We start from the raw sequence: 133513 nt of genomic DNA, 5'->3' as shown, positions 1-133513 counted from the left end.
CTTTGTGCCTGAACCAGTTCACAGAAGATGTGGCTTCTATGTAACAGAATTGCTGCCTGACCATAATCATTCATTCATTCATTCATTCATTCATTCATTCATTCATTCATTCATTCATTCATTCATTCATTCATTCATTCATTCATTCATTCATTTTTACTTATATTTATATCCTGCCTTCCACTGCAAAGTAGTGTTCAAGGTAATTCACATTCTTCCAAAGCAATAAAAGAGGGACTGGTTGAGTGGGTAGAGAGAGTGGTGAATGCCTCCTTGCAACAAGAAAGATCCCATTATGCTTAAAGGAGGATGTTTTTTTTCCAAAAAGCCCTCCATGGATCCCACAATACTGAATAATTACCAACCAGTATCTAATATACCATTCTTGAGGAAGGTGCTAGAGCGGGTTGTGGCCTCTCAGCTCAAGAAGTTTCTGTATGAGACAGATTATCTAGATCCATTTCAACTCGGCTTCAGGTCTGGTTTTGAGACAGAGACTCTTTAATCACCTTGATGGATGACCTACACTGAGAACTGGATAAGGGGTGTGTGTCCCTATTGATTCTGCTGGTCCTCTCAGCAGCTTTTGATACTATCAACCAGAGAATTCTCCTGACCCGTCTCTCTGGGATGGGACTTGAGGGCAGTGTTTTATGGTGGCTCCAGTCCTTCCTTGAGGAGAGAACTCAGAAGGTGGTGTTGGAGAATTCTTGTTCAGCGCCTTGGCCACTGGTTCCTCAAGGTTCTGTTTTGTCTCCTGTGTTATGAAATTGCTGGAAGAGATTGTTTGGAGTTTTGGGGCTCAGTGTCACCAGTATGCTGATGACCACTCAGCTCTACCTCTCCTTGCCACCTAAATCTGAGGAAGCTGTTTCAGCACTAGATCAGCACTTGGCCTCAGTAATGGGCTGGATGAGGGTGAATACAGTGGTGCCCTGCATAGCGACGTTAATCTGTTCCAGGAAAAACGTCGCTATCCGGAAACGTCACTATGCGGGGGGGGAACCCCATAGGAACGCATTAAACTGTTTAATGCATTCCTATGGGGACAAAACTCACCACTATGCGGGAATCCTCAATCCGACCGCCATTTTCGCTGCCTCGGTAAGCGAGGAATCAGCACGAAAATGCTGCGGGTGGCCATTTTCTTCTTCAGGTGGCAATTTTGGAACCGCCGATCAGCTGTTCCAAAACATTGCGATGCGAAGATCTGTAAGCGAAACGCTTACCGATCATCGCAATGCAATGTTTACCCTATTCAGAACATCGCAATGCGATAGGTTTTTTTGATCGCAAAAAACACGTCGCTATGCAGATTCATCATTAAACGGTGCACTCGTTAAGTGAGGCACCACTGTAAATTGAAACTTAATCCAAACAAAACAGAGGTGTTCCTGGTCAACCAAAAGGCAGATAAAGGAACAGGGATTCAGCCTGTACTGGATGAGGTTATATTCCCTCTGAAAACATAGGTGGGCAGCTTGGGGTTGTTCCTGGATTCATTTCTAAGTCTAGATGCTCAGGTTTCAACAGTGGCCAGGAATGCATTTGCACAATTAAAACTGCTGCTCCAGCTGCAAACATTTCTCGAGAGGTCTGATCTGGCCACAGTGACTTATGCCTTAATTACATCCCAGCTGGATTACTGTAATGTGCTCTATGTGTGGCTACCTGTGGAAAGTGTCAGGAAAATTCAATGGGTCCAAAATGCAGCAGTCAGACTGTTGACTGAGGCTGGTTACAAGGATTACATAGCCCCTCTGTTACAACAGCCCCACTGACTGCTGATCCATTTCTGGGCACAATTCAAAGTGCTGGTTATAATCTGTAAAGCCCTAAAATGGCTTGGGCACAAGCTACCTCAGCGATCGTGTCTCCCATTATGAACCAGTTTAGGTATTAGGATAATCAGGGGAAGCCTGATTAGCCCCCACCATCTTCCCAGGTATATTTGATGGGGACACAAAAGAGAGGGCCTTCTTTATTGCTGCTCCCAGAATTTGAAACTCCCTCCCACTGGAGGCCAGACTGGCCCCATCATTGCTGTCCTTCTGCAAGCAGGTGAAGTTCTTTCTCTTCAGGCAAGCTTTCCCTCAGGCAGTGACAAGCTGCCTGAGAATGATCTTTTTAGATGGCTTGCTGTGCATCATGACTTTGACTGTGTCTTTAGTATTACTTGTGTTTCCCATTTTAAAGAGGGGCATTTTGTTTGTTTCTTTTTAATATTTCTATACTTAGTGTTTTTAGCTTTAAACATTGCCTTTTAATTATGTATGCCACATTGTATACTCATTGTTCTATTCTTAAATATTGTCTTTTGATGTTGTTAGCTGCCTTGGGTCCTTTTCTAAGGAGAAAGGTGTGTGTGGGGGAAATATTGTAAATAAGTAAAATAATAAATAAATAAAACCAGATTTAATCATAGAATAATTAAAATCAAATAAAATTAATGTTATGATAAAAACCATTAAAATCAACTAAGTGCATAGTTAAAATCTTATTTTCTTCCCCCATACCACACAGAGAGATTTCTGTTCTCTAGATCTTGTGTTTTGTTTTGTGAGCTAACTCCTCTTCAACAGTAAGATCACCTGCTGTGACCTGGTGTTGGTTTTGTGACTGACTGCAATCCAAACTTTCCTGTATGTGAATTCATGTTTTGCACAGAACTGTCACAAATGTTGCTTTTTGCATTTAACAACTTCCGATTTCTACCCCACAATATTTACAATTTTCCTCTAAATCTGTCAACATGTGTGACTTAATCAATCAATGAGCCAACTGAATGACTGATATTCGATGCACAGAATATTAGTTAGGTGGTGTGCGCGCATTTGTCCCTGCACACTTGCCTGTTTGCCTACTTGCCAAAGTGAACATACACACTAGCAAGAAGGAGCTGTGAAATTCTGGGAAGTAGTCAAATTATAGGTACAGAAGTATAGAGAACAATTCCCTGCTAAGAAGGAAAGTCATCAGCTGAGTCTGAAAGTTTGGTACAATCTTTTAAATTAAACTGATTGGTATTTCATTGGTTTTGTCAATTATTTAAATACAGGTATTTCTATATAAACCTGGAGGTTATATACTACAGAGTAAATATAGGATAATACAGTGTAAATACAGAATAAAGAGGAAAAACATCTCATCTTGTTCTGTCATAGGAGAGAAACATTTCTAAGTAGCTATGGAGGCGGTATATTTTTAATTTTGGAAAAATTGCCACAGCTAATTAACTCATCAGCATTATGTGGCCATGCAAACAGGATTTCAGTCAATGCCTTATTATTGTGACTTATTCTGTTTTAAAGCTGGATCTATTCTTTAAGTTTATTTTGTAACCCATCTTTGTTCCTGCAAGGAAAAAAGGCAGGATGTAAATTAAATAAATAGATACAAACTTAAAAAAAAAACCTTCCCTTTCCATCCCATATAAAATCCACAAGATAGCTAAAATAATGGTAGAAATCAAACAATTTCTAAAGCAAAAACAGAAACCAAACAATGCCAGAGAAGACATATCACTCCAAGAGAGACTCCAACCAAATACATTGCTGACAGTTTTGACCTGTCACTGCACAGCAATACTAGAAGGTTCAGACAAGGGCAGAAACAGATGAGAAGGACAGCTTTGAAATTAGAAGGCAATAAAATGTTATTGGAGCCTTGTGATGCAGTAGTTCAACTGCAGTACGGCAGCCAAAATTCTGCCCAAAAACTGAGTTTAATCCCAGGTAGCTGGTTGAAGGTTGACTCAACCTTCCATTCTTCCAAGGTTGGCAAACTGAGTACCAAGTTTGCTTGGGGGCGGGGGGCGGGCAATGTGTTATCTACATAACTAAGTTTAACAGCTCAGAAACTGCTTTAAGCACTATGGGACAGTATAAAAGCAGTTCACTTTGTTTTGCTTTTTTTGTTTAATCTCTCCAGAGTGTAGTCCTAACCAGAATTGGTGATTCATGTGACATATGATGCTGTTGCTTACCCATTCACCCTGAGACATGGGAATGAGCCTCAAGAAAAAAAAAGTCTAGCAAGATGTGGTACCCAACCAAAAAAAAAAAAAAAAAAACGAGAAATATTTCTGCTTTAAAGAAAAGAAGAGAAGAGAAAGTAAATAAGGCAGAGCAGCATTGACATTTATTTTCCTCCTACTCATCAGTACATTCATCTCTAGCTTTTGGTGCCCTCTAAAGCCTGATCAATGGAAGGACAGATCCTGAAGCTGAAGCTCCAGTACTTTGGCCATCTCATGAGAAGAGAAAAGACCCTGATGTTGGGGGAATGGGAAGGCAAGAGGAGAAGGGGACGACAGAGGATGAGATGGCTGGACAGTGTTATTGAAGCTACCAACATGAATTTGACCAAACTCCAGGAGGCAGTGGAAGACAGGAGGTCCTGGCGTGCTCTGGTTCATGGGGTCATGAAGAGTTGGACATGACTTAATGACTAAACAACAACAAAAAGCCTGATGCTTGGATCAAAACCTGGTTGCCCCACCCTTGTTAAGACCCTGCTCCAAAGATGCATTCTTCATATTTGCCAAATGGAGGCTGTTTCTTCCTCCTAATGAATAATTGCCAAAGTTTATTCAGTTTCATTACAGAAGTCAATCTGGTTGATTAAAGGCTTCATTCATACTGTTCGAAATTCATTGGCCCGGAGAGATCTGTATATTAAGAATTAATTTGAGGCAATTGTGGCATGCTTGCTTCTGCCAAATTCTTCTGCAGCCTTATCTGATCTGTAGAACAGGATACCCTTTCAAATCGACAAATGCCAGTTCAAGCAGTTTGCTCCGTTTCGGTTTCCATTATGTCTAACAAAACAGAAAACAGAGACCTGTGCATGGATATCGTATTTACAGTTCTCTCTTTTTTCAAACAGTCCTGGCTTATCAGTTTTACAAACCTATGCCAGTAAAGAAGATCAAAACTATTGTTTTAAATGTGTTTTAGAATTGATTTTAATTACCATTTTTAATATAATACTTCTTTAATTCCTTCTTAAACATTTAAATATTTGTATATTTACTGTTTTAGCTTTTAACTATTGTCTTTTTAATTATCTATGCCACCTTGGGTCCTTTTTAAAGAGAAAGGCGGGATAGAAATATTTTAAATAAATAAATAAATAATAACTGCTGAAGTAGTTTGGTAGAAAAGTTTCAAATGCCTTATACCTCTTGTCGCCTCCTCTTAACACTGTCACAATCAAATATGAATTAAAATTTGTGGGCTCATGGAATTTGGCTCAACTTACGAACTTAATCCGTTCCGGAAGATGGTCGTAACTCAAAATGGTCATAGGTCGAAGCACCATTTGCCATAGAAATGCATTGAAATGCAATTAATCCATTCTGGCTGAAGGAAAGAAATCACAATAAAATAAAATAAAAATGAAACACTGCAAGACTCATCAGAAACGTGATTAATCCTCTGGCCACTGCTGCGTTTTCCAAACTTGCTGGCCTATTGAGTGTAGCACATTAACAGCATCATCTTTTAAGATTTTAAATAGTTTGACTGGAATGGGATCACCATGGCCTTGTTGTTAACCATGCTTTCTAAGGCCCACTTGACTTGACTGTCCAGGATTTATGGCTCAAGGTCAGCAACCACACTATCTGGGTTGTCCGGGACATCCAGATCTTTCTGGTATAATTCCTCTGTGTATTCTTGCCACCTAATCTTGATGTCTTCTGCTTCTGTTAGGTCCCTACCATTTTTGTCCTTTATCATGTCCATCTTTGCACAAAATGTTCCTTTAATATCTCCAATTTTTTTGAACAGATCTCTGGTTTTTCCTTTTCTATTATTTTCCTCTATATCTTCGCATTGTTCATTTAAGAAGGCCCTCTTGTCTTTCCTTGCTATTATTTGGAAGTCTGCATTCAATTTTCTGTAACTTTCCCTATCTCCCTTGCATTTTGCTTCCCTTCTATTCTCTGCTATTTGTAAGGCCTCATTGGACAGTCACTTTGCTTTCTTTCATTTCCTTTTTTTTGGGATGGTTTTTGTTGCTGCCTCCTGTACAATGTTATGAGCCTCCATCCATAGTTCTTCAGGCACCCTGTCTAGTTCCTTAAATCTGTTCTTCACTTCCACTGTGTATTCATAAGGGATTTGGTTTAGATTATACCTGACAACCCCAGTGGTGTTTCCTACTTTCTTCAGTTTAAGCTTGAGTTTTGCTATGAGAAGCTGATGATCAGAGCCACAATCAGCTTCACGTCTTGTTCACATGATCAGAGCCACAATCAGCTTGTACACAATCTGTACAAGCTTCTCCATCTTTGGCTGCAGAGAACAAAATCAATCTGATTTTGGTATTGCCCATCTGTTGATGTCCATGTGTCGAGTTGCCTCTTGTGTTGTTGGAAAAGAGTGTTAGTGATGACCAGCTTGTTCTCTTGACATAATTCTATTAGCCTTTACCCTGTTTCGTTTTGAACTCCAAGGCCAAACTTGCCTGTTGTTCCTTTTATTTCTTGACTCCCTACTTTAGCATTCCAATCCCCTATAATGAGAAGAACATCTTTCTTTAGTGTCAGTTCTAGAAGGTGTTGTAAGTCTTCATAGAATTGGTCAATTTCAGCCTCTTCTGCATCAGTGGTTGGTGCATAAACTTGGATTACTGTGATGTTGAAAGGTCTGCCTTGGCTTCGTATTGAAATCATTCTACCATTTTTGAGATTGTATCCCAGTACAGCTTTTCCCACTCTGTTGTTCACTATGAGGGCTACTCCATTTCTTCCAAGGGATTCTTGCCCACAATAGTAGATATGATAATTGTCCGAATTGAATTTGCCCATTTCCATCCATTTTAGTTCGCCCAGGATGTCAATGTTTATTCTTGCCATCTCCTGTTTGACCACATCCAGCTTACCAAGGTTCATAGATCTTACATTCCAGGTTCCTATGCAGGATTTTTCTTTGCAGCATTGGGCTTTCCTTTCACCTTCAGGCGCATCCACAGCTGAGCGTCCTTTCAGCTTTGACCCAACCACTTCATTAGCTCTGGAGCTACTTATACTTGTCCTCCACTCTTCCTCAGTAGCATGTTGGACGCCTTCCGACCTGAGGGGCTCATCTTCCAGCGCCATATCTTTTAGCCTTTTGTTTCTGTTAGCAGAGTTTTCATGGCAAAGATACTGGAGTGGTTTGCCAGTTCCTACTCCAGGTGGATCGCGTTTAGTCAGAACTCTCCACTATGTCCTGTCCGTCTTGGGTGTCCCTGCATGGCATAGCCCGTAGCTTCTCTGAATTACTCAAGCCCATTTGCCACGGCAAGGCAGAAATCCATGAAGGGGTGATAAAGGTTATAGGATTTTAAAGCTGATTGACAGCCAATGTGTAACAAAACACTGTTTTTAGTTCTATGTGATTTTTTATCCCCCCCCCCATGCATAGTAAATAGTTATACAAAATCTTTGACTTCAAGGATTTCCTCACAGATTCTTGCATTTTGCCCTTGCTTCCCATCATCATGAAAAAAATATTACTTGTATTATGATCATTGTCCGTGTTCTTCCTTGCTTTTGCAGGAACTAAAATCCTAAGCCAGAACAATACTTTTCCTCCAGAGGGAGGAGCACTCTGAGATAGGAAAAGCTGTGATACTACAGTCTGCTCATACTTCACAATTTTAGCCAAAGGCGGCAGCTGTTCTCAGACGCATGCTTTCTCCCATTCTACAGTATAATGCATGCCAAGGTAAGAGGTACGTTATGTAATGTAATATCAGGCCAGATGCCTACCCATTCAGTTCTGTGATTAAGGAGCAGAGAGAAAGATCTGAGCAGAAAGCTGGCTGTGCTTTAATGAAATGACTGTGTGAATAAATATGAGGCTTCAGCTGATGTTTGCTTGGAGAACAGATATGTCTAACTTGCATTTCATGCCTTTTGTTAGCATTCTACATGTGTGTAGTGCACCAGTAGCTGAAATGCAGTTTTTAGGCTTTTATTTGAAAATACCCTAAGTTGTCAATGTTATGTATAAGAAAAGAATTTCCACTGAACTTTCTGCACAGACTTATACATGTCTAATTGGAAGTGAATTCCCACTGAATTTTACTAAGTGGGTATAGGATTATAGCTTATAAAGCTATAAATATCAAAGCTATACAGAAAAGACAACCATTCTTCATACTAGCAAATTTATACATTATGGGTATGGGCTGGTAGAAGTGAGTAAAGATTTCAATTCAGGTTTTAAAAGAAATATTTGTCAGAGTCACAAAATAACTTCTTCATATTAACAGTATGAATTATTTGAGAGTTTTTTAAAAAATTAGGGACTATTATTATTGTTGTATTTTTGTTGTTGTTATTAATTACTATTATTGTTAAACACAAAAGAGTCAATCAAAATTATAAAAATATTGAGTAGTATTATATAACAGATACAAGTTTTAACCAACAACCTAGGTATCTGTTAAATATCAGCGCAGTATGTATGCTGTTCCTAATATTGCTGGTTTTTGTAGCTCTGACGGTGTTATTTCTGTAATCTGCAACTGCGTGAGATTTCTTGGTATTGTTCCCAAAGCCCCGATGACAACGGGGACCACTGAAGGGTGTTTTATCCACAAGCAAGATGTTTCAATTACTGGCTCTCTGTACTTTGTTAGTTTTTCCAATTCTTTATTTTTAATTCTGGCATCCTAACTATTATTATTATTATTATTATTATTATTATTATTATTATTATTATTATTATTATTATTATTATTATTATTATTATTATTATCCTTTCATCATGATTATCCTATTATTATCATCATCATCATCATCATCATCATCATTATTGACTCTTATGCTTTCTGGACCATTTGAGCTCCCACAGAAATGCATCACTAGAAAATTAACTTGTCGTCAGTCCTTTACTAGGTCTTAAAAGATGTTGTGTCCAGGTATCTGCACTGATACCCCTACTTATGGAAATCTTGAGAAGGAAGGATTACACAGTCAGAAGGGGCCCTACCACTAGGGAGAAAACAGCCATGTGGTCCTTGTACATAATCTAGAAACAAGAGTGAGTGAGATCTTCATTAGACCTTAAAATCCCACAAAGAGACATGGTCTATTTTTTGAGTCCAACAGGATTTTCCATCATGCTGGACATGGGAGGAAGGGACAAAAAGAGACAATTTCCAAAGGTTTCAAAATAATCTTGGTCAAATGTTAAATGTTATAGCCATGTGCTGTAACTTGAAGTGATAATCAAAATGGGCGGTGCTACCTTTGGGATCCTCTTGAAGTATATGGGTTCACTTCAGGCTATGTCAATTTTCTTGCCTTTTTCCAGTTCCATTTTTACAAAAAGGCAAACTAATCTCCCAGCTCCTGTCCATTGCCTTATGTTGAAGATAATGCCCCCCATTTGACTTGAAACAGAAGTTTCCAATTTTTTTGTCTGATGCATTGACTAAAGTTGAGTTCCAAGTCTTATACGGGGATTGACATGTTTCTATTCCAGTTGAAGTGATACCTGATCTTATTGTTATGTTTTGATTTGGACATCGTACAAATTGGTTTGACTTAGGCTCAGTTTAGAATTTGTGATTTGTCCATGTCTTGTGTACAGCCCTATTTTGAATGTGTATCTCTCCTTGTGCACGATTAGAAGCATCATTTAGACACATGTACCATGCAGATAAATGAATCTTCTTTGCTTTTAGGTTTACCAGGGCTATGGAATAAATATTCTGTTTTCCTTGTTTGGTGACATGAAAATACTATATTTGGGGATTAATCTTGGTCACATATTAGTCATCTCCCATGCAGTCACTATGATGAGTGTGCATGTGTGAAATGCCTGCGTATGTACTTGACGTTGTTGTGGCAGTGGTGGTTTTAAACTGTCCAGACTATAGGATTGTAAATCTTTTGCATACCTTTTAAATGGGTACTACTGTACTTCCTTTTGTTTCCTTTTTTTCTCAGTTAATCTCTGTGATCAGTTCTAGATCTCCTAAGGGCACTTTTTTTCTCATTTGGGCACTTACAAGTTTCCATTAACCTTAAAATCAGACACTACCCCCTTCTCATTTTGCTTTTCTTTTGACAAATATTTTCTTCTCCCATTGTTCCTTGTTATTCTTATCCCAGATGTTTCCTTCTGGGGTCCTGGATGTCTCTGGAAGCTTGGCCTTCCTGTCTTTCTCCTCCCGTAACATGGTTTTTCCTTATCAATTGATTCATTTCCCTTTCATAATAAGTCTCTTCCTTATGCATTCTTAAGCATTAAATCATTGTCAAGAAGTACAGCAATGGGAGTGAGCTACAGATCATACAGTGTTCATTTCAAGTCTTCCCCTTTACCATGAATTTACCAGGCAGCCTTAGGCAAGGCATTTTCTTTCATCAACAAAACTGATTTACACTACAGAGCAATCTTAAAGATTATAACTCTATAACGTATTTGAAGTAGGCTGCTTGTATAAGAATCTGATATCTGGGTTGGGAGATTGATTCCTCATTCTGCATCCCAGAAGAAGAACCAGCTTGTGCAGTTTGTGTGAGCAACATAGTCCCTGGGCATCCCCAGAAAGAGGGAGGGGTAAACTGTAGCTATATGCTGCTCTTTTGAAGGGTGCATTTCCTAAATGTGGCCAGGGAAGCTACGTTTTTCATATTAAAGTCTCAAAAAGATTTCTGAAGAAGAAGAAGAAGAAGATTAGTTGGAAAACTCAAATGGTCACCCTATCTGTAAAATCTTAGTGATCCAATACAGGTATTACTCAGGCCATGGATCACTGGGCAGCTGCTGCTGCTGCTGCTGCTGCTGCTGCTGCTGCTGCTGCTGCTTCTTCTTCTTCTTCTTCTTCTTCTTCTTCTTCTTCTTCTTCTTCTTCTTCTTCTTCTTCTTCTTCTTCTTCTTTACTCTACTGTTAATCAGATAATTGACCCTACTGATATTTTCTGCATTAAATCCCTCTCTGACCACACTGTCTACGACATAGAGTAGTAGAATAACGAAGTTGGAAGGGGTCTATAAGGACATTGAGTCCAACCCTCTGCTCAGTGCCAGGTGGTTGTCTCTCTTGAATCCCTCTCGTGCTGGAGCACTCACCACCTCTCAGGGTAATTGGTTCCATTGCCGTACTGCTCTAACAGTCAGGAATTTTTTTTTTCCTGATGATCAACTGAAATCTGACTTTCTGTAAATTGAGCCCATTGTTGTGTGTCCTGCACTCTGGGATAATTGAGACGAGATCCTGCCCCTCCTCTGTATGACAGCCCTTCAAGTATTTGAAAAATGCTATCATATCTCCCCTCAGCCTTCTCTTCTTAAGGCTAAACATGCCCAATTCTTTCAATTCTAACCACTTTGTGTACTGCATACATACCTGAAATTCTTAGTAACACTTCATGCATCTGATGAAATTTGTAATGCTATAGTACATTTATTCATCTTTAGTTGCTTATCAGATGCATGAGAAGTAAAATGACCCTCAGGTCAATAATTAATCATACCCCTTTAACCCTTTGTTTACCCCTTGCACATTTCCCCCCTTGCCTTGGTAAATTCTATGATACCTATTTTCTTCATTATGTACCTGGAAGATATCTGAATAAAAAGTATAAGGTCTTTTAAAAAGCAAATTGATCTACAGTACTGTGATATCACAATGCACCTCTCATTTCTTGTTTACAGGTGAATGATGGCAAATATTCTTTGTGGACTTTCCAGAGGTTGAGTCTGTGTATCATATTAGTAGAGCTCTGTAGGACACATGGTAAGTAGAATACGACTGTTGTTTTTTGATCCAGTGTGGTGTAGTGGATAGAGTGACAGACTAGGACTCAGGACACATGAGCTCGAATCCCCACTCAGCCATGGAAAGTCACTGGAGTTTGGAACTGATAAAACCACTCTAAGTATCTCACTTACCTTGAAATCTCTCTTAGAGTTGCTATAGGTTGATTCCAATTTGGTAGATTGTATATAACAGACAATTGCATAACAGGACTAAAGAAAGCATCAGTGATTAGAAGTATTATTACAGACACAAATGTGACTCCTCATGTGTAGTATCATCTGCTTTTTTATTACTTGAAACCAAACATAACAGGCATGAATGTACCTCATGCACACAAACATGCTCAGTCTCTCATTGAGCATTTTCCAGATGAGAGCCTCTCTTCATTCCCATTCTTCTGTTGATATAGAGTTTGTGGAGAAAATCAAATCATAACCTTTCTGAGATAAACTAGTAGGATGTGCCTGGATACAGGAGGAACACTTATTCTTCTGCATAGGAATTTAGCCCAAGACATTTTGCTGTGTGATGAGCAAAATGGTGCTTCCTTTCCTTCCATGTAAAGCTGACTGAACTGGCAGCCAAATCTTTCTTCAAAATTGATGATAGGACAGTATCCTCCACCTTACCTGAAAACAGGGCAACCTGTGGTGAGCTACCTGAAAGGTTTCACCTGCCTTGAGCATATTTTTTGTTTGCTTTCATGTTTTTTTGCAAAGAGGTAGGGGAATTCTATAAATACTTACATACATACATGTGTTGAAGAGGCATCAAAGTGACACCTGTTATTAGGCACATGGTAGCATTACAAAGCATGCACAACTTATATGATACTTTGTCTGAGCCAGACAGAGAATGCTGATGGTAAGAGGTAATAATTGGAGAAATTAATGAGTGAGGACACAAGGAACAAGTGGGAGGCCAAATTGATGAAAAGATTGTGGCTGACATGAGCCGGTTATCTAAGATCAAATGACACAGGCAATGTTGCACTCCCTTTCTTTGTACTGAGATTGCAGATACTGCAGACGCAGCGGCAGGGAGCCTTTCTGGTGCTCTTGCCCCCTCCCACAATGTAAGATATAAGTAAAAGGTGAAGTTTGATGTATGGTGTTCCCTAGGATTTTTTTAAAATTATTAATGGAGATGAAAAGCTGTATCTATAGCTCTGCATGAAGTACAAGCAAAGAATTTGTGTGATACAAGATATAGCCCTTAAATTTGGCCCTATTGATAGATCCAGGCCTTTAAAAACTTTAAAATGTCTTATGTGGACTTTCTGTGAACTAGGGTTATTATTCACTGTATATACAGTATATCACAGAAGTGAGTACACCCCCCTCACATTTCATAAATATTTTAGTATATCTTTTCATGTGACAACACTGAAGAAATGACATTTGGGTACAATGTAAAGCAGTGAGTATACAGCTTGTTTAACAGTGTAAATGTGCTGTCCCCTCAAAATAACTCAACACACAACCATTAATGTTTAAACCACTGGCAACAATGACACTTGGCTACAATGTAAAGCAGTGAGTATACAACTTGTTTAACAGTGTAAATGTGCTGTCACCTCAATATAACTCAACACAGAACCATTAATGTTTAAACCACTGGCAACAAAACTGAGTACACCCCTAAGTGACAATGTCCAAATTAGGCAAGAAATGTCAATATTTTGTGTGGCTACCATTATTTTCCAGCACTGCCTTAACCCTCTTGGATATAGAGTCCACCAGCGCTTCACAGGTTGCCAATGGAGTCCTCTTCCACTCCTCCATGACAACATCACAGAGCTGGTGGATTTTAGAGACCGTGTGCATCTCCACCTTTCCTTTCAGGTTCCTTAATTTCTCCTCATTTTCTGCCATCAGAGTGGTATCATCTGCATATCTGAGATTGTTGATATTTCTTCCGGCAATCTTAATTCCATTTTGGAATTCATCCAGTCCTGCATTTCATGTGATGTATTCTGCATTTAAGGTAAATAAGTAGGAAGACAAGATACAAGAAAATGGCTACTTGGACCTGTCACATACAGCACTGATGGTACCTGTCTGTCATGGGTTTGGAGGGAAAGTTCCATCCTATGGGGAGTGGAAGGCGGGACATCAGGGGGGAGGAGCTGTACTGTATATATATTTGGAGCTGGTGTGGAGAGTTAGGAGTTGGAGTCTGTGTGTCAGACTGGGTACAACTGTTTGTCAGTTAGTACATACCTGATAGGTTCAGGTTTCTATCTAGGTAGCCAGAACTGATAGGTTCAGGGTCTGTGCGTTACCTTAAAAGTGTTCCGGGGGAACCAATCTGTTGTATGGGTATGATTGAGACTAAGCCACGTTACAGTATCCTATTTACCTGATCCTTTTATTTACCCTGTTTGTTATTTCAATAAACCTTGTTCTTTTGTTTATTCAAATCCATTCCTGGTCTGTGTGACTCCTTATAGGGAATGGTTGGTGGCAGCATAACTAAAGGGTGGTATACTCCAGTAGGTCTGGGGTTGTCACAGGACCCAATTTGGACATTGTCACTCAGGGGTGTACTCAGTTTTGTTGCCAGTGGTTTAGACATTAATAGCTGTGTGTTGTGTTATCTTGAGGGGACAGCACATTTAAAATGTTATACAAGCTTTACACTCACTGCTTTACATTGTAGCCAAGTGTCATTTCTTCAGTGTTGTCACATGAAAAGATATACTAAAATATTTATGAAATGTGAGGAGGTTTACTCACTTCTGTAAATCTAAACTTAGACAAGGAGGGTGAAATTATGGTTTGGAGTTGGACTGTTTCCATAAAACAAAACTAAGTTTAATCATAATTTCCAAAGTACCGATGGCATGGAAAATAATGATTAATCAAAAATGAAATTGATCTTTTTGAACTTGGTTCCATATAGCAGGCAAAGGGGGGCAGGAATCCATGAGGAAAAGAGTGCCAAGATCTCTCTCTCCTCCCCCCCCCCAAACTTCATCCTAACTGACTCCATGGGAATTTTTGTATCTGTTTCTGCTGGTCTTCCATTTTACTCTGGCTTCGGGGCTAAATATTTATATGCATTAGAACTGAATTGTAGCAATTAATTGTGACTCATTCTTGTGCTGCTACAGAAGACATTTCGACACAGGACAAAGATGTGGAACTGGGTGGCAATGTTACCTTGAGCTGTACTCCAACAAAGCATTATGACACTGTTCAAGTTACGTGGCAAGAAAAAACTGATCAAGGCATTGAAAATATGGCAGTGTACAATAAAACAGGTGGAAATGTTCTTCCCCCGTACAAACATCGAATCCGTTTTGTAGCTCCAGGACTCAATGATACCGCCATCACTTTTTGGAATGTCAGCATCCAAGATAATGGATGCTATTACTGCATATTTAATACGTATCCTTTAGGTCCCATCTCGGGAAATCCTTGTCTTTCTGTTTATGGTGAGTCTTTCCTTATCATAATAATCTTGATGAGGCTAACAATATTTAACGGAATCCTTTTCAGTGTATCAGCATCTTTTAAAACCAGAAGTGAGGGAAAGGGTATGGGGAGAGAGAGTCAATGGATGCATGTATTTGGGCCCTTTGTGCCATTTCAAGTAATACAAAGAACTTCATGCTGAGCCGATAAGCCTTAAAGCCAAATGGGAATGGGTGGAGGTGGATGTCTGGACCTCACATCTAAAATTCAAATTATCTCCTCCTTGACTTCTGCTCTGCCTGAAAGTTATCTCCTCTCCAAGACTCAGCAGAACACAGAAATTCTCCAAGACTTCACCCAGTGCCTGGAAACATGGCAACAACATTTGCCTTGTGGAGATGGGGTTCATGTACCCACTCACACCTCCAACCTGAACATGTTCTTGGGTCACAGAAGTAAAGCACACCAGTTTAACTATTTGTAGAGCTGTGAAACAGTTGCATGCAAGAACAAATTTAACCTCTTAAAGGAGCTCCCCTTCTAATCGTGTGCTAAATCTGTTGTCTCAGATCCTAACGATAAACATTGTCATTTGTGTCATAGACCACCTCCAAACATTCCTACACTATCAAATCTTTGATGGACATTTGAATGCCTCCTGCATCGCAACTGGCTTCCCACGTCCTAATATCTCATGGGTTGCATCAGGAGCGGAAAAGAATGAAAAGGAGGTCACAAATCCCAATGGCACAGTCTCTGTTATAAGCAGCATCCTTGTCAATGTTTCAAGTTTGAAGCAACAGCCAATCTGCAGAGTGACACACAGGAGAGAAGAGACAGATCTCAAGATACCAGAAGCAGAAAGAGGTAAGCACAAGCGCATAAAGACCTGGTGCTTGCTTCGGCTCCTTCTACTACTACTTCTTCATTACTCCACTGACATCCTACAGTGGATGAAGCAATTCCCCAATAGATGGAGAAGTCACTTCAAGTGAGATTGCTCCCTGTAAAGTGGTCCTTTCTAGTGTAGTTGGATACGCACCTTTCCTGCTGTGTGATCACTCCCTTATTCAATAGAAAACATGCTTTTTTGAGTCTGAGAAAGTGTGAAATTGTTTTATAAGGGGAAAAGAAGAAGAAAAATTAATTAAGATACACCAGACAAATCAGAACTCTTGGACAAATGAGGGCCAGATTATTTTTAGAGATTAGTCTCGGTAACATTTGCTTTCTAGTATTTATTTGCAAATGAAAACTATGGTATACTATGTTATCACAAATCATGTCTTTGACAATTGTTTTCAATTTAAAATAATAATCAGGGTTGTCTACTGTTTATTAATAGCTTTATTTCATTTTATAATGGCCAATTACTACTTTTCTTCTTGAGAAGAAAATTAGGTGCATAAAGTTATCCAAAGACCAGATTTTTTTGTTTTTAACGCTGCCAAACAAATGAGCAAATTTGAAAGTATCTTTGTAAAACACGTAAAACACAGGGAACTCTTGGAATCCATCTGGCTACCTAAAATTAATCTGCATTCAGTTCAGTACTTTACATTATACTCTGATAAAGTAATAACTTGTACAAATTAAACTATCTGCATTAATATATGTGCAGTATGTTATAGAGCTTGCCTATATCTTGGCATGGAATGGGAGCTTCACTTACGCATTTTTTTAAAAAGGAGGAATACAGAGATTCCTGTTCATACTGTTGCTTTTGTTATCATTTGCTTTCCTTCATATAGGCTACCTAGATCCTGTGGTTCTAACTGTATTGGTCCTTATAATTGTTGTCATCCTGGTAATTATTGCAGTATGTTGCTGGAGACGCCACAGAAAAAAACGCAGTGGTAAGTTTTTAAAATCAAATGATACTTCTCCTCTCTTCTTCCTCTATACAGAATGCTTAAAAGTGGCTAATGCACAGGAAGTGTGGGATGCCTATACAATTATTTCTTACAAGTCCAAAGAACTCACTCATCCAGAAAATAATTAGCCATTTGAGCTATAATTAGACATAGTGTCTAATGTCTAATTCTGTTCCATTCTTCTGTAAATGTGTGATATTTTTGTGTGTGTTTTTTTTTTTTAAAAATCCAGTGTATTTTAATACATCTTTGTATTTTCTATCAAAACATACACTTCAGTGGTTCAAAATACGAAAGAACTGCAACGCAGCATTCAAAGAAGTGAGAAATCCAGGGCCTGGTTGAGTTCTGATCTGTAGTTTGGTTTGCAATAAGGTTGGACTTAAGCCTATTCATTCATGCACGCATGCATGCATACATGCACGCACGCACGCATGCATGCATGCACGCACGCATGCATTTTTAAAATCCCACCTTGAAGGACTCGAGGTGGTTTACAAATGATTTTAAAGAACAAATGATAGTACAGTGACAATAGTTATTGTGTGCCATCAATTCTGAGTTATGGCAACCCTTTCCAGAGTTTTATAGGTAGTGAGTACTGAGAAGTGGTTTACCATTCACTTCTTCTGGGAATGTTCTGGGACTGAGCAAATTCCCAAGGCCACATAGGCTGGTTATACTCATAGGAGACAGGAGGGGAATTGAACTCTCAATCGCTGGCTCTGCAATGATATACCTAATTCAAATCACATTATTTAAAAACCAATTAGATAAATTCATTATTTAAAGGCACAAAACCCCCTGTTGAAATAGTTGTGTGTTTTTTAAAAGAAGATAAATCAGTAATTCTTCCCTTACAATCCCTTCTTCAGTATATATTGCAAGATAGTTTGAAAAGGAAGGTCTTTGCCTGTTGGTAGAAGGGACCATTCTGGTCTCCCATGAAAGTTCCATAGTTTGGGAGCACCCACTGAAATCCCCCTTTCCCATATATGCATCAAGAATGCATGTGAAGGCAATGGGACAAAGACAGAGGTCTCTTCTGAAGATCTTAAAGCCCGGGGAGGCTGGTATGGAGGGATACAGCTCTTCAAATAGCCTGGGCCCAAGTTATCTAGAGTTTTGTAGGTTAAAAAGAAAGAAAGGACATGAAACCGGGCCTTCTCGGCGGTGGCTCCTCGCCTCTGGAACAATCTCCCTCCTGAGATCCGCACGGCCCCCACTTTGGACACTTTTAAAAGTCAATTAAAAACATGGCTATACATTCAGGCCTTCCCTCCAGTTAATATCTGACTTTTCTTTATTCTCTCCTTATGTATTTTCTATTCTATTGTTGTATTCTGTTTATTACGATATGATTTATGTAATTGTGTGTGTGTTTCATATTATTTCACTGTTTTTACTATATTGGAAGCTGCCTAGAGTGGTCTTTTAGACCAGATGGGTGGGGTATGTATGTATGTATAAATAAATGAATGAATGAATGAATGAATGAATGAATGAATGAATGAATGAATGAATGAATGAATGAATGAATGAATGAATGAATGAATGAATGAATAAATAAATAAATAAATAAATAAATAAATAAATAAATAAATAAATAAATAAATAAATAAATAAATAAATAAATAAATAAATAAATAAATAAATAAATAAATAAATAAATAAAATGAGCACTTTGAAATGTTCCTGGAATGTTTCTGCTCCTCCTATAACCAGCTCCAGTAGGGAAGTTTCTGCTCCTCCTGTAACCAGCTCCAGTAGGGAAGCTAGGTTCAGTATGCTGGACCCACTGAAATTTCTGAACACTTTCCAAAGGCAGTCAGGCCCACATAGAGTGCATTACAGTTACCAAACAGGATGTAACGAAGACAGCAGCCAAATCCCGCTGGGAAAGAATTACATAGCATTTAGGTAGTGTTTGCCTTGTTGCCCAGAAGATCTGCCTTTCCAGCAGGTTGTCCAAAGCTTTATTCTGCAAGGAAGCAAGACATGCTTTGTCTAAGAGGTAGGGATCCGGTTATTACTGACAACAAATTACTTGCCATCCCTACGTATGTGCACCAATTTGGAGATGTATAACTCCTCTCTCTCTGTAATGTTATGGGAACAGTGCCAGGAGCTTAGCAGGTAGATGTGTTGGGCTGACATGTCTTCTGGAAACATGATTGTTCTCCTTCTTATGTGTTCACTCAGTGAGAGGCAAGCTTTATCTGTGTACAACAACTACATCAGAAGGTTGGCTTCTCTGGGCCAGTTTTCTCTACTTTGACTGAGAGCTCTTTCCAAGGTTTCTTCCAGGCCTGTTGAGATTATTTTACAAGGATATAAGAAATATAACCTTAGTGACTGCTGGATAGGGATTTGGCTGCGGAGCCAGAAATGAGTTCAGTGGGCCTCCTTGAGAGGGGCTGGACTCGATGATACTTCCAGCTCTCTAGTTCTCAGATTCTCAGATTATTATCAACCTTCCCCATGCAAAACATTAACTACTGGAACATTAGCTCCTTCTTGTTCACTGTATCAGTTTATCAAGAAGAATACTAATAAAATTTCAGACGATTTAAATATATCTGGCAGGAAACTGAAAAAAAACTACACCACACCCTGGCTTTCTTCATATCAGTGAAGAATATGTGTGTTTTTTTCATAAGTTAATATGTCACCTTGAATCAGATGGCTACAATGTTTTTTTCATAGCAGAAAAATCTTCTTTTAAAATATTGGTGAAGAATAAAATATTCAGCTGACCTATTCCTAAATTTGGACAAGGCTTCCACAAATGTCTCCCAGCCCTTTGATTCTTTTCAGTCAGTAAAACACTATTTTCCCATCCCCATATTTTTCTAGAAGTATATCTTGCTTAAAATTGCAGAAGTCTACATTAATTTGAGACAAACTAGTGCATTTATGGAGAGAGTTGGGAGTGTCTTCCTGAACACTCATATCTTGAAGATAAATACCAAAAGGAAAGATAAGAGCACAAGCTTCCTTTCTCAAACAAAGGACATGGGTATTTTACACATTCTGATCCTCTAGATATGTTTTCAGGAGTAGTGTATCTGGAAAAAAAAAATCTAATAAAAGAAAAAAAAGATAGATTAGCTGCTCCAGGCTTTTTGAGTGCAATCACCCTTAGATTTAAAGTATATAATGCAATCAGCACATCACTAAAGGCAGAATAGGTCATGTTCTCTGCAAGGACTTGACTGCTTCAAAGCAGTATGTCCAAACAATCAACTTGCAAATGAAGTCTGTGCTTACCTCCCAAGCACTAATTACAAAACAGGCTATTTTGCAGAAGATAGAATTAAAAAAAAAAAAAAACCTAAGAAAAGCACATGCTAGAATAAATAGATATCTTTTGGTTTTATTCTACTTCCTAATGACATGCTAACTGTATCATAGAGTTTGGCTCTTTCAGTTAGTGTTAACCTTCAAGTACTGTATATATGTTCAAGTTCATGGTTCAGGATTTCACTCCTAAGCATAGATGTAGCACATCACTGATGAGACAGATGTTCTAAGTATTTTTTCAGGTGATAATTAGAATTACAAAGTAAATCAGAATATATGGTTTACTTTGACATGGTAATGAGAAATTTTGTTGCACATTAACAATTCACGTAATGGTTTTTATCAGCCTAGCTCTGTTGTTTCCACATGTCAAGAAGGTTATTTTCTTTCTCTTTCCTATCACATGACAAGTGGCTCATTTTTAATGTCTTAACACAGTGTCATGAGCTGAATGTCATCCCAGAATCCATGGTCACCACAGTCAAAACTGTCTGAGTAATTATTGAGAGTTGTCACCCAAAAAGTAGCATTTTGAGCTCTGTTTAAAGATAAAGCTAAGCTTCTCAACGCTGCCCTTTCAAAGTTCAAAGCCTATTTCTGACCAACCATGGAAACTGGATTTTTTCCAAACAGTAGCAGTGTTTCCCAACCAGGATGTGTTGCTACCAGGAGGAGCTTGACCCTGACCTTTACTTCTGTATTGCTGGTGTTTTTCTTGCAGCTACTGCAGGAAAGGGCTTTGGTTCTGGAAAAATTTGACTACTATCAAAGCACAGGCCACACTCTTCCCTGCCATGCCTTGTTGTTATGGGGCAAAAGAGGAGCACTTCGGGAAAGAAAACATTTTTTTTTTCAGGCGAGATGAGCATTCAGCAATATTCTGTTCAGAATTCTGAGTGACTTCTTGGTTGAACAATGCAGTATTCCCCCGAATTTCTGTCCTCCCTTCAGTGACATCAGCCCTATGAAAAGAGATTTTACAATGCTTGTATAGTAATGTTTCCAACCCATCTATAACCTGTTGCCCAAAATCCTTTGTGCAATTATGCAAATAGCATAACTTTCAGCAGCGAATTCCTGTAAGTTAAAAAAAAAATCTCCATAGGCATTATCTGTTGCATACAAATATGTGCAACTTGCTGTGCAACATTAATGCCTATAGAGATTTCTTAACTCACAGCAACATGATACTAAAAGTTACACCTTTTGCATAATTGCACAACAGGATTTTGGCTGTTAACGTTACATGTTGACATTCTAAAGCAAAGATGCATAATATTTCAAACAAAGCATTTTTTTAAAAGAACGTTCTCCCCTTCCTCTGCATTTACTTTATACAAATGTATACAGAGCACATCCACCACACATATAAATGGTAGGTTGCTCAATTATATATCACCAAAAAAGGGATACAAGAGAGGGTATTGATTTTCCTAAAATTTATTGATTTATATTTATTTAAATTATTTTTACCCTACCACTCTCCTTAAAAAAAGACCCAAGGCAACTTACATCATTAAAATACAATATTTAAAAAGCTAAAAACCAGTAAGTACACAAATATTAAAAAGAGAATCAAACAAATACCACACTTAAAGTGGTAAACAGAATCAACACCAAAAACACATTCAAAGCAACAAGGTACAACACGCCATGTAAACATTTCTCCCAGACAGCCAATCTCTAAGAGAAAGGTCTTTGCCTGCTTGCAAAGGGACAGCAAAGATGGGGCCAGCCTGGCCTCCTGTGGGAAGGAGTTCCAGAGGTTGGGTAAAGCAACAGAGAAGGCCCTCTCCAAATGTGTGAGGGTGGTGCGACTGAGAGAAAGGCCTCTCCTGATGCTCTTAACACCTGGGCAGGCTCATAAACGGCTTGGGCCCTGGATACCTGAAGGACCGCCTCCTTCCATATGAGCCTACCAGGCTGTTAAGATCTTGCCAGGGGGCCCTTTTGAAAGAGCCATCCCTCAAGGAGGTAAGAGGGACGGCTTGCAGACAAAGGGCCTTTTCGGCAGCTGGCCCCAGACTATGGAATGCCCTCCCGACTGAGATTCATCTGGCGCCGACACTGATGACATTTCGGCGCCAGGTCAAAACCTTCCTGTTCCAGAAGGCTTTTAACTGAAATAATATTAACTGTGGGTCTGATGGCAATTTTATATATATTTTAATTGTATTTTAATTGTACATATCTTTATTGTATTTTAAATGCTGTAAGCCGCCCAGAGACCTTTGGGTAGTGTGGGCGGCATATAAATTAAATAAATAAATAAATAAATAAATAAATAAATAAATAAATAAATAAATAAATAAATAAATAAATAAATAAATAAATAAATAAATAAAGAGAGAAACAGTCCCTGAGATCGCTTGGACCAAAGCTGTTTAGGGCTTTATAAATCAGTGCAGCTGCTATAACGGGGGGGGGGGGTTATATGTAACAGGGGGGTTATATGTAAAAGGTATCAGAAAAGATACTTATAACTTAAAGAACAGTTACAAAGCATCTGTTGTGAAGCAGGTGACCTGTGTGCTGACTCAATGTGACTCTTCCTTCTCCAGCTAGCTGTTAAAGAAATGGTTTGCTCGTGAGCCTCCAACGGTTTTTCCCCCTGTCAGTCTAAGGAAGGACATGAAACAGATCGTAAATTTAATCATTCACATATGTCCCTTAATTGGTAAAGTTCTGTGATGATCTGGTTGTTCCTGCAAATAATCAGAATGTGATGGCTGAAACTCTCTCTAGGGGATGGTGTGAAAAATGGCCACACATCCCTCAGTCCCTCCCTCACCCTCGTTTTTATAAATAAAAAGCTGAGGCCCAAAAAGAATGAGAGAGCTGATAAGCGAAAAACATACTTATACTCAAGTGAAGTGACTGAGGCAGCCCTCCAAGGTTCGTGAACTCAGAATTCCAAGAAATTCTGTGCTTAGGTCCTACAGGCCCAAACCCAAACAAAGTTTGCATAAACTTTAAGGCAGGAGACAATCAGATGGTCTCTTGAAGGATTTCATGTTGCTCATCGCAAACTCTGTCTACAATTGGTTTCTGGTCTGAATGCAAAGAGAACAGCTTTCCAGACCCCACTGGTACAAGCAGATCTATTCCATGTGCCTTCCCCACAGAGTCAGTTTTGCACCAGGTTGCTCTTGCCAGGATTGCGAGCAGGCGGGCAGAAGAGACATGGCATAAGTATAGAGGCACATGCTGCCTTGCTGTGGGATATATGCCCTCTACACCATTTTCAGCTGGATATCCACCAATCCCTAGCCCCTTTTTACCCACTGTGGGCTTATATGGCTCCTTCATGGTCAAGTAGGAATTTTTTTTTACTCTTTCTGCTTTCCCAAGAAGAGTATTCTATATTGAACTGGAAATGGAAGATTAATATCAGTGATAGGGGCTGGCAGTTTAAGCTAAGTTGGTCACATCTGATCAGTCATCTGCAGAGTTGTTGGTAAGTATTATTGGTGCCCAGCAGGGCAACAATACATTGTGCATCAGCAATATTCAACATGTCGTAAGGCAAAATAAAAAAAAGTAATGCCCTAAACACAAAAATATAACTATGAAACTGGACCTTGGATCAGCACCATATTTGGCACGGATATAGCAGAAAGTCTGCTTATGCTCTGTGCTAAATTTGGGGACATTTGGCAAAGGTTTTTTGAGTTGTGATTTAAAAAACAAAACAAAACACTTTTTTATGCCCATACAGAAACATAACTTCTGAGAATTCTGATGGAACTATTTGCATAGTGTAGCATTCTGGCTGATTAGAATGTGTCTCCAGTCAGCCCACAGAGCAGGTGTCTGTCACCTTTAACCCTGCCATGGCCGTCAATGTGACAGCTTAAAGAACTCCCTGGGTGGTTTACAATTTAATTATGCAGACTACACATTGCCCCCCAGCAAGCTGGGTATTCATTTTACCAACCTTGGGAGGATGGAGTGAATCTCAAGCCAGCTACCGAGAATGAACCCAGGTCATGAGTAGAGTTTTGGCTGCAGTAAAGCAGTTTATCCACGGTGCCACAAGGACATCCATGCTTCACTCACTATTGTGGGGAAAATTTATGCAGATCCCAACACACTATGGGATCCCAAATTTTGCAATATTACGCTGCACTGTGTTTTGATTTTTTTTGTATGTTATATGCTATTGCCTTCTTGATTCTGTGTAACCTGTTATGAAAAGGTCATGTCATTTTTCTACATAGCACACTGGTAATCTATTTAAAGGTGGGTAGTGGACAGAGATAAGATCCTGCCAATTCTGCCTCTCCTGGATTGGCCTGTAGGACCTAAGTACTGTACAGGGAAGAAACCCAGTGCTGTCCAGGTGCTTTGACTACCACAAACATAAGCCCAGTTGCCATGGCAAATAGTCAGATTGCCTACTGTTGCCCTAGACACTGGGGAGCATTATAGGTGTTAGATGTGTTGTTAGAGGAACATGTCTAGAGTGGTAACCCATGCTTATATACAATCAATGTTATCATAACTTGGGACTTGACTATGTGAAGGGATCATAGCAATGGTGCTGTAAAAGTTCATCTAAGATTCATTACAGCATATTTAAAATAACTGAATAAAATGAGTTGTGGAATGGAAAATGATGAATGACAGTAGAAAGACAGAACAAGACTAATTTTATAACTGAAAATTTGTCTGAAACAATAGGAACATACTCTGAAAAACAAGATTAAATAGGCTTACAAAGAAAGGTGGATGGGGTAAAAAAAACCCACACACCACAACCCAGTGCCTGTAATATGGCTCCGTAAAATACTTCTCTTCTCTTCTAGGGTTCTAAGTTATTCTTCAATCAACCATTGGATTTCAAAAACCAGACAAGTAAAGGCTTCAGTACCACTAACATCAGACTGACGTTACAACTGGTTTTAAGACAAAACAATAATCCATCAGTAAAGTCTGGAAAAAGGTGGGAGGACAAGAGAGAAAACTTAGAATGGAAAGAATTTGTCGCTGACATTATCTCAACTCTCTTTAGGAACAGAATGTCTGAAGCATGTAAATTTTAGATCACAGCTTGAAAAAAAAATGCCTTTTTTTGGACTACAACTCCAGACAGTGGATGGTAGAATTCCTAGAACTGTAGCCCCCCCCCCAAAAGTAACCCTTTCAAGCTTTTTTTGAGGTGTACAATGCAGTTTCACAGATGGCACCTGAAAGCTATATTAGTCAATCTCTGCTTTTACACAGGCATTAGTTTCATCCTACACTGTGCTACATGGCTTTATATTGTGTTTCAGTGGTGTAACTAATTTATTTCAAACTCTGGAATTAATGCCTGATTCCCTTAGACCCCATGCACTTAGATGATAATACATATTCCTTCGCTTACCTTCAGATATGGGAAGTCATGATGCTGGAGCTCTCCTGCTTACTCTGCAGAGGGGCCTTGGAATTCTTGTCTTGTCTGGTGAGCAGAAGTGGCTACGTCTGCTTGTTTTGTTTTAAAATTCTTGTACTAAGTATGGAGACATTTGCTGCCTTTTTATTTAAAATAAACCAAGTAAAATAATCTTAAAAAATATCAGCATGCATTATTTTATAGATCCCTTTGGTTTTTTTTTTTAAAAAATCATAAAACATGATGGGGGCTTTTGAACTAAAATTTTGGTGGGAAATATTTCTTTTTCTTGTGTATTTCTAGCTAGCTACAGTTGTGTACTTTTCTTCTAATTTGAGATGTTACAGATAATAGTGCATTAAGCTTAAATTTATGTTTGTGTTCCAAATGTGTGTTTCAGGCAAAGCTTCCTTTCTGAGAAATAAGATTTTAAAACATAGCCATGCTTAGAAAGATCAGATCAATCAGAAAACAAAGCCTGGTGTTTGGCAAGATACAGGTGGTGAGAAAAGTTCCTTTTGTGACAGTCAGAGTCAGATATTTTCTGCAGTTGAGGCAGGGCTGGCTGCTGAAAATCTTAAAATCAAAATTAAATGGTGGAAATACAATCAAAGCCATAAACACATGGGCAGTTCCAAGAATTAGAAACCCAGCTGGAATAATAGATTGGCCTTATAACAAATTAGAAGAATTGGATCAAAAAACATGGAAAGTAATGAACATGCATCACACACTACATTCAAAACGTGATGTAGACAGATTATATTTACCAAAAAAAAAAAAAAAAAAACCTAGAGGCTGTGGATTACTGCAAATACAGCAGGTAGTAGACAGAGAAAAAAGAAGCCTAATATATCAGTACATACAGAGAAAAATTACTTAAGGCAGTGAAAATGGAGAATATTTTGAAAACAACAGAAACAACGCTTTGAAAATAAATTAAACAGCTGGGAAAAAAAAAACCACGACATGGACAACACCTGAGAAATATTGATGGAAAGCATGATCATAATTCAACATGGGCATGGCTAAAACAGGGGATGATTAAGAAAGAAATCGAAGGCTTGATTTTTTACTGCACAAGAAAAAGCACTCTAAACCAATATGATGAAGAATTGGAAAAACTGACAAAGTACAGAGACCTGGCAATCGAAACATCTCGTCTCTGGAAGAAACACACTTCAGTGGTCCCCATAGTCATTGGGGCTTTGGGAACAATATCAAGAAACTTCACACAGTACTATAAGCAGTTGCAGATCTCAGAAATCACACAATCAGAGCTACAAAAACCAGCAATATTAGGAACAGCATACATACTGCACTAATATTTAACAGATACTTAGGTTTTTGGTTAAGACTTGTATCTGTTATATAATAACAGTCAATGTTTTTATAATTTTGATTGTCTGTGCTTGGTGTTTTTGAATCATCAGCATCAGCATCCTTTACTCAGTGGTAGCTATACCAGGATAGGAAACTAAGGCATCCACTGAGCATTGGGGGAAAATGGATGAGCTAGGTCACAGTCACTTGCTTCGGATCTCATATTGCTTTCTCAGCTTGTTTATTATGCCTGCAATTAATAAAATGTAATTCAAGTTCTAAGCTAAATGTTGGAATCTAGCTTCTTTTCTCAGTGGCAAAATGAATTCTTCTTAACAAGGGTGGGAAGCTAGCCCAATGGTAGATAAACGTCTTGGATAGACATTAATATTGAAACTCAGCTGTGATCCACTGTCACAGGACACAACTGAGAATGTTTCCATGCAACATAGTGTGGCAACTATGTGCCCATCAGGACTGGTGAGAGTGGATAACCAATTAATGTAGAGCCAACATTACTTCAGGGGAGTTCCTTGTTCTGTCCTCTTCTTCTCCCTCATATTTGTTTAGCTGAATTCCACACTGCCACTTCTCCTTCTACCCTTTCTAAGAACCACCATGCAGGGAGACAGCATACCACCAACCCACATATGCATGCTTACATTGCGTGCATATATAGTTCCCACAGAATGGGACAAACAGACTTGACAAGATTACCAGAAGATTTAGCACCCTGCCAAGGTCACATATTGGTGAAGTCAATTCTGAAAGTTCCTTGTTGGTCGAAACTTTGAAAAACACTGTGTGACAGGCTGCTAGCAAATGCATGACTGCATGGGAGAAAGATTTGCAAAACGCTTATCTCCAGATTGAGGAAAGGAAATGGGGGGAAAAAATCAGCAATGTTCCCAGCAGCCTGCCATTGTCGCATCAATTCATTTATTATTACAGCTGAAGTAATTCAAGGGAAACAATTTGGCAACTTATTGCATTTCCAGATTGCCTATTGCCAATGGGATAGATCGCTCAGTGGTTCCCAACCTTGGGTAATCCAGGCACTCTTGGACTGTAGTTCCCAGAAGCCTTCACTACCAGCTGTGCTGGCTGGGGCTTCTGGGAGTTGCAGCTCAAGTATCCCTAGGTTACCCAATGTTGGAAACCACTGGGACAGATGGTCCAGTGCTTAGAAAAATCACAGGACTCAGAATCCCCCACAGAATGCCTCATACAGTTCCTGAAGTCCCACAGCCAGCATTTCACTAGCTGTGCTATTTGTGAGACACTGAAATTGTAGCCCAAAATAATATTTTTTCCAAGCACAACTATTGACCATGTGTCATCTCCACAGAACATGTGGAGTTGATGCCTTGGTTCACAAGAACCTTAGGCAATATTGTTTTAAAAATGCATGGCATTTATGTTACAGCACATTACTGTGCACTGGCACATGCTTTGAGAACTCTACTGCTTTATAGAGTTGTTTCTTAACATGATTATTTTGAAATAGCTGTTAACAGCTTTCCTGTCCTAAGAGAAATAACTTGTATGTCCTTTCTTGTCTGCCCATGAGCACATTTTTAGAAAACCAAATAGAGACAATGAGAATTAAGGAACACATTTCACATTGACATACCTCAGATTATTCCCCCCCTGCCCGCCAACTGGGAATGCAGAAGACTTTGCCAACATTTTACACTGTTGCCAGCTGTGAAAGTTCATGGGAGATTTCTTTTTTAGAAACCCCAGTGAGTCCCAAAATCTTGGCATGTTTCTTCAGAAAGAAGACCCACTGAAGACTTACTTCAAGCAGGTAACAATATGTAAGACATGGTCCTAAGTCAGAAATGAAATAAGTCCTACTGACTCAGGATTTTAAAAATTACAATTTTCAGTCTTTAACAGAGAGTTAGTTTGCAAAGACCAAAGATGTGGGATTTTTTTTTAACTTTCTGAGTTTCCCTCTTGAGCATTGCCACTTCCTTTTTTAGAAGGTTAGCAAGTCATGGGAAAAATCCTCCCACTTGCCTGAAATGTCAGATTTCAGAAGGATGTTATACAGTTCATTCACTGCAGTTTAATATCTCAGTCACAGTTTAATAGCTGATTTTTTAAAAAAACACACATCTTTTACTTACTTTACACATACATAATCTCGTATGTGTCTACTCAGAAGTGAGACACTTCATTCGTAGTGGCACTGACTCCCTAGTCAATAATCTAAGATCACAGACTAACAACATTATCTATCACACATATGACTGCTCTGTATTAGTCCACCCCTAAGGTCAATAGGATTTCCAAATAAGTTTGTGCAGGACTGCTAGAGCCTCAGACAATTATTTGCCTTTATTTTTATGTAATAGGGATATTTCTTCAATATACAGTCTGCTTTTGACTATGTTTACACAGAAGTTACTATCTTCTATCCACAAGTAGAAAAACTGAGAAAGAGAAAGACGGGACACACCATCTATCTTCCTCAGAATCATTTCCTTCACTTCCACCTGCCTCACTTGCACCTTTCCAGATGTGGCTAGGTTGAAACTCCCATCAACTTGAGCCAGGATAACCAATGGACATGCTGGGAATTACAACCAAGAATATCTATATAGAGGGTTACAAGTTGCCCACTGTCTTTTTTGTTACTAATTTATCCATACTGTGCTCCCACTAATTTGCTAAATGTATTAGTTTCTAAAACAGCTATACCAAGTTGGCATCAGCCTATAATCTAGCAGGAAGGTGTTGCAGACAAAGATACTCCCCTAGCCTCTGGTTATTTCCCCAATCATCTGTTGATTCTGAGATGTTTATAGAAAAAAGAAGTTCAGATTCAGTAACAATTACTGCAGAGCTGGCAGGGACCCTATAGATCATCAACTCCAACCCCTATCAAGTGGGGAATTTGAACTCATTTGAACTCTCTGTAGCCAAATTCAGAAACCGCTGAGCTAATGGTGGTAACTCATTTATTTATGCAGAGGCATTCTGATACTGGTATTTTTGAACTTTTCTTAACATTCTACTATAGGTTTGCATTTTTCACAGCTTGTGAACCTCTGGAACATCTTCTTCTACTGCAACTCCAAAATCTGCTTTTTGTTCAGTCATTGGCCATTCAGATGTCATCAGTATATATGTGACTATAGAGTTTAGCCCTAATAGGCATTACTTACTTTTCTTTACACTGAATTGTACTGCCTTTTCATGCATTTTTGAGGGAATCTTTTAGCACTCTTCAGAGACTGCTTCAGAGCCTACATAGATCCAAATTTCTTTTGTGTACAGCTATATCTGAGTGGAGGAAGTGGAACTTTGCCCCAGAGCACTGAAACATAAAAGACACTGAAATTTAGAGTCGAACCTATTGGTGAACAGAAAATGAACAGCAACTTTAATCACTTCTCCACCCTCTCTCTCTCTCTCTCTCTCTCTCTCTCTCTCTCTCTTAAAACCATAGAGTAGAAAGTGTTTATTTATCAACTATAAGTCATTAAAATACGTTAAAATAAAATAATAAGCAGCAGGTGAGATAGTTAATTAAAAAAGAAAATACAATAAGGCGTAAGCAGGAATCAAAAAGACAAATGTACAGGGAACAAGCGAGCTCGAATGTTGATTGCAGCCAAGGCAAAGTTTGCCACGTTTAAGGTGGTATTGGCGTTAATGTCAGCCAGGAGCCAACAGACCTGGGCGAGATTAGGTCTTAAAACCATAAACTGTCTTTCTTTTGTGGAATACCACATTCTCGCCCCCCCCTTTCCATTCTAATAAATCACTATGAAACTGGGCATTAAAACGTTGATCCTCATTAAGTCATAAACTCTGGGGATTTTAGCTACTTCTTGGCACTACCATTTTTTCTCTGTTTGGTCAAACTGTTTCTGGGTAGCAGTCATGGAAATATTGAGAATTCATTGAATTGTTTTGGCACAGAATGTGGAAAATGTGGATAAGACAACACCATTCCTCCCCAGCAGTTGCCTCAAATAGGAACATGAGAATTACTCTGTTGAGAATCAAACCACATGCCCACCAAGTCTAGAATTTGGTTCACAATGACCAGCCAGATGGATGCCTGTGGGAAACCCAGAGGGAAGATAGCAGTGAATTACTATTTATTTACCCATGCATGTTCCCCCAACTCCTAGCACGAGAAACAATCTTTTCTCTTGTTTTCCACCAAAAGATCCTTATCTGGTGCTGCAGGTTAAACTGCAGAAGCCTCTGTGCTGCTAGGTCAGAAGACCTCCAGTCATAAGATTGAAACCACGAATTGGAGTGAGCCCCTGTCGCTTGTCCCAGCTCCCGCCAACCTAGCGGTTCAAAAGCATGCAAAATGTGAGTAGATAAATAGGTACCACCTTGGTGGGAAGGTAACGGCATTCTGTGTCTATTTGCACTGAACACGTGACCACAGAATATTGTCTTCGGACAAACGCTAGCTCTACTTGTTGGAAACGGAGATGAGCACCACCCCCTAGAGTTGGACATGATTGGACAAATTGTCAAGGGAAACCTTTACCTTTACCTATAGCGTAGCTAGTTCCTAACTCAATATGAGGAATGAGGGTTGCCAAAGTGTTGTAACTGAGTCTTGTAACTGAGACTCAGGTTTGGAGGTTCATTCTCCAGGCCTCAGCCTTTGGACCTTGAAATTAGACTGCATGGGATGTTGCTGGTCTGACAATCATGATCTGGTTTTGGAGTTTATCTGAGCTTATAGTAAATCAACCAGAGAATAAGATTTATTTATGTCCTTCCTTTTGGTTTAGAAAACCGTGTTCTCTTTTTTTAGTACGCACTTGCTTGCCACTATGTACTGTAGCCTGCAAAGCTCCCTCGGCGGATGTTGGGAGGCAAACTGTTGGTAGCACTACTTAATTGGCCTTTGATCAATGTATCTCCACATTGTCTGTCTACCATACAAATGTCATTTTGTGACAGTTGTTGAAGGATCTGCCTTCTATGCCATTATGAGAGCACACCTCTTATGACATTATAAGGGCAAGTTCCTGGTCTCACGTTTTGACTCTAAAATATCAGGCAATAGAATGACCTGGTAACTCAATGAGACCTTGTCCAAAATGTGTTCCTAAGTATGCATTATTATTTACAAGCACAAACATGAATGCCTATTGTCTCCAAATAGTTGTGGTAAAACATGCCATTCTTCATGATCTCTGTACATATAGCACCCATGATTGGGAAGTTCATCAATGAAAACCAATAATCTTCTCAATTTCCTTCTGTCGGGAACCACATTTGGTTGCTCAGAATTCTTACCACATTGGCAAACAACACAGATACACCATGAAGCAGCTATAAAAATGTGAACATAGGTATGTGCACCATCATCTAGCTGCTGCCTTCCCTGCCAGTCTACCTGCCTTTCATCCATTCAGTCTATCAATCCATTAATCTATAAGCCTTCCATCGAAAAATACACACACACATACACACACTCTATTAACGCTGAGTATGGGAAGTAAGAGAGTCCTTGTTTTTATGCATGTGGGGCCTGAATAGGTATTTTGCTCATTTTAGAAGGGAATTTTCTGTGCAAATACACTGAGAATTCAAATAAAATACCTATTATTATACTGTAACTGTGCTTGTTGTGTTCCTATGTTTTTAATAATTTGATACCGCAATAAAGTCATTCACTCATACCTATGTCTTATGTGCATTTGAAAGCCAGCTCAAAACAATCACAGATGGAGTTGTGAGTAAAACATGACCTTCCTATCTTCAATATAAAAATCACTTACTAATACCATGAGCAGCCATTGTTTCAAAGGGAGTACTGGAAGGAAAAAGTACCATCTACCAAGTAAAAAGGCAATTTCGTCATTATCTATGGATTTCTTTGAAAGTTGCTTATCAAGTGTGAAATGGAGGATTTCCTTTCAGAGCACACTCTAACTTCAGAATATTTTTTGCCAGTACAATAGCTGATCCCTTCAGTTATCCTCTTCCCTTCCTGCATATGATGTAGTTGCATTCCCCCCATACATCAGAATCAATGATGCACTTCACTTCACAGTTGTTTAGACATGAGCAACTGCAAAATTCATCAACAGGTGGGAAATACTGTACAATCAACAACTTGTGCCCTGGTAATAAACTGCTTCATTATTTTGGGCCATGTATAAATGTATAAATATTTGCCATGTCGTCTCATTCTTATGTCTGAGGAAGTGGACTTGATCCACAAAAGCTCAAATTAAAATAAAGTAGTTAGTCTTTAGACAGGAGGTGTAGCATTCACCCTTTGTTATGCAAAATATGTCGTGTATTATTCATGTATTATGCTAATGTGTTTCAGAGGCAGAGCTGAAAGAGAGGTTAAAAGGCGGAGCCTGACTCAGAGAGGGAGAGAATCAGAGTCAGAGTGAGAGAGTTAGTCAGAAGAGATAGTGATAGAGTTAGAGACTGGTTAAGATTAATAAATAGAGAAGGTGGAAATTATATGGCAAGAGAATAGTATGTACATTTGAAGAACTTATGTGATTAATAAATTGGCTTCACTTTAATAAATACGTTTTGTATTCACAATACAAGTGTCTGATCAAACATCATTTATTTTGTGGATTGAGGGAATGCACTGGTGACAGTGAAAGGAAAACATTACTGGAGCACAAAACGTAGGTGCTTCAAGGAAGTGAACCTCACAGGAGGGCCTGGCGTGCTCTGGTCCATGGGGTCACGAAGAGTCGGACACAACAACTAAACTACAAAAGTTAGCCTTTAAGATGCCACAATAGTTTTGTCTTCTTTTCTTTTCTTTTTCTTTTTTTGACCCGATATGCAAATATTACGGGTAATTAACCAGGACTGGCCCTACAATTAGGCAGGATGAGGCAGCTGCTTTGGAAACAGATATTGGGTGTTATCAGATCACAGTAAGTTTGTTGCAGTCAAATCACTTTTGAAGAATGACAGCCTTATGAACTAGTGACCTCCCAAATTATTAACAATCTTGTTGAGGTTTTGCAAACTCAAAGCTCAAGCAAATCTTCAGTCAATCCATCTAATTTTCAGTTCCCCCTTTGCCTCCTGCCTATTTTTTTTTTTTTTTTGGTAAATGGAAATTGTCCTGTCTTTTCACAGCCTGTCTTAAGAGTAGCTCCATGTTCCAACTGAAGGTAATGTAGTAATGCACCCAGTAAGTATAGTGGAAAAAGTGATGCCCTAGGACTCAGAAGACCTGGGTTTGGATCTATATATGTCAGCAGCTAGATGTACTTTTGAATTTAATCTATTTGTTTCATTAGTGATAACACTAGTTATCCTTTGCTCCTCCCCAAAAGCCCATTAATTGACCTCTGACCTGAGAATCTTGTCTTCCAGCCTTATCTCTTGTTTCCTTTTGAATTGTCTCATTACATAATTTTTGATGTATGAATGCTCTACCTAGCAGGAATGTTTGCAAGTCTGTTCCAAGTACCTAGTCTGAGTCTTGGCTGCCACATCCTGAGGCCTAAGCCCAAGTCCCTATTAAAAACAAGTTTTTCCCCCCAGAAAAAAGGGAGGGGTGGGTGAGTTCCAAGTTCTGATTCGCGTCTGAGTCATTGAAAAGAAACACTGAGTCAAGTCCCAGTTGAGTCCCTGGTGTGACAAGTCTGACTTGATAGCGCGTCCTGTGACACGAGTCCCTATCCCTGCTGGTATGAAAAAATGAAGCATAAAGCATACTTGGTCTGCACAATACAGTATATGTTCCATGATGAAAGCCCTACGATCAACAATATGAAGGTTAGCATGTCACTCTTAGCGATGGAAGACCTGGATTTACATTCCAGACTTAGAATGGGGGGGGGGGGGGGAATGTTCCATTTTTGCCTCAGGAAGCAAATATTTGCAGATGGCCTTGGAGCTTCAGAAATGTTCTCAAAGGTTGGATAGATCAACACTTTTAATAGTAGATACACTTGCAAATTGCCACCTTCTTCAACTTCTTAACTTTAATAATAAAAAGATATGGAAAACATTTAAGAATGCAATGCTTTTCAAACTTACCTGTGAGTAAGTCCCTTTGAACTGAGCAGGAGCTATGACCAAAGATACGAGCACAGGATTCTGTGTAAGGCTGCAGTTTTATTTATACATCTGAGAACACATACAACTGAACCAGTGGAATGTCCTTAGTAAACATCTATGTTATAAATCACAAGACTAATCTCTGAAAGTTGCCATAATTCTATAAACGGTTATTGATGTATTGAGGTTTACAGTTTTTCGTATATATATATCAAGTCACTGTTTCATCTCTCTCTCTCTCTCTCTCTCTCTCTCTCTCTCTCTCTCTCTCACACACACACACACACACACACACCCAACTGAAAACAGCTAAAACATAACAGTTCTAAACCACAACTCTCAACAAGCTAAACCACAGTCTCTGAAAGACAGCCAAATAAAATGTTCTTTGGTTGGCTCTGACAAACATATCAAAGGTGCTTGTTTTCATCAGTGTAATACAAGTACCACACTGCAGATATTAGAATAAAGTATTAGGGTTCTGATATCAGATTGTGGTATCTGAACAACATCTCTTTAGCTGGGAGATGGATCTAGAAAGGTGTTAATTATGAGGCAATGGTTTCTACGACCCCTGCCAGTAAACTTTTCTCACATCAAGTGTTTCCTGTCAGGGTAAGATTTGAAAGGCATCATTTTACTGCAGTTGTAGGCTATAGATGTCAGCATCAGGACAAAACAGGCTTGTAGCTTCAGAGAAATGGATACTGAAGGACAGCTTGATGTCATCTCTTCACCTATCTCAGTGCTATGCATTTTCTTCCTATACCTATGCACTTTCTACTTCATTAATCAAGGCACACTTTGTGGGAACACACTTAAAATATTTTGCCTATCCATCCTCTATCACATATTTCAATGATGCAAGGTTTCTGAAGACAAGAATATTTCTTTCTTCATGAGGATGAGACCTCTTAAAATATTTTCCTGTACAATTGCTACTCCACTTTCCTTACTGTATCTTTGATAGCAGCAGTGGCCAGAAGGCAGAGTGTATGAATTTTTGAAAAACCACTGTGTGGTCTCTTAGTCAAACCTGTGTAAAGAACTAAGTGAGGGTTTCCCATCCACATCATATGCTGGATGGGAAACCCCCACTTGGTTAAAGGTGAGGAAACATCAGTTTTCTCTGTAATAGAACATGGTCAAAGTTGGGTCTGCTATTTTAAAGTATAGTATTAAAAATAGAAGCAGGTGTAGTTTGTTTTTAATGTGGAGTGTTAGCTTTGACACATGGGGACAGTTTCCTGTCATGTGAAAATACCTTTTACTTATTTTTTTTTTACATTTGCTTTACCCTTTCAACAATTTTCAGATACTGATGATCTTGAAAATCAGTTCATGTAGCTTTCAGCTAAAGACGTATCAGTTAGGCTACATCATATGCAATGAAGTAGTTTTTTTCTTAAGTGACAAAACTAAGGAGCAAGATACCCATAATAAAAAAAACACACCCCAAAACAAAACCGCAAATCATTCCAACCACTCTGTGCGATGAAGACCGATGCCTTCATTCTACTTTCCTTCAGTCATTTTAAACTCACACATAATTAGAGCTCCACTGAGAGAAAGAGAAAGTGGGTGGTATGCTACCTCTGTCCTCTCCACACCTGTCCATGTCATCATCCCTATCACATTTCACAAGGCAAAAGTCAATGTCTTCACTGAGTAGCTTTTCTTACTTACATAGTTTTTCCACTGCAAAGTGACATTTGATACAGGGCATAGAGTCAATTCCTAAGAAGGTCTTCAAAGCATGAGATATTCAAAAGGCTTATGGGGGACAGGTGTGGTTTCAAACTGTTCCTCAGTCAGTAATTTGGAATTTATCACTCAACTCTTAAAAGACCACCAAGCACTCTGCATTCCCCTTTGCACTCTCCTTTGCCTTCATTTAAAAATTTTTATTTGATGAGAGGAAACAAGGAAAACAAACCTCCATCAGAGTTGGGATTAAAATTTAGTTCAACCATCAGGAACAGCCAATTTTAGCCAAACAAAGCCAAATCAATAGTTTTATCCGGTGGATGCTTTCTTCAGCATGTAGTGCTGCTTGGCTGGTGTCAAGCGTCCATGATGTTCAAGAACCCACATTGTTCTTCAGTTGGTGCTCTGACCAGCCATTCAAGAGAATCTTACAAAGTTCAGAAAAACAAAATCAGAAAAGGACTGTGTCACTTTCCAAATGCAGGAGCAGGTGATACCTTTATTAGACCACTAAACAGACAGTGAGCTTTCAATGATAATTCATCTTCTACAGGCAGTGCTCCAAGTAATTAACATTAGTAACTAACAATTCAACAACCTTAGATGTGCAGATGATACCACTCTGATGGCAGAAAGTGAGGAGGAATTAAGGAACCTTGTAATGAGGGTGAAAGAGGAGAGTGCAAAAAATGGTCTGAAGCTGAACATCAAAAAAACTAAGATCATGGCCACTGGTCCCATCACCTCCTGCAAAATAGAAGGGGAAGATATGGAGGCAGTGACAGATTTTACTTTCTTGGGCTCCATGATCACTGCAGATGGTGACAGCAGCCACGAAATTAAAAGATGCCTGCTTCTTGGGAGGAAAGCGATGACAAACCTCAACAGCATCTTAAAAAACAGAGACATCATCTTGCCGACAAAGGTCCGCATACTCAAAGCTATGTTTTTTTCTATAGTGATGTATGGAAGTAAGAGCTGGACCATAAAGAAGGCTGACCACCAAATAATTGATGCTTTTGAACTGTGGTACTGGAGGAAACTCTTGAGAGCCCTTGGAGTACAAGGAGAACAAACCTATCCATTTTGATGGAAATCAACCCTGAGTGCTCATTGAAAGGACGGATCCTGAAGCTGTGGCTCCAATACTTTGGCCATCTCATGAGAAGAGAAGACTTCCTGGAAAAGACCCTGATGTTAGGAAAGTGTGAAGGCAAGAGGAGAAAGGGACGACAGAGGACAAGATGGTTCGGCAGTGTCATCAAAGCTACCATCATGGCTTTGACCAGACTCCAGGGGGCCGTGGAAGACAGGAGGGCCTGGCGTGCTCTGGTTCATGGGGTCATGAAGAGTCAGACATGACTTAACGACTGAACAACAACAACAACAACAACAACAACCACTAACAATTTATTCACACGTTGTTTGCTGTGTTGTGGGAATCAAAGTGACCTTTGAAACAACTCTACCGAATATAAACAGAAGTCTTGTTAGATACCATCATTGCCCTGGTGTAGGGACCAACAAGCATTATCTTCAATATTGTCCTGTAGAGGAATGAACAATAATGCTGAAGGTATCCATGATGTCACTGTTGTCACTTATCTGACTGGGTTATCTCAAACTCATTAACATCATTGATGTTGAGACATAACAGTGGTTCCTTTGAAACTGCCAGTAACAAGATCTGGTAACGAGGCCATTAAAAATGGTTACTTGATTGTCCTACTTCAGATTGAAAGTAGAGACTTCATATTGAGCATTTGTCAAAAACTAAAACTACAAGAATGCAAGGATTTGAAGTCGGTGCTTGAGTCACAATCCCTCTGAATTTCTTTAAGAAAGTTAAAAATGATGATGAATATATAAATAATCCTCACAACCCTCTGTATCTAACATTTGGCAGCAACATTTATGATCCAATGGTGGTTAATGGGTGACAGAAAAATTTGAAACTAAATTATGAAATTCGTCCACTTGTCCTTTTTAAAATAAACAATGCTTTACCTATCATGCTGGAAAAATATAAACTCTGAGGGCAGAAGCAGATAATACAGATAACCTGTCATTAGAAGAGGTAATTCATTAACTGTGGGAAGTGCATTAGTGTCCAGCAGGACCTTCTCACAATATGCAAATTAGCTTGCTTTGTTTTGTGATTGGTCTTCCAGACACAAACATAGGATTCCTTTGAATCTCAAACATCAACATCTTCCTAAGTCCCATCTCTCCAATGCTTATTCAACTCCAACTGTGAGCTATCTGTGTAGCACCTGTTTCTGCCCTGAGTCAGGGCACCACAGACCTTCTACTGTAGACTGGAAAGTCATAAGAGAGATTGTTATTTTATTTATTTATTTATTTATTTGATTTATACCCCGCCTATCTGGACCGATGGACCACTGTTATTCTTTTAGATGATGACTCACCAGTGTTTTGTCTCCTGCCTGTCAACCCAAGCTCACAAATCTTTCACTTAGGGCCAAAAGAGTTAAGAGGGACAGTTTCTCAATTAGGATGTGACATCATTTCATCCCTCCAGAGATTTATCTTCAAAGTTGCCATGTTTGCAAAATCAATATGCAAACTGGTCCTCTTGTTTTTGCCTGATGACCAATCACCAAGCAAAACCAAACTAATTTGTAACTTGTGAAGCTGTAAAAGACATCTGAAGATAATCACACCTCTTTACTGCTTAAATCAGTTTTGTTTCTAAGTCCAAAGTTCTTTGTTTCATCTCTTTTGGACTTCACTATGGCCTAGAAGTTGCAGTGACTTCAACTTTAATGGCTAGCAGTCAACAATTAATTTGTGGGCATAAAGAACCCTTTAGAGGTAAATCATTATGGGTGGCCTAGAAATATATATTTTCCAGACAAAAACAGCCTTGCCCTACATTACACTTTCCTTTGTAATTATTTCCACCAAGAACTATGTCTGAACTCAGCTACATGAAATTTCACATCCTTTTGTTAACTGTGCAACCCATTCTTATCTATGCATAACACTCTTTCCTCTGCAGTAAGCTTGTTTTGTGGTACAATTCTGAAGCACTTCCTGTTTTTCTTACGTTTTTCATATCAAAGATGGAATGATGGATTCATTAAACCAACATTCTAGTTCTTTAAGTGTTTCTACCAAGAACCATGTGCCCTTTTGACTAAAAGTGTCATGAAATGCATACAAACTTTTCCATTTCATCTAAGTACCAAAATGTTTTAGCAATTGGTCAAACTAGTATCCTGTGTGTTAATGCCATTGCCACCAGGAATTATCAGAACTTTGAAAAGATTTTTGGAATATAGGTCCTCTAATTCACCAGCTAGTATGGCCGTAAATCATGGATTCTGCATGTTGTACTTAAAATGAAATGCCTTAATGGTTTTTCCTAACTGGGATTAAGCAGAAGGTGACAGGAGAGAGCTTATCCTGCAAAGGTAGAATTCATGGACCTTTATGGATAGCCTGGACTGCCAGAAAGATTAACAATTGTGTCCTAGAGCAAATCAGGCCTGAACTATATCTGGAGTAAAAAAAAATAATGAAACTGAAGCTCTCCTATCCTACTTTGACACACCATGAGAAGGCACGATTCACTGGAAGAGACAGTAATGATGGGAAAAGCAAAGGTAGAAGAAGGAAAAGAAGAAGACCAAATATGAGATGGATCGACTCTCAGTCTAAAGGAAGGCATAGGCTTCAGTCTACAAGAGCTGATCAGGGCTGTTGAGGGTAGGGCCTTTTGGGAGATCTTTAATTCATAGGATTGCCATACATTGGAGGCGACAACAAACTCTTTTTTTGCTATATCGCAGACGTGTCTGGTCCGCTATCCTGTTGCTCACTAAGACCAACAGGATATCTCTTGGGAACCCTAAAAGCAGAAGATGAGGACAATATTTTGTCCTTGGCAGGTAGTATTCAGTGACCTCTGACTTTGAAAAAATCAAATAGTTACCACAGGTAAGGATGCCTAAGAAATATGTTTGCTTATTTATTTATTGCATATTATTTTAGTATTATAATGTGAATGTCACTAATTTTGCACTTCTGAATCAATATCCTTTGACATCCATATTTGCTGAATGTTGCAGTGGATTTTTCCAATTGAAAAAATACATAGTAAGCAAACATAACAATGAACATATAGTCAAAATAATTATTAAATGCATCAAAATAGGGAAAATACTTGCAAAAGTGCATTTAAGAAACAAAGCTATGCATAAATACATGCACATTTCATTTAGGCACACTTTGGCAGTCCAACATTATTTGGAGGGACATAGTTGCCCACTTTGCTTTCTTGTATTCTTAGATATATTGTTCTCACAGCCAACTATAGTCTAGAACATTCCATATTATGGGGGATTCCTTGTGTGATTCTTAGTCCGTTATCCTCTTCACTTCTAACTCTGAATCACAGACTGTTATGCACACCCACCATGTTCCACGGGACAAATGGCATTTACAAATACAGATCTGGAAAGTTTGAGCTTTTCAAAGCTGTTTCAAAAGGATCCAGTAAACATGAGCTTGTGAGGGAGAGATTTCTCCATACAACAAAATGAGGAGAGATGCACTAAATGAAATACATACTATTTCATATACCTATACACATTTTATAGATGTGCCACTGAGAACTTTGTGCAATGCTTTCAATTCCATTCTAGATACCATAACATTCATGCAATTAGCAACTGTTTGCATTTTTAAAAAGCAAATCACAAGCTGAAAGGAGCTGATCAAGATCAGGGCTTTGTGAAGGATATAAAGACTCCAGTTCCTATCCCCATATTGCACTTCTAATCCAGGTTAGAGGCTGTGTGGAAAGCTTCCATTGCAAAGGTCACTTAGATCAGTAGACATCTCCATTTTAAACCTGGCATATAAACTATGCTGAGAGTTATCTGTAATTACAATGCATAGCGCACCACCCCTTTATCTGTCAATCCATAATTTATTATATACATATGTGTACTGTGTTTTCAATGCATTCCTAGCATAGGTAGCTAATTATTACACTCATCACAGTAGTCTAGGGATAGGGATCCTATGACCACTGGGATAAGTGGTCCCCAAACTTAGTCTAGAATTCTTCAGCATCATGTACCCTTTTTTTTTTACTTTAAAGAATCATTCTCCTCTCTTCACCTCTCCTCCACCACCATCCAGCCCTGACATTCAGTTCCTAATTTAAAATTGAAACACAAAAAAACATAACTAAAACATTTAAATTTAAATACATCATTTTTCACCACATGAAAAGCTCGTCAAACTGTACATTCCCTCGGTAACAGAGACAAAATACATTAAGTATGCATAATGTCAGGTCACTTCATAGTCTTGTGCCCTTGGAATGTGCTTATGCCCAGACTATGGGTGCAGATGCTCCAGGCTGGGAACCAGTCTACCAGATATTCTTGCACTAGAGTATCCTGCATTTTTGATCACTGCCCAGACTAGATAGGGCTTACGGAAACTGGAGTCTGATGAGATTGGAGGGGCACTTGTTCTTTATTCTTACTCCCACTTTCATTTTTGTTCATAATTTTGCTATTCTCCTACCTCTTGTTTGAATGGCTTAGAATGCAATTCATTCATAACCAGTGAAGCCAAATGAATGAAAGGTCTATCCACTTGTTTTTAAGAATTTAGAAAATTTATACATTCATTCTGTACACTGAGAATCTCCCAAGCCTTTGTAGTGAACTCGAATAACACACAAAAATGACAGAAACTGCAATTTACAATTACAGTTCAGAATTGCAGTTCACCAATTCTTTTTTGTTGTAAGTGTATCTGTTGCAGATGAAGGATTCATCTGTTGTTCAAAGGATTTAAATAAATGGGAATAAGACTGCTTATGGAATCAAAAGTCCTGTAGTTTGATGTGGGAACCAGAGCCTGCCTTGAAATGTATGAGATTCAAGAGATTTATTTTTAACAATCAATAGTTACATCAGAAAAATAAATACTGGCATAAACCAATTGCAAGGTAATTATAGAGTGAACAACGATTGGAGTGATGCTTGTCAGAAATTTGGTTCGTGTACAGTGGAAAACCTAATATGATGCTAATAAAAATGAGTTGTTTGCATTTAGTTTTTCACCACAATGGAGGCATATTCAATAAACTCATTTTCCAGGGAGGGTTCACTGCTCTGAAAAGGATCTCCATGGTTCAGTGTTGCATAAACAAGGGCCTCCTGGTTTGCAGGTGAGAAGTGGTTGGTGATTGATCGACTAGGCATAGTTTTTGCTACTGTTTTCCTGGCCTTTCTGAAGTGACTCTGATTGCCATAGACAACATTGCCTTCTGGATATAGTAGTGAAGGAGGTGTAGGTCCCTGAACAAAAATCTGCGTGGTGGTATCATTGCAGCATTGGGGATCATTCTGGTTATAGACCTGTGTAAAAACACAGACACACAATGGGTGAACTTCAGCTGGTGGCAATGGGGAAGGTGGTTAGGATGCTGGACTGAAGGTTAGGTGATCCCAGTTCAAGACAATACTGACCTATGAAATTCACTGCTGAACCTTAGGCCAGTCACTCACACACAGGTTGACTTGCTTTAAAGCACTAATGCAAGGTCAGTGGGGGGGGGGAAGAGTCATGTACACTGCTCACTAGTTGTTTTTAATTAATAAATAAGTACTAGTAAGGAGCAACTAAGAGAAATAACTCTATATCCGGAGGGGCTGGCACTATGGCTATCAAGTGAGATATTGGCTTTTAACATCTCATAAAAACGCAAGACATTTCTTTTTTATCTGAAAGCCCAGGAGAACATCTAAAAGATCTGGATAAAAAGAAATGCTAGGTATGGAATAAACACAGTGTGTTCATTCCACACAGGGCCAAGATGGACATAAAAGTATTTGTTTGTGGCCCATATATGGCAGATTTGTAAGTAAATAACCAGTGGTACCAGGAGAAATAGTAAAATGAGTGAGGGGGTGTAAACATTTGGCATGATCCTGATTCAGGCCAGTCCCTATTTCCACATACACATGGCCTGCTATTTAAAAAGGAGGAGGAGGAGGAAGAAGAAGATTTCAGTTATGGTGTTGGGGGAGAGCTTTACAGATGCCCTGGACCACGAGAAAGGTGAACAAGTGGGTCCTAGAGCAAATCAAGCCTGAACTCTGGTAGAAAAATGATGAAACTGATGGAGTTTTTTGCACCCTTATATTCTGCCTTTAAGCAGATTTGGCTAGGAAGAACCTTTCTGGGTGGGATGACTATCAATCAGTCGAGCACTAACCGATCATTACTTCCTTGTCTCTTAATTCAAAGAGAGTCCTACATCTCTGGCTCAGTGCTTTTTCCCTCTCTAGGGTTTGAAGTCTATTGCTGAGAGTAGTCACAGTTGTTCATTTGCAATAAGTAATGAAGCCTTTTATATTCTTCCTCCTGCTAATGTCTCAGAGTGGGTTTTTGAGACTATAAGAGCCAGTTGATGAGAAGAAGGGTTGGACTAATCCAGGGAATTACTTTGTGAATCCCTGTACTTCTGCTCTGCAGAAGAATTAAATTTTAGAGAAATTTAATGAAAAATTCAAAATCTCCAACAGATACTGAGGTTGTCCTACTTTGAGGGGCACATTATGAGAAGGTATGATTATCTGGAAAAGACAATAATGCTGGGAAAGGTTGAAGGCAGCAAGAAATAAAAATCTAAAAATCCAATAATGTTATTGTTGGAATGGGATGTTAAAAGAAAACTTTCAAAATACCATTAGTTTTTCTTTGAAGACATCTAAAACCAAATATCTTATCATTTGCAGCCCCGCTACTTCCTATTTATTTCTTCTGAAAGTCAGCAACATGTATAGCTGGATAGTGTGTGTGTGTGTGTGTGGGGGGATATAACAGGAAACTTTAGATTTTAAAATGCTAACCCCTGTGGACTAGGATAGTTTCATGCACCTACTTGTCTGTGGATGGTGGCATTTTGGCTACATAAGCAATGTAAGACTAATTAATAAATGTCAAAACATTGAACTAAAAAATCAATAACTAAAGGGATACATCAATAAATGAACCTACCACATTCATTTCAATCTGTGAGGTTGTTGAAGATTTTTTGTCTTTCTCTGGAAAGGAAAAATATAGCAAATTGATGCAACAACTTTCCATGGAAGCCATACAAACACAAATACAACTCTGGGAATACTCCATCTTATAACATTGGGATCATGTACATTGTATTAGTAGGCTAAACTGTCCTGATTAAACAAAGAGGGGCAGGCATAGTGTATTTGAAACGAATAAATTTTATCTAAGACAGTGAGTTTCATAAGCATTGCATAAATAAAGTTGTGAGCAGTCATGACAGCATTGTTGGAAATATTGGAAGGTACTCTGAACAGCAAGCACGTCAAAGAACTGAGTATTTCTGCCCATGGGAAACTGAAGACAGGAATAAAGAATTCACCTTGATGCCTGCGCGTGGAATAAAGGATGAAGCACCAAAAAATGAGAAGACCCATTGCTCCCAGGGATGACAGGGTATAAATAGTTAGCATCTTGCTCTTTTCAGCTTCTCCGTGTTCTTTAGTAGTATTTTTTTCATCTTCAAATAATGTACAGTTATTGAGATCTATACAGACAGTACATTCAAAAGTCAATACTCATTGCAATAATAGCATGTTTGAAATGAAAAAGAGAAAGGAAAGCACAGGCAAGAATAACATCAGAATGGACTCTAAAATACTTTGCAGCCTCAGTTTCAATGCAAACTTCCAGAGATACAATGGGAGGGGGGAGGAGACTAGATTTTGTTGGAGAAACCCTAAATTATTCTGAGGGGCAACAGTCCTCCCTATGCTGTTTTCCTGACTAGCAGTGCAGTCCTGGAGTCTCTGGTTCACTTTGAAGAGAAGGACAGCACACAGGAGCGATAAAAATCAATTATTATTTTTTTTAAAAAATCGAATTTATTTAAATCACAATTTAAATTTTAAAATTGATTTTTTGATTTAAATAGTCAAAAGTCAGATTTTTTTAAAAAAATTAAATCACGATTTACATTGTTTGATTTATATCAAATTCACCCTGACAGCACATAATTGAAAATTATAACAATAAAAATCTTATCTCAGAGATATGATGGGTGTAAATATTTTACAAGAGGCAGAATCCTTCCCTGTTTGTTGTGCTCAGAGATGTACTGGCAGAGGGGGCTGCTGGCTAAGATTTTCCACCAAAGGAGCCAGAGAAGAGGGAAGGTGGGTAAGTGAGGACCTGAGGCATGCCAGGGCTATACTAGTTCCAGACTAGTGACACACCAACTATGTCAGCACAAGATTAAACCAGGGTGAGCATTGCCTTGGGTTGGGAAGGGTTTGGATTTAGCATAACTTGAGACCACTTAGTTTTAATTTAGATGGCCCAGCCATCTTGGTGAGCAAGGACTATAGTCTAAAATAAAATGGCTTCCCCAAGCTATCATAAGACCCTCAGTGCCTTAAGCCAATTTATACTCTGAAGCTGCTTTTAGAATTTTTAATAGAAAATCACCAATAGGTCTAATTTTCAGCAAACAGAAACTACAGAAGGAACTAGTAGTTTGGCAGGAGATTATTTTTGAAAGGAAAATGTACACTGCACTGTTGTCTCAGTCTATGTAAGAAGGATATGACAATTTTTCCCCTTTAAAATGTATTCTGAGTATAGCATTCAATAAAACATCTAATATCACATCTACTTTGACCTTTAAAGAACCGCAATGAACAAGCCATTTTGAGTTGGGTTTCAGTAACAATTGCACAGTGTTATCTTTGCTTGTTTTGTGTTTCTAGTCTCCAATCATATCATCTGTTGTTATTGCATAGGCCACTTCTCAAACTTTAAGATTAAGTTCTGATAACTTTGACTCTTCCATTCAATTTGCAAATAAAGAAGTTCAAATATCAGTTTGAGTCATTTGAAAATTGTCTCACATGTAATCTGGCACTCATGACAGGTTTCACTTCAGTTCACCGTTATACTGTTAGACAGATAGTTACACCTCACCTTTCAGGTGGTTTAATGTGTTCCTAAATAAAGGAAGCTTAATGTTGAGCTAGTTTCATTTGTTGCAAATAAGGAAGCTATTATATTTTTCAACATATGTTCTGAGCACCAGTGTACAATGTATCCAAAAGGAAGAAAACCTAAATCCATTTACTTGTTTAGGACAGAACAGGCTATAGGAGCAGAGGGCAGAATTGCACTAACAATTGTGGAGCACAGCTGATGTACAGGCAGAGTGCTCTGATCAAACATTCTCTGATTTACAGTTAGAACAACCTGTTCAAAACAATGTTCCTTGTACAACTGATGGGAAAAGGGAACCCATACGCAAGAGGCTGTTCCAAACACAGATACAACAAAAACAGGATTTTGGCCAGAACAACCACATTACATCTAGTTGTGAACAAAATTTGATTTAGAAATGTACATGAATTCCAAAGAGAAATTTGATTGCATTGTTGTGGATGGTGATAATATAGATTTTTTTTTCTGCCTAAACAACAAAAACAAATGACCATGATAGTCATGGGCAGACTGACTGAATCACCAACACTCTTATCTTCTTATTTTTGCACACTATATGTAACTATAGCTGTTTCTGAAATACATTACTAAAATATGTTGCTGACAGGATGAACATCAGCTGAGCTTGGTGAGCTGAAGGTTGGCTATCACTGTGTGTTTTTCGTAACATGCTTACCTTGAACAATGACTTCTGTTGTATAGCCTGGAATTTTGTCTTCCCCCACACTGGCCTCACAACGATAAAGTCCACTGTCATTCTTATTAACCGATGGAAAATTCAAAGTCTTCGAGAATACATTAAAATTGTTTTCATTGGTCCATGAAACTGTGTGCCTTTCTCCATGGGGTAAGGCAAAAAATGTCTTATTCTCTTTGCTGTACCTGTACCAATGCACTAGAGGCTTTTCTTGGCAGTACATCACTGGACACTCTATAGTAACTGAGTCGCCAGAACATGCATAATACTTGGTGCCCCGTGGGACAGAAATACAAATAGTGCAGTTCTCTTTTTTGTCAGCTGAAAGAGAACAGTAGGGCAAAAAGTATGGTTATACTGTACACAATACACATTTCAGCAGTATCGTTGTTTTATGAGATGGTGAAGTGGATAATATCTTAGAGTAGCCTCAGGAGACCTCAATTCAAATGCTCACTTGAATTGAAAATTCACTGTCTCTGTGTGCGTGGCAACAGTAAACCAGGTGATGAACATTTTGTATGTCTTCCAAACTTTATCGGGATCAACATAAGTTTGAAGTGATTTGACAACAGGTAACAACAACCATGGCTTCATAATATTAAGATGTGGTCTCTTCCTCCTCCTCCTCCTCCTCCTCCTCCTCTTCCTCTCACTTCAGCCATTTTAACACTGCATGCAATACTTATGTATAATATGTAACATGCATAATATGTAACATGAAAGAGTTCAACTTTCTGAAAAGTTCATTTAAAGGGTAGGAGTGGAGGGAATGGTAGTAAAATAACGGCTGCTTATAGAGCTTGATGTTAGAGGATTTATGGTGACCTTTTTCAGGGTTTTCTACAAATGGAGCACTCAGAAGTAATTTGCCAGTCCCTTCTACTGGTGGCATCTTAGGGCTGTGCTGTTTGCCCAAGGGTACTCAGGCTGGGGTGCATGGTGGGGATTTGAACTCCATCTGGCTCTGCAGTCAGATACCTAACTCACTGAGCTATCTAACCAGCTGTAAGCAGCCATGCATTTTTCACAAAAGAAGCATACATTTCATGCTTGGATTCGTGAAGGTAAGAGTTATCTCTTCTATCAGGACTTCTCGGGTTCTAAGGAGTTAGAAGTTACACCCTGGAAACAGCTTGCTTGATCCTGATTCTGGGAAAGTTGTTCTCACCTGGCCACTTCCTATTCATTATGCACATTCGGTCAACTCACTCAGCGGTACTAATTTTTCCTCTTCCAGTCTGCGGACAGGCAAATTTAAAATTAAAAGAGGAAATATTTTTAAGGTTCTCAAGAGCCATGCACCAAGGGTCTTTTGAGGTCTCACTCTAGGGTTTGGAAGGCCACATGGACCAAGCCCTCTGCAATGTGGCACCCTTCAAATGTATTGAGAATACAGGTCCCATCACTCTGAAACTGAAGTATTTAAGTTAAAAATTTAAAACTTTTAAAATACAGCAATCTATGGTTTGGGGGCTACTTTATTAATGCTTTGATATAAGACATTTTAAGTTCATTGAAAAATAAAATGTTTCAAACAAATAAATAATATTACAAGAAACATGAGTTCTATTTTCTTTACTGTATATCTTCATGGTGACTGTATTAAAATAAGGAGGTGAGATAGATTAAAATAAGGAGGTGAGAAATATATACCAAGTTATATATTTTCTTGGTATTTTTCAGACACATTTCCCTCCTCTGCATGGCACAATGCCCACTCTAAGCACTTGAACTGTACCAGCAGAACTCTTCTTTTCTGTAATACATAGTTTGGCTTCTTTTTTCTGAATGAAGGGATCAATCTCAAATAACTGATCTGCAAAAATGAGAAAATATGTGTTTAACCGCCTTCATTTTGAAATAAAGTGAATAAGATTCTTTACCAGATGACTGCTTCAAAGAATATTTAAGAATGTTTATATTTAAATTGTTAGAAGCTGCTGTCTTTTCTCTCTAATGCAATGACAGTTCCATTTTTCCTTCCCGCTTGACTCAGGGAAAGCTGTACTGTTGCTGCTGAACCTATCTGGATTCAGTAATAATCACGGTGAAGACCAGTAAACTGAAACATGTGATCTAGTTTGACCTTCTGAGAACTGAAATGAACAAGCAGTTTTGGGATGGGTTATAACAGAGAATGTGAGATGGTTTCCATGTCTGAGGCATGGATGTTCAACCACTTCAGGGTGGGACTTGTTCACTTTGAGGACTAGCGTCACAGTTTGGGCTTGCTGTTTGGTCTAGCTTCATGTCTGGAGACCCAGGTCACTTTGGTTGGAAGAGGAAGTTTTTCACAGCTTTGGCTGATTCACTATTCCTGGACAGAGACAGTAGCCAACATGGTCTAATGGCAACCTAATCTCCTGCTTAGATTACTACAAGATGATACATTTTAGATGTCTTTTAAGATGAGTTGGAAACTTTTATTACTGCAGAGTTTGGTTGCCACAGTTTTAACAAATACAGTCAAGTTTACTCATATCATACTAATTTAAACACACACAAATCAAATGCCTGTTTGCATCTAATTCTGAATTAAAGGTACTGTGGCTTAAATCTGAAGCTTAAAATAGCTTGGGATCCTATGGCATTCTGGCATGGTTTGGGAGTAGCTCTGTAGCGGACAAAAAAGCTCTACAGAGAACCATTAAAATTGCCCAGAATATCATCGGGCTCCAGCTACCAACCCTGGATGACATCTTCACATCCCGCTGTCTAAGGAAATCACATAGCATCCTGAGAGACTCTTCCCATCCTGCTTATAACTTTTTTGAACTGTTGCCGTCTGGCAGAAGATATAGAACAATTCAGACTCGGACCACACGTTTTCTGAATAGTTTTTATCCCAGAGCTATAATTGCACTTAATAATGAGCTTAAAGACCACCAGTAGTGAATAGTTAGTTGGACTGTGTTACTTGGCCTGCGGTGTAGATGTTTGTATTTTTAGTGGGGACTTTTAGTAGGTGGGGAGTGTTTGGGGAATTTTATGTGTGTGCATGTGTCTGGTCTCTGGGTGTCTGTGAATTTCATTGTATGGGTATACTGTGTATACACTTACAATGACAATCAATCAATCAATCAATCAATCAATCAATCAATCAATCAATCAATCAATCAATCAATCAATAAAAATAGCTGAAGGATCCTTTTTTCCTGTATCCAAGGCCCTGTGTCTTAAGATGCTCGACAGTGCCTTCCTTGGATGTAGAATATGAGATATGAACAAAGAAGGCATTTTTTGTGATGGTGTCATAAGCATGGAACAATATCTTCCCTAAAGAAGTATATCTGGCACCAACATTACAGTCTTTTCAATGTCAGGATAAGATTTTCAATTTTCCAAGGGATTTTAAACAATACTCTTGCCTCTGCCACTCTTCACATTTTAAACTATATTCCTGCCTCTTGCTTGCTATAATAATTACTGACATGTGACCATATTACATTTCTATACACATGGCTAATTTTCTTTATTGCACAATAGCCTAGAACCCCTCTACATGTATGGTGGTTTAATTTTGGACAGTCTTGTTGCATAAAATGATGTCACTGGCAATAGTTGAGGAGTTCCTGCTTTGATTCTAGGGCCCACACAACTCATGTACAATCAGTCTCATTGCATGCATGAATTGTCTCTGCCACCACTAGTGAACTATTTTCCCTTATACTGCCATACTTTTCGCAACAGGATTCCGGCCGTTCAGAGTAAATATATACCAACTAGAGATGGGGGTATTTGTATACGAATATCCCTGCATAGCTGGACCTAATGAGGGACCAGCCCCTGAGACCAGACCGTTCACTCACACATCTTGCGGCAGCACTGATCCCACTTGTCCTTCCAATGAGGCCTGGAGGTTTGCTGTCTTCCTACTTCCCTCCCCCCACAACCTCACCCATGAGTGTCTCCTGACAATGACAGGCGAAAAGCGGCATGTTGAAATGCCAGTACTGCAGCAATGGCTCAAATTGCTCTGTGACATAATTTTACCAATGTATCAATGTGCCAGCCATGAGAAATAAGATAACAATATATTCGCAAAGGCTTTCACGACCGGGATCTAATGGTTGTTGTGGGTTTTTCAGGCTCTTTGGCCGTGTTCTGAAGGTTATTCTTCAGAACGTTTCACCAGTCTCTGTGGCCAGCATCTTCAGAGGACAGCACTGCACCGATCCTAGTACACAAATATTTTACCAAGACATTTAGCTCCAACTTTCTTTCATAGAAGTTTAAAATAATTCAGTAGTACTTTATTTGATGTAGATACATAAAGAATGGCACTTTTTGACAACCAGACAACCTTAGAACAAATCCTGAAGAAAGAACAAGAAAACTTGCTCATAAATAGGTTTTCATTAAATACATGTGTTGATAGATAGATAGATAGATAGATAGATAGATAGATAGATAGATAGATAGATAGATAGATAGATAGATAGATAGATAGATAGATAGATAGATAGATAGATAGATAGATAGATAGATAGATAGATAGATAGATAGATAGATAGATAGATAGATAGATAGATAGATATCTTAAGGGAACTAAATCTCTCTAGAAGCCACACTTCTTTCCATAGAAACTTTTGCAACAATTAGCAGATGCTGAAACAGCATTTTCTCTGTACTCCAATGGTCTTTTCCCCCCTTTTTTCAGGACTTTTTTTGTTACATATTTAAAGTCTGGATTCGGTCTTAAACTAAGTCCCATTTCTCCCTGTATTGGTTAATCTAATAAAAGCCCCAGTTTAGAGCCATGTCTTGTCACTGGTGCAATACCTAGAGAACCCTTTAATTCACACTTCATTGTTTTCCTGATAAATAAGGTTATTTCATCAAAGTATCTTACCACTTGCCCATGGCTCGTCCACCATCAGCATCAAAAGGAGAAACTGCAGAGCAAATCTGCCTGTGTTCATGGCCTGGAGATGTTTTCACTTCATGGTTTTCACCAAATGAAAATCAATTCTGTTGGGATGGAATTATTCTCTTGGCATGTTACCTTCCTCCATCGACTTGCAATGGTTCGTGATGAGAAGTTTCTGTCATCTCGAGAGAGTGAAGAAGAGAGGAGATGAGTGGCAGTGGGTGGAAGAGAGCTGTGTCACAGAGGAAATCAGATTTGTTCCTCAGAGGCCTTCCTGCAATAGTGTTGCCCGAAAGTCAAAAGTACACACTTCTCCTCATGCTCAAAACCAAAACGGAAGTAATCTTTTTCATTTTTATATCTCTTGTACTATATAAGACTTGCTGAATTTGCTTAAATGAGAAGAGTAGAAGGTTTGCTGTCTTTTCATTAAAAAGTGTAACATTATTACAAAGAATTGTTGCAACATATTGTTTGGGGCATTTACAGCTTTTTTTCCCCTAATAGCTAACTTCCAGATCACAAGACTGTACTAAACTGTAACCAAAACAAGAAGAGAAACAAGAGGGAATGTTTGTTGGAAGAACCCTCATCAACATACACATACAAAAAAAAATGTTGAAATGTTAAAAGGACATTTCTCCTCCTCCTCCCCCTCCAATAAAAAACTAAACCCAAAACTGTACAGTGAGAGCTGACTATGCTTTTTGGCCACAGACACTAGCCAATTGTCAAGATTGTGGCTGGGTCAGAGAGGTCCACTCTAACCACTAAACTATATCACCCAGACTTTTCCTGTGAGGGTAAATTCCAGGAGGGCCAGTTGTGCTGATGGCTGGAGGAAATCTCCCTGTTAATTTCCTCTTCGGCAACACTTTGAGTTACTCTGGCAATCAGTGCATCAGGGACTTACCAAAAATCCACAAGGTTGAGTGTTTTAGCATGTATGCCAGCCCTGCCAGGTAGGGATACCAAAATATCCACAATTAAGTATCCAGTGAATGATCAAGGCAAAGCCCTTCTCTAGTACCAACAATCTTCTTTTCCCGAAATAACCAAACTGCTGTAATATTTTAGTATTTTATTAAAAAGATTCCAAAAAGAAAACAAAAAGAATAAAGGTGCAGACAATTTCAAAAGGTAGTTTCAAAAGTCCCCAAAACAGTTAAAAAAAGAAAGAAAAAAGAAAAAAAAAGGGTAATGCAAGTATATTCAAAAAGGACTTAAGCCAAGAGCAATTCAGAACAGTCCCCACAAGAAAATAAGAAAGCTTATGATTATAAGAGAATACTCACAATTAGAGATGGGGACAAATATAAAAACGGATCGGCTTTTTCGGCAAAAACAGCCAATTTGTTAAATATCCGTCCCTTCATATTTGTGGGTTCCGGAGACCCCCACAAATACGAAGGGATGAATATTTGACTGTTTTTATTTGTCCTTCATATTACCTAAAACAAAAAACGAAACACACACACACACACACACAAAACCACAACATTCTGCCTACCGGCCACTGGTCAGCAGATTGGCGGCTGATAGGTAGCCAGCCACCCCCACAGCCCACCACCTCACCCCCTTCCTCTCCCTTCCATAGCCCCCACCCCACACCCATCAACACCTCCTTACTTAATCACGGCTGCTGAGTTCTCCATCTAGCCTCCCAGCCACTGCATGTAAAAAGGGAGACTGGCTGCCCTTTGCAAAGATGGTGGCTGCAGCTTCATTTAGGGTAGGGAACCTACAGCTGCCATCTTTGCAAAGAGCAGGCTGGATTCCCTTAATGCAGGCTATACAGAGTATAAATCAGGTAGCAAAGCAGCAGGTTAGTATAGCAATTTCCTAGACAGACTAGGCTAAACTAAGCAAACTCTTTCCATTGTTCCACTTTCTAGACCCTTTGAGCAGAAGCATTAAATCGCCCTGAATTTTTTTTAAAAAAAGGGAGAGTAACTTCTCCAAAGTAACTTCACTCTCTCCCTTCCCTTTCTCTTCAGCTGAAACAAATTTTGTTAATTAGCTCATAGCATGAGTGAATTATGGTCCTGGAAATTCTTTCTCAAAGGAAATAACGCAGAGATGGCAAAGCCTTGCAATTAACTGGCAATTCCCTCTCCCCTTGCCTGGTCATCTCAGGCACAAACTAGCAGGCCTGTATTTCAAAGAGCTACTGAAACCATTATCCCTCTGTTTTCAGTGTGATCCTTCCAAACCAATAAAGTTTTAACTTAGTATATTCCTGTAGTTTCTTTTTAATATTACTTTTTAATTTATTATAATTATGTTCTTTTATTTTTTGAGTATCTTTTACTAAATCTATACGTAAATATTTAACCAATTTACATATCTTAAAATCATATTTATCAACAAACTTTTCTTGTTCTAGTTTATTATGATTAAACAACATTATTTCAGATTTTTGCCAACTTACACATAATCCACTTATTTTTCTAAATTTGTCTAAATGAATTTTAACTCTGTTTATACTTTCTAATTGGTTTTTCACTGTCAATAGGGAATCGTCAGCAAATAAATTAATGGTTGTTCTGGGTTTTTCGGGCTCTTTGGCCGTGTTCTGGAGGTTGTCCTTCCTAACGTTTCGCCAGTCTCTGTGGCCGGCATCTTCAGAGGACTGCAGGTTGCTGTCCTCTGAAGATGCTGGCCACAGAGACTGGCGAAACGTTAGGAAGAACAACCTTCAGAACATGGCCAAAGAGCCCGAAAAACCCAGAACAACCATTAGATCCTGGCCATGAAAGCCTTCGCGAATAAAATAAATTAATCTTTATTTTATTATTTTCACCCATACCTCCAATTAAATCGTCATTCCTTATTGCATTTGCTAACATTTCAATACGAGTAATCAGACAACACAGAACTGGAGAAAGCGGGCAACCTTGTCTGGTGCCTCAGCCTAGAGCTATTTGCTCTGTCATCCCATAATTAACAATTACTGCAGAAGTGTTCTCCAAATATAATTGGTCTATTACTCCCCTAAATTTCTTTCCAAAGAACACATAGAGCATTTAAGCATTTAAAATTCCTGCCAAAATGCCGTTAACAGTAACTTTCAAAAGTAACCAAAAAAACTGGGAGGCGGAGCTTGACTGCAGTGAAGCCAGCAGCTCCCGGCAAACAGCTCCCGGGAAAAGTTGGAACTGCCCGGCTTGTCGTCCCTCTAGAAAGGGAGGGACAGAAGGAGAGGCCAGCAGAGGTCACCCCAAAGCAGATGGTGAGCCCAGAAGGTAGAAGATTTGGCAGCAACCGGGTCTTTCTTCCCTCTGAAAATTCACCCACGCACAGACCGGAGGCGGGAGGCCATTTTATGGCAGAAAGCTGCACAAACCTCCACCCCCAATTTTCCCGAGGAAGGAGAACAGAAACAACAACAAAGTAAGCCTTTGATTTATGAATAACCTCATTAAGATGTAAAAGAAACTAAAGGAAAAATACCTGACCGAAAGGAGAAAGAGGAAGCGGCGAACCGTGCATGCCAGCTTGGTTTTTTTTCCAAAGCGAACTGTCTGATAAACAGCAAGTTTATAATTAGCAAGTTGGCTCAAGGTCATTCAGATACACTGTGAGATGGAACAATTTTGTGTTTCTGGAAAAAAATCCCAGAGGAAATACTACTCAACAGGGACTGAAATATTGTAAATGCTGTGTAATCTGGACTTTTCTCACTAGTTTGAGTGAGACTTTGAGAATAATTTCTTGCCTTTGGAGCAGGAGGTATAAGCTTTTGGGAATAAAAAACAGGCGATTAATCATCAGTGTGGCAACATAGATTGAAGAGTGGCAGAAGCCAGTCGAATGGAACTTTGATAATAGAAGTGTCTTTGCTTTTGGATGGAAGAATAAATCCTGGGAGCAATGGACAGTAAATTATCAGCTCATCAGCGAGAGGAACTTAACAGAATAGACGGAGGACTTAAGGAAATCAGGTCTGGAGTTATTAAAGGACTACGATGGTTTTTCTTTTTAGGAGAGACTGGTTCCCTGTTTGATGCTTACTTTGGACTCTCTTTTGGCTGGACTGTGTGGATTTTGAGAATATTGTTATAATATCTGGGCAAGGAGGGGGAGGACATACCTAGTGGGAATGTTGCCAGACAAAGAATGGCTGGTTACCATGCAAATGACAATAATAAAAGGATTTCAGCAGGTAAATGAGCACCTCAACCAGGTAGAAGACCTGATGAAAGGGAAACCATCAGAGGTTAAACAACAACTGAATGAAATTGTAACTCCAGAACAGTTTTTATTGAGAGCGATGCCAGGTAACATAGATGGGATTAAGAGTTACCATGTGAGCTACCCAGCTATAATAGTCAGAAAAGGTGATGTTAAAAATCAGACTACTGTCCTGGATTTAATTTTATCTCCCCAAAACTGGAAGAAAATAGAGGCACAGAAATGAGAGAAGGGTACTGAGAAAATATGGAAAGTGCCAGAAACAGATATCTTTCCAGACAGGCTGAATGTATGTCCAAGGCAGAAGGAAAATGAAAGAGAGGATGTATTTTATAATTGGTCTCAATTTTTTGATAGAGTTGGAATAACTTAAATTAAAATATGAATATAAGCTGATATTTAGAGGATAAGCAAATAGTATACAGATATATATATAAAAAGAATACAAAGTTGTTTTTTGTATTGAAAAATGAATAGATCAGAGGCATGTATACTTAATATGAATAGAGTGGATGATTGTATATTCTGTGTTCTCCTATCCTCAAAACCTTTTTCCCATCCCTTACACTCCCTTTTACCTTTTGTATTCCCTACCCCATTCCTAGTAGTTTAAAAATAAAAAATATATATATAAAGTAACCAAAAAACCCAAACAAAACCCACACACCCTTTCTATGGCACGTAGTAAAAAATACGTCTACGTTGGCTTGGGCATGTCGTGAGAATGGCTGATGGTTGGATTCCAAAAAATATCCTGTAAGGAGAATTAGTGCAGGGAAACTGACCCAGAGGGAGACCACAGCTGCGATACAAGGACATCTGCAAGAGGGATCTGAAGGCCTTAGGAATGGACCTCAACAGATGGGAAACCTTGACGTCTGAGTGTTCAGCCTGGAGGCAGGCAGTGTATCATGGCCTCTCCCAATTTGAAGAGGCCCTTGTCCAGCAGGCTGAGGCAAAGAGGCAGGCACGAAAACAGCAAAATCAGGGAGCTGGACAGGGGACAGATTGCATTTGTCTTCAATGTGGAAGGGATTGTCACTCTTGAATTGGCCTTCTCAGCCATACTAGACACTGTTTCAAGACCTCCATACAGAGCACGTTACCATAGTCTCTCGAGACTGAACGATGCCTACACTAGTAAAAAATTGCATTCAGCCAGTTAAAGGTGCTTACAAGGAAACAAAAACCCCAGAATCTTGTTACGTCAGTATGTTACTTGTAATTTATAGCATTCAAGCTCTGCTTAATATTAGAAGGGAAACACTGGAAATTTTCACACAAAAAGGCAGGGATGAAGGGCAGGACAGTGTGTCTTATCTCTAAATCCTGATCAGATATCTGAAGTATTGCGTCTATATTGTAATCAGGTTGGTTGTTATAGAGGTTTGTGGCCTCGGCTACATTTGTGGTTTTACTTTCTCATATGTATGAGATTTGTTAAGACGTAAACATAAAAACCAAAACGCAAGTGCCTTTTCTGATTTCTGTGTCAAAGGCTTTTACTCACCCAGGCTTCTAATACCAGGGTGAACTTCTAAAAGCTTTGGGTTCAAAATACTAGCTTAAGAATGAAATCAATTTATATATAAAAGAAAGTGACACAATAGCAGTTTTTCAACCAGTGATGAGTGAAACAAAATATTTTGGAATCCTTTCTTTATATGTAAGTACAGTGGTGCCTCGCATAGCGAGGTTAATCCGTTCCGGATTAACCTTCGCTATAGCGAAACATCACTAAACGGAATTAAAAAAGCCATAGAAACGCATTGAACTTCGTTCAATGCGTTCCTATGGCTTGAAAACTCACCGTTCAGCGATGTTCCTGCATAGCGCCGCCATTTTCGCGCCCTTGTTAAGCGAGGGCAGGGCGCGAAAATGCGGCACGGACCTTCCGGCGGCCATTTTGGAACCGCCGATCAGCTGTTCTCCCCGGCTTCGTTATGTGAAGATCGCTAAGCGAATCGCTTAGCGATCTTCGCAAAGCGAAAAAACCCCATAGGGGCCATCGCTGAGCGAATGCTCCAGCGATGGCCCAGAGTGCCTCGTTAAGCAATTTCATCGCTCAGCGAGGCACTCGTTAAGCGAGGCACCACTGTACATCTAAAGCAGTTAAGGACATTTTGGAGATAGCTGAAAATTCATTTAAAAGTATATGCAAATTCTCAGTTTTGGCCTGTTCTTCAGTTGACAAGGCTGTCATAATTCTAACATAAATTCAGTCAGAATAATATGTACCTTCAAGTCAATTCTGATTTATGGTGACCTTTTTTTCAGGGTTTCCAAGTAGAGAATTCTCAGAAGTGGTTTACTATTCCCTTTTTCTGGGGCCATCCTGGAACGCTGCAGCTTGCCCAAGGCCACACAGGGTGGCTCTTCTCAAGTGCAATTGAAAAATGAGGAACTGAACACCCAACCATACCTAAACCACTAAGCTATCAGAATAACAACATGTCCTTAAAACAGCAGACATGTAAAGCGGCAGCAGTGATGAGTCTTCTTCCTTTCCTGCTCATTGGGCAATTGGTTCTATGCAGAGAAAGAGGACCCCAATCCCAGCTTGGTAAAATAACAGCCCATAGGGTGGGCAATGTGGCAGTTTGGCTTGTTGACTTTATCTCCTGTACAGAAGGCAGTTGGTTTCAAGGACTTCCCAGTCACACTAAATACATACTTGGGAATTTTATTAACTCTGGCTGTCTAAATATAACTTAATGTCTCAAAAGCACATACTACAGTATAGTCAGTTCTTCAGTAATGAAATTTTCATTTGGGATGGGAAAATATGTCAGTTATACAGTATTTGGATTGCTGCCCCAACTCCACAGACATTTTTGGAAACGGACACAATTCTGTATCAGGCTGAAAGACTCCCCACCCCCCACCCTTTCACATGGCAAAGTGTGACTCTAGCTGAAACCCAGTTGTGCAGCTTCATGTACACAACAGGATAATATCAGCAGTAATGAGAAACTGCTGCTGATTAAAGAAGAGTTTTAGGGTGCACATGACTCATACAAAACGCGATGAAATCACATGCATCCTGAATTTGGCAAACAAAGATTTAATCAGCGACCATTAATATTTTCTCATGATCTATTCCCCATTGCACATGCAACAGGACTTCTGCCTCTGGACAGATGTTTTCATGTGCATTTTTCCCTCTTAAAGTATTTATGCATTATCTCCATGAGTAAAGCATTCTTTGCTCATTTTTCAAGATGTGCTTTCTAATTGTGCACATTTTTTAAATATTTGCATGATTCTGTGCACATTTTTTCTTCACCCTAAAACAGCATAAGAGTTGGAAATAAACATCCCAACTGACCCCATTCCAACTGATCATCCCAGTGTGTAGGATATGCAACCATGGGCTCGAGTTACAGGAAGCCAGATTTTGTTTGAATATCAGGAAAAACCTCTTAACCATTAAAAGAAGTACAGTAATTGAACCAATTACCTGAAGAGGTGGTGAGTTCAGATAGGCACGAAGGGCGAGGGGAGAAAGAATCTGAACATTTGTCAGAAATCGCTAATTCATTGCTAATTTGTTGATTCGTCGTTGTAAAACGTGACAACGAATATGAATCAATTAAATTTTAGTGATTTTCGAGAGGTTGTCTGGGGCTGGTTCACACGCACACAAATCCATGCTGTTTTTCAGTGAACCATGCCACTGAGAAGCAGAAGTGATGAACTTTGCTTTCAAATGATCAAATCAGAGCTTGGAAATGTTACTTTTCTTTACTATAACACCTAGAATAATCTAGCCAACATACCTTGTGGCTATGCTGCTCGAGGGATTTTGCAAGCCCAACTTTTCTAAGATCTGAATCACATGCTTTCTAATCTGCAGCTTTTGGAGACAAATTTTAAGTCAAATATAGGCAGCAATAGAAATTACTTTTTTAAAAAAAAACCACAATCCTCTCTTTCTGAGAACTATTATTTGCAAAACAATGCCATCTATTGGTGGCTGAGGCTAACTTCTCACAGTCCTGGAACTTTTCCTTTTATCAAAGCTGGACATGCACACTGACTCTCTGTCCCTGCTCCCATAAATGGGATCTACCTGAAGAGCGTCAGACACCTCCATCCACATGGATCTGTCCTCACATCTCAAGAACAGTTGCAACAAAACTGTCATAAAAATTGAGAAAAGCAATTACTAAATATCCTCATACTGTACAAGCACAGAGGAAGACTGGGTGGGTAGGAAAAATCCAGAACAGAATGGCCAGATGTCCCTATTGCTACAGTTCTTCACTGGGGTCCACTTAGAAACCAGTTCAGCCTCTCAGAATATCTGACTGGCTGGTACAGCTAAGTATGTTAAAAAGTCTGCACGCTTTCACAAGGTATGAGACAGGCAGCCTAAAATGGCAGCCACATGTCACCTGGTCTCCAAGAGCCACTGCTAACAAAAGTTATCTTCTGATAAGTCCTGGACTGCCACTGTTGTTCATAGAATCCCAGAATCATAGAATAGTGAAGTTGTAAGGGGCCTATATGGCCATCAAGTCCAACCCCCTGCTCAATCCAGAAAAACAGATCAAAGTACATCTGCCAGGTTGTTGTCTACATTTCTTTTGAACGTCTCCACTGTTGGAGCACTCACCACCTCTGAAGGTAGTTGGTTTCACTGTCTTACTGCTCTAACAGTTAGGATTTTTTTCCTGACATGCAGTTAAAGTCTGGCTTCCTGTAACTTGAGCCCATTGTTGCATGTCCCTAACTCTAGGATGATCAAGAATGGATCTTGCCCCTCTTCTGTATGGCAGCCTTTCAAGTATTTGAAAAGTGCTATCATATCTCCCCTTAGTCTTCTTTTCTCAGGGCTAAACATACCAGGTTCTTTCAGTCTTTCCTCATAGGGCTTGGTTTCCAGCCCACTAATCATCTTTGTTGCCCTCCTCTGAACTTGTTCCAATTTATTATGCCATAAAAGACACAAATGATAAAACACCACCTTGCCAAATTGAGGAGCATTCATAATGGAGGATATTGAAGATAATTTCTAATTCTACTCTAAAAGCTTAAATCCAATAAAATTAATGGTTGGGAATATGGAGAAAATGTACTGGGAAAACAGAATGCAAATGTTTTCTATGTAAATTGCTTTTTTTGTCTAATTAAACTGCCACGTGTACACATCAATACAGCTGAGATGTAGATGAATTAACACAATATGCTATTAATCATATTTTTTTTTTAGTTTGGAATCCATTTGAACTTATTAGAGCAAACACATGTTGCCAAAGCCATGTGAAGCTAGGAATGGATGGAGCATTTTAGAGAAGAACTTGGGTTGGAAATGCAGAGTTCTTCACCTTCCCCATACCTAATGATTTTTTCCACATAAATCCTTTCTTCACAAGCACTAATATCCAACAGCCAGTGTTTTACAAGCCAATCTGGAGGCGAAGTGATTAAAATATAATTTGCTACATTGATAAGGGTAAACTGGTGGCGAAAGAAGCATTATGGTTCCATCGTCTATTCTGATTTACAAGGGAAAGTGTGTTGGAAATAATGTTTGCTTTAGAATGTATATTTTCACATTTAGACTTCTAAACAGGTGTAGAATACAAATTTTAAAACAAGCACTTTCTACTCCAAGATGTGACTAAAATCACATCTTGGAGTTTTTTCTCCCAATTACTCGGATCTGACTCACGACTCAGAAACCACCCATCCCTCCCTTTTTTCCTGAGGAAAAGAGTTTGTTTCTAATAGGGACTGAGACTTGGGGCTTGAAGCTTGATGCCAAAGATTCAGACTACGACTTGGCACATGGACCCAAAGACTTGTCAACATCCCTGCCCTTTGCTATGTGAAGCTTGGCATGATCCTTTTCCTTGCTGGCAATGTGGACACGGGATTTTACAGCAATATTGGGCAATGTACAGCCATTTTGAATTGTGGATACAGAAGCACAACATCCCACATTCATAAACCAGAGGGTTGTTGTTTTTTAAAAAAAGAATTGAATAATTGTAAGAGGCAAGAATTCAAACAACATGCAAGAAACATTTGAAAAAGCTGGAAAAGTGTCAGTGTTATAATAATCTATGCATAAGTGTCCTTTTATCAATGATAAAGTGGAAGTTATCTACTTATGGATAGAAATCTTCCTCACACATGACAGGGCAACACAACAGTACTATCCGTACCCTGTAGGAAGCTGAGATAGCTTGTAATGCTCCCAAAACAGGAAGAAAAGATGAAAGCTTTTTGTGCAATTAAAGCAAAATCACCTAAAACATTTTAATGCAAAAAGCACAAAATGCGCAGAATGATGGCGTTTCTAAGGGAGAAAGGTGAGACGTGGCAGGCAGAAAGAGCTGGATCGTTTGGCGGTGGCGGCATTGGATCCACTGCCAGCACCATGGATACAGCCACCTTCACAGGTTTGGCTCGCTCCAGCGCCCCCTACCACCCCCTTCTGTTCCTTCACCCCCAAGCCATCCCTTTTGTTCTACCACCCCCCTGAAAATGAAATCACCCCCTTGGGGGCGTTATCGCCCACATTAGAAACCACTGCTATACATGGTGAATCCACTATAGAACATTATTTATTCTTATATGCTGTCACGTCCCTCCTGATTTACAGCAATCTTAATAAGGTTTTCAAGGTAAGTGAGATTTTCAAGGCACTTTTGTGTTTTTATTGTCTTATCTTGTATTGGAAGCCGCCTAGAGTGGGCCGTTGGTCCAGATAGGTGGGATATAAATCAAATAAATAAATAAATAAATAAATAAATAAATAATAAATAAATAAACTAACTAACTTCTCTAAGAGTGCTGACAGTATTCCACAGAATACTGAATAATAGCTGAATTTCCCAGATTAGTACAACAGTTCGGACAGAAATATAGATACTGCAGTTACTGAAATTATATACAGTGTTCCAGCAATGTAATTGCTTTGTAGTATCATTCATATCAAGCTTTGGATGTCTTCTTCTAGCCTTTTGTCCCATTTTCTCCTTTAACTTCAGTCATGTCATGTTTTTGATGGGTGTTTAAAGCACCAGGCATAAAATCTGGAAAAAAAAAACCACTGCAAAGGCCACCTAAATCTCAAGCCTCAGCTTCAATAATATTCGTTCAGACATTGGTTCCAGAACAACTATGTTCCGTGTAGCTGAAATTAAAAAATTGGATTTGGAAATTTGTTTATATTCCAGAGAAAAGGTTGATGCTGATATTGCAGACAGAGACCAAATTGGTATCTTGGGCAAAACAAAATAGAATAGCAATACTTTTTTAAAAAGAATGATCAATGCATGACAGACATCGGAAGACTGACTGAATTCCCAATAGTCAATTTTCTTATATCTGCATTCAGTTCTCCGACTTTGTGTAACCATTCCTTCCTGAAATGTTACTGAAATATGTAGCAGACAGGGTGAATGTCAGACAATCTGGCACGAACTGAAGGTGTGTTTTATATGTAATGCTTACCTTGAATGATAATTTTTTTATATGGCCTGAAATTTCTTCTCTCCACCACTACCCCCTGGTTTCATAATGACACTTCCCACTATCATTCTTATTAATGGATGGAAATTTCAATCCAAAATTATTTCCATTGGTCCATAAAACTTTGTGCCTTCATCCAGGATGTACAATCAAGAATTTCTTATCCACTTTGTTTTGCATGTACCAATCCATCACAACCCATTGTTCTTTGTAGAGCTCCTTCTTGAGCTTTTCACATTGCATTTTAGTTTGCACCGTGAAAATATGGTGTCATTAGCAAAGATGTCCACTTATTGCTTCTTTTTAATCAAGACAACTTATGAACAAGCTAAACCCTGATTCCAATAAGGAGTATGAGAAGGGCTTCTTATCTCTCTGTGTTGTGAGAATCATCCTTTCATTTCTCCTCTATACTACCTGTAATACAATAGACATAGAGTAGACTTTGGTGTAGATGGGCAGGGTATAAATCTAATAAACAAACAAACATAACAAAAGCTGGATTCTTCTCTCATAAGGGCTAATTATATTCAAGAGCCTGTAATGAGGCACTTTTGTCAAGTGATTTCAAAAATCACCAGACCATCCTACCCATATGCCTACTGGCCCTCTCAAATAAAATAAAATAAAATAAAATAAAGAAATTCAGAAGTTCATTAAGGCAGGATTTTTCTTTAGCAAGACTTGGAATGCAAACTCATGCATATCTACACGGAAATAAGTGTCATTTAGATCAGGGACTTGCTTTCCAGAGACATTGGTTAGGATTGCAACCTTATGCTTCTGTAAGTCTGAGGAGGTTATTTTCAACCAGGCTAATTTTAGGGAGAGGTCATACATTCTCTCAGAAGTGTTTTCCTATTTGATGTCTTTACAAACTTAAAAGGTAGGTGCTAAGGTATAATTTAATTGTATAGCTTCCCCTTGTAAACATTGTTTGCTCTTTTTTGTACTATCACCCACATCTTCAGCATCATAATTGCATTTCAAACTACTGTTAACCTGTTTTGATTTAGATTTGCCACCAATTATAAAATTGGATTGGTCATGTTTTATATGTGCTCTTTGTGGGTGTGCATGCTTTCAAGTGTGTTTCTCCTGCATTCAAAATCATAAGTTTATCTGGGATAAAACATTTTACCATATGCCTCTAAATTGTCCAAGGTTAGTAGCCATAAGACAGTGTGCAGTATAAGGCTTCTTGAACTGATGGCCGAGACATCTTTGGTTGATAGTCATTAAGGAAAGAGATGAGATTCCAGTGGGTCTGAATGCCTATCACGTTCAGTTTAAGCCATCTTTTAAACCAGCATGAGATGGTTTGACAGTACCAAAATTCATATGTTGAGTTTTTAAGGTAATACAAAACTTTTTGCTTTGCTGCCACAGGCTAATATGCCTACTTCTCTGGGAATGAAAATATTTTTTCTTATCTCATAGCAAGAGCTGGAAACTAAGAAAGGTGCAAGAAACCTACTGTAATTCATTTGCCTGAGATCTTTCATGCTCTGGTTTTGCTCTTGCTAATCATCTGTAAAAATGAACCTGAAGGAAATATTGCTGCTTCTTTTTGCTTCTTGTACTGAGAAATTACTGCCTGGAAAACTGTAATGGAAACCAGAGAACAGTTAACCGTTTCAAAATCTGAAAGATTACCATCAATTTTAATGGTATCTAGTTTTATCAAAAACAGTTGCAAAAGGTCTTGGCTTCTTATTTTCATTTGGATATAAACAGATCTAAACATAGATCAGAGTGGTTGTTGTGGGTTTTTCGGGCTCTTTGGCCGTGTTCTGAAGGTTGTTCTTCCTGACGTTTCGCCAGTCTCTGTGGCCGGCATCTTCAGAGGACTGGTATCGCTTAGATGATTTTCAGCTCCAGTAAGGAAACAACAACTTATACTTGTGTAACTGTCATGCTAAGAAAGAACACCATACACTTGGATGAAAAAAACTCTGCACCATGTAGTGGAAAGCAGGAAGGAAACAGATAACCATCATCTTACTACTAACATTCTGCTTGGTACACCTGCTATCTTTCATAGTTCTAATTCAACATTTTATTTTAAAGGTAGTCCTTCTTTCAAAATGTTTTATTTTGTAAAGTTAACACAGAACTTTAAAAACAAAGACAATGAATACTTAACATGCATAAGCCAACAAAATCCAAAAACAGAATAGTAAAAAAAGATAGCAAGATTATTCATACAATCTGCACCTATAAATAACTGGTAATTGTTAGCATGTTATAATAACATTTCTTATTTCACCCAAGAAAAAAGGTTATCCTGGAGACATAAAATCAAATTCAGTACTTCACTATCTAATTTTGCATGGTTAAAACTTTAAAAAAAAATCTTTTGGAGTTTTTGAACACCCAGCCTAACAACATTCCTAAGTTAGCAAAAAACGCTTTGCCTTCTGTTATATTGTAAGCTAGACTGGTTGAGTCAAGCAGGATCAATCCATAATGAATAACATCTTAAATTTAATTACTGACAAAGATTCAGGTTTGGAAATTTGGTGCCTAGTTTTCAGAAGATATTTAGGTAGCCACATCTTACCACATATGAAAGATAGCGAACTGGACATACACTAGGCCTCAATTCTATATACACTTACCTGGTGATAAATCCCATTTAACATAATGGGACACATTTCCAGATGGACATGTATACAATTGAGTGGTAGTTGGCTGGCCCAAAAGAGATCCTTGACAAAAGACAACAATGGCTAAGTTTCATTGCCTTCCTTGGGCACCAACTGCCAGGAACTTAGCCTGGATTCAACTCATTATTATAAGCCACTCCAATCCTCCACTTTCCAATAATCTAGGGTTTGAATGGTATGTTAACATCTAACAGCATGAACAGTGCTGCAATTAATGTATGGTTTAAATTCCTAACATGATGTCCTCCTTCTCTCACACACACACATATATACACACAGCTTTGGCATTAAGAAAGCTCAGAAAGATTTCTGTCTGAAAACGAGGGTCTTCTACTCAATGGAATGGAGAAAAAGGAATAATGATAAATTTCAAGATTCATATCTTTGTGGATGAACTCCATCAATGCAGATCATCTATTTACTTAGAACCAAGTATCATGGAATTCAACAGAACATACTTTCCATTATATTTGCACAAGACTGCCATCTTGGACTATTCTGAAGATAAATCATATTTAACCTACCATTCAGATTAAATCTGTAAAATATTATATGAATATCAACAACTTGGCAGTAATCTTTTTTAAAGAAAATTCAGTGTTAACTATCCACAAAAATCACATGAAAACAATTGAATGTGTCAAACTAGACTATCTACTGCATATTTAGATAAGTTGGGCTCTCCATGACAAACTGATGCTGTCATGACCCAAATGATGATTACAATTTCTTTAAAATACTTTCTTAAGTTGCTTCTTTCCATAATTAATACTGTTTGCCTAGATCAATGATAAAAATCTGCAGCTTTGCTTCTCTTAGACAGCATATTGGTATCTGGTGTTAGTCTTTCACAATTTACTTTGCAGTTTTGAGAAGAGTAAGATCACATACAAGTACCAAATTGTTAATCTTTGTTGTGGTGCAACTTTCAGAAGCACAGAGACACACACAAATCACCACTCTGCATATGAACTGGAAGTGTGAAAAATAAATGTGTAGCCACAAACATGCCCTTTGCTGGCATGCCTTTGCAAGCATGTGAGGCTGTCCTATGAACAGAAGCAGCAAAGCAGCACAAAGAAATAATCCCATGAAATACAGCACATGCATTTCCCATTACCTTACATACATGGCATCTATTCCATTACTAGACATCATACATAACACAAAGATGAATGAGGAAGACAGGAAGTACACATGTATGGATGGCATTGCTTTGTAGTCTCCTAATCCAACTAACACACAAAAGAGTTAGTAGATAAGCAAAAATAATAAAAATGAAACAAGGTTTTACAGAGCTAACCTTGCTCTAACAATTCCTCTCAAACAAGGCAGACAGATGAGTAAATTATGCTACATTTTAAAATATACAAAATATCTGCCAAAAAAAGCGCCAAGCACAAAATAGGTACTTTTTAAATGGTATCTCTTTTGCAAAGAAAGCAGGACATTGTTATAATGTTTATTTATCATCATGAGCTGTGTTCACAGTGAGTAACAGGGACTGAGCTAACCCTAAAACTTTACATTGGCATGTCTGCTTATGAAATTGATGTGCCACAGCTGCAATTCTAATAAAGCAAAACACTTAAAACAAAACTGCACTGGACTCATGCACCTCTGCATTTGAGAACAATTCTGCTGCATGTCTTTCATCTATACCAGAATATGCATGCTGTGTGCCAGTTGCATTTTGTTCAAGAAATGATTTCTGAGGCTGTGGTTCTTTTTCAGATAGAGGTAATAAAGCCCAAGGCTTGTTCAACAAAAGAAAAACTTTGTATGTGCTACAAGTTATATATGAAAAATCACAAACGTTATTTAGATTTAGATCAGGATGATCCGGCAAGTACAGGGGGAAGAGAGGGCAATGGAACAAGGATGCTTTTCCAGTCACTGGACACACAGGATGGGGAAGAAGACCTAGCAGACCTAACTGTACTTGAAGCAGACCCCCTAAAATCAATCGAACTTAGTTAACTGTAACTTGAATGAGTCTAATTTAGTTACAACTTAGACTGGATTCCAAATCAAAGAACAGATGTTGCTTACACATATCTGTTAAAAATGATAAATATTTTAAGATGAAAACTACCATTTTTGATAAGCAGGCTCTAAGTGCCAGAGTACAATCACAAAATCTTCCCATATGCTCTATGGGAATTTTCAGTGTGGAACTAAATAGCAGACAGAATGCAGCCCATTCTGTTCCACCTTCAGTTTTAGTCCAAGGCAAGGGTCAGGAGTATGGAGAGAGGAGAAATAAAATATTTTTAAACTCAGACCAGACCTCTACTGTGAAAACTCCCACTCTTTTTATGCTCACTGAATTGGGCTGTGTAGTTTAATGAAAACAGGCTAGAGGTGGAAAGCACTATGCTTGTAATTCCAATGAGAAAGGGTTCAGCATTTTTTGTTTCCATAGGAGAGATAAGAGGATCCCGTGTTGTTGTTAATGACTGCCTTATGAATATTTCAGTTACAAATTACAATTCCCCAAGAATGCAGTGCTGTTTGGAAACAACTTCAAATAAGAAAATGGAAAAGAGATACCAGTAACTTTGCGTCACTTTGGGAAATTGTATCACACAGGCCTCAAGTGAGAAAAGTTCGAAACCATTAGATATTCAAATGGATAAACAATTCCAGTTACTTGAGACAGCTTTGAAGATGAACCTAGGCAGAAAAAGAAATGGATCGTTAGACAAGACCAAAATCTCTGTAGAAACCTTATTTGCTAAACAATGCCATCTATTTGCAGCTGACTGTATGAATTTACTCTCACTGGCCTGCAACTTTTCACCAATCAGCTACAACAGAGGTGGGCAGCACCAGTTATCCAATCTATCCCCCAAGATTGTGCTGCTGCAACTGTACAGGTATGTCACAGAACATCAGAGAACCCTCCTGCTATGCATGAAGCCCACTTTTCTAAGAGCCTCTCCTTCCTTTCTGCAAGGAGAGATCTTATTTTGCGGTACTGCCAAAATCAGTGATATACTTCTAACCTAGTGGTTCCCAACCTTCAGTCCCCAGATGTTCTTGGACTAAAAGTCTCAGAAGCCTTTGTCACTAGCTGTGCTGGCCAGGATTTCTTCACTCAGATGACGGTGCAACCCTTTGCTTTTACTGGGATTTTCCTCTGCATTTTTACAACCTCTGTTAGCTGTGCTAGATTTTCTGCATCCAGAAACCAATTTTTTTTAAAAAAATCAGTTTTCAGAATGACAGAATCCAAAAGAAAAGTTTAAGACTGGGATAGGTTTCTGCACCAGCAGAACTACAATATTTGCACTGGCACATATTGTATAATGACATCCCAACAAATGGATATAAATTTATGATAGAGGACACAGGAGGCAAATTTACACGAGAGAATTTATGCTGAGGATGCAGACCCAGCAAACAGGACACATGTACATACTAGAGATGAGAGCTTTGTGCTTCATTCTAAGCAAGGCACCACAGGTGGAGCTGAGTTCCATCTCCCTCACCACAGGCTGCCTGGTCCACTTACTGGGCTCTGCATGCTGTTGGGTCCTTCTTTGGTAATGGTACTCCAGTCCAGGCAAGAGCCCAGCCAGCCTTTCTCTGCCTCCTCAGGCAGCCAACTGCTCTGGTGAGGAGGCAGAGCAGAGAGTCTCCCTTCACAGCCAACGAGTGGTTGGCACAAAACTCTCATCTCTAGTACATACTGATGGCTACAGACAGAAATCAAGACTGTTTAGTGTATTTTTGCCTAGCTTGCTAATTTGTATTTACAGTGTTATGTGGAAGGAACAGAAGGAATCAGATTTTTTCTACAATATCAACTGAGTGTAAAACTTTCTCAGTAACTTGGTACCTTCCTGTCACCCCCTGCCCAATAAGATCAAAAACATTTTACACCCACTCTTGTAATACTAGGGCTACCAACTCTTTGTTGTACATCATTGCATTTCTGCAATAGATTGTCATTTTATAATGCAAAAACCATGACATAACATTGCATAAATACAAAAATAAACCACATCACTGTTATGTAACAGCAACACTCCACACCTAGAGCCACATAGCTTTCCTCTTAGTGGTCTTCACTCTTGATCAGAGGATGTGCGTACCCATCCGGCAAGTAGGTTTTCCTTAGCTGATCTGCCTTGGGTATGGAATTTCCATTCTTCACGTGGCGAGAGAGGAAAGCTCTCACGGATGGATGATCAGCCTTCTCAAGAGGAATGTTAGCTTCCAGAAACATTTTTACGAAGTCCTGGATGACCCCGGGTTTCTCTGTCTGGGCTGCACTGTTGCACTGCAAAGAGGCAGTAAGAGTCCGTGGCTTCTTCCTGGTACTTTGTTCTTCAAACTCCCCTTTGCGTTTGGTGTGAGTTTTGGATTTGAGATGGTCATTGATGGCAGACTTGCGCACGTGATTCAGGACCACATTGCAGAAAGTGCAATACAGTTTCCCTCCATCTTCATACAGTTCACTGCCAAACTCTGTGACACGATCCTGAGGAGTCACATACAAAGCGGTCTTGGAACGGCTCCGGGAGGGAGGTGGCTTCACATCAAATCGCTCCATTGCTGTCTTCAGTAAACTGAAAATGAAACACTTGTGTTACATCCGTGTTTCTCTTGCAGTCCTAAATAGGTCATTTATTTAGGTTTCAATATTATGATACTTTGCAAAATGTACACTTCAATATGCCTGGTAAATAAAACTGAATACTATGATGCTCAACCACATATTGTTCAATGTTCCTACATGCATGCCAACATTACATTTGCCAACAATTTCCTTTGCTGAACACAACAAAACACACAGATTTCCTTTGCAAGCATAAATGTTGTAGTCCATACAAGGTTCTTAATCAGAATGTGATAGATGTTATCTGACACAAGACAAGTATTAAGGCAAAGTAGTTTTAAAGACATTGGATTGTATGCAGAATTTATTCTCCAGAAAGGAAGGAAGTGGGATGCCAATTGCTCTTTCCACTTATGGTCCCTAGTTTGATCCCAGGGACAGTTCTGTAGGTTCCCCAAACTTCCAGAGCAGATTTCTAGGACCCCCAGGAAATTACAGGGGAGAAATAATTGACAAAAATTGCCTCTTCTATTCAGTCTGGGAAATCATCCAGTTCACAGTGTTCTATATCATACAAATCTGGAACCAAGCCATTGTTTAAAATAGATGGAACCCTGTGTGAGACACTGGCTGAAATTTTGTTGTGTAAATTTCCACTGGCACATGCGGATATTATCATTGCTATGGGCTTTTATCTCTCATTCAAGCTTCCTATCCTCCTCCTATCGGGTTCAGAGGCTCCCTAGGGATCCTTTTTGTCCCAGGGAAACCTTTTGGAGCCTCAAGATGAGGGTGAGCCTTTAATATTCAAAAACTGCTGCTGGACCACTGCCAGTGAGATTGGGGCCACTGCAAGCATTCCAATAGGTTTTGGATCTTAAAGAACTCCTCCCCAAAAAAGGCACCCAAAGGCTTTCCCAGGACCAAAGGAATCTGTAGGGAGCCTCAAAACCTGATGTGACGGTGGCAAGAATATGAACTAGGGATAAAAGATTGTGGCTGATTATGTCAGCAGCCTTGTGTAGCTCTAACCAGCCACACTGGTTCATGGTTCTTGTTAAAAGCTGTTTATCTTTCCAAACACAGGCTTGGAGATCAAACAAATAAATAATTTGCTTAAGTATCATTGAAATCAACTTAGCTGTACTAGGTTACAACTTTGGTTTCAAAATTTCATGGTTTTAAAAATAAATTTGAGTGATAAAAAATGGGAAAATACTCATTTGCTTGTTTATAATACAAAATGAAGAAGGCAGAGAAAGTATTTGAAAAACACAAGCTGATTTTGATTGCTATATCATTTTATACCTTTCAAAATCAAAGCCTCCAGAAATTTCAGGTATTTACCTCCAATTTTTAGTCCAAAAGTAAAATACTGTAGCATACAGCAATTTGCAGCTTTACAGGTCATATCCATAGGATTTAATTATTAGTACAGTGGTGCCCCACACAGCGAGGTTAATCCGTTCCGGATTAACCTTCGCTGTGGGAAACATCGCACTACGGAACACAAAAAGGCATTAGAACACATTAAACAGCGTTCAATGCGTTCCAATGCCATAGAATACTCACCGTTGTGCGATGTTTCCCAGGGGTCGGCAGCCATTTTCGCGGCCTCCCCTTGCACAATGAGGGCGCCAAAATGGCTGCCATCAGCTGTCCGGCGGGTCCAAAATGGCCGCCGGAACAGCCGAAAGGGGCCGGGGCGCAGCGTATTCGCGCCCTTGGTAAGCAAGGGAGCGCGCGAAAATGCTGCCGGAAGCCCCGAAATGGTTGCGCGCAGCCATTTTGGGGCTTCCGCAGCGTTTTCGCGCGCTCCCCTTGCTTACCAAGGGCGCGAAAACGCTGCGCCCCGGCCCCTTTCGGCTGTTCCGGCGGCCATTTTGAAGCCGCGGAACAGCTGATCGGCAGGTTGCAAAGCGAAGGTCGGTAAGCGAGCAGCTTACCGACCTTCGTTCTGCGATTTCCCGCCTATATGGGCACCGTTTTGCGATCGCATTTGCGATCACAAAAATGGCCTCGTAGAGCGAATTCATCGCTCTACGAGGCGCCCGTTGTGCGAGGCACCACTGTATATGAAATTACATACTGTAGAGCACAATACAGTGGTGTCTCGCTTAGCGATTGCTTCGTTTAACGAAGAATTCACTTAACGATGTATTTCTTGGAGGAATTTTCCTCACCATTTAACTATGTTCTCTATGGGGGATTTTCACTTAATGATGTCCGTTTTCGCTCATTTTTAAGTGTCTTAAAATGTTTGAAACCTGTTTTAAATGCTTGGAATTGGTAGTCCACCTTGTGAAACATGTGCAAACTTAATTTGGCTTTGTTCTGAGTCTTCGTTAATTTTTGGTGATTTTTTTGTTTTTCCCCTTTAAATCCATTGAACTGTCCATTGGAACAGATTAACCGATTTTTTGTTTTTCCCCTTTAAATCCATTGAACTCTCCATTGGAGCGGATTAATCGGTTTTCAATACATTCCTATGGGAAATGGTGTTTCAACGATGTTTTCCCATAGCGATGTTTTTTTTGGAACTAATTAACATCGTTAAGCCAGGCACCACTGTATACTTTTCTATACAGTTGCTACTATTATGCTGAGTGTCCCATTTTTGCCTCTCTAACTCAGGTGTGCTATAATGTGGCTAGCTTACACAGATTTTGGAGGTTTAAGTTCCATTTTCATCTGCACCTGAGAACATGTGAACTAACTCACACAGATGATTTCCAAGATTTCTAAAGACTTAGGTCCGTACTAGGTATAATTACAAACCTGACTGTTAAAATGAAATTGCTCAAATCATACATAAGACAGAATGGAGAAGACTGTGTTCTTTTCTTTTCTTTTAAAACTGATTTCTATACTGCCTGATAATTGAAGCTATCACACTAATTCACAAAATGAAACTTTAGAACATATAATACAGAAATATATCACAACACATAACAGTTTCCCTCACTTGATCTCCCAAACAATAAATATTTTGGGGATATTTAATGTCATTTGATGTTGTACGATAATTAAATAATTTAAATATATTTAAATAAAATAATTATTTAATAATATATTTATGATTATTACTGTAGAAAACTAGAATTTCTACGGTTGCTGGTAAGCCTTTTCTTGAACTAATGAAGCAACATATGCTGAATGGGATGAAGTGAGAGTATTCTTTGTGAAGCTCAATGAAAATAAATATTAAAAAATAAAATATGTTCCTTTTTTAAGAATAAAGAGTGACCTCTAATGGCTCATTCTGAGTGCAATATTACCAAATGTATAAATCCTACTTCCTAGACAATGATTAGCAAATGGCATTTTCAAGTATATGTTGATAATTTAGAAAAGGCAGCTGCCCCCCACCTAAAACAAATGCCTGTTCCTGTTTGGGATTTGTCAACAAAATAAGTTATTTTCTTTGGAGGAAAAAAACAACTTATCCAAATGTGTGTACGGTATCCTTTTTGTTTAAATCAGCTTCAAAAATATTTTGCATACTCATGGTATTACAGGGAACATAAAAAAAGGTATATCTCAATTCCATTAGCCTGGGTAGCTTGATCTGTGTGCAAGATAAGCCAAATAAAAGTCAGTGAAAGCAAGCAGAAATTCATGAAATACTTCAGACTCTGTCCCTCCCCCTTCAAACATTTTTGACATCTAATCTCCTTCTTTCTCATCATTTCTGAATTTCAAACATTTTTATACATCTGTCGTACACTCACCATCCTACTACTGCATCAGCCAGTTGATCTTCGGTACCATCCTCATGCATGGTCCACCTCGCCAAATTTGTGAACCATAAAATCACAACGGGATCCACCTGCAGATTATTTAGCCACCACTTAGTCCAGTTCTTGCAAACTGAAGACAAGTCAGTCCACAAATTTCCTTAATTAAATGCTTAGCGTCTACAGGCTCCAGTGTTAGCAGGGTCTAAGGATCATTTCCCAGCCCCCAGACTCTCCATGGGTCACTTCAGCCTCCCCCAGGTGAAACTGAAAGTGACTGGAATGTTGCTTCCAAAAATGGAACTCTTCCAATTGGAAGGGGAATTGTTTATTTTATTTAAGTTAAAACAAGGTATGGGATGGCATGCCTTGTTTTAGAGAACAATGCATAGTTCTCTGTTTTTTGGAGGAATGAAAAATGGGGGCCAGCAAAACACCTTGAGGGGCTGTATGTCACTTTTCCAGCAAAATTTTCAACATTAGAGAATGGAGATGCTATTAACTACACAAGTAACCCCAAGCTATTATTCAATATTTGCCTTGTCACTTGCAGGCTAGTATTTAGGTGGTATTCAGACTTTAGGAACACTCCCAATTCTGTCACACAGCTTGCATATTATATGCACCAGGCCCTTTTATTTCCCTTCCTTCTGTATATGATCTCATTTATGAAGTGGCACACTAGTCCAACACTTCATTTTGTGGCCTCCAGGTGCATCCAAGCTCTGCGGGAACAATCATGTGAACTGTACACCAGCATGATCAGTCATCAGAGCAGAGCCCTCACTTCCCATCCATGGACAGCAGTGAAAAGAGTGATGCCCACTGCTCCATCACATGAAGGGGAGTGCCCCTCATGCTGTTATTAACCTAAATCCCAAAGGACAAGCCAAATCAGAGTTGGGTTGCTGTTTAAAAGAAAGTGATGTAAAGCAAGCCAGAGAATTCTACAAACATTAGCACCCTTTCGCCTGCTGCACATGACTGCTCTGTATCTCTCCTCTCCCCATTTGCCACATAGAGCACATAGTGTATCATCCCATTGCCTGTGCATCCCCTTACTGAGGCTACTTTATCATTTAACAGAAAGTACAGTAATTATCCTTCAATGCCCCCAGAGCCTTCTTTTATAACAAATGTCACAGAAGAAGGTACTTCCATCTTTTTCAATGCATATTTATGGGGGAAGTGGGAATTTTAATCCACATTAGTACCATTTTAGAAAATTGATCTGGAGGATGTGATTTTGTTTAATTCAATTTCTAAAACAGTACCCCGTTTGGGCATAGGCAGATGCAATGAGAAAATGGTGCTCTTCCTTCCAGCAGGTACTGGAAAAAGTAATCTAATCAGGAAAATTAATCTATTTATTTGATTACTGCAAGCCTCTGCATTGAAAGAAAAAGTTAGAGAATCTCCTTTTCATCTCTATTCTCTTGTCACAGGGCATGATTTTATAAACTAAATCAAAGAAACAGCACCTCTTGGGAGAGTTGGAAAATATTTTCGTCTTCATATTTGCTTCAAAACAACACTTTCTCTATCGGAAATTCTTTCCCAATTCTACTTTGAAGGAGAGTCTGATAACTCAACAGTGAAATCAAACCACTCAGCTTGCGGTCTGAAAGCTCACCTGCATTCTGTGGTTGAACTCTGGGTCTTGGAGCAGGATTTTGCCTGAGAGTAATACCTTGATGGTACTCTATTTTTATGCTAAAACCTTGTATATGTATACAATAAATTTCTGTTGGTCCTTGACTATAATGAAGTTATCCTACTCATCAGTAAATTTGGGTCATGTTTTTAAAACTGTACATAAGGACACAAGAAGAGCCCTGCTGGATCAAGCGAAGGGCCTATCTAGTCCAGCTTCTTGTATCTCACAGTGGCTGCACCAGATACATTTCTCTGAGGATACATACTTTGGTTTAATATTTTTCTGTACCACTGGGATACTACAAATGTTGTATTCATGCTACCTGCATATCCTCATTGGGTAAAAATTATGAGGCACAAGGGCGCCAACTGTGAAACAGCACCTCTTTCAGTCTGAAATTCATCCTTTCAAAAACAAAGGGCAACAGAAACATGTGGGAAGAGACACGATCCCTGAGTAGAAATGGTGTTAACATGGAACACCAGACATTTATTTCATTTTGTCTTGCTTTTTAAATATAAACTGTGGCTAACTTCAGTACTTTGGCTGCAAAAAACCTGCCAGATTCACAAGTATACATACTTCAGGTATCTATTCCTGCATCACTATGAGCTGGTACCATGATTTCATGATGTACAGTAATTCAGGGCTAGAACAGGAGCTATGAGTGGATGCACTGGGGAAGGGTTTGTCTGCTAAATAAAAAAAAATGTCACAAGGACTTTGGTAGATTAGTCGGCTCCTCTTTCAATACCAATGCTTTCATTGATCAAAACACGGCTAAATAAATTATTGTTAAACATGTTTTCTCTTCTAAAAATCTTAAAATAAAAGTGCAGAATTTGGGTGATATGATGTACACAGTGGAAAGCTCAGAAGCACACCAGTACTCAGGATTCCATTTAATAAACTGTATACATTTTTTTGCTATTTAGAAAATGATGGATAAATTTGAACAAATTAACCTACAACCCAGACTAACCTGCTTCATACCTACATGAACGTACTGAAAATTAAATACTGTACAGTGCAATCTTCTGCAGGTCTACCCAGATGCAAGTACCCCTAGGATCCATACAAGGGTACATCAGACTACATCCTTAAAACCCTTCACTAAGCCTGCTTATTTACAAATAAGGTTCTAATACTTATGAGTGTTTTCATAGGAAAACACTCATAAGACTGCAGTCTAACACTAACCTGGAAGTAAGATCCACTGAAAGTAATGAGACCTACCCCTGACTTAAAATGTGTGTAGCCTCACACTATTGACTATTAAACAATATGGCAGCCCAGCCTCTGAAGATTCTTGGAGTTGCACATGCAGAAGGAAGCCCCCTCAACGCCTCTCCCTATTACACATCTCAAGAACAATGCACATCTTTTTGTTCCGAATGCAAATTTCAACAGGCATATACTGCTGCACTACTAAATTGTCTCGCCTCCAAAAGCCAATATTGAAGTGATTTACATATTTTTTCCCCAACTTCGAAATTTCTGATTTTTCTCAAAAGGAATCAGCAATCCCAGGGATGGTTTACACACTCCTCCATATCAAATAAAAGGGTTCAAAAGGATCCCCCCACACTCCGAAATAAAGCTGGTGTTCTCTCTCCCTCCCTCCCTCCCTCGCAGGCCTTATTTTAATCCAGACCCAGAGTTTCTTTCTCCATCACCCGAATTTTCTCTGCCCCCCCTCCCTCAAACCTAGCTATTCATTTCACACACCCCTCAGACAGCCAGGCCGCCCTCTGGTCAGCCCCCTTCCGCACAATCTGCTCTTTCTCTCCCCTCCCGCCTCTGTTCTTGGGTGGGAAAGCCAACGGGGCTGGGGGCGGAGGGCAGGCAGGGGCATTATAGCTGTCCACCTCCCACCCCCACACCAAACAGGAAACCTCTCCCTCAACCTCATCCTTACAGCTCCTAAGAGCGCCGGGCTCTGTTTCCCGCAAAGGCCAGGGACGCAGCTCCGACCCGCTGCGCGCTCTCCCTCCAGCCCCCGCGACGGCGCGGAGCAGACTCGGCGGAGCCGCTCGCCAGACAAGCAGGGAGACAGGCGGGCGGGCGGGCGGGCGGACGGGAGCGAACGGGCGGGGAGGGAGGGGAAAGGAGGTGGCGGAACGGAGCGGTTTCCTCTCTCCGGCTAGACAAGGAAGGCGGGATGTTGGCCCTGGCAACCCCGTCGCCAACCAAAACGTAGATAAGAGCCAGGGAGCCCATAGGAGAAGGGGAAAAAGCGACGCCATCCTCTGTGGCTGGCGCTGAGAAGAGTGGCGTTTGTTTCAGCCAATCGCCGAGCAGAAGGAGCGGAAATCGTCTGGCTGTTACAGCCTACCCACCAGGAGGAGGAGGAGGAGATGTTTACTTTGAAGGATGAAATGTGGGTCCAATCGCTAAGGGCAGAGGTGGAGCTTAGCGATTTTGATCGATCTCACTCCCTGCCAATCAAAAAGTGCGACCGAAAGTTCGGCATGGAATAGGGGGAGGCAGTCTCCAATCGGTTGCCGGAGAAGCGGAGTTGTGCCGAAAGGAAGGTGCTGTAGGGTCAGAGGTTGACAGACCGGCGATTGACTGACAAGGCAAAGCACCAGTAGGAGCGCGCCATGGGCGTAGTGCCGGAACTAAGAAACGTCGCCGAGGGGGCGGGTCATCCGGCCCATTGGGGCGGGGGAGGGAGGGTGGCAGAGCTCGGTACGCGCAGGGCGGCCGGAGCAGCATGGCGGAAGACGAGAGCGACCAGGAGTCGGAGAGACTCGGCGAGGAACTCGAAGCCATTGCGGGGCCGCGCCTTCCTGCCGGCTTATCGCCGGCCTTGAGCAGCCAGTATTACTGCTACCGCTTCTGCCAGGTGAGCGCCTGGCCCCGCCCCCTCTAGGTTGGCTGACACTTGGCCGGGGGCGGTGAAGAAAGGGAAGGAGGAGGGGGGGGGACGTGCGAGGGACTCGGTCCTGGGAGTATCGGCGGGTGCGGTGGGGCCCTCCCCAGGCCGCCCCCTTGCGAGGAGACGGCCCGACGGTCGAAGCTGTGGGGACGAGCGAGCGACCGACGCTGCAACCCCTTCTTCGCCAAGGCGGGAGGTGGGGGGGGGGTGAGAGAGAGGAAGAGAGAGAGAGAAAGAGGTTTCCCCGTCACTTTCCTCTTTTCTTTCCTCAGCCTTCTCTCCCCCGCCCTCCACCCACACGGCGTCAAGAGATTCCCCAAGACTCTCTCCTTCGTTGCCATTCGTGAAGGGCTGGGGGAAAGTTGGTCTCCCCAACGCCCGCCCCCCTCCCTCAGGAATTCTTCTCTCTCTCTCGTCCTCCTTGTCTCTGACCTGTTCTTGTTCGGGCGGGGAGGTTGTTAACGTTACTGGCCTCTCTTGAGTAGTCTGACCTAGGAATTCACCTCTAGTCATCTCTTTTTTTGGGGGGGGGGTCTGTTGTTGAGGCAGGCGGGGGGGGAGAGACTGAGGGACACCCCCTTCCATCCTTTCCTCAGTTCGTCTCTTGTAGAAGCTGGGTAGGGTGGGGGGGTGTCTCCCCCAAGTGAGGAACACCCCGGATGCTCCTGTCAGTGACGAGGGTGGTATTGTTTACGGATGTTGTGCCAAAAAGAAAGGGTGGGTCTCTTCTAGGCAATCTTTTCTGGCCTTTGAGGGTTTTTTTTTTTTAAATAAACGCTGATTTCATTTTATTTTTCTTCTCCTTGTATTTTTATTTTCGTAAGGGAGTGATAGTCCAAACATATTAATGGAACTACTATGAATCCTATCCAATTTACCCTGATTGATCAGTTGAAAATGTGATATCCTTTAAGACTGTGTATGTGCTCAGAAGGGATGCTTGGTTAGCTCTCTGGTCTTAATTTATTACTAAATTGTGTAACTGCTCAAGTATTGGTGACCAGTACTCTTTTTTTACTGGTTAATAATGCAGCTTACCCTGTGGTATTCAGTTCTAGTGCAGAACATGTTTTGAAACAAGTTCTGTTGTATTTGCTAATAAATGGGTTCTCTTATTTCAGAAGAGACACGTGCATATTTAAAATGGTTTGTGAAAAGAATCATGTGTGCAGGTGGTTCTCTTCATAATCTGATATTGTAAAGCAGTGTTGTATCCTATGTCTGATATGCCAGTATTTGCTTAGCTTAAAGTTTGTGTGACTACATTAACATTGCCCCTCCCCCAGGTTTAGTAATTATGAAGGTGGTAGCAATATCCGTCTACTTTATAGACTTGCAGAAAGCATTACTGAGGTAATTACAACTCAGTCTAAAGATGCTGTGTACGTATATACATACAGTATTTGTGTGTGTATATGTATTGTTTACAAGTGCTGTTGCATAGGCAGCATCTTTATAAGTTGGTTTAGAATTGGCCAGATGTCAATCACTGAACATCCTTGACAGGTGCTGGACTTGATGATCCATAGGATTCCTTCCAGCTGTGCTGTTCTGAGATTAAGATTATAAAATTGATTCTCAGTGTAAAACCAGGATACTAAAGAGGGGTGAAAAAGCCCAACGTTTTGTAATCCTACAGTTGCACTTTACTTCTTTTAATTTGTTTAGGGTGCAATCCTACGTTTGCTTACTGGGATCTAAGGCCCATTAAGTGAAACTGGACTTGTTCTTTAGTGATATGTGTCTGTACAAGATTGTGCTGTTTCATGTAGTCATCCATTTGATATTGACCACAATAAGACTGTAACAGTGTTGAATATCTCTGTTATTTTGTCAACATAGAAACTGGTTTGTAGTTTATGTGCTGAGGTGAAGATTCTCATTGTTGTAACTTAGGTTTGCTCTTTATATTAGGGAAGCATCTTTGTTATGATAAATATAATATAAATACTAAAACTGAAATCCTAATCAAATTTCATTCATAAATCTTAGACATTTCTTTCAATTTGATGTTTGAGATTTATATTGACAAATATTTAACACACCTTCCTGATCTTTGCTTTATATTCTTGATTATCTGTTAATCTGGCACAAGGATGACCCTCTTCTGAAGACCCTCTTTGGTCTTTTTTTCTTCATACTTTTTTTGTCTAAGAATAGCAATTTCTTCTTCCATTGTTTGAGAAAGCTTTTGTAATGAAGGGCTTCCTAATTACTGTGGTCAGACAGTATTAGATGTTCTATTCCTCTTTGTGCAATCATTTTATATAATAAACTTTTTTTATCTGGTCTTCAGTGGTTTAACTATAAATACAAACGTGATGAGCATCAAGACATGTCCCTCAGTTTTCTTGATCTGATAACCGTGGTCAAGTGCTGAATATAATACAGTGATTTTTATATATTTCAATGGAACAGAAAGGGGTGTTGCTATATAGTCACTGTGTTTCCGGGAGGTCTGAATGTCATGCATGTACTGACATGCTGTGGTTTTGGGGCAAGTAAAAAAACATTCTTAATATGATGGTTGCCTTACACAAAAAGGGAGAAATGGTATAGATGCAAGAGATCAGTGTCTATGTTATATGCCGTCAACTTGCTTCTGACTTACGGTGTCTTATGAATTAATGACTTCCAAAAGGCCTTATCATTGGCAGCCTTGTGCAGGTCTTCCCAACTAAGGCCTGTGGCTTCCTTTATTGAGCCAATACATTTTAGACTAGGTCTTTCTCTTTTCCCAGTATCTCCAGTTTTTTACAGTTTGATGATGATAACACATAAAAGTACCATAGTCCATTTAATCATTTTAGGTTCTGGTTGCAAGTGTATGCCTAATTTGTTCTAAAATCCATTTATTTGTTTGTTTTTGCTGTCCATAAAACTCTACTCCAATATCAAATTTCAGATAAATGCATTTTTCCTGTTAGCTTTCTCCATTTTGTTCTTGCATCTGTACACAGTAATGTGGAATACAATCATCTGAATTATCTTGACTCCTAAGAATCCTGTTTAATATCTTCATAGTTGCTCTTCCAAGTCTCAATCTTCTGTTAAATTCTGGATCTCCAAGGCAGCAATATTGAAATAGAAATAAAGTCATGTTCTGTACATGGTTATACTTTTTTTCAAGTTACTTGTCTTTGTTTGTTTATTTATTTTTCCTTCTTTTACCCCACCCATCTAGATTCAATGAATCTACTCTTGGCAACTTATATTCTGAATATAAAACAAAATTTAAAACACACATATTTAGTTACCTAAATATGCTTACAGTGCAAGAAGCTCATCTACCAAGTTCAGTCCTAATTTGTAATTGGATGCTGTGATAATAAGCCTGTTCTAAGTTGGTAGAGTTTGTAGGCGAAGAGTATCCATGGAGAAGATTGAGGCTAGGGACTGATTTTGTGGTATTAGAATAATTCAGTGCATCCAGTTATACATTTTCATGTTCCTTGTTCAAGGTATATTTTGTAATACAATGGTTCTCAATTTTTGAGATCTTAAGTCTCACCAATCACTTTGTCAAACAGCTGAGTCCTATCTAGGTAGAAACAAAAAGTCCACTTTATTTTGTAAATATAATGCGTTTATGGACAGTCTGTTTCTATTTTGTTTGTGGCAAATTGATGGGATTGAGAAACAGAATTAAGTGTTCAGAATTGCTACTAGAACCCATAAGGTGTCACATTATTTATAGGAGAGGACACATTGCAGTTGCAGAAGAACATACTGTAGTGAAATGCAACTTTTGGAAATAGTTTTAAAACCCCTTTGTCCTGTCAGTGGTATGTGTACAACTGCTCAAAAATTGGTGCTCTAATGAAATTGTATTCTTTCTGTAAGTAGTTTACTGTAGGAACAAATTTACCTTGTAGGCCCTGGAGTCTGTCTTTGATGTGTATTTTAAAAGAAATGTGAAATTAACTGCAAGTTTCCATATTTTAATTAGCTACTATTACTGATATTGACTTCATTTTTCTTTACCTTTCTAATATGAACTTAATAGCTATACTTAAATTCAGAACTTTGGTTGAAGTTCTCTGTGTGAGTTACTGTACTTAGAAGACACCTTATTGAACATAGTGGGCCTCCCTTTGTTTCCTGGTAGGTGCTGAGTGGGTTTTCATATAATTTTCAAACATAAAAAGGTTGAAATGATATGTAAAACCAACAATATATATTGTATACTTAAACTAGTGTAACACTAGCAGTGTAACTTTCAGAAGTCAGTAAGCATTTCCTATTGCACACTATTCCACACTGACTCATGTGACTGGTGTGTGATAGGGAAGATTCTAGTCTCAGACTAGTGGTAAGGAGCTAGAAAGGGGGGAAATCAAGGAGCTTCATGTTAGAAGTGTCAGGATATTAATTGGCTTTTTGCAGCCACTGTCTCAAAGTGCAGGGTCAGATAGGTCACAATATGGTGTTCCTTTTGCAGCTTATTTCTTTAGCTTCTTTGGAGGCTGAAATTATCCTTAGTAAATAGATAAATAAATGAAACATGCATTCAGAGCTGCACAAATATGAGGTCAACTGAAATCATATTTGATAGTCTAACCAGTTGTTTCAAAATTGCTCCCTTTCACTTCCATATCTTTCACTTCCATATCTGGTATTGCTAGATTGAGAGAAATGAAATTCAACAACTTGTATAGTCAGTAGAGTCATGTCAAAAATGACTGCAGTTATTAGGAATTGCTGTTTTGGGGAAGGGGGGAAGTATGTCACATTGAGACAAATGTTTTTAACTGACTGATTGAAGAAAATTTATGTTGTCTAGCAAAAATTTAAAATCTTAATAGGATGGCTTATATAAAGTGTAAACTTTAAATCAGTGAAGCACAGAAAGCCTGTGTGGGGTAATATAATGTTGGACCATATCTTAGGAAATGCAGGTTGTAATCTCCACTAAACTGTGAAATTCACTGGGTAACTCCAGCCAATCACTGGCTGAAATCCAGTTGTTTTTTTAATGCAGGTGTAAGGCAAATGTTGTTATATTCCCTTGCTTCCAGCTGGCAATGATACAAATTGCTGCTGGCCTTCTGGGGTGTATTCCCAAGAATCACAACAGCAACTCTTTAATTGCCAGCTGGAAGAGAATGTGTGTTAGTTGCCTTACTGCATTTGCTGGCGTATAAGACTACTTTTTTGCCCTGAAAAACATGCCTCCAACTGGGGGGGGGGGGTCATCTTATACGCCGGGTGCACTTCAGTTGGGATAGACATAGCTGTCCATAGTAGCCTTCTGATGCCTGCCCACCTCATTCTACATACCGTCCAGTACCACGCGGTATCCAGTGTGGCCACGGCATCAGCAGCAAGACAGGGGTGCCAGCCTTTTCGACGTGGCCAGCCCTTTCTGCTCGGCGGGAAGCAGCAGTGCTCTGGCCCACCCCTTGTCTACGCAGAGCTCACACATGCCCACTAGTGCCGGTCACAGGGAGATGCAGGGGCAGGCCAGAGGCGCTGCGGTCATGCTGCGGCCGTATAATGGTGACAATGAATACCACCTTTTATTTGGTGTGTGGAAGGTGTGCGGAAGAAGGGGTAGTCTTATACGGCGAGTATATAACAAACTATATTTTGAGTGGAAATGTTGGGGGGTCGTCTTATACACCCAGTCATCTTATACGCCAGCAAATATGGTATATCTGTGTATGCAACTGGATTTCAGCTGTTTCTAGTGTTTCACAAGTTTAGGATAAAATGGAGCCTAGAAGAACCACATATGCTTCTTTCAGCTCATTGGAGGAAAGATAGGATATAAATTCAGATGTTCAGAAATGGTGGGGGGGGGTGATAACAAACCTCAGACAATAAAGACAACTGGTTTAGAACAGCTGTACTAGATTATACTTGCTCTGCTCTGTGGTACTGTACTTGTTACCTATTCACCAGCCTTAGAACAGAAACTCTGTAAGTCCCAGCCGTCTGCACAGCAAGACTCAAAGAGATGGTTTCCTCTAAAGGCATGCAGTAATTGCTGCTTCAAGAAGATGAATCTTCTCTTGAATAAATACCGTGTGTGTATCAGAGCTAAAAAAAGTTTTTTTCAAAAGATATAATGTAGAGATCACCTATCGCTTCCGATATCAAGTAGGCAGAATCTAGTGTGTTTAGTTATGTCCACTACAGCTTCCAGAGGAAGTTTCCTGGAGTATAAGAAACTGTTGTTGTTGTTGTTGTTTAATTGTTAAGTCGTGTCCGACTCTTCGTGACCCCATGGACCAGAGCACACCAGGCCCTCCTGTCTTCCACTGCCTCCCAGACTTTGGTCAAATTCATGTTGGTAACTTCAGTGACACCATCTCGTCCTCTGTTGTCCCCTTCTCCTCTTGTCTTCACTCTTTCCCAGCATCAGGGTTTTTTTTTCCAGGGAGATTTCTTTTCTCATGAGATGGCCAAAGTATTGAAGCCTCAGCTTCAAGATCTGTCCTTATAATGTGTTCTCGAAGGCTTTCACAGCCAGGATCTGATGATTGTTGTGGGTTTTTTGAGCTCTTTGGTCGTGTTCTGAAGGTTGTTCTTCCTGACGTGTCACCAGTCTCTGTGGCCGGCATCTTCAGAGGACTGGAGTAGGAACTCTGTCCATGCTCTTTCCAAGAGCACCTGGGGACTAAGATTGGGGACCACTGCACTAGGTGGTTAGTCTCCAATTGCCATCAAAACTTTGGGTGTTCCTCTGAATGGAGAAGAGTGTTGCATTGTGAAACTAGGATATGTTAACGGACATTCCCTTTAAAATGGCTTATGTCTGTCACCTCTTCACTATTCAGATTTGGGTTGATCTCCTTCATTGCAAGTTAGATTTCATTAGTCTTTCAGTCTTAATTGAGGATAACTGTAAGAGGTGCTTGTTAACTAAATGCCTATTTACACCTTTATTCCCTTTTCCTGTCAAGACAGTGAGAGTCCTCCAATATATACCTACTTCTCAGAGGTTTTAGTAACTGATTTTATCCTTATAGAGAAAAATAAGATTTTGAATACAATTTCCTGATTTGGAAATCCTTAGACTGAAGTACTGAAGCTTCCATCTTCCTGTTGGTTTTTGCAAAATGCAAGTAGATAAATAGGTACTAGCACGGTGGGAAGGTAATGGCATTCCGTGTCTAGTCGTGCTGGCCACATGACTATGGAAGATTGTCTTCTGGCAAACGCTAGCTCTGTTGGTTGGAAACATAGATGAGCACCGCCCCCTAGAGTTGGACACGACTGGACAAACTGTCAAGGGGAACCTTTACCTTACCTCTCATATATACTTTTCTTTCCTGTTCCCTCACCCATGATTTAGTCTTTATCTTCCTTCCTTTGCTCTATGTTTATTATTAGGTATGGGGGAGCTATGGTCAGGTTGAGCAATATGTGGTGCTATGTGTATGCATCTGTTAAAATATTGTTGAAAACATCTTAATACAATAGCTCCCACTTACCATTGGCCTTGGACATTCATGAAAGTTCAGAAAGTCATAAGAATGATGATTGTTGGGGCTCAGAGTACCAGAGCTGTGTGATTATTACATATTCCATATGTTTTCTTTCAAGTCTTTGTGTACATACAAACTTGTGCATTAATTACCTGGCAGTCTATATCTGTTTCTTGTTCATCCATGTGCTTGTTTTGCCTCAGGTTTTGTAAGCTGTGTTGGTAGTTTGTCCTTTGCAATTTTTATCTACCCACCTTCACAAAATTGTTCCAGTGCTAATTTTCATGGTTGTGAACTTGTTGAGATTATTTTTACTCCTGTGTTTCTCTAGGAAAATCTAATTTTTTGTTTTGTTTTGTTTTCAAATAGGTTGTTGAAGACTATGCTGGAAGATGGCAGGTTCCTCTGCCACAGCTTCAGGTGCTTCAAACAGCACTCTGTTGTTTCACATCTGCATGTGCATCATTTCCAGCTGAATGTGAACATGTACAGTATGTGTTGAGTAGCCTAGCTTTGTAAGTAACTTTTGTTTCTCCAATAGTTTGATTTCTGGGTAAATTTTGATCATGACAATCACTTTTAGAACAGTTTTAGTTTATTTATTTTTTACACAAATTAAACACTGGTAAGAAACTAATGTGTGCTGTTCTTTCCCACTTATCTGAAAAGCTTCTTTGATGTGCTAGCTGTTAGCCATGCAGCAGGTTGTAACTGCGTATATCTGAGTCACTTGCATGTAATACTTGGATGGGCATATATATTTATAGGTGGCATTTCTCATCAATTTCCATCTGTTCGTTTTTCCTGTGGACTTAAGATTGCTTGTTTTAAATTAAACAGCAAGTTCACTTGAACAAATCTGTACAATAAAGGTATTTTTGAATAAGTTTCATTTTACTACTTTGTTTCACATTTGCCATGTTTCTAGACAATTGGTTTGTTCAGTTTGATTTTGTTTTGGAATATTGGAAGTTCAGTCTTGTCTACTTTAGATAAATGTCAGCAGCTATCAACAGTAGTAGGAGTATGTGCTTGAGGGAACTGAATGACTGCAAGTTGAATGACTGCAGGTTGCTGTAGCATTGAAGGCTTGTTAGGAGATACTTGGCTAATTGCTAACCAGGATAATCAACTTTCTTAAGGGCAAATTGAAATTCTGGTGGGTGAGAGCCAACAATTCTGCTTTTGCAACAAGACTCTCTTTCTCTCCTCTCCCTGCAGTAAGTTACAGTCCAGCACTTCAGAAGGGCACCAGATTGTAGAAACCTACTTCAGGTGTTACTGGTCCTTATCCAGCTTTCCTGATAATCAGGCATTCACACTTACACTTCCCATGGCGAGTGTGGTGTCATCTTGCCTGCCTTCCAACTTTGAAGCCTAGCATTAGTGAAATAATCCTTGCCAGTTCCCCAGCCTTGAAGAATGAAGAAGGCATGTGGTTGTTTGGTGGCTGCACAGCAAAGGCCTTCTTGAAGATCCTTGCCATGCAAAGTCAAGCTGGCCACTCCATCTCTGCTTCTCTGAAGCAAGAATATTGGAGTGAATTGAACACAGCAGTGTGAAAGTGCTAAAGAAAATATTCTTCAAGAAACAACATTTTATTTTATTTTATTTAAAACATTTTTACCCTGCTTCTCTCCTAAAAAGGACCCAGGGTGGCTTACATAATTAAAAATGCAATATTAAAAGCTAAAAACAGTAAATTATTCAAGTATTTAAGAAGAATTAATAATATTGACTTGTCTGGTTGAGCGGGGTGGGTTTCTGGCAGTAAATTCTGGCCAGCCAAAAATTGTAGACTGTTGAAAGTAACAGTTGACATTACAGCTTCATGCACACAATTTGATGACTTTCTTGGTTGATGTACCTGTTTGTACATCAGGTCTGTCCATGATGGGAGCTCTCTGTGGGTGAGTTAACCTGAAACTGAATCCTGAGAAGCTGAATAAATTCTGATTGACAAGTGAGGGAAGGAGGTGGATAAGGGTAGGTAGTAACAGACCTTTCACTTGTTATTCAGGTTTCGGCAGAGGTTCTACTGGATTCATCACTATAACAGTGGTCAGGAATGCATTTCAATAGTTTATCATTTATTTATTTATTTATTGGATTTATACCCCGCACCAACTGGCAACCAGGCCACTCTGGGTGGCTTGTGATGGTGTTGTTGTTTAGTCATTAAGTCGTGTCCCCATGGACCACAGCATGCCAGGCCCTCCTGTCTTCCACTGCCTCCCAGAGTTAGGTTAAATTCATGTTGGCTGCTTTGATGACACTGTCCAGCCATCTCGTCCTCTATCGTCCTCTTTCTCCTCTTGCCTTCACATTTTCCCAACATCAGGGTCTTTTCCAAGGAGTCTTCTCTTCTCATGAGATGGCCAAAGTACTGGAGCCTCAGCTTCAGGAACTGTCCTTCCAGTGAAAACTCAGGGTTGATTTCCTTTAAAATGGATAGATTTGTTCTCTTTGCAGTCCAGGGGACTCTCAAGCACCACAATTCAAAAGCATCAATTCTTCGGTGGTCAGCCTTCTTTATGGTCCAGCTCTGTCTTCCATATGTCACTACTGGAAAAACCCTAGCTTTGACTATGTGGACCTTTATTGGCAAGGTGATGTCTCTGCTTTTTAAGATGTTGTCTAGGTTTGTCATCATTTTCCTCCCAAGAAGCAGGCGTCTTTCAATTTCATGGCTGCTGTCACCATTTGCAGTAATCATGGAGCCCAAGAAAGTAAAATCTGTCACTGCTTCAATATCTTGTCCTTCTATTTGCCAGGAGGTGATGGGACCAGTGGCCATGATTTTAGTTTTTTTTTTAATGTTGGTCTTCAAACCATTTTTGCGCTCTTCTCTTTCACCTTCATTAAGAGGTTTGCTAAGTCCTCCTCACTTTCTGCCAATTGAGTGGTATCTGCATATCGGAGCTTGTTGATATTTCTTCCAGCAATCTTAATTCTGGCTTGGGATTCATCCAGTCCAGCCTTTCACATGATGTATTCTGTATGTAAGTTAAATAAGCCGGGGGACAATATACAGTCTTGTCATACTCCTTTCCCAATTTTGAACCAGTCAGTTGTTCCATATCCAGTTCTAACGGATGTTTCCTGCCTCACATATAGATTTCTCAGAAGATAGATAAGATGGTCAGGCTTGTGAGGTTTCTGTAATTCATAATTTTTAGTTTAGACGGTGTATGGTCTGATGCTGTCCTTGAAAACAGATGGTTTCCGCTGGTGCAGGATGTGACAGACCATATCCACATGGGATGTAGCAGTGATAGTACATCATGCTAATATTCTAGATTCTATACTGCCCTTCTGTTCTGTTCCAGGACAGTTAAACATACAGCGGTACCTCGCTTTCTGAAAGTGTCGGTTTATGTAATTTTTGGTTGATGAACCGAAATCCATAGAAAATAAAAATTAAATCCATAGAAAATAATGCCTTGGTTTACGTTTTTTTTTCTCTCCACCCCCCCCCCCCCGGCTGTACTAAAGGGTTTCCCCAGGACACATTGCGCCTGGAGGTTTCTAGCATTGCCCCCACTCCTAGCGCAATCCACATATCAGTTTATGAAATGTACACATTACGTAACGTCCTGAAAGACGCATTAATTTCGTAAACCAAGGTATGCCTGTACTTGTTTGATATGAAGCCTTCAGAGGCTTTGGGTACATTTAGGTTCTGAGTTTGCAATTTGTGAAATAATATGCTTTCATTCTTTGCCCAATATTTTAACCTGTTAACTGTTTTGGATTCTAGGAGCTTTTTTGAATTGCTGCTGTTCTTTGGAAAGGATGAATTTTATGAGGATCCTTTGAAAGACATACTGGGTTCAATCCAGGTAAACTCCTGTTGTTCATGCCTTAATACCACAGTAATTGATACCATTCTATCAGTGCTTTTTGGCATTGGAAAAAGTAGACTTCTATTTTTAAAGAACTTAAATTTAAATTTGAGATTGTTGTAAATATTTCATGCTAGGGTGTGCTTATAAAAAGTAAGCCTTTTATTTCCTTTGAGATAATTGTGATGGCCTACTTTTCAGCATTTTGAATCCTTTTGACTCCCTGGAAAACTACTTACTAGTCCTAAATAAAATTAGGTCTGTCAATTAGAAGGTAAACTTGAGAGTCATTCATCTTTTTGCTACCCTTAGACCACGAGGGACGTGGTGGCGCTGCGGGCTAAACCGCAGAAGCCTGTGCTGCAGGGTCAGAAGACCAAGCAGTCGTAAGATCGAATCCACACAATGGAGTGAGCGCCCGTCACTTGTCCCAGCTCCCGCCAACCTAGCGGTTCGAAAGCATGCAAATGCAAGTAGATAAATAGGGACCACCTCAGTGGGAAGGTAACGGCATTCCGTGTCTAAGTCGCACTGGCCATGTGACCACGGAAGATTGTCTTCGGACAAACGCTGGCTCCATGGCTTGGAAACGGGGATGAGCACCGCCCCCTAGAGTCGAACACGACTGGACAAAAATTGTCAAGGGGAACCTTTACCTTTACCTTAGACTTTTTTCTGCAGTCTTCTTCCCTGCTGAGAACACAGTTGTTTTTGGTTTGCCTCCCAGCAAGTCAGTTCTTGAACTAGCAGCACCTTGTTGACAGAATGAGAGGATATTACGGAATTCTCTGGGGTATTTTTTCTGTCATTCTCTGAGGGAATGCTTGAGAAATGCAATGAAATGACATTAAAGAGGGTAATGTAAGAGCTGGTTGGCTAGCACTTTTGACTTCTCTTCCATCTGACCAATATGTCTTTCAGTTGAGATACAGTGGGTGCAATAGACCCTTGAATTGGCCATCACTGCTAAAGTATAGTTTTTCAGCATGCTTTTCACATGCAGTATCTTTAATTGCACATACGATATAGACAAGACTTAAATATTTAAGTATATTACCCTGTGTGTGTGTGTTGTGTGTTATCTATCTATCTATCTATCTATCTGTCTATCTATCTGTCTGTCTGTCTGTCTGTCTGTCTGTCTGTCTGTCTGTCTGTCTCTGTCTGTCTGTCTGTCTGTCTGTCTGTCTGTCTGTCTATCGAGAGACACTTTTTATGAAAGTGCAAACAGAAAGTTCTGTCTGCTTTAATATTCATTCATTTTTTTAGGAATGCCAGAACCTCTTGAGCAGATACAGAAATATTAACTTGGAGCTGGTAACTCGAATTATCAGAGATGGAGGACCTTGGGAAGATCCTGTTTTACAAGCTGTTCTTAAAGCAAAGCCAATTTCTCAGGAGATAGGTATCCAGTCCTTTACCATAAATGTTGCAAATACTAATGCAGTCACTTGTTTTGCACTGTCAGATGTCTTCATTGTTTCTTGTGGACTCATTTGCAGGTTAACAAGTTTGCCTGCTACTGGCTTTAGATTGGGAACAGCAGCTTTATTTATGTAGGAATTTTCATAACAATGTCTTCGTATTTCACTATCAATATTTCTGAGGTACCTATCACATAAAATCACAGTAAAACCATACATTCACTGACAGTAATGATAGCTGAATAAAGCAGAGCACTAAAAAGGCTTCAATATTTAAAAAAGGTCTATGGATGATGTAAACATTGATTTAAATACAGGAGTCCTGCCCTAGTGGCCAGTTATCACATTTAGATTTGTTTCCCTGAAGGGGACAGAACATTTAAAGACCAACTCTTTGTGCTTCCTGCTTCATGTTGCTCAGGTTGGATCATCAGGTCCTTGCATGGAAGTTTGAAATGCAGACATGCTGAAGAATGCTGCAAAAACTTTCTACCTGAAGGGCTTATAGTTTTCATAACAATCAGTAGCACTGAGTTAATAAGAGGGAATTTAATACCAGGTCAAGTGCTATATACTGTTACTGTGCAAATTTGTATGCAAATATCTGGAACATAAACCTGCCAGCCTAGCAGTTTGAAAGCATGTAAATGCGAGTAGATAAATAGGTACCACCACTGTGGGAAGGTAACGGCGTTCCGTGTCTAGTCACGCTGGCCATGTGACCACGGAAACTGTCTATGGACAAACGCTGGCTCTATGGCTTGGAGATGGGGGTGAGCACCGCGCCCTAGCATCAGACACAACTGGACTAAATGTCAAGGAGAACTTTTACCTTTACCTTTATCTGAAACAACTGGAATACAAGCCCTGGTCTTAATGGTGACCGTATTTTGTTACCTCCAATAATTTTTACAAATGTGAACCCACTGAAATTTTATTACTTTACTTTCTTTAAAAAGAACTTTTTTCATGCTGTGTTATAAATAGTTGTTGTTTTACCTATACTGCAATTTATTTATTTTTTGTAATTTTATTATTTGTCTTTTTGTCTTACCAGTTAACAAATATCTAAGCTCTGAAAACCCACTGTTCTTTGAATTACGTGCCAGATACCTTATTGCCTGTGAGCGCATCCCAGAGGCAATGGCTCTTATCAAATCTTGTATGAATCATCCTGATATTAGTAAAGACCTTTACTTCCATCAAGCATTTTTCACGTGTCTTTATATGTCACCAGTGGAAGACCAACTGTTTCAAGAGGTATTGTTTGTCAGTTTCAATGTCTTGTTTAACAGTGTAGTTTGTTTTGTTTGTGGATAAAGGAAATGGCAGATTTTTAACTTTTAATAGATAATGCAGAAAAAGAGCCATGTTGTTGTTATTTTAGAAAACACTTCCTTGCATGAAAGACCCATGAAATTAATTTGTTTAATTATATGTATCTGTAGTATTCTCTATTGTTTGTATGCTTGAACTGCCCAGAGAGTGTTTTGGACTATGGGGCATATGTAGAGTGAATGAGTGAGTGAGTGAATGAATAAATGAATGGTGTTCCTAACTATTTGATGAAATATTATCTGTCTAGAATTTGAATTAACCAAATTTTTCAAGAAACTTGAATTTTCCAGAGACTCTCCTGTTAAGCTATTTGGGCAGCAATTCAATTTTATATAGGACTGAATTAAGCCAAACACATGTAGTGAAAGTTTAAGTTTAATACACTGAATTTTCTCAACGTTGATAGCTGGCCTGTATGTAGAACTAATAAGGTTTTTTAAATTGCTCTGTATAATTACTGGGGATATTTGCAGAACATTTGTCAAAATCAAGTAATGAAATAGGCTGCATGTCATGTTCACATAAGCTGTGTGTAAAAACTTGCCAATTAAGGTATTCATTGTAATTTTCTGTGTAATTCTTCTCCTTATGTTTTACAGCAATAAACGCTAGTAACAGTAGAGAATTCCAGTTACTGTTATGCAGTTAGTTTTCTATTACTCCACTTGCCTAAATTGATCTTATTTTGATTGTATAGCATTTGCTGAAAACTGATTGCAAGAATGGCATTGAAATCATCTGCAACATTTCAAAAGAAGGGAAGACTGCCTTAGCTTTATATCTTTGTGAATCATTCCTTATTCCACAGCTCAAAAAAGGAGAGATGTATTGCATCTGGTAAATGCTTTCTTCTGATATTACTTTTTAATAATTAGTAATAATTGCAAATTTCAGGTGCCTATGGTTTCAAAAAGTAGATGCATATTTTATTTCTGTAACTATAAAAGGTCAGTCTTTTCATCTTCTCACTCCCAGTCTGCGGCCCGATACCAGTCCGTGGGCTTGCCAAACTGGGCCGCGGATATAGATCTCCACCCCCCTTGCATGCACGTGGAGGGCGTGTCATGTTCACACGGTGGGCATGTCACGCTCGTGCGAGGGTGCCCCGCCTCCCCGTGCATGGAGCTCGCTCCCCCCAGCTGGTCCGCGGCCCCAAAAAGGTTGGGGACTGCTGTTCTAACTGATGATTGATGTATTTCCCTTTTCTTTTCTGGATCACTGTCAGTTGAATATTTCCTGCATTGTACCGTTTTACTGTATTTGCACTATCTACAAAAACCTTTGTTAATGAAAGTCAAATATAAGTAATATTTTACCTTCGTATATACAACAACTTATGTTTGCTTCTGGTTCCAGGAAATAGTTTCTTTTACGTTCTAGTTGGAAACTAGAATTCTTCCTTGAATAAGAGTTGAAGCGGCTTAATTTGGAGACTCAACTTTAAGAAAAATATTTTGCAGTTATCAGTTTCTGGTCTTTATAGTAACTTCAGTGTGTTGGAACTTGTGCTGTCATAAGCAAATCCTGGAACAATGAAATTTAAACAAGAAGGTTGTACTTTATGATGCTGAAGTAACCTCAGAAGTAGACTTTCTGTATAGATTCTGCTGGCATTATGGGAAATAGTTAAATCTCTACTTTCTATTTTTATACATTACATACACCAGAGTGTATTATAAGCAGAATATCATGTGCATTTAGATTGTTAGCATAATAACTTTATCATTTTGACACATATAAATGAACTACTTACAAGTATACCATGTGAACTTCATACTGATAAATTATTGTATGTTTTACAGGGAGCTGATCTTTATTTGGAGTAAACTGCAACTTAAATCTAATCCATCAATGCAAGTATTTGTAGATCAGTGCTACCACCTTCTAAGGATAGCTACAAACATAAGGGTTATTTTCCCTTTCATGAAGGTTATTAGGGATGAAGTAAGTAATGCTCTTTTAAATTTTCAATTATATTATTTCTGTGGTTCATAATGGAACATTGAATTTTAAATGTCATGAGATAATGTTTGTTGGTATTAATTAATTAATTCAAATGTACAGTTCCTCCACTATGTTTTATTTACATTTGCTAGTTGAAAACTTTAGAGCACTTTGGATTTTTCAAAGGATTATTATTAAAGCGTAGTTGTTCAAAAAGAGGATCATTAGTATCAATCTACAAAACAGCAATAACAGAAATTTGATGTTTATAGAACATGCAGTTGCCAACACCATCCTGGGGAGATTGTTTGCAGATTCCCCTTTCACCTGAAACCCCATCATCTCCCACAATGTTGTGAAGATCCTTCAAACCTCCAGAGGGGGTTTTCAGAGAGCATAAGACTATACAGAGAGAAAGGAGTAGTCACTTTTCCCTTATATCAAATGGAGCTAAGTCTGGATCCAGCATGTCTAGTTCTTCTGGGTTTAATGTATGTTGCATTGATAGTGAATACTGTATTTTTCGCTCATAAGACACACCTGACGATAAGTCACAGCTAATTATGGAGCGAAAAATATGGTACATCGAAGGCAAAAAGGCAGGGAAAATGGGAGATTCGAATTTCCCACCCTTTCCCCTGCCTTTCTGCCTTCGTGGCAGCGCGGGACCACCAGGAGGTCGGGGAAGCCCTGGGAGACCTCCCTGGGGGTTCCCATGGCGGCGATTGGCGCCTTCAGAGGGCTTCAAGGGCTTCCCCCCCCAACATCGGAGGAAGCCCTTTGAGACCTCTGAAGGCAAAAAGGCAGGGGGAAAGGGCGGGAAATTCAAATTTCCCACCCTTTCCCCCTGCCTTTTTGCCTTCGGAGGTCTGGAGACCTCCTGGGGATCAGATTGCGGTGGCGGGGAACCCCCAGGAGGTCTCTGATGGCTTGGACCCCTCCCCCCGAGGTCCCCCTCCACTGTGCTCCAACCCCCAGGAGGTCTCCAAGGGCTTTCCCCCAACATCGGAGGGGGCCCTTGCAGAAGTATATTCACTTCATAAGATGCACACACTTTTCACCCCATTTTTTGGGGGAGGGAAGTATGTCTTATGGAGCGAAAAATACGGTATGTATTTTAAAATTTCTCCTGCAGCATTATTTATCCGTAGGTCTACATTGCTGTGGCATACAGCAGACCTGGTCAGTGTGTGGGCTGTGGGCAAAGTTATTTTTCCCCCTCCCACCCTCCCATTTCTTCTCTATTTTACTACATTCTGGCAAACAGGTTGGCCTACAAAATGAACAGTGATACCCCTAATATTGGGGAGGGAACAGTTTACTATCTGGAGACGTCTCCCCCTCTCAACCTAAAATTGATCTGGAAGGGTGAAAAGGGCCTGAATAACATTTTGTGCCCCCCCCCCAAAGCTTCTGGGATGCAATTTACCATTTTGTAGGTCAAATTTTCCTCCAGATGAGATACCTAGAGGGCCACATAATTACAGCAACAGGGTAGATATGCCCTTCTGAGGTTTGGCACCTTCTGAATCCTGGAATATCAGTCAAAAACAGAAGAAATAAGACAAAAACATTGTGGCACTTTAAAGACAAATTGCTACATTTTAATGTGATCTTTGATAGACAAGTCTGTTTCTACCTCTAAGGAAGAGAACTTGTCCATGGAAGCACACATTAAAATGTAGCAATTAGTCATTAAGGTGCCACAATATTTTCTTCTTTTGTTTTTTGTCTGAAATACTAGCACAGAGTGAGTACATTTCCTTCTTTCCCTCTCCTCACCCCAAGCTTTTTTTAATCATTGAAATAGAAGAACAACAGATTTTTTTTCAAAGCATACAGGACCATGTTCTGTGTCCCAGAGTTACAGATTTTCTCCAAGTGCTTTGTGACTGATTAAGAAAAAGATGCTAAAGGTTTTCATTTAACTAAACAATATCTTTAATTTCTGGCCTTAAATGTATTGACAGAACAGTTATTTCTTTCCCATAGGTTGGCAAGGAAGGCCTGCAGATTTGTGTTGAGATTTGTGGAAGTGCTCTCCAGCTAGATCTTCGTGATGATCCAAAAATGAAATGTTTGATATACAAAACCATTGCTCACTTTTTGCCAAATGACCTGGAGATTGTCAGAACATGTGCTCTTTCTATCTTTTTTCTTGAGTGCACTTTGGAGTCATATTATACTGTTGAAAATCTATACAAACATGCAGATGAAGAGTACAATGAACAAACCAGTTCTGTGCAGAACCGTGTGCGATTTGAGTTGCTTCCCATTTTGAAAAAGGGGTTGTTTTTTGATCCTGAATTCTGGAATTTCTTGATGATCAAGGAGAACTGTTTAGCACTGCTAAGAGAAAAAGCATCAGTTGAGTTGAATGCAAGTACACTGGAGCATGGTTTGAATGCACCAAAGACTCGTCAAGCATTGCGTGGAGATCAAGCCTGTGTGGCCGATATAAATAATGGAGAGTTAGACCATGAAGAGGCTTCTGGAGCACAGTTGAAATGTCATGGTAATTCCAAAAAGAACCATGTAGCTCTTGGTTTGTCTAAAGTCGATCACAATGTACCAAGGCACCGTTGTGTGTTATGTAACAGGGAATTTCTTGGTGGTCACATTGTGAGGCATGCACAGGCTCATCAGAAAAAAGGCAGTTTTTCATGTGTTATGTGTCACAGGAGATTCAGGCAAAAAGGAGTAATGCTTAAGCACTTGAAGAACCACATCAAGAAGATGACAAGGCATCATCTTGCTGTTTCTTGTCATAATCAGGAACCCCTTGATATAAATAAGATAAATTATTCAGATACAGATGTCTCTTTACAAAATGGGAACTCTGAGTCCTCTAAAGATGACAAAATAGAGGTCGCCATTCCAAATACTGATCAGGAGAAACAGACTTCTGAAGTCACCTTGGCTGTAACTGAAAATCACGTTAGTGACCACGATAGTGTTTTTGAAAATGGTAAAAGTGGTAACTGTTCAAATAACACTCCTGAACCAGAAGCTACAGAAGGGGTGCCCGAAACTGCTAGTGATCTGAATAGAGATGTCCCTACAGTTCATAAAGTAAATGGTGTATTATGCTCTCAAAATGACTTGGACATTCAGGACCAAGCAGGTAACTTCAAGTGTCCTGCTAATGGCTGCATTCGAGTGTTTAAAAAAGTAAGGTGTCTGAATAAACATGCGCGGAAAGCTCATCCCACTGATCTGAAGGTGCAAGAGCATATAATGAAGTGGAATAAGGGGAAATGTCGGTTTTGTCAGAGGAAGTTTTTAGATTCTCAACATTTTATTGACCATCTAAAGCAACATGTTTATCCAAATGTATATTTTTGTTTACATTTTAACTGTAATCAGAGATTTAGGCTGTCCACTGAGCTTACAGAGCATATGAAAAGTCACAGTGAGTTTAAAGCTCAGTGTAACTTTGCAGAATGCTGTAAACTTTTTGATGATCTTTCCTTGCTCTATGAGCATGAAGCTCAACATTATTCACAGAAAACAGATTCTCCTGAAGAAATCAGTGAAAATAATGCTTCAGGTCCTGCTTTGGAATCCCAGTGTAGCATCCAGGAAAAAGGAAGCAACAGTAATGAGCAGGAGGCTGGGATGGACTTGCCAGTTCCAACTTGGAAAGCAAGAAAAGATTCTACAGAACCAAAGACTTATATCCAGAGTGAGAAAAAAGCAAATAATCTAATTCAGAATGGAAATGAAAATGTATGTGATGGCATTGCTACTGTTATGACTTTGATAGACCAAAAGATACCTGCAGTTGAGCCAAATTTGGAGAATAGCAATGTTACTGACCAACTAGTTAATGGGCATAGTGAACTGGAACAGACTACTTCAGCTTCACTGGATGCTGATTTGGAAGGAGTGACTGACAAAATAAGGACAGAAAATGGATCCGTTCTACCTGTTTTACAGAACTGTACTGACATACCACCAAACAGTGTTTCTGCAGTCTCTCAGTCACCTTCCAAACCAAATCAGATAACAAAAAATACTACATACGGCTTAATTTTAACAAAGCCTTTTGTTAGACCATTGCCTCCAAGTTATCTTGATGAACAGTATATTAGCATGCCAAAACGAAGAAAAACGTTGACTGAAAAAGTAGATGCCCATTCAGAGCAAGATAAAGCTGGTAGCAAATCAGAGCGATTAAGATGCAGCAAATGCCTGACCACCTACTGTAACTCAGAAGCACTTCAGCTTCATCTTGCACAAAAGAAGTGTCGGACACTCTTTGGATTCGATTCAGATGATGAAAGTAAGTCATATGATACGTCTACTAAACTCATACATGTTAGCTACTTACTCAGTTCAGAGTAGTGCTTCATAACTGTTTGCAGAGGAACAGACTTACCAGTCTGTTGTGGTAACATCAACAGTGAGTCTTGTATCATTTAACACAGTGGTCCCCAACCTTTTCCGAACCGTGGACTGGTTGGGGGGGGTGCGGCACACTCGTGGGGGGTGCTCACAGGGGGGCAGGAGATCCTGCCTATGCCGCGGACCAGGGGTTGGGGACCCCTGATTTAACAGACTAACATTTAGCATAATATAAGCTGTCCTGGATGTTGCCCATAAAAATGCAAAATGGACCCTGTAACGTTCACCCTTACCATGTTAAGTAGTTATGAATATTCATGTTGTAGGCTAATGTTGGTAGGAGGCAGAGCTGAGAGAAATGTAATAAAGAGGTGGAGTCAGGCAGACAGAGGGGGTAGTAAGTCAGTCAGAGTCAGAGAGAGTGAGAGAGTGGAGAAGGAGATAAGAATGTGGCATTTGGGAGATCTGAGGTGTGATTAGTGGCGTTCGTCCTCGTGCCCCTTGCCTGACCGTCCAGACACAGAGCACACAAAGGCAAACTACTACTCCTTTTTACCCTGCTGCCACCAGTTGATCACTAATTCAACTTCAGTTATGGAAGGATGAAGATTCAGGTCCAAACTTCACTGTCTTTTAAATAAAACACTTATTGATTACAGATGTTATTATTAATAATCATAGGTAACTTCTATTATCATCAATCACAATCTTCTATTTGTTATTACAGTTCTTATTCACTTTTCACTCTAATCACACCTCAGATCTCCCAAATACCACACTCTATCTCCTTCCCCACTCTCTCTGACTCTGACTCACTCTTACTGATCCCCTCTGTCTCCCTGACTCTGCCTCTTTATTACATTTCTTGCGGCTCTGCCTTCTAGCAACATTAGCCTACAACATGAATATTCATAACTACTTAACATAATAAGGGTGAATGCTACAGATCCATACAATCACATGTCATAATAAATTCCTTAGCCTATAAGCTGCTATGAAATTGTTAGTTTCATTTATAAATGAGCCTTGGGCTGTATACTCCCAATATTACCTTGTTTCCTTTGTCACCTTGCATAGTTAAAAATTGGAAGGGTATTATTAAAACCTGAAGGTGAGTTGCCTGTTTTTACAAATATCTCTTACCACAAAGGCAAAGCATCTGTAAGGCTACTTTCATGTTTTCTTGTTTTTACACATCTCAGTATATTAATAACAAAGTACATTTAGTTTCACATGGTGTGCAATTGACCTAATGGAAAAAAGAAAAAGAATGTGTAAACCTATATTTGAATATTTAAGGAAAAAGCATTATATAGGAGATGAATTGGGAGAAAGGCTAAATTATTCTCATATTTTGCTGGGGGGCAATGTGTAGCCTGTATAATTAAAAATTGTAAACCGCCCGGAGAGTGCTTGTAGCGCTATGGGGCGGTATATAAGTCCAATAAAATAAATAAAATAAATAAATATTTGTTTATTGTGGTCTCAGATGACATTGGTCTCAGTCCATTTCAGGCTTAAATAAGGAAAAGAAGAAATAAGAGACCAAATTGCACAGGCTGTTCTCAAAGAAATCTGACCTGTTAAATTTTCTGGTAAGAAATTTTGTTGCAGTTGATTATTGAGGGTAAAACAAATGGTAAAGGAAGTGCTAGAAGAACAAACTAGATGCCAAGCGTCATTTAGAGCTGCTGTGTCCAAAGTCAGAATAGGAATATCTGACCTCTAATGGGAGAAGAACTAATAATTAGTTAGTAATGGGTAGTTAGTAATTATTTTTTAGACTTTGCTTCAGAATTATTAACTATTTAAATTCCATTATAGAACAGGAATCCAGAATATTAACCAACATGATTTGTTTTTACAGGTGCCTGATCAAATAGTGTGAGAAGACTTCTCAGTTGAGAAGTGGTGTGATGGAAACCTACAATGTTCTGCATCAATTTGCTTTTCCCTTGTTGGCCTTAATTATCAAGAAATCTGACGTTTTTAAAGAAAATAATGATCTTTTTCACAATAAAAGCACACTTGTGTCAGAACTGAGTGGCAGCAAAAGTTGTGCAGATTTCAAACCCAGAAAAACTGTGTTAAAGCTCCCAAAGTACCAGTTATCTAATACTCACAAGATCCCACATGGTTCCCAATATAAGTAAGCTGATATTGCAGCAACACACTGAATAGCTATTGTGCTGAGTGGTAGCTGTTGCCCTACAGAGAAATGCCAGGGATACATGACCCCTTCAGGAGCATGTTTAAATGAAGTCTGACAACATTATAATCTGATAGTTTGAGTCATTCTGTAAAATATTGCTGGGCCTAAATATGTGGTCAGTTAGAAGTTAATTGCTTGTAGCAGTTAATTTTGCATTGATGTATTTTTTACTTTGGCAACAAGTGAATGTAACAGGTAGTTGACCTGCACAGTCTGTCTTGGTAAAGAAGTTAAGGCATAATTAAGCTACATTCAGATACACAAAACTTCTCCCTCCCCATATCTGAATTGTGGAGAAGGTCTCGCAAGAATTGCTGGGGCAATGGGATCTACACAATTACAATATTTGGTACTAAACATGCAGTCTGAGTCACAGTGGTAAATGCACATGATAGCAAAGCCCCTGAACTGGATTTGGAGTCTAAAATTTCACTCTAATAATTTAGTAGTAGATTTGGTTGATATCTTTTAAAGGCTGATTTCTACTATAAAAAGTGTTACTCTAAAGAGAAAAAGGCCCCCAAGATACAAAGCTGACTATAAGGAAGGATAAAAGAACCTGGCAAAAAACTTTGTATTGTATCAATACAGAAAAACAGCACTGAATTTTCATTAAGCAGCCATTGCTTTTTATTTTGAATATAGTTATGAAATTGGTTGGTTCAAAAAATCCGGTGGTAGAAATTAATTCCAGGGCAGGAATTATTTTAGAAAACTGTAGGAGTAACTTGCACTGTGCCTTGAGAGGTGAAGCTTTAATCCCCTCCTCATAGTATACCGAAGGCAGAGCACTGAAATCCCAATGGCCCAAGTGAGTCTTCTGTAGAGAAGTCAGTTCACAGATTTTTGTCACAAAAGATTGAGACGTTAAGAACTCTTTCTGTATTTGCACATCATAAGAGGTTTAATAAATATATTATTAAGATGGATTTATATATTTTCAGAATTGATTGATGAATGGTAGGTAAGTTCCATTTTGGCCATTTGTAACACAATCCTGAATACATGTGTAGTAAGAGGTAAGTCCCGTTGAGTTGAATGGGCTTTATTCCAAAGTAAATGAACATTAGATTGCAGCCTTGAATTTCATCAATACTAAAGAAATACAAAGTTCATCACCAGTTTTGTTGAAAATATTAGGTGTTAAAGTATGAGTTTATAATACAATAAAACAGTGTTTTAACCATTTTAAAGTTACAGTAGGATTCCTGTATCTGTGGGATTGGTTGTGGTTTCACTTTTCTGTGATCTGAAAATATTAAAAGAAAAAAACCAGAAATACGTATTTTCATGTGGTATTTATCAGAGCTAGTCACTAGGATGGTCCCTGGCTCCCTCTACTGGCCAGTTCTGGTAATATATAGTGAAAATACTTTTCTAGATATTTTTCTTTTACCATACCATGTATAGAATACAGTTGTCCCCCGCTTAACGATTACCCCGTATAACGACGAATCCGCTTCACAACAATGTTTTTGCGATCGCAAAACGATGTTTTAAATAGTTTTTTTCCACTTTGCGAAGATCGGTTCCCTGCTTCGGGAACTGATTCTTCGCATTACGACGATCAAAACAGCTGATTGTCGGGTTTTCAAAATGGCCGCCGGGTGCTCAAAATGGCTCCCTGCTGTGTTTTTGGATGGATTCCTCGCTCTACAGGCACCGAAAATGGCTGCCCCATGGAGGATCTCCGCTGGATGGTGAGTTTTTCAGCCCATTGGAACGCATTGAACGGTTTTCAATGCGTTTCAATGGGCTTTTTAATTTCACTTTACAGTGTTTTTGCTGTGTAGCAATTTTCCTGGAACGAATTAACGTCATTAAGCGAGGCACCACTGTAAAGTTGGAAGGGGCCTATAAGGCCATCGAGTCCAACCCCCTGCTCGATGCAGAAATACAAATCAAAGGATATCTGCCAGGTGGTTGTCTTAAGTTTCTCTTGAATACCCCCAATGTTGGAGCACTCAACACCTCTCGAGGTAGTTGGTTCCACTGTCTTACTGCTCTAACAGGAAATTTTACCTGATATTCAGTCAAAACCTTGCTGTCTGTAACTTGAGCCCATTGCATGTCCTGCGCTCTGGGAGGATTGTGAACATATCTTGCCCTTCCTCTGTATGACAGTGTTTCAAGTATTTGAAAAATGTTATATCACTCCTCTATCTTTTCTCATGGCTAACCATGCCCAATTCTTTCGGCCTTTCCTCATAGGGCTTGGTTTCCAGCCCCTTGATCATCCTTGTTGCCCTTCTCTGAACTTGTTCCAGTTTGTCAACATTCTCCTTGAAGTGTGGTGTCCAGAACTGGACACAGTACTCAAGGTGAGGCCTAGCCAAGGCTGAATAGAGGGTGACTTGCATTTTACATTTTGTTTCTGACTTCCAGCTATTCCACCCAATTTTGTGTCATCCAGAAATTTGACAAGCATTCCCTGCACTCCTTCATTCAAGTTATTAATTAAAATGTTGAAGAGCACCAGACCAAGGACTGAGCCTTCAGGTACCCGACTTGTTACCTCCTCCCAGTTGGAGAAGGAGCCATTAATCATCACTCTCTGAATACAATTCTGTGGTCTGACATTTGATCTATCCAGCCCACACCTAAGCTTGCTAATCAGGATATAACTACTACTACAACAATAATAGTTATTGTTATTTATTGTCATTGGACGTATATAAACTGTATACACATACAACAAAATTCAGAAAGAACACTCAAGAGACCAGACCAAAACACACACACACTCATAACAATTCTAAAACCCAGAACCCTGCCTAAAAGCACAAAGTATCCACACATATCATGGGGCACTTTGTCAAAAACTTTGCTGAAGTCAAGATATACAGCATTCCCTCTGTCTATCAGGGACGTTACCTGATCAAAAAATGAGATCAAAATAGTCTGGCAGGATTTGTTTTTGACAGATACGTGTTCTAGGTGCTTGCATAGTGGCCATTTTATAATTTATTCCAGAATTTTCCCTGGAGTTGATGTTAGGCTGGCTGGTTTATAGTTCCCAAGTTCCTCCTTTTTGCCCTTTTTGAAGGCAGGAACAACATTAGCCCTCCTCCAATCATTTGGCAACTCACCCATTTCCCATGATTATAAGAAAATAATGGACAGCGGTTCTAAGAGTTCTTGAGCTAATTCCTTCAGTACTCTTGGCTGCAGTTCATCCAGCCCTGGAAATTTCAACTTGTTCAAGGTGGTAAGGTAGTCCTTGACTATTCTTTATCAATCTTCTGCTGCAATCCTGTCACCTCCGCTTGCACTTCAAATTTGTCTGGAGGTTCATAGTCTGTCTTATGGGGAAAAACTGAGCTAAATTAGGAATTGAGCACTTCTGCCTTTGTCTTCTATTATCATTTCCCATGCCCATTCGGTAGTTACGCCACTATTTCTTTTCTTTGTCTTTTGCTTCACACATACCTAAAGAATGCTTTTTATTGCTTTTAGTCTCACCAGCTAATCTCAGCTCATTCTCAGCTTTTGCTCTCTTAATTCTCTGCATTTCCTTGCTAGTTGTCTGTACTCTTCTTTGGTGACCTGGCCTTCTTTCCATTTCCTATACATCTCTCTCTCCCCCAATGTCCTTTGTGAGCTTTTTGTGAAGCCACACGGGCCTTTTTTTGCTGCCTCCCTCCTTTTTTCTTGTTGGAATTGTTTGCAGTTGTGCTTTTAGAATTTCTTTTTTCTTTTTCTTTTTAAAGAAACTCCCGCCCTTGGACTCATTTTCTTGTTAGGATCTCCTGCCATGGGACCTGACTCATCCTTGTTCTGAGATTATTAAAATTGGCTTTAAAAATCCAGCATATGTGTGTGGCTACACTCTGCTTTGGTTTCCTTTGAAATCAAGAATTCACTCTCGCCCACTCACTGCCACTTCCTCCACCAAGTCATCTCTGTTGGTTAGAATCAAGTCAAGGATAGCAAATCCTCTAGTTTCTTTCTCCACTTTTTGTAGGAGAAAATTATCAGCCACACAAGCCAGGAATTTCTTTGAAGGACCATGCTTTGCAGAATTTGCCTCCCAATAGATATCTGGATAATTGAAATCTACCATCATTGCTACACTATGTCTCTTTGAAATCCTTGCCATTTGTTTTTCAAAAGTTTCATCTGCTTCCTCCTTGTTTGGACGTCCGGTAGTAGACTCCAACTACCATGTTCCTTTTGCTGTTGTCCTAACTACCTTGATCCAGATACTCTCAATGGGACAGATGTTCTTCTGTATCTCTGTGCAGGAATGCATATATTACATATACTGCAATTCCACCTCCTTTTCTGTTCTCTCTGTTCTTTTTGAACAATTTGTATCTTTCAATTGCTGTATTCTAGTCATTGGAGTCATCCCACTAAGTTTCAGTTATTCCTATCAAGTCATATTTGCCCCCCTCAACTACCATTTCCAGTTTATCTTGGTTGTTCCCCATACTCCTGACATTCATATATAGACACTGGGGATTGTGTGATTTGTGGCCTGTTTGTCCTTGTACATTTAATGTTATTATTGACCCCCATTTGAACAATTTTGTCTGTTCCACTTATTGTAAGGCTTCATCTATCTTTAACTCTGTGCTTGTGTCTCCCTTACAATTCTGTTTAAAGCCCTCCTGATGAAGTTCATGCTGCTACCAAACACATTCTTCCCAGTCCTTGTAAAATGCAAGCATCTCTTGCTAGCAGTCCTTCTTCCAGGAAGCTTAGCCCGTGGTCCCAGAAACCAAACCCTTCATATTGACACCACCTTCATAGCCAGTCATCACTTGGAGTGTCTCACTTTCCCATTCTATTCTTCCTAGTACTGGTAGGATGAATGAAAAAACTGTCTGGGCCCCAAGTCCTTTAGTTTCCTTCCTAGAGCTTCAAAGTCTGACGTGATTTCTTCAAAGCTCCTCTTGGCTGTGTCACTTTTTCCCACATGGACAAGAAGAAAGGGATATGTATCTGTGGATTGTATGAGTGATGGCAGTCCTTTCATCACATCTTTTATCTGACCTCCAAAGAGACAGCATATGTGGCAAGTCCATGGATCTTCCTGGCATATTTCGGTCTCAATTCCACGCAGTAGGGAGTCTCCTACTACAACTACTCTTCTTTTTGTAGGGTGCAGGTGGAGTGACTGTATTATGCTGTGCTTCAGCCCGTCTAATGTATAAGGTTTGCTATTGTCTGTGGTTTTCAGCATCCACAGAGGGATGCTTGGAACTAATCCCCCATGGATATGGGGTCCTACTGTATATTTAGTATCTTGGATGCCAGAGAATGTTTATAAGCCTGTACATTTGAAGTAATGGTCAAAAGTACACTATGCTGAAATGTCAAAATTCAGCACCAAAGTAATCCAAATTAAAAAAAGAGAGAGAAAGGTTTATTTTATGCAAATTTTAATAATTTCTCTGTCCATACAGAGTTTATGACAACATATACACAGATATGATTCCTGGTTTTTTGCTACTGGTGTCATTAGAGATCTAATCGTTTCTGTATATTGATACCCCTGTATTATAAGCCAAAGTTCATAATAAATTTCGTATTTTATATTAAATGGGTGTCATTCCCAAATCTCAGCTTTTAACTGTGATTTAATTGATACGATTACCAGACTAAAGAAGAGCTTTGTCTAAGTATAGGTGTCCTAAAGGTAAAAGTTCTGCTAAATAAGAGGCAGTGCTTTAAAATGTAATGTGGTCATGTTTATTAAATTCAATTCAATTTTGGTCAGAATTAAATTATTACTGATTTTATGTAGTACTCATAATCAGGCATTCCTAGGTAATTTACCTGTTTGTTCCCTCATGTTTCATTGTTGAATTAATTTCCAACAAATGAAGAGCATTCATTGAAAAAAAAAATTTAATTTCATACCATGATAAGAGTAATTAGTGCTGTATTTGAAAATGTATAAGTCTACTTTAATGGAATCAAATGTGTGTAGAGCCCTATCCAGGAGTTACAGAAGAGGTAAATGAACACATGTGAAAAGGGGAATGCACTAATCTTGTTTTGTTTTTGTGTAAAGCAACACGTCTGAAGAGGAGAGCTTTGATAAATGTGGAGGCTGTCCTCCCCAGCTGAAGCTCTGGAAAACAAGGGTTCTGGTTTGTGTGGAAAGCCTTCTTGTGTAAAGGAAACTCCTCTTCAAACCCATTGCTTTGCATATGAGCAAAATGATGAAAGCAGGGGTGGGAAGGTGAGGCTAGCACATGCCTTTCTTCATGTGTTTCCCTATGTAAAATGTTTGAATTCAGCTTGTGACCCTGAGATTTTTTGATAATGTGGGTAGTAGTCAAGTAGAATCTTTTCCCGCTGCAACTGTATCTGTAATTAAAAAGGATTCCCACTAATAATAATAGTAATCACATGCTGTTGTTGATTCTGACTTATGGGGACTTTTTCAGGGTTTTTGAGATGCAGCCTATGCAGACGTAGTTTACCATGATCTTCTTCTAGGGGTGCTGTAGGGCTGTGTTGCTTGCCAAAAGCTACACAGGTTGGCATATGCCCCAGGAAGTACAGTGGGGAATCTGACTTGCAGCCAGGTACCTAATTCCCTTACACTTCTTAACTGCTACAGATTCTGAGACTTCAGAGCAGATTTGGGGAGGGGTCATGGGGTGTTGCAGGGAAAAAACATAAAGAAATGCTCCATTATGCATATGCAACTCTGCTTAAACAAATTTGGTCGTCAGCCTGTGGACTTTTCATTGCATGTAACTCAGATGCTTTAAAATAGAAATGGGTCCTACAGTGCTTGGTTGGGTACTGAGTATGTATTGATGGTGTAGCAGTGATAATTTTTGTCTACTTTAAGCTGGCTTTTAATTTTCAAAGTAAGAACGTGGAACAGTATAATCTCTGCCACCTTATGAGTCTGAAATTGTAGGCAGTTTTGATTCCTATGCATAACCATTTGTTGGGCATCAGAAATTTAGACTTACAAGTCCTTCCTGAGAAATGAGTTCAGTCTCATGAATTACTTCCCATAATATGTAAGATCAGTCATAAAACAGCAGTAGGTAAAATATAAAAATGAAAATGTGGAAGTTACCCTTCCATACAGTATAGTTGTATGTCGGTTTTGTATTTGATTTATTTGGCTTTTTCTAAAAGATTTTTAAAAATCTTTAAATTACTAATTTGTATAGAATTGTGATGTAAACGATGTGTTATACCATCACAGAAAATGCTTAGGCTATATTATACCAAAGGCTACTAGGATACTATAAACATATTCTTGCATTACAAAGTACAGGGCAGTTTTACTGGTACACAATATTGTACAGAAATCTTAAAATGGGTATGCAACTGTTTATTTTGAAACACTTATTATTTTAAAAATTAAACTTGTTCTTGCAGGAGAAACTGCATGGAATAGGAAGTCAATCAGTATGGCCACCCCAACTCTGTTACACATAAATTCTGTTCTAGAGGAAAATCTGTAGACTTGGCCCCTGCCTACTTGTAGGTATCTTGCAATTTTGCTAGCTGCTAAGATAGGCTGCTATATCTCCTCAGAGATGAGGAAGGTCATATTTGTGACTAGTTAATCACCTATTTGTCCCTAGTTAAGTTATGCATTGGTCACATAAGTATTTATCCAAGAAGCACGTTTCTGCTTACATTAAACTGGCTTTGGGACTACAAAGGCTGCTCCCCCTATTGATGGTCCAGTTTGGACGTCCTAGGATTAAATTTGTTTGCTCCAAGGCTTGCCAGGTGATGACTGGTATTTCATTGACATACTGCAAACACACAACCAAGCATTCACTTTTTAATAGTTTCTGTGCTTAGAACTATACTGTATATTATGCATGGGTTCAGTCAAAATGTTAAGTCTGAGCTAGGGTAACTGGAAGATTTAACATTCCATCATGTTCTTACATGATGATGTTCATTATCTGCCTCCTCCCTGCAGTGTTCTGTTTCTTGCATAGCTCATGTACTGACACCCCACTCATCTTTGTCCAGAGAGAGAGTATTCAAGAAAGGAACTGTCACTGCACTGTTTAGTTTCCGTATCTGGAAACGTTCTGTGACAGGTGTTTTCCTGTGGTCTGGAAGGATTAAAGCCCAGAAGATAGCAGAAATGTCATAATGTTACACCATGTTTTACCAGCCTGGAAAGAAGTAGTAATATGAACTGTTTATACTCAGCCTGAGTGGCTAGGCAAGTAGTACACTACATGATTTAATGTTTTCTAAATGTCCAATGTCAAAATGTGGCACAATACAGAAAATGTGCACTATTTCATGCATCTCTTGAACCTGACTGTTTATCACCTAGTTATCTGACCCTTCTCCCCCAGGATAACACTTAGTGCCTAAAATGCATCTTACATTACTCCAAATTCTGACAGTATTTCTGAATCATAGTCTCTGCTGGATTTGACAGATTTTTTTTAAAAAAAAATGTTTGCAAGCTTCTGTTACTACATACATTTGATTCCCAGTAAAGGTCTTGTAAAAAATCAAGTATTACTCTGTGGGTAACCTCTCATTGATATCTGTTTTGTAGAACAACTTTGAATTGGTTACTTGTGGGAAAGGTCACTGGTACTTTGGTTTAGCCATATTCACTAGAAATTGTATAGTTTTGATCATGTATAGCAAGAAGATTCAGCAGTACTTCTTGTTTAATACAAAGGGGCAGGAATTAAAGGGGGTGTTTTTTTAATTTATTTTGTACTGTATAACACCTTGATTAAATGCAGTGTGTGCATTTTGGGACTTCCGTTTAATTTGTAAAGGCTATTATAGGTTCAGCAAGTAAGGAAATTTGTGCTTCCTTCTTGAATGTTAAATTATTTTATTTTGCATTTTATATGAGTACAAATTTAAACTGAGCCATCAAACTGCAATAAATCAACAGTAGTGTTTCATTTTAAACCTTTTGTACTGTACATAGAATTGTTCAATAAAATACTGTCTGTTATTAAAGGTGAATTTATGGTGTCCAGGATTATACAGTACCTACAAAATATTTAGCTACAGTCATTATATTATTATGCAACAGCCAGCATGGAATTACATTTTGTGTGCTGGAGGCCCAGTCATGTTGTGTAGCTCTGATATGAAGAAATGAAGAACTTTGGAAGGGGCCTAGCCCCAACCCACCCCTGGCAGATACTGTGTTTACCTTTCTAATTTCTGGTACATCCCTCTGTGGGACGTCTGCTGTGCTAACAGAACCTTATTGCTAGTAGATAAGATATATTAAAAGAACTGATATGATATGCCTCCAGACCTGTGTTGCTGTTGAAGGGTGTCCAGGGAACATTGTTACACTCATGGTTTGCTTTTATGCTTCCTATTGACATTTACATTGCTGAATTGGACAGGATATTTGGAATACTACATCTAGCAAGACTAGTATCTGCTGCAGAGCCAGAGGTTGTGAATTCAATTCCCCACTGTGCCTTCCTGATACTGGCTGGACTCAAAGATCCATTGGGTGCCTTCCAGCTTTGCAGTTCTAAGATTATTCTACATCTCAACAATCTAATGAATACATTTATTATAGCATATGCACAAACCAACAACACAAAGTTTCACAACCTGCCACAAATACTATGCATTTCCAATTTTAAAATTGTCTTCTTTGCAGAAGCATCACTTGTCAGGTTTCAACCAGTTCTGCCTGCAGTACAGACAAATTGAATATAGTTACCATGAAGTGAATCATAATAGTGATATCCAGGGTGGTGTAGGACTCAGGAGACCTCAGTTCAAATACGTTTGGCCATAGAAAGTCATAGATAGAGACTCATAAAGGCATTCATATCTCGCATCAAAAGTCCTGTTTGGGCTGCTATCAGTTTGGACTTGAAGGGATATAACAGTTTATCAGATGTATACAACTATCTTCATGGTTTCAGCAATATGGGTGTAACAAAAGGAAAAAAGTGAACAGCGTAAAATGTCAATAGATCATATAGTCACGCCTTAGCTCTAGAAGTGAGAAGTGCTTTCCAATGGGGGGGGGGGGAAGGAAATTCGCCAAACATTAACGAAGACTCAGAACAAAGCCAAATTAAGTTTGCACACGTTTTAGAAGGTGCTCTAACGAATCCAAGCATTTAAAACAGTTTCTGATTCTTCGTTAATTTTTGGTGAATTTTTTTCTCCCCCATTGGAATGCATTGAAGTGCCTGTTTTGACAGCTGTCAAAATCGGGTTCAATGCATTCCAATGGGGGAGAAAAAAATTCACCAAAAACTAACGAAGCGTCAGAACAAAGCCAAATTAAGTTTGTACACGTTTTAGAAGGTGCACTAACGATCCCAAGCATTTAAAATCGTTTTTGAACCTTTTAAGACACACTTAAAATTGCAAAAACGGATATCGCAAAACCATTGGAATGCATTGAAAAGGTTTCAATGCATTCCAATGGGGGAAACATTGTATCGCTTAGTGATGTTTCCTATGGGGATTTTCGCTTAAGGACGGCAATCCGTTCCCATTGGAACGGATTAACCGGTTTCAATGCATTCCTATGGGAAATGGTGTTTCGCTTCGCGATGTTTTCCCATAGCAATGTTTTTTGGAACCAATTAACATCGTTAAGCGAGGCACCACTGTAGTTAGTTTACCTCAACAGGCACTTACTCTTTCAATACATTCACTCACAGACTCAGGTAATAAGAATAAATGCTTCTGTTTATTTACAGTTCCTTATAGGGGAAAAAACATTGTGTGTGAAAAATATCAACTGGTTACACTGAATGAGCTTAATTGGTTAGCTAGCTTCATTACTGACAGACTGGTTACATAACTGACACTTCACTCTAACTGTCCTCTTCTGACAGACTCCACTGCTAACACCGACAGAACTGACAGTGTCAAAAAGAATCTGAGGAAGAAAGGGAACTACTGGCTGTTGCTGGATTGATTGACATTCAACCCACTCCAGACAAGCCCTTCCCAGCCAAAAACTCCTTAAAGGCATCCTGTGTTAAGTTGCAATCTATCCAACATCTTCCCCTAAGAAAATACAAAAAGGAAGGAGGAAAAGGGAGCAAAAGGCGGGTGGACTCAACTAAACAAACTGCTGCTTGAGTCTGCAAGGCCGGAGCAAGACCTTTGAGTGACCTCCCAAAGGTCCTTTGGGAGGTCACTAACCCACGTGTGCGTGCTTATGTGCGGTCAACGCGGCGCCCACGAATGCTGGTAGGGTTTCTGCGATCTGTGAGATAGTTAAGGATGAGTCTCCATTGCCGACGGGAGATTCGCACCCGGCTGGCCGGCTCCCGAGTCCTAGACGGAGGTCGTCTCCGCCACATCGCCCCTGTTCTCCCGTAATTCGTAGCGTCGCCCCCGAGCCAGAAAGGACCTGACGGCACAAGACAACAACATCGGCCACGCTTATGACACTATAATGCGCCAGACTATAGGAACCATTTCTGAAGACTCATTTTTGGAGGCCACTAACGTATAGGGTCGCCGTCGATCAGCAGCGACTTGACGGATACTCCCGTTGCTAAGTATGAGACACTGGAAGGAAACAACAACTCTCTTGGCAGTCTTTCTGGCAATTCTTCCTCCGTCTCTTACAACAACATCGAGGGGAAATCCAGGTAGCCAAAGGCGGGCGACGGCAACTTTCCGGGGAAGCTAGTGGAACGATTGTTAGGCCGTGCCTGTTGGAGGCCGAGTCGATTTAGGCAGGACGCCGTTGGCGGCGAATGAGGGAACCTCGGAAAGGGGCGGGGGAGCGGAGGGGGAAGAGAGAGGAGGTGATGGGAAGGGGCGTCGTTGAGAATAACACATAAGAGGCGGAAGTGGCGTTGTCTCTCTCTCTCTCTCTCTCTCCCTTTGCCTCTCGGTTGCCAGGGTTTCCGGGAGCTGCTGCTGCCGCTGCTGCGCGAGAAGGCTCCGCCCCGCCCCTCCCCGTCTGGTGGTGGTCCCGGTCTCGCGCTCTGAGGGACGGACGCCCTCTCTCCTCCCCCCCCCCCCGTCTTCATCATCATGGCTTCGGCCTGGGTGGGGATCACGGAGCGCGAGCGCGACGGCTGCCGCGAGCTGCTGGAGTTGCTCGAGACCGACGACCTGATGGCCTTAGCGGACACGGTAACCAACCGCCTCGTGAAGCCCGATGACCGCCAAGGTAAAACAGGCCGTGTGTGGGTGGGTAAAGGGGGCCCGTCGTCCCAAGGGAGGGGAGAGGGAAAGCGCCGACACCCTCCTTCCCTTCCCTCCCCCCCCCCTCCATATCCCGCAAGGGCAGAATCTCCTTTCAACGCCAAGTATGTACAACCGACGAATTGCCCTAATGGGCCTTCCCTCAGTAGGGAGTACGAATCCCCTTGCTTTCGAAGGGGCAGTGAAAGCCCTCCAGTGGGGGAGTAAAAGCGGGTCTAGCCCAGGCAGCTAAGGTAGCCTGGCACCCATGGGCCCACGTTGGTGTCCAAGCCCTTCCCGCCAATGGGGACTGGAGTAGCCTGCTTGCTGCTTTTGGGTGTTTGGCTCCCTCAGGTGCACTTGGCTCTCACTTGAGGTTCCCTCACAGGACTACTTCTTTGCTTTTCCTGTTTTTTTCTCTGGTGCCATCGTGTAAATAAAGTTTTTCTTAAGAGACTCCCTGGTTGGACGTACTCCTCAAACGCCCACTGAAATTTATGGGGTATGTATGTATCTCTTGTTTCCTACTATTTAATTTAACAGGAGGCTCTATTTAAACAGAGCCTCCAGGTGCATGACAAAATCCTGAAAAACAAAAAGTTTCCCCATATATACAGAAAGGCCTAACCACTGTAGCTATCTGCCATTTTATTCAAATAAGTACTGGGAAGACAAACTGACTGTAGTAAGTCTTTAAAGTTTGAGATGGAAGAGGTGTATGTATATGAAAGAGAGATAGATCCTACCATGGTCTTGCAGGTATTCTAGTTTAGTGAACATATGTTTGATGTGCCCTAGTTTTCTTCTTCCTTCACATTTCTCTAAGGACGAGTTGCTTTGTTTTGAAATAAAATAAACCAAGGATTTCAGTCTGAAATCAAAGTAAGAACAGCTGGTGTGATTTTCTATAAAATGTCTTCTGAGTAAGAACCTACTCTGTAGCTTTTAAAATCTAGCCTTTGAAAGGCACCCTGACTGCTTGCATTTTTCAAAATTAAAAAGCAAAACTTGGGGGGGGGGGAAGATTCTGACTCTAAATAGTTCAAAGATAGTTGGCAACTGTGGGCAAAAATCTTGCTACATATCCTAACCTCCAAAATTGAACATTTGGGGCTTAGATGGCTGAGTTATCTCTAGGGCACTCATGAGTAATTATCAAAAGTAAAGTTTTCTGCAGTTTATTGGTTAGAAATGACACAAGGATTAGCTTCTGACTAAGAACCATGGGACATAGATAAATGGATCCATCAATCTCAGCCAAAAAAAAAAAAGTAGCTCCACATTTCAGTAGCTGATGTCACAAGAGATTGATTAAAGGGAAGTGTAATGGGTAACGAGCAATAATGGGGAAAATCTTGCATTTCCCCAATGCGTTATGATAATTCAAAAATCTAATTTGAGCCTTTTCAAGTGATTTACATATAGACTGTAACGTGACAATTTTTTCTTTCCATCCTTAAATTCAGGTAACAATGAAGTAATTTCTGATATTACTTAATTTGCAGAAGCCATACTTGCCATCTTATTGTATAGCCAAAGTGCTGAAGAGCTGCTGAAGAGAAAGAAGGTATTTCGTGATACAATCTTCAAGTATTTGGCAACAAAAGGAATTATAATGCCTCCTTCTTCTGAGAAGCACCAGCTTGTTGAGCGTGCAAAGCATTATTGGTGTGAGCAGCAGAAAGATTGTGCCTCAGAGCAAAAATATGCTAAGCCCGATGTATTGGTAAGTCTGTTGTTTCAGCTGCTTTAGAAATATTAAACATCAGTTTTGGGAATCACAGTTGCTTATTGATACTTTAATGTCCTGTTTAAATTGTTCTGTTTTGGGGTAGCTAGGCACAAATCCTTCAGTTAGAATTTTTTGTGTACTTGGCTACAGGACAAGAAGGACAGAGCCCTAGAGGTGTTTACTTCAGGTTTGTGAAATTTCCTGAAGTTAACTGATGAAGTGTCAGAGTGTTTCTCAGTCATGTGACTGCTACACATACCTGAATGTGCAACTGAAGTGTTCCCCAGCACCTGGTCAATTAGCCATAGCAAATTACACAAACCGTACGTGAACATCAGTAGTACTAAGGTTCATGTGTGATAAGCATTCCTGCCTAGTCTCTGTCAGTTTGTTAGTACTTTGGAGATGGTAGATGAGGAAAAGTTTATTGTGAGTGATTTGCAGGAAAAGTTGGCAGATGCTGGAAGACCTGTGGCAATATATCTGTTTCAGAAGTTCACATTTTAGAAGAATACTTAATCTGGCATTCTCTCACCTGCAATAAAATTAAGATTGATTCAAATACAGTCATGTCATCTTCTGGTTGCTGCACAATGGTGGAGGGCAGGGTTTCATTTAACTGTGGCTTATTTTGTGGTAGGGCTTATATTACGAGCATCCTGAAAAATCATACTAGGGCTTATTTTCAGGTTAGGTCTTATTTTTGGGGAAACGGTAGGTCTGGCTATGGACAGTTTCACTTTATCTTTTCACTTCTGTTACTTCTAGGTGAGTAATATTTTGAGTTAAGAAGCTGATTAAATCCTCTGAACTAATGTTTGGAAAATATTTGCTGAAACTGTCTGAACCTCCCTAATGTATGCACACTTCAATATGATGAGAGGGGCAGAATGTGTCAGGGAAACTGAGAGCAGTACCATCAAGAGACTAGATTCTATTAAGAGTCTTGGTTCCTAACTGGGTCACCTAAAGCAGAATGGTTGAAGCTTGGACACCAAACTAAAATGCACTAACCTTCTCCAGAAATTAGCGGTCTCATCAGTGGAAAATACTTGATAGTTCCATTGGTGATGATGCCATAGAAATACTTAGAGGGCAGCCTCTGGGCAATAGCAGTAGTGAAAAATGGCAGTGGTGGAGCTTCTTTCATAGATAATAGCATTGACACTCAAGCTTACTTGTGTTAGTACTGCATAGAAAAGGGTAAAGGTAAACCACTTCTGAACATTTTACAAAGCCCTTTGTTGAGACAGTCCAAAATGAAATGAGAGATAGTGGTGGCAGATGAGACTCACAGAAAGTATTCAGTCAGAAATAGGAAAGAACAGAGGATAAATACAAGTAGTGCTGTTGCTTATGAAGCAGTTGGGTTAAAGCAGAAAGGACATCTGGTTGTTAGCGTGTACAGAGGGAAAAAGAAAGTATAGTATTGTGTGACACACAAAATGGTACTACAGAATCTGAAAAGTGAATCAAAGTGAGCTTGAAACTGAAAACAAAGAAAAAAAATAAAATGTTTGAATCTTGTCATATTTGGGGTTAAATAGACTAAAGTGAAATGAAATAGGACATTTTCAATAAAATAAGATAATTACAAAGTGTTCCCTTGAAGCATAGCAGAAGTAGTTGTATCATGTAATTCAAAGTTGGACAAATTAATATTAGTCAGTCTTCATGGAAAGTGTATCAGTATAACCCGCATTCAGATCTGTGATTCAATTACAGATTTTGAATAGGGAAAACAATGAAAGCTGTTATGCATTTCTCTAGGAGGAAATTGCTTACACAGCAAAATGGGATCTACTAATAATCCTGGGGGACTGAAATGCAAAAGCAGAAAATAAAAAGCAGAACCAAACATTGTCAGAGAATTAGTTCTAGGAGTAAGAAACCAGCAATTACAGAGTCTGTGGCTAAGTTTTTGTTTTGTATTGTAAGATCTTGCTTTTAATTGTTACTTCCTATTTTGTTCTTATTGTTGTTTCAATTTGGGTACGTAACCGAATGATAGAAAAAGAAAAAAGTAAAGCAGGAAAGTAAGTCATAGAATTCTGTGAAGCCAACAATTTGTTTATTGGAAATACATAACTTTGACAGCAGAACAAATGACATGAACATAACTGGATGGTCAGTGTAGAAATCAAAGAGATTATATAATTGGAGGCAGAAGTTGCTCTGCAAAAACAAGACAAGGAGCAGGCTGTTACAAAGAAATAGAATAGCAGCTCTTGGAAGAAATAAATCACCAATAGTAGATGGGATAACAACAGACTATTTTAACTACAGAGCCTGATTCTCTCAAAATCCTAACAAGAATATAGCAAATAGTATACTACATTTTTTTAAAGGGTGGGCATCAATTTGTACTTCGTAGGTTATAGGAAAGCCTTTGTCTCTGCAACTTTGAAAAATTATGGATTATTTTAAAATAAATGAGGGTTTTTCCATATTTGATTGTCCTGATGTTTAACCTATACTTTGGAAAGGAGCTGGTGTTAGGACAGAAAATGAAAAAAAAAACTGAATAGTTTCCAGTTGGCAAAGATGTCAGACAAGTGGGCATTTTATCTTCCTTCATTCTGTATGCAAACAAAATGAAATGTTGGATTAGGTTCAGATAAATAAAGAAGGTAGAGAAATAGTAATAGCTGAAGATGTTCAGATGACACCATTTTTTTTGACAAGACTTTACTGTGGAAGGTTAAAGTGTGTAAAAGCAGAATTAGAGCTGAACATTAAAAAGACAAAAGTAATGACTGCAGAAGAATGAGAGAACATTAATGTTGGCAATGAAGAAATCCAAATTCTCCAGAAAATAAAATGATTAAACTGAGGCTACCATACCTTGGATAGTCCATGAAAAAGTCACTAGTGCTAGGAAAAGTTGAAGGCAGTTGGAGAAGAGCAAGAGTTAACATAAGATGAATTGACTCAAGAAAGGAAACGACAACCATCAGTTTGCAAGAACTAAACTATTCTGTTAATGTTGGAATGTTTTGGGAGCATTTATTCATAGGGTGACCATAGCCTGAGAGATTGGATGGCTTAAAGGAGTATATGTTCTTTTAAAATAATGTTTTACTTTTTTTTGAGAAATGACAATTGTGATTCATCTGTATAAATAAGGAAATGATGGCTGTTCATCTTGTATCCTTAGTCATTTCCTTGAGCTCAATTATTCCTCAAATCCATTAAAACCACTGTTTCTGTGTCAGTCTATAGAAGAGGTAATAAGGAACCAACCCTGCTTAATAACTCTGTAATACAGAAGAGCAGCTCACAAATTTACTGCCAAGTAGATTTAAAAAAAGGGACGTGGTGGCACTGCGGGTTAAACTGTAGAAGCCTCTGTGCTATAAGGTCTGTAGATCTTCAGCTGTAAGATCGAATCCACGTCACGGAGTGAGCACCCATCGCTTGTCCCAGTTCTCACCAACCTAGCGGTTCGAAAGCATGTAAGTGCAAGTAGATAAATAGGTACCACCTTGGTGAGAAGGTAACAGTGTTCCGTGTCGCACTGGCCATGTGACCATGGAAGATTATCTTCGGACAAACGCTGGCTCTATGGCTTTGAAACGGGGATGAGCACCGCCCCCTAGAGTTGAACACGACTGGACAAAAATTGTCAAGGGGAACCTTTACCCTAGATTAAAAATATGTTATAAAATCCATAGCTAGAGGTTGATTGGGGCTCACACAGACAAGGTAAAAATGATGCTTGTTTTTCTAAAATAGAAATTTACACATCTTTCTTCTGACTAATAAACTTATGCCAACTAATAGTAAATATGGCATGTGCCTTTCTATAGCTCCAGCATTATCTGTGCCTCACTGAAAACACATTACAAAGCAGAGGTCACACCTGCCTTACTACTGCATTCCAAGTTCAGTGTATTTTTTTGGATTCTGTTCATCTGGCATTATGATACAGAAAGCATCTGTCACTTCTTAGAGATTAAAATTCTTTGCTTTATTTTTCAGAGTACTGAAGAGAGAAGGAAACAAGAAGACGACAAAGAAAGCAATGAAGAGTGTCACAGTCTGGGAGAAGAGTTTTGTCAATGGTTTTTTGGAATGTTGAACTCTCAGAACCCACAGTTTGGACAGCCACTCGAAGAATGGGGGCCACAACACTTTTGGGATGATGTAAAACTGAAGTTTTGTTATAATGCTTCAAAACAAAACATAGAAGAGTATGTAGGTGCTGAATTAGTCAGCCTTCGCTTATTGTCCTTAGTGAAAGAAGAATTCCTTTTCCTGAATCCCAACCTAGATGCTGGTGGCTTAAAGTGTGCAGTTTCAAAATACGGGTTAGTAGTTGTGGCAGTAGCCGGCACAGTTCATAGAAATACTTGCTGTTTGGGCGTATTTGAACAAATTTTTGGACTGATCCGCTGCCCATTTCGGGAGAACACCTGGAAAATTAAAGTTACACAGCTAAACATTGTTGGTCAGAATGCCATGGAACCTGGGACCCAAGTAGAAAGACCTTGTATAAAATATGAGCAGGAAGAACTTCAGGAATTCTGTGTGTCTAAGGAGCTTGCCTTGGTTGAGCCTCAAAAATTCTGAGTACTCTTTGTTTGCAAAACCAAGGGGAGAGTTTGTGATGTTGGAGAAGAAAAGGCACATGAACATACTTGAGCATTCAGTTAAGTTGTCTGCTTGTGTTCCTTGAGTCAGGATTTCTTGTTGGGTGATAAACCAAAGAATTACCTAAATTAGGGATTGGCAGCTGGTGATTGCTGGGCTCACTCTGTTTCCTAAAGTGACTTGATATTCTTGCTTGATAATTGAGAAGAGAAGTGAGCAGATGCTGAGTTCTTTCCATCTTACCACTCATTTTTACCCCACAGTGAGAAAGTGGGGAGGTAGGTGAAAGGAAGGGAGCACAGAGAGTGAAAACACAAAGCTGGGGAAATAATATCACTATTTTCTTGCTTGTTAGTGGCTTCCACATCTTCTCTTCAAGGTGAGAGGAATCTGAGAGAAGATGGATCTGTAGCAGCACAGGGTAAATTGTGGCTCTCCAGATGTTGTTGGGGTGCAACTCCCATCAATCCTAGTCTTCATAGCCAGTGATGAGGGACTGTGGGAGATGCAGCTGAACTGGATCTGGAAGAGCACAAATAGCCCACCTAACCTATGAGGGATGCAATACTACTTCTTGCCAAATATGGTGTAAAAACCCTTGGTTACTGTTTTTGTGAGGTATCTTTTCTTATACAGTTTGTCTTTCACTGTAAAGATGCACCAGTAGTTGGAAAGCCAGCACTAATGCATTAATGCTAGGTAAAAATTATGTTTCTGTTGCTTATTTTTAATATGCACTTGTCACTTAACTTTTTTTTAATGAGGAAACTAGAGTTAAAACTGCTGTTCATTTCAATGCAGTTGGTAACTATATGTAAAGGTTACGTTAAAGAATAGTTATGTAAAATTTCTTGCATATCCTAAATCTCAGGATTGTACAAAACAAAGCATTTTTTATTTGTAAATGGTGGTTTCATTTTTAGGTGATGCTTTAATTTGTAGAGAATGCTGTGTTAGCGACTTCTAGAAGCTAGACAAAAGTATTGAAGAGTCTATGGTACAATGAAGTTAAAATCCTATTGGTGGTTGTGTAAATTTTGTTTGCATAACTTGCTGCGGCTAATAACTGGGACATGTCTTAGTTAAGGTTCTTGGTCATCCAGTGCTTAACATGAACACGAGTGGAATTCTGACCAGTATATTTAATTTATGAATAGACTTATAACTGCAGCACTAAACTTTTAAAAGCCTTCATCTTTCAGAAGCTTTGAAACAGACAAATTTCACTCTTCTGCAGTGAAATGTTTTGAAATTGTTTAACTGGCTTCGTTTCATAATTGCTCAGACATAAACCACTTCTTCGTGTGGTAACCCCCCCCCCATAAAATATATGTAGAAGAATAGGCCTGATTTTTAAGTGATTCACTTTTTAAAGGTTGGTTCTTCAGTCCCCCCCCCCCCCAAAATGATAGCATTTGAAAGTTCTGAAGGTCTTGGAATTTTCTGAGCTGTGGGGTTTTTTTTAATTGTTTATCAATGAAAGCTATCCTGCAAACAAAGAAAAATGGCTATATAAACATTATATATATATATATTGAGAACTTAAAAACATTATTTCATGAATAAGATGGACTTATTTTATTAAGAAGTTGGTACAGTCAACAGATCTGTAATTGTCCTTTGCTACCCTGTCACTCTGGCTTCTAAAAAGGATTGGGCCTAGCTACTAGTTAGGAAAACCATATTCTGTATTGAGGAGGGATAAAGTCATAAGAGTACAGCCATAGGTTCCATCCTTGATATCTCCAAAGAGGGCTTGGGAGAAATCCTGCCTGAAACTCAGGTATGCTATTGCCAACTAGAGTTGGCAGTAGAAGATTATACATTCATCAGTGATCGGTGTTTATATGTTCCTTTCAGCCAACAATAAACTTCGTGACCTCTGTGGTTATCTTAATTCTATTTAAAACTGTTTCTGAAATTTTTAGCCTTTACTAACCATATGGATAAGTTCCTTTTGATATACAATATCAAATAATTTAGCATTAATAAATTACCTGGGCAAAACCAGTTTGTGGCCATCCAAGGACATGCTACTCAGATCTTAGTCACTTTTCCAAACCAGACATACATTTAGTAAAATATGCATTTCAAATACTTCATTTATAGCAGCCTGTACATTTGCAAGGAAGATTTAATGTTTGCAGGATTTTGGTGTAGATTATTTGCAGTGTGAATTATTATCTAACAGCATAATAACTTACATACATTGAAAAGACTTGCTGTATATCTAGAATTAACAACATCTTGCATTTATATAGAAATCTGGAGTGTTCAGAGTGCTTCATGTACATAATCTGCAAAGCATTGCAAAGAAGATCAGTATACCATCCATGGTGGGGTTGGCATGGGGCAAGGCTGAGACGAGATGTCATTAAGAGAACATCTAGTGTTTTCATAGTAGCTTTCAAAGAGGTAGCCATGGTAGTCTGTTTCAGCATGTTGATGGAACTAAAGAGAAATGGAGGGAAAGAACAAAGGACAAAATATGACATCTTAAAGGCTAATAAATTTGTTTCATTCTGAATTTTTGTAGATTAAAATCCACTTCCTTAGACACATGAAGTGCTTATATTATGCCACCTCTATTTACACATATCCACAGGTTGGTAAGGGTCTTGACCAGGTGAGGGTATGAACAGTAGACAGATAATTAGACACGGGATTTTCAGATTTTTTGAGGTACAAATCCCATAATTTCCAATTCTTGGATTTCCATCTGACAAACCTACACCTTCAGACACCTGAATGTGACTCACTTGGAGTAAAGGCCTAGCTTCATTATAGCTTCCTGGGCAGAAATGAAGTTGCCCCATTGTTACCTGGAAATTTCCTTTCTTGGCAGGAAATTAGGCCTATGCTAAGCCTTGAAGTCTTTCCGGCTAACGTTTTCTCCAGGTGAGCTAGGTTTAGGTGTCTGTAGGTATAGGTTTGTCAGGTGGAACTCCCAGAATGGAGAATTGTAAGATTTATTGTCCAGAAATATTCCTGATGACCATGGATCCTTAACACAATAATTCTTCATTAACATAAGACTGTCAACGTGTTCATTACTTAAAATTTCAGGCCATTGGCAGGGTGCTTAACTATCTGCTAAATAGGTTCGGCTGTCATAGCAACGCAACAGTACTTTCTAGGGCAGTGATCAGAATATAATTTCAAAGGATAATAACTATTTCATATATATATAATTTTATAGATCTTTTATCCACATAATGGAAGCATATTTGTACCAGCATTGTTCTTATATTAAAGGGTGTACTTCAGTTTCATAGTTCTTACTTTCTTATACAGAAAGTATGGCTATAAAAATGTTAGGTAGAATATTTGTAGCAGCATGTCAAGCATGTAGGGAAACACCTCTTTAAATGTGCAAAAACTAACTAGTGATTCATTGGAAATACTAGTATACCATACTGTAGGGTTTCATCAGCCGGTAAAAATTGAGAATCTGAACACTAAGGTTTTCTATGCAAGTTTTTTCCTGGTTGTAGGAATTTCTGTGGAATATTGTAATTCCAGTTTCAGTAACGGAGCATATATGAGTAGCATGGCTTCTAACCAATGGAACAAATTGTTCATATGAAATCTAATGAACAGTCTAACAACGAAACATAAAAACTATTGTTAAATTTTTTTTCTTTCCTGATTGATAAACTCTGTGAGGAACCTGGTGCCATCTACTGGTATAGGGCTTCACGTTTTTGAAGTACCTATGCTGCTTCCTAAGATATACAAATAAATGTAACAAATCCTAGCAAATTGGTTTGTTCTCAACATAAATGTCTTAATACATTCAAGCACTCTATCCAAAAGAACGTAAACCACTAAGATTTGTTGCCTCTTCAGGGTAGTGAAAAGACCAGGGCTGAGGGGGGGGATCGGTAATAGTAATAGCAGAACTCCTTCACACGTGTTTCTATTTTATGCAAAGGCTTCTAATGCAAAGGTTTTGCATAAGCCTCCTTTCTACAGTTTGTTCAGAAAAAAGTCCAAAATTATTCACATGCACAAAAACTCCCATGATTTGCCACAGCTGGGAGAAAACCACTGAAATGTTTTGTTCTCAGCTGTGAAAAGCTGCAATTTTGTATCCTTTTATGTAGGAATAAATTCAGTTAAACCTAATAAGACTTCCTCTTGAGTATCCACTATAGTACTGTGCTGTGAAATATGATTGTTTGAGTGGGACTCTGCCATCTGAAAATTTGATAGAAGTGTCCAAGGCCAAGATTTAATTTATGATGGATTTGGCCTGAGGGCTATGCAGTAAGTCAGTGCTGGATTATAATAAGCAGTGCAGCCTTGACATTTGTCTATGCCTGCTCTGCATTAAGGTAAAAGTTCTTTTTCTTGGGAAGGACACAAACTAGTGTCAGGAGGGCAAGCAGTAGGGCCATTTAGCCTAGACTGCACTTCAGCCTAATGCTTAAAGCTAAATAAAGTAATGCATTCTACAAATAATTAAAGTTTTACAAGCTGTTCTTCAAATTACAATATTTTTATCCCTTTTCCATATCTTGAGGGTGTTCTCACAATGTGAAATGGCCTGGACCTCATCTCTTGGAGGGCCTGCAACCGGGAAATAATAGGGAGCAAGACTTGCTTTACCCCAACAAGAGGCCTTCTGAATGTTTTAGGTTATGGTATCTATCAGGCCAAGGTGATTATATCCATCATTCAGAGTTTATGGGAACTCTTAAAGCCAGAGATCTGCAAGGACTCATGTAAGACTGCCCTAGGTAACGATTGAATGGAATTATGATTTGTAGATTGCAGATACAGTAGTTGGAAAACCTTGCTCATCATTTCTACTGCAATGACTGCCTAGTGATGATGATTTGTGTTCTGGGCAGAACCAATAGATAAGAAAGACTTCTTATCTATTCTGTAGTTATCTAAAAGTATGAGTGGCATACTTCATCTTAGAAATTCCCCAAAATCCACTAACTTGCCAAATTTTGTGGTAGGTATCTTAGCTATTGCAGGTAAAATAGATAGCTTCTGCAGGTAAGGTTCTGCATCCAAAAAGAATCCAAATGCAAGATTTTCCTCTCCTTGAAACTGAAAAGCCAATTCATCAGCTACCACACATGTGATAATGACAGGAAGAGTTTGTGCAGCTGGCTTACATTTGCTGTGCCCAGTAATGCTGGAAGGGGAGGCAGCAACAGCTGATACCCTCAAATACTACTTGCAGGGATGCAAAGGGTTCATGTATACATTATGCATACCCTGTCATTAGAAGATGGACTTTAGTGTTAACAGGGGAAGATTCAGGCAGCACTCTGTTCCAAAACAATTAAACTTGCACAACATGTCTTGCTTACTTCCTGCTAACCTACTATGCAAGCTATTTCGCAAAGCAAGGGAGGTCAGAAAGCCTCCTGCTAAGATCATCAGAAATTCTCAGTATGTAAGGAATTCCATTTTCTAATCATGGTCTGACTATACTGTATATTTTGGCTCACAAGTTCTGGCCTGAGGTAGTGTGGCTGAATAGATTTCTCAAGCTTGCATTTGGTAAATGGTGATGCTTTTGCCACCACTGCTGGTTAATGTTGGGATATCAACTTGCCACTTTCATTCTTTCTGGAAACATGTAGAAAAGTGAGGCTGGCTGGACTGACAAACGTATCTTGCCACTTCTTCTACTGACTGATGGTGTGAGGGAATTTGTTCCTTTCATTGACATGCCATTAGTAAGCACAGAGGGACTATAAGATGTGTAATGAGTGGCTTGCAGAAAGAGAGAGTCAAGCCTTAACATGAACCTTTTCAGATATTTTGCCTTACAGCTCCCATAAACTGAATGTTACTTATTCCAGCTTAGTCTGATAGACACTGAAACCCAAAACATCTTGAAGGCCTCATGTTGTGTTGAGCTGGATCAACAACGTCCCCAAGAGTTCAGATGAGGCTTTGAGGCCCCCAAGCAGGAGGCCTATGTAGGAGTGCCGTCGCTCCCGTCGTGGACCCAAAAAACCCAAACCTCTCCCCCTCCTTCACTACCCAGTCGCGAAGACAAGCAGGTGGACATCCACGAGTTGGGGGAGTTGCAGGAAGATAGGGGGCTAAAAGATGTGGGTATAGACACCAGTGACCTGGTACAGACCTTGAAGGGGTTAACCTTGTCATCAGGGCGGGAGAAAGATATGGCGGGAAAAGGGAAGGAGGAGATAGAGGCGGCAGCCAGGGATATAAAAGAAAAATGCGAGGAGATCCCAGGAGGTTGGGAATGGATCTGGTTACAAGATCCGTGGACTGGAAGATGGGAGAAGATGGGGTACCCCATGATGAGGCTGAGAGACAGCGGAAACAAGGTTTGAAACCCCGTCCCTCATATTGGGGAGAAACTGAGGCAAAGGAGTGGAGACGCAAGTTGAGGGAAGAGAGGGAGGCAGTAGCTAAAGAGATTGAACGGAAGAAAGCATGGCATTTGGCGGAGTTGCAGAAGATGGGGGTCTACCCGGGCCATGGATGGCAGATACCGGAGAAGGCTCATCCTTATGGGGGTGGAGAGGCGACGAGGAGACCCTTCCCCTAATCCCTCCAGAAGAAAAGCCTCCAGAAACCCAGATCCCAGTGAAAGGTTTAACTGGACCTTGGACTATGGAGGAGAGTAACCCCTTTGTTGGAAGTTTATGGACACCCTTGCGCCCCGGTTTGGGGGAACAAGAGCCTTTGAAAGTTGTTACTCATAACGTTCCAGTTGATGTTGATGTTCAAATAAATGAAGAACCAGTTGGAAAATTTACCACGTCTTGGTCTTTATTGAAAGTGACTGACCCCCTTAATAACGAACCCTCACAGAGGCCCAGACCTTCACACTGTGAGGCATCCTCATTGTCTGAGAAGAGGGGTAAAAAAAATTAATATAAAGAATGTCATGGAAAACTTTTGTTTAATTTGTAGAATGCATAGCATTCTAATTTTATTTAGCTTTAGCTTTAGACTGAAGTGAGGCCCCTGTATGAGGTGGCCCTGTTGCATCCCTACTCCCTTGTAAGACTTGCCCTCCTGATACTAGTTTGTGTGTTTCCCTTCAAAGTTTTTAAGTCTTGATTTAACTTTAACCTATGTTATCTAGCACCACACTGCCCCTGTGTAACTACCTTGTTTTCCTGAAAATAAGACAGGGTCTTATATTAATTTTTGCTCCAAAAATGCATTAGAGTTTATTTTCAGGGGATGTTTTATTTTTGTCATGTACAACCACCTACATTTATTCAAATACAGTTATGTCATCTTTTGGTTGCTGCACAATGGTGGAGGGTGGGGTTTCACTCAACTAGGGCTTATTTTTCAAGTAGGACTTATATTAGGAGCATCCTGAAAAATCGTATTAGGGCTTATTTTCAGGTTAGGTCTTATTTTAAGGGGGAAATATTGTTTCTTTGGCTCAAGAAATCTGAAGCAAATTACTGAGGAAAAAGGGGAAACTATGTCATGAGCTGCTTTCACTCCTGTCTCAAAAGAAAAAAAATTTAAAAACCCAAAAATAGCAACACAGACACTTGGGTGCAAGATACTGTTTAAGACATGTTTTATTTACACAACCAACACATTTAGTGAGAAGTTATTCAGGGCTATAAAATATTTGGGATACCTACTACAGCAGCCATTTTGAAAGACTACACTCTGGAGATACAGATGCAAGTCCAGCTGCAGGACAACATGTGCTGAGTATTTTAGATTGCATATGAGTAAATCCTTGGTGGGTGTATTGAAGGTGCCAATTTGAGTTTCACCTTATTGTTTGCTCACTCTGAATGCTGCTGCATTTCTGTTTTGTTTGCTGAAATGTGAATTTACCCACAGGCACAGAATCTTCTACTACAGATAAAGTTGTGTGCATGTTTTGCGATGGAGGTATTATCTACTGTAGTTCCAAGGTGTTAAGTTCATGTATTGGAATGAAAAGAAGAAGAGAAAGGCTAACTGTCAAAGTGGGAAAGAAAGATGATCAGTAGAAAACACTAAGCTTCCCTCTGGAAGCCAAGGATTGCTGCTGATGCCAAAGTTGCTCAATAATGCAAGTGCCAGACATTTCCTCGGGCTCAATTGCCTCTATCAGATGAAACAGTTGGAGACAATCCACCTGCTATTGATAAAAAAAATCTGAATCCAGCTTTGGTGTTTTTCAGGAATAGCCCCTCTCCCTAGCTGGTCAATAATGTCAAGCTATGATGAAAAAAAAAATAAGGAAGGGGGGTATAAAACCCGTATTGTTGCTGGGGTCATGCAGGGAATGTTATCCATGACAGCTGTCAGAAAGTGAGCCAGCTGGCAGCAGGATTTCAACTGACTTGTTAACAAACACATCTCTGAGAGTCAAGGTCCCTATAGGCTTAGTAGTTCAGACTCAAATGAGTCTGGCAAAAGAATTCCTCTTTCTTCACCTGACTGGGAATCTTAACAGTCATGTTGACAGTGAGATTGGAAAAGGAATTGCTTTCTTTCAGCACCTGTCCCTCTGCCTTTACATCCTTTCCAAGTAAGATATTTATGCTACCGCTTGAAGAATGATGCAATCATTGGGACAAATGCCAATTTCCTTAAATTAAAATAGCTGGAAATAATTTATTGAAGGCTACTAATTCAGTTTAGCCGGCTACTAGACTTGGGGCTAGTTCACACAGGCATATACATCCCTTGATCCTCCAAATACTGGTCATGTAGCATTGTGAGTTATTTCCGTTGAAAAGTGTGTGGTGTAGGCGTGATGAGAGAGTTCTGCTTATGGTAGTGAGTGATCTGCAGTGGTTCACTAAATAAATACAAAATCTGTTAGCATGGTAGGTGGACAACTAGATAAAAGAATGAAAACACCTGTAAAAGAACAGATGGAAATTGTAGAGGACATGAATAAATTGTTTGTCCGTCTTCGTTGTTGAAGATGTAAGACAACTATCTGCAGTAGAACAGAGTCCAGTCATGATCACATATTTAATTTCTGGGATGGAATTAATGCTAGTAGAAAAAGGTTAGATAATTAACCTGGTCAGCATCTAAGCCCAGACTTCTTGAACTGATTGTGGGCACTTCCAACAGGGGAAGTTGGAGTGGTCTGGTTTGCATTTAACAGGTTCTTCTCTTTAGTGTGATCTATTTTATCTCATACTTGAGTGATCCTTTCATTTGCACTGGAGATGTTTCTTCTCCTATGAGAAGAGTCCAGACAGGTCTTTAGATTGCTCTTATTTGTCCCCCTTTCAGTAATTGATAGTCCTCTTCCTACTCTCCTTCACCACCTCTTGTCACCTGCCAGGCACGGCAACTACTTTCTAAAAATTTTCCTCCCAAGTCAGCACTGCATCAGATACACATACTGAAGGGCACTACCAATGTATCTAGAATACAGATGGAGGTATTTGTATACGAATACAAATATCCTCCCACAGGTGCAGATAACAAGGGGCCAGACCAACCACTCACAATTCTGCTGCTCCCTTCCTATCGCTCCAGAGCTCATGATGGATTAGCCACTCTTCAACTTGGCAGAGAGGCTCATCATCCCAACTTCTGCCAGGACTGGCTAATCCATTGCGAGCTCCATAGCGATAGGAAGGGAGCATGGAGTCTGCAGCAGCAGCAGAATTGTAAGTAGTCGATCTAGCCCCAGGGGGGCAGACCCTCGTTATCTGAACTTGTGGGGGAATATTCGTGTTCAAATACGAATACCTTCATCTTTCATCTAGAATTGCACTGTGTCAATTAGAGAAATATTTTTTAAACCATTGGAGAAGATGAAAATAGAGGAAGAGGTTTATCTGTCATCTCTTTTAATGCCACTGCACACATCACAGGGTTGTCACCAAAGAGAGTGCCACCCACAGGTCTCTTTGGAAGTGGATTAACCAACTGCATAGGCTACAGAATGAGATAATCAGGAACACTTTGAATCACTCCAAATAAAATGCAGTGCTACCACTGTGCCAGAAAGGAGTTGGGCAGCTTTTAAAAGGGACAAGAGGTCCCTTTGCTCTTATTCAAAACATGTATGGTTGCCATAATGTGATTTGAACCAAACAGCATTAAAAGGGAATCAAATAGAGATGAATGCCGTCAAAGTAAATCAAGATTTTTAAAAGTACAGCTTCAGATAAGATAAATGCTGTAAATGGTAGTGAACCATTAATCATGCTTACATTAGGGAATAGAAGTTTAAAATTGCTGCTGATGAGATGGAAATGTGTCTGAGAGCTGCATTGATGTTTTTTTTTCTTCCTCAAATGCAGATGCTCTTATTTAAAAAAAAAATATTTGGGAGATACTGTGCAGACACTAAAAATTTTTCTTGGGAGAGGTTGCATGATGCCCAGCCATGATCTAGATTCTCAGATGTAACCAGAGATATTGGGAGATGAAGTTCTTTTTAACTCCTGTCTTTGGAACCTTATTTGATCAGTTCATGTTTTCTGTAGTCTCACTTCTGTTAGGTCATTTCACATTCCCTGGCTAGCTTCACTGATCTTAACTCTTTACAGGCATTCAGCAAAGATTATAGTGATTAAACAAATGGTGTGATTCTCCATCCACTTCACAGAGGAAAAAACCCAGTTTCCCAGTATAACAAATAATAATCCACTTGTAATATATCACTCTTAATAATTATGGTTGATAACTTAAGCAAGTTAATCTATAATGGTTAATAAAAATTTTATTTTTATTAAAAATGATGGTTTACATTATTCTCTTTCCATGTCAGCTTCCCCCATGATTGAGAACCTGTATGGGCCATTATGACCCTTTAGTTGTTTTTTTTGGACTGCAGCTGTGAGCCCTCCCTATTAACTTTCTTGTCTAGGTTATTGCAAAATGTCTGGAGAGCCACAGTTGCCACCCCCAGTCTTAGAATGTTGCAGTGTTAAGACCCTTGCTCCAAGCTAACTTTCCACCCAACATATAGTTGGGCCTGGAAAGTATGGTCCTTTACCTGAACACATGGGAAACACAAGTATGATTTAGCCTTGGCTCACAAGGCTAATGTGCTGTGTATTGTTTAGTTTAGTGGGGGAAATTTGACAAATGGGCTAATAAAAGAGAATTAAATAATGTAGAATATAGAGAAAAGGTATAGGATCTTTCTCTCACTCATGCTTGAACTCATGCTCATCACATAAAATTCATGGCACAAGATTCAGGACAGACAAAACAAAAATGCTTCACATGTCATATAATTTATGGCATTCATTATTACAGAAGTTATTTGAATAAAGCATCATCTTCCTTGACGCAGTTTTCCACCAAGACACACTGGGAAATATATTATTTTATTAAAGTTCTCTACATTTTCTAGAATTGTTTAAAGTCTTCTCTCTTGCTCCCTCTCATACATGCAAGCAAATTGAAATATGATTGAAAAATTGGCTGGCAGCTAACATAACTGTCTAAGAGCTGGTGAAATGTGTTGCCATTGGCTGATCTCAGTCTGCAGCTAGGTAGCTGGATTTTGGACTCACTGCAGTGTCTGGAAAAATAGTTTTCTATAACGGATTTGATGTGCCATCAAGTCACCTTCGACTTATGAGTGATCTCCAAAATGGCTACAAAAACATGCTGTATTTGAGATGTTCATTAATGGAGTTTTGCAAAATAGCAACAAGAAAATGAAAATATGAATATAAAACCCAAGTTAGAACTAATGAAGGGTTTATTATTATGCAAAACACAGCCTAAATTATGTATTTTGTATGGAGCCATACCACATGAGGTCTTCACTTGCTTAATGGCAAAAGATTACATGTTCCACCACCTTATGAAGATAAAACACATGCTCCTTTATTGCTGTACTGTGGAACACATTGAACAGATTATTGTACTGACCTTGGACTGTGAGCCATAAATAAATTACAGTGGCCTAGTGGCTGCCTATCTTTACCAGTTTAACACCTAAACTGTTTAAATGTCTTGTCACATCTGCTCTTGTTATGCATTTGGACTACATTTATTTTAAGAATAGGTACTGTCTTCTGTTTCATTCCCTCAAATGTGTTATCGTCACAATCTCATTTCAAGAAATGTATTCATCAGCTGTGGCAACCCTGAAATGCAGGTGTCATTGTTTCACCTCTTCTTGCAGTCATCTTACGGTGGTTTATGAACAAACATTATTTACTTTTAGTGTACATTTCTGGCATTAATTCTCCTAGTAATTTCATTTATTTATTAAAATGTTTTGCTCCTTTGTAATACTATTTGTACTGACTAAAAGGTAGGGTATGTAATAGTTCCAGAATGCTTCAAGTTTCAAATCAGGGGAATTGATGAGAAAATCCTGTCTTGCTGGTTTACATTGATGCATTGCCTTGAACTTTAAGATCTTCTCTAATAGCTTTGATTTTTCCTCATGTTTTCATAATGCTTCAGCACGGAAAAAGACTTTCTGTCTTACATTATGCTCAACCCATGGCATAATGTCTGGCATTCATCTGACATGTAGACCTTTGTCTGAAGCCTTGTAATTCCAAAGGTGAATTGGTGTCAGCTTTCTCTGATAGATGCTTTAAATTAAATATAGAATGGGTAACCAAAGGCAGCCGGTAACTGTAATGAGTGCAAACTTTATGCATCTTCCTTGTTCTTTAGTACCCTTGACCTGGGATTCACACCACTAATGCAGCAGTCCCTAGATGGAAAACTATGACCGATACATCTAGATCTATAGCTATGTCTAATAATTATGAGCTGTCAAGTGAATTCTGTATGGCAACCCTTTCCAGGGTTTCCTAGTTATAGAGTACTTTGGGTGTGGTTTACCATTTCCTTCTTCTGGAGGCACCCTTGCCCAAGGCAAAAAAAAGGTTGTTTTTTGTCCCAAGAGGCACAGTAGGCAATCAAACCAGGTATGCAACTCACTGAGCTATCCAGCCAGCTATCTCTGTTATCTAGGCTAGAATTATC

The 133513-nt window shown here is 39.4% G+C and overlaps 5 protein-coding genes and 1 long non-coding RNA gene across 13 annotated transcripts; 3 read left to right on the top strand and 3 right to left on the bottom strand.

Annotated features, from left to right (window-relative positions):
* Positions 1 to 3136: 3136 nt before the first annotated feature.
* Positions 3137 to 25923, top strand: CD200 (CD200 molecule). The gene is made up of 6 exons (XM_020810087.3): positions 3137 to 7715; positions 11664 to 11745; positions 14885 to 15208; positions 15792 to 16055; positions 16940 to 17044; positions 25174 to 25923. Exons 1-6 carry the CDS (start codon positions 7704 to 7706, stop codon positions 25179 to 25181), a joined length of 795 nt encoding a protein of 264 aa, XP_020665746.3. The 5' UTR covers positions 3137 to 7703; the 3' UTR covers positions 25182 to 25923.
* Positions 12037 to 15091, bottom strand: LOC144588002 (uncharacterized). The gene is made up of 2 exons (XR_013543297.1): positions 14288 to 15091; positions 12037 to 13800 (listed from the first exon to the last, which is right to left on the bottom strand). It is a non-coding gene; the product is annotated as an uncharacterized LOC144588002 (long non-coding RNA).
* An 11359-nt stretch (positions 25924 to 37282) lies between the features above and the next one.
* Positions 37283 to 54009, bottom strand: BTLA (B and T lymphocyte associated). Of its 4 annotated transcripts, none has more exons than XM_020810100.3 (6): positions 52412 to 54009; positions 49298 to 49375; positions 47536 to 47877; positions 45256 to 45420; positions 44868 to 44914; positions 37283 to 43222 (listed from the first exon to the last, which is right to left on the bottom strand). In XM_020810100.3, the coding sequence occupies exons 1-6, from the start codon at positions 52479 to 52481 to the stop codon at positions 42914 to 42916; spliced, it is 1011 nt and encodes a 336-aa protein (XP_020665759.3). In that variant the 5' UTR covers positions 52482 to 54009; the 3' UTR covers positions 37283 to 42913. The 4 variants fall into 4 exon arrangements, with proteins under 4 accessions (XP_020665759.3, XP_020665768.3, XP_020665775.3 ...); XM_020810109.3 differs by having other exon boundaries at positions 45256 to 45393; XM_020810116.3 differs by lacking the exon at positions 49298 to 49375.
* A 12173-nt stretch (positions 54010 to 66182) lies between these two features.
* Positions 66183 to 78935, bottom strand: CGGBP1 (CGG triplet repeat binding protein 1). 5 transcript variants are annotated; one of them, XM_020810138.3, is made up of 4 exons: positions 78657 to 78935; positions 75076 to 75173; positions 70878 to 71354; positions 66183 to 69453 (listed from the first exon to the last, which is right to left on the bottom strand). In XM_020810138.3, the coding sequence occupies exons 2-4, from the start codon at positions 75123 to 75125 to the stop codon at positions 69405 to 69407; spliced, it is 576 nt and encodes a 191-aa protein (XP_020665797.1). In that variant the 5' UTR covers positions 75126 to 75173; positions 78657 to 78935; the 3' UTR covers positions 66183 to 69404. The 5 variants fall into 5 exon arrangements, with proteins under 5 accessions (XP_020665797.1, XP_072850061.1, XP_072850063.1 ...); XM_072993960.2 differs by having other exon boundaries at positions 70819 to 71354; positions 78657 to 78926; XM_072993962.2 differs by lacking the exon at positions 78657 to 78935 and adding an exon at positions 77736 to 78640.
* A 148-nt stretch (positions 78936 to 79083) lies between these two features.
* Positions 79084 to 111108, top strand: ZNF654 (zinc finger protein 654). Its single transcript, XM_072993958.2, has 9 exons — positions 79084 to 79586; positions 87422 to 87567; positions 90813 to 90894; positions 92167 to 92302; positions 93379 to 93581; positions 94357 to 94496; positions 95462 to 95603; positions 97596 to 99888; positions 101818 to 111108. Exons 1-9 carry the CDS (start codon positions 79455 to 79457, stop codon positions 101823 to 101825), a joined length of 3282 nt encoding a protein of 1093 aa, XP_072850059.2. The 5' UTR covers positions 79084 to 79454; the 3' UTR covers positions 101826 to 111108.
* A 952-nt stretch (positions 111109 to 112060) lies between these two features.
* Positions 112061 to 122516, top strand: C3H3orf38 (chromosome 3 C3orf38 homolog). The gene is made up of 3 exons (XM_020811082.3): positions 112061 to 114268; positions 115788 to 116008; positions 119996 to 122516. Exons 1-3 carry the CDS (start codon positions 114130 to 114132, stop codon positions 120584 to 120586), a joined length of 951 nt encoding a protein of 316 aa, XP_020666741.2. The 5' UTR covers positions 112061 to 114129; the 3' UTR covers positions 120587 to 122516.
* Positions 122517 to 133513: the final 10997 nt, after the last annotated feature.

This window comes from Pogona vitticeps, chromosome 3, assembly GCF_051106095.1.
Source record: "Pogona vitticeps strain Pit_001003342236 chromosome 3, PviZW2.1, whole genome shotgun sequence".
Classification (NCBI taxonomy): domain Eukaryota; kingdom Metazoa; phylum Chordata; class Lepidosauria; order Squamata; family Agamidae; genus Pogona; species Pogona vitticeps.
This window is presented reverse-complemented; position numbering and strand designations above follow the sequence as displayed.

Coding starts and splice junctions, on each gene's coding strand:
- CD200 (XM_020810087.3), top strand. Junction 11,746..14,884: donor AGAGCTCTGTAGGACACATG/GTAAGTAGAATA, acceptor GTGCTGCTACAG/AAGACATTTCGACACAGGAC. Junction 15,209..15,791: donor TCCTTGTCTTTCTGTTTATG/GTGAGTCTTTCC, acceptor TTTGTGTCATAG/ACCACCTCCAAACATTCCTA.
- C3H3orf38 (XM_020811082.3), top strand. CDS start 114,130: ATGGCTTCGGCCTGGGTGGGGATCACGGAGCGCGAGCGCGACGGCTGC. Junction 114,269..115,787: donor GAAGCCCGATGACCGCCAAG/GTAAAACAGGCC, acceptor CTTAATTTGCAG/AAGCCATACTTGCCATCTTA. Junction 116,009..119,995: donor ATGCTAAGCCCGATGTATTG/GTAAGTCTGTTG, acceptor TTTATTTTTCAG/AGTACTGAAGAGAGAAGGAA.
- ZNF654 (XM_072993958.2), top strand. CDS start 79,455: ATGGCGGAAGACGAGAGCGACCAGGAGTCGGAGAGACTCGGCGAGGAA. Junction 79,587..87,421: donor ACTGCTACCGCTTCTGCCAG/GTGAGCGCCTGG, acceptor GTTTTCAAATAG/GTTGTTGAAGACTATGCTGG. Junction 92,303..93,378: donor GCCAATTTCTCAGGAGATAG/GTATCCAGTCCT, acceptor TTGTCTTACCAG/TTAACAAATATCTAAGCTCT.
- CGGBP1 (XM_020810120.3), bottom strand. Junction 71,355..75,075: donor GCTGATGCAGTAGTAGGATG/GTGAGTGTACGA, acceptor TTTCATTTTCAG/TTTACTGAAGACAGCAATGG. Junction 69,454..70,877: donor AAAACCTACTTGCCGGATGG/GTACGCACATCC, acceptor TTTTCTGCCTAG/GTTCATCTTCAAAGCTGTCT.
- BTLA (XM_020810100.3), bottom strand. CDS start 52,481: ATGAACACAGGCAGATTTGCTCTGCAGTTTCTCCTTTTGATGCTGATG. Junction 47,878..49,297: donor AGAAAAGAAGAGTTCTGCTG/GTACAGTTCAAG, acceptor GTTCTCTTTCAG/CTGACAAAAAAGAGAACTGC. Junction 43,223..44,867: donor CACAGATTGAAATGAATGTG/GTAGGTTCATTT, acceptor GTTTTTACACAG/GTCTATAACCAGAATGATCC.